Below are 144,179 nucleotides of genomic sequence, written 5' to 3'. Positions count from 1 at the left end.
AGTGATCCCTATGTTAAAGGGCTGTTGTGTCAAGGGATAGTTTATGCAAAGGGTACCTGTCTTAGTTCTTTCAGATTCTATGACAGAATATCACAGATTGGATGTCTTATAAACAACAGAAATTTATGTCTCACAATTGTGGAGATGGGAATTTCAAGATCATGGTGCTTGTAACAGATTTAGTGTCTTAATGAAGTCCAGCTTCCTGGTTCATAGATGGCTGTCTTCTCACTATGTCCTCACATAGTAGAAGGAGAGAATGAGTTCTTCCAGTCCCCTTTATAAGAGCACTAATGCCTCATGATCAACTAATTCATCTCCCAAAGGCTGTACCTCCACACACCATTACATTGGGAATTAGATTTCAACAGATAAATTTTTTTGGCAGGCGAGGACACAAACACGAAGGTTATAGCAATGCCCAACAGAAAAACAGCTGATTGAGGATACTCAGAAAATATTTGTGTCCTTTCCCTGCCTCATTAAGAATGCCACTCTAAAATATAAGGATTTTAATGGTATGTATTTTTTAAGTGCATTGCTTTTCATGATCTAAAATACAGAAGAAAAGAGCTTAGTAAAAAAGGAAGAAGAAATAGTTCACATATTTGTGGCTGTCTCTCTGAGCCAAATGGTTTGACCAAGCGGCTCATGATTGTGAGAGTATGTTCAGTTGATGACACCAGTGTGCTGATACTAGTCAATATTTTGTTGATTAAGCAGGTTACATGTGCCCTAAAGGGCACTTGATATTTGTTGTTCAAGTTTAGAAGTCCAGTTTCTATCTTTCCTCCATGATAAACCATTTTTTTTTATGAGCAAGTTGATCACCCAAAAGTAGTTTTGATATTTTCTTCCAATAATAACTTCATAATAGCTTATGAACTTAGAAAGTTGAGATCTCAACAGGTTGCACTATCTGTTACATAAGAGACTTTGATTTAGAAGATGAGTATTGACAGGCAGCCATCCAAGGTTTTTGAGAAATTTAATACGTGAGAAATACCTGATTTTTAAGAGCATTGACAACTTAAATGCCCACCAAAAATATATGAATTTTAAAGTGTCCTCTTGAGTACTTTGTTTGAATGAACTCACCTGTAGGATATGACTTGGTAGTTCTAAATGCTGGAGAGCATCACTAAACTGTTCGTATAGCTAGCAAGCTTTTTATCTGTTGTTACTTAATTCTCCCTCTAGGTTATAATAATAAAATCACATCCATATACATAGAACATTTATGTTCCTATTTTCTATAAAATGCAAATAATCAAATAAACTATTTTATTTTGGTAACAGACTATGAAAAGACAGGATTCTAGAACATAATCCAATTTCATATAGTTTAAAATTTCTAGTCATGTTAAACAGCTCTTGAAGATGTTAAGCAGCTTGGATTATTCATTAATAAATTCTTGTTTAAAGGACTATAAGTAATAATAGTTAATGATGTCATATTTTTAAAAATTCATTTTATAGGTGAAATTATATGGAATAAAAATAATAGTGATCAGTATCACTTGTAAATTTGTCATATTCCATAGTGCTCAGTTTTTTATGGATGTTATTCATGTAGCATTCAACATTTACCTTTAAGAGCTAGAGGGTACTATTACTATTTTTTAAGTGAAACTTAAGCTTAGATCATGAAATTAATTTGCCTAAGTTATAGAATCATTAAGTGCAGAACTGTATGCAAACTTAATTCCAATGCCTACAGATTCTCAGGATTGATAGTGCTTGCTTTTCCTAATGAATATCTTCGTATTCTTCACCTCTCCCACTCTTACTGGCATGAAAACAGATAACTAAATAACTCCTGTAATCATATCTTGAATTAGGTTACTTCTAAATGTCTCTATGATTAGAGCTATATCCCTCTGATTTTTGAGAGTATATCATTTTTTTGACCTTGAGACATTTGTGTTAATTGCCATGAGAACATTTTTTGACAGTAAAATCAATAATACTCTGAAAAGTTTTTAAATGATAGTAGAAGGAATGCTATCAATCTAACATTTACAAAAACAGGAAAAGAATACTTCTTATTTATAATCTAGAAAGTTGTCTCTGCTCTGGAAGTTTAAAACACTGTTGTAGGAATTAAGAATTAAGTGAGCTTTAAGAAGATTTATGGAAAAGTAGATTAGATTTCTATTTTAGTTTTTACCAGTTAAGGTTCTATGAACAATGCAAGTAACATCTCAATAAGTAATTATGATGGAACTTTGTAGGCTAAAGGTGTTTTCTATAAACAATGTTTTGAGATCAGTTAGCATCCCTAATGAAATATATAGAGCAACTCTAAATGACATAAATTGAAATGTGCAAAAGCAAGGGAATGTACATTTTCTAGGAGGGATTTACTACATTTACTTTGGAAGCATACCAAAGCTTTCACCTCCTGTGAGCAACATCTGAAATCATGTCAGATAGAATCCAATTAGATATATTGTCTATAATTGGGTTTTTTTTTATTAAAAAGGCTTTAGAAGAATGAATATACAAAGTATAAATAAAATATATATAGCTAATAATGATAATAGTTAATATATATGTATAATATATACAATATATATAATAATGATAATAGTTAAATAATGTATATAGTTAAATTTTCTACTAGAGTAGCCTGTGCCAACATTTACATTAAAGAACCAATTATTAGAAAATAAGAATGAATACTGGAACAGAATGAAGGTGAGGAAGAAGGTGAGAATATTTGTGTAAAAATGTCCAAATTTTTAATAGGAGCAATTAAGACAGAAATTGCTGAGAGTCCAGATCTACCTGTATAAGAAAACTCAGGGTTATTTATTTCTCCCCTTCATGGATTTTATAAGATAAAGAGTTCGGATCTATGGTCCATTGATGAAATACCATATACCAAATGTTTTTATAAAATCACAATAGTTAGTACTTGGTTTTAGAACTATGGCAATACAAAATACACCATACAAAGGCCTTTAAGGGACAGGGTGAAGAAGGAGAAGTAAGAGGAGAAGGGGGGAGAGGGAAAGAATGAGAGAAATCAGGGAAATGAGAGAAGTCAGGGAAATAAAATTTTTCTTTAATTCAGTTATATTCTCTTATTTACTGTTATCTCTCCACATTAAAAACATGTCATATTTATTTCAGAATAGTCACAAGTCCCAATACCTCATCATTTTCCCCTTTAGTTACTCTGTATTGCCTGTGGCACAACCCAGTGCCCCAGGCTAATTTGGTGTTATTTCTGGTCATGCTCCTCTTTCTCTTCTATAAGCATCATAAGGTATTCCTTTTCCCCCTCTTGTTCCGTTCATTCTTTCATTGTAATGTTATAGCCATGAGATTTGCTCATGTACTCTAATGTGACAATTTAAGATTTTAAATTATTCTTTATGAATACCAGTCATAAATAAGAAGGCAAAAGAAACCATACAGAACATTTTGCAACATTTATAAAAGGCTGAAAGTGACTATCTCTAATATATTAAGTGATTTTTTCATAGAAATAGAAAAATAAAAAAAACAATCTAGGAGAAAAAAAGTAGTCTGATGATACGGGGATAATTATCCTGGAAATACATAAAAATATTTAATCTGTGTAATAAGTAAAGAAAAAGAAAACCATGATAATGCTATATCACTTTTATCTTTAAAGCTGCAAATCAAGGGGTGCCTGGATGGCTCAGTTGGTTAAGCCTCTGCCTTTGGCTCCAGTCATGATTCTGAAGTCCTAGGATCAAGCCCTGTGTCAGGCTCCCTGCACAGCAGGGAGTCTGCTTCTCCCTCTGACCACCCCCAACCCATGCTCTCTCTCTCTTTCTAAAGTAAATAAATAAATTAAAAAAAAAAAGGAACTGTAAATCAAAAACTTTCATATTTGATTGAACAATTTGTCCTTTAGGAAGCAATTTCAAAGAGATTAATAGAAATAAAGACCTTTATTGCATACTACTTTTAATAGTGAAACTGAAGTCTTTCTAAATATGCCAGAGTAAGAATGTGGTTAATTATACTAATAGATCTAGGTATAGATATATAAATGAACGACAAAATGGCTTTATTAGGTAATAGAATTACAAGGTTTTTTTAATTCTTATATTTAAGTTTTAAAATATATATGTAAGATCTTACTGGATAGACCACTTTATTCTGATATAGTGCCCTTCTTCATCTCTTCTTACACTCATGGTTTTAAAATCTAGTTTGTCTGATAAGTATTGCTATTCTGGTTTTCTTTTGATGTCCATTTCCCTGATAAATGTTTCTCCATCTGAGTTCCTTGTAGGCAGCATATAGATAGCTCTTGGTATGTTTTATCCATTCTCCCACCCTATGTCTTTTGATTAGAGCATTTAGTCCATTCATATTTGGAGTACTTAACTGATAAATATGTATTTAGTGCCATTTTATTACTTCTTTTGTCATTGTTTCTGGAGATTTTCTCTGTTACTCTCCTAGTATTTATTGCTTTTGGTCTTTCCTTCCCACTCAGGGTCCCCTTAATATTTCTTGGGGCTGGTTTAGTAGTCAAGTTCTTTCAGTTTTTGTCTGCTGGGAAACTCTTTATCTCTCCTTCTATTTTGAATGATAGTCTTGCTGGATAGAGTATTCTTGGCTGAGATTTTTCCCATTCAACATGTTAAAGGAGATCCAACAATTGTAAATATTTATGTGCCCAATTTGGAATCACCCAAATATATAATGCAATAAGGGACATAAAGGAACTCATTGATAATAATACAATAATAGTAGAGGACCTTAACACCCCACTTACATCAATGGACAGATCATCTAAGCAGAAAATCAACAAGGAAACAGTGGTTTTGAATGAAATACTTGACCAGATGGACTTAACAGATATATTCAGAATGTTTCATCCTAAAGCAGCAGAATTCTTTTCATGTGCACATGGTACATTCTCCAGAATAGATCACATACTAGGTCACAAATTAGGCCTCAGTAAGATAAGTGTTGGTAAATATGTGTGTAGAAGCTAATAGAAATAGCTGCACTGTTAACTCACTAAAGGTATCCTGTATATAATGTGTTAAAAATATAAAATACATATGTAGTGATACGAGACTGTTACAATTTTTATCAGTTTATTTGCCAACGTGTACATATTTTTTATAAGTATCATTACTCATTCTTTCAAATTTTTCTTTGTAGATCCTCTCTGCTCATTTTAACTCAGTAATGTGTATAAATAATTTTGTCAATTTTAGCTGTCTTTGCCATTCCTCTTCATAACATGCACGTGCACAGCTGTACTTTGGTTCCATAAGGACAAACTCCCCTCAAAGCAGGTTAATCAATGAGGAAATATATGGGATCATGTAATTGCTAAGTTCAAAGGTGGACATGGAACTCTTTGAACTAGAATTAGGCTTATAGCATGGAATATTATGCCTCTTGATTCTAGGGATTTCTCTTCCATTTACTAACAATGATGAGTGCTAAAATTTCTCACGTCTGTGGGCATTGATGCCTGTAATTCGAATAACAGGTTTTATTAAAATTGTGTGCATTTTCAGAAAAAAAAAAGAAATTAGAGACAAAAAGTAGAGATTAACAAAACTAAGAGCAGTTTTTTAAAAGATAAAAAGTTGACAAACCTTTAGCATAGATGAGAGAGAGAATACTCAGATAAATAAAATCAGAAATGAAAGAGAAGACTGTATCTGATGCCACAGAAATACAGAGGATCATGCGAAATGAAGAACAGTTCTATCACAACAAATTAGATAACTTAGAAGGTATGGATAAATTTCTAGAACCAAGGCTGTACAACTTACCAAGGCTGACTAATGAATAGAAAATCTGGACAGACAAATTACAAGTAAAGAGATGGAATCAGTAATCAAAAATTTCCCAACAAAGAAAATCTTATAACCAGGTGGTTTCACTGGTGAATTCTACCAAACATTTAGAAATGAATTAACGTTAGTCATCACAGTCTTCCTCCAAAAAAAGAAGAGCGGGAACACTCCAAACCCATTTTATGAGGCCAGCATTATCCTGATAGCAAAGCCATATATGAACACTACACAAAAGAGAAAACTATACACCAATATTTCTGATGAAATTAAATGTAAAAATCCTAAAATATATTAACAAACTAAATTCGGCACAACATTAGAAGGAGCTAACACCATCATCAAGCAGAATTTGCCTGTGGGATACAAACATGGTTCAACACATGCAAATCAATAAATATGGTAAACCACAATTAAAAGAAAGAAAGATAAAAAATCATGATTATATCAATAACTGCACAAAAGCATTTGACAAAATACAACACACTTTTGTGATAAAAAACACTCAACAAACTGTGTATAGAAGCAATGTATCTCAACATTATAAAGGCCAATATGACAAGTCCACTGCTAACATTATACGTAGTGATGAGAAGTTAAAAGATTTTCTTCTAAGATCAGGAACAAGAAATGTATTCACTATCACCACTCCTCTTCATCATAGTACTAGAGCCAGAGCACTTAGGCAATAAAGAAAATAAAATGCATTCAAATAGTACAGGAAAGTGTAAACTTGTCTTTGTCAATGATATGCTATTATATGTAGAAAATCCTAAAGAATCCACCAAAAAATTATAAGAACTAATGAATAAGTTCAATAAAGTTGCATAATATAGAATCAATTTAAGAAAATAGTTTGTGATTCTATACACTAACAATGAAATATCTAAAAAAGAAATCAACACCTCATTCACAAGAGCATCAAAAACAATATAATACTTAGAAATAAATTTAAGGAAATTAAATATCTATGCACTAAAAACTACAAGAGTTGATAAAAGAAATTGAAGATGATATAAACAAATGGAGAGAGATCCTGTGTTTATGGATCAGAAGAATTAATATTTATTGTTAAACTGCCATATTACCCAAAGACATCTGTATATATAGTGTAATCCTTATCAAAATTCTAGTGGCATTTTTCACAGAAATAGACAAAAATAATTTTAAACTTTGTTTGGAAATACGAAAGATTCCAAGGAGTCAAAGCAACCCTGAGAAAAAACAAAGCTGGAGACATCACGCTTCCTGATTTCAAACTATATGACAAAGCTATAGTAATCAAAACAATGTGGTACTGTATGAAAAGTAGGCACATAGACCAATGAAATGGAATAAAGAGCCCAGAAATAAATTTTCCTTATATGGTCAACTAATATATGACAATAGACTCAATGGAGAAAGGATAGTCTCTTCAATAAATGGGGCCATGGAAACTGGGTAGCTTTGCAGAAAAGTGAAACTGGATCTCTTTTTTATACTGTTCACAAAAGTGAACTTGAAATGGATTAAAGACTTAAACATAAGTTCTGAAACCTTAAAGTTCCTGTAATAAAATATAAGGCAAAAGCTCATTGACATTGGTCTTGACATGGATTTTTTGGGTATGACACCAAAAGCAAAAGCAACAAAAGCAAAATGTAGTAAGTGGGTTACAGCAAACTAAAAAGTTTCTGGAGAGCTAAAGAAGTAATAAAATAAAAAGGCAACTCTGGAACAGGAGAAAAAATTTGCAAATCATGTATATGATAAGGAGTTAATATTCAAAATATGTAAAGAGCTCATACAACTGAATAGAAAACAAAAACGATCTAATTAAAAAATGGGCAGAAGAACAGAATGGGTATTTTTCCAAAGAAGATTCTCAAATGGACAACAGGTACATGAAAAGGTACTCACCATCACTAATCATCAGGGAAATGCAAATCAAAGCCACAGTGAGATATCATTTCACATCTGTTATGATTACTATTATCAAAAAACCCAAAAGATAACAAATGTTGGTTAGGATATGGAAGAAAGGGAACCCTTGTATATTGCTGGTAGTAGTGGAAATTGGTGCAGCCACTATGGAAAATAGTATGGATAGGCATAGGAGTGGACAGCTTGGTATAGGGATCCCCTGGCTTGCACTGGGACAGAATGTTCCCCTGACTGGAGTCCATTTGGAAGCAAGTATATTGCCTCTCCAAGAACAAAGACCCTGTGGGTACTGTTGAGGATCTGTTCATCAGTAAGGAACAGAGTCGTGGTAGAGGGCAGATAACCTGGTCGCCGCTGTTCACTTTGCTTCCCCATAGACTCCAGCCACTGATGCAGGTGTACAACTGTTTTTCTGGAAAAAAAAAACTGGCACCAGACACAGGTACTCCTCCAGAGGAGGGGAGCAGGTCTATGCCTTGCTCGAGTTTCAAATCCCAGTGGCGCTCCAGATATAAAAGAGGAGACCTGTGGCACTGGGTGCGTTAATAGCCCCAGGCATAGACAGGTGAGGGTAGGGATCTGACAGACCTGGGACACAGGAAGAGAGATTGTTTGCTTTTCTCTGAGGCCTCCCTGAATAGTGGCTCAGCAAATTCCCCTCCACAGGGATGAGAGTGTAGGGTGATGCCATCTCCCACTCCTCTCCAACCAGTACTGTGGGGCTTCAGTGAGTGACATATTGCTGCTAGTGGAGGCAGGATCTGCTTGCACAAAACCCTGCCCCACTGGGCCCTACAAGTGCATAGTTACTAGTGCAGGTCTGACTGTGAGCCAGCTGCAGTGGGTCTCTCCCCCAGAATTCCATCACAGGCATCCTGCATGCACCGTCTGCTAATCATAGAGGCTCCAAAGTGTCAGTTTCAATTAGGGTGGAAATAGGACCAGGCTTTATATATTTTTTTTCTCCTTTAGAATCAGGCTTATAGTTTTTGTTTTTTTCATTTCCTTTTCTCTCTCTCTCTCTCTCTCTCTCACCTTTTTTTTTTTTTTTTAGATCAGTCTTCTTCTTCTTTTTTAAAAAACTTTCATTCCAAGCTTATTCTAACAAACAAATCAAAGCACATCTAGTTAAGGTCCAAACACTGCTCACTATAAGAAAGGAGGAACTCTGCAGAGAATTGAATCTGTAGGAGAGAGCAGCCAAAACAGAACAGCAGAATGCACACAACATACACCAGAAACACTTCCTAAAGCACCAGGTGCTGGACAGTGTATGGCCCTTTCTTAATACACCATTACTCTCAAGAGCAGGAAGCATACAAAGTGACAAGATGGAAGGACTCTTCCCAAAAGAAAGATAAAGAAGAAATCACAGCCAGGGATTTCCTTAATACAGATATAAGCAATATATCTGAACAAGAATTTAGCATAATAGTCCTAATAATACTAGCCAGGCTTGAAAGAAGCAAGTAGAAGACGTCAGAGAAACCCTTGCTATAGAGACAAAAGACGTAAAAGCTAGTCAGGCTGAAATAAAAAATACTATTACTGAGATACAAAACTGACAAGATCTAATTATAATGAGGACAGAAACAGCAGAGGAATGAATAGGTGATATTGAAGATAAAATTATGGGAAATAGTGAAGCTGAAAAGAAGAAGGAAAGAAAACTATCAGATCACCAAGGTAGACTTAGGGAATCCAGAGATTCCATAAAGCCTTATAATATCCATATCATAAAGGTCCCAGAAGAAGAAGAGCAGGGGGATAAAATGCAAAATTTATAGCTGAGAATTTCCCTAATTTGAGGAAAGAAACAGGCATACAAGTCTAGGAGCACCGAGAGCGCCCCTCAAAATCAACAAAAGTAGGTCAAACCTAGACATATCATCATGAAACTTGCAATATACAAAGATAAAGAGAATTCTGAAAGCCGCTGGAAACAAAAGGTACTTAAACTACAAGGAGAGACACATAAGGTGAGCAGCAAACCAGTGCACAGAAACATGGCAGCCAGAAGAGAATTGTATATTCAACATGCTAATTGGGAAGATAGGCAGCCAAGAATCCAGCAAGACATCATCCAGAATAGAAGGAGACTGAAGAGTTTCCAAGATAAGGAAAAACTAAAGAATTTCATGAACTCTAAACCAACTCTGCAGGAAATGTTAAAGTGGACCATTTGAGCAGAAAAGAGAGACAAAAAGCATCAAAGACTAGAAAGGAACAGAGACAATCTGCAAGAACAGTGACTTTGCAGGTAATACAATGGCACTAAATTTGTATCCATCAATAATTAGTCTGAATGTAAGTGGACTAAATGCTCCAATGAAGAGACACACTGTATCAGAATGGATTAAAAACAAGACCCATCAATATTCTTACAGGGGACTCATTTTAGACACAAAGATGCCTCTAGATTGAAAGTGAGGGGGTGGAGAACAATTTATCATGCAAATGGACATCAAAAGAAAGCCAGAGTAGCCATACTTATATCAGACAAACTAGATTTTAAACTAAAGACTTTCATAAGAGTAGAAGGGCAGTATATCATGTAAGCAGAAGATCAACAAAGAAACAATGGCTTTGAGTGACACAGTGGACCAGATGGGCTTAACAGCTGTATTCAGAGAATTTCATCCTAAAGCAGCAGAATACATGTTCTTTTTGAAGGCACATAGAACATTCTCCAGAATAAATCACACAAGGGATCACAAATCAGGCCATAACTGGTACAAAAAAGTTTGAGATCATACAATGCATATTTTCAGACCATAGCACTATGAAACTTGAAGTCAACCACAAGAAAACATTTTGAAGGACCACAAATACATGGAGGTTAAAGAACATCCTACTAAAGAATGATTGGTTTAACCAGGAAATAAAAGAAGAAATTAAAAAAATACATGGAAGCAAATGAAAATGCCGCAAAGGCAGTCAAAAGAGAGGAGTATATAGCAATGCAGGCCTTTCTTGAGAAGCAAAAAAAATCTCAAAGATATAACCTGATCTTACACCTAAAGTAACATCAAATAAAACCTATAACCAGAAGAAGAAGGGAAATAATAAAGGTAAGAGCATAGAGCCCCTAGGTGGCACAGTCGTTTAAGTGTCTAACTTTTGGTTACAGCTCAGGTCATGATCCTGCAATCAAGCCCCACATCTGCTTCCATGCTTAGCTTGGAGTCTGGTTGAGATTCTCTCTCCTCCCTCTGCCCCTCCCTCTCATGCTATTACTCTGTCTCTCAAATAAGTACATCTTTTAAAAAAGAGGAGAAATAAATGAGAAAAAATTTAAAACAAGAACAACAAAAACAAAAACAGTAGAATAGGTCAACGGAACTAGCAGCTGGATCTTTGAAAGAAGTATCAGAATTGATAAATGCCCAGCTAGACTTACCAAAAGAAAAGAGAAAGGTCCAAAATAAATAAAATCAGGAATGGAGAAGGAGAGATCACAATCAACACAGCAGAAATACAAACAATTATAAGACAATATGAGCAATTATATGCCAACAAGTTAGGCAATCTGGAAGAAATGAATAAATTCCTGGAAACATATAAATAATCAAAACTGAAACAAGAAGAAATAGAAAATTTGAACAGACCCATAACCAGCAAAGAAACTGCATGAATAATCAAATTTCTGACAACAAACAAGAGTCCTGAGCTGGATGGCTTCTCAGGGGAATTCTATGAAGCATTTAGAAAAGAATTAATACCTATTCTTCTGAAACTGTTCCAAAAAATAGAAGTGGAGGGAAAACTTGCAATGAAAAACAATGAAATTCTGAGTCTGGCATTACCTTGATTCCCAAACCAAACAAAGACTCCAGTAAAAAAGGAGAATTACAGAGCACTATCCCTGATGAACCTGGATGTAAAAATTCTCAACAAGGTACTAGCTAATCAAATCCAAGAGTACATTTAAAGAATTATTCACCAGATCAAGTGGGATTTATTTCTGGTCTGCAGGGGTGTCCAGTATCTGCAAATCAATCAATGTGAAATATCACATTAATAAAAAGAAAACATTAGAACGATATGACCCTCTCAATAGATTCAGAAAAAGCAATTGACAAAATACAGCATCCTTTCTTGATAAAAACCGTCAAGAAAGTATCATATAGGTCATGTATGAAAGACCCACAACTTAATACCATCCTCAATGGGGAAAAACTGAAAGCTTAGGAAAAACTAGAAGGTTAAGAACATGATAGGGATGTCTACTCTCAATACTATTGTTCAGTATTGGAAGTCCTAGCCTCAGCAATCAGACAACAAAAAGAAATAAAAGGCATCCAAATCAGCAAAGAAGAAGTCAAACTTTCATTCTTCGAAGATGACATGATAAATAAAACCTGAAGGACTCCACTAAAAAATTGCTAGAACTCAAGCATGAATTCAGCAAAATTGTAGGATACAAAATCAATGTACAGGAATCTGTTGCATTTCTATACACCAATAATGACGCAACAAAAGAGAAATGAAGGAATCAATCCCATTTACACTTGCACCAAAAACCATAAGACAACTTGAAATAAACCTAACCAAAGAGGTAAAAGATGGGTACTTCACAAACTGTAGAACACTAATGACAGAAATTGAAGACAAAAAGAAATGGAAGAACATTATATGCTCCGGGATTGGAAGAACAAATAGTGTTAAAATGTCTATGCTGTATCTTTGGGGTAAATACCTATTAGTGCAATTGCAGGGTCATAGGGAAGTTCTATTTTTAATTTCTTGAAGAATCTCCACACTGTTCTTCAAAGAGGCTGCACCAACTTGCATTCCCACCAACAGTGTAAGAGGGTTCCCCTTTCTCCACATCCCCTCCAACACATGTTGTTTCCTGTCTTGCTAATTTTGGCCATTCTAACTGGTGTAAGGTGATATCTCAATGTGGTTTTAATTTGAATCTCCCTGACGGCTAGTGATGATGAACATTTTTTCATGTGTCTGATAGCCATTTGTATGTCTTCATTGGAGAAGTGTCTGTTCATATCTTCTGCCCATTTTTTGATATGATTATCTGTTTTGTGTGTGTTGAGTTTGAGGAGTTCTTTATAGATCCTGGATATCAATCTTTTGTCTGTACTGTCATTTGCAAATATCTTCTCCCATTCTGTGGGTTGCCTCTTTGTTTTTTTGACTGTTTCCTTTGCTGTGCAGAAGCTTTTGATTTTGATGAAATCCCAAAAGTTTATTTTGGCTTTTGTTTCCTTTGCCTTTGGAGACATATCTTGAAAGAAGTTGCTGTGGCTGATATTGAAGAGATTACCCAACTTTTGTAGCAACATGGACAGGACTGGAAGAGATTATGCTGAGTGAAATAAGTCAAGCAGAGAGAGTCAATTATCATATGGTTTCATTTATTTGTGGAGCATAACAAATAGCATGGAGGACATGGGGAGTTAGGAGAAGGCAGTTGGGGGAAATTGGAAGGGGAGGTGAACAATGAGAGACTATGGACTCTGAAAAACAATCTGAAGGGTTTGAAGAGGTGGGGGGAGTGGGAGTTTGGGGGAACCAGGTGGTGGGTATTAGAGAGGGCACGGACTGCATGGAGCACTGGGTGTGGTACAAAAACAATGAATACTGTTATGTTGAAAATAAATTTTAAAAATGATAAAAAAATGTCTATGCTGCCCAAAATAATCTGTGCATTCAATGCAATCCTGATCAAAATAACACCAGCATTTTTCAGAGAACTAGAACAAAAAGTCCTCAAATGTGTATGGAACCAGAAAAGACCCCAAATAGCTAAAGTAATTTTGAGAAAAAGTAAAGTGGGAGGCATTACAGTCCCAAACTTCAAGTTATGTTACAAATCTGTAATCATCAAGAAAGTATGATACTGGCAGAAAAATAGACACATAGATCAAGGGAACAGAATAGAGAACCCAGAAATGGATCCATAACTATATGGTCAACTAATCTTTGACAAAACAGGAAGGAATATCCAATGGATAAAAGACATTCTCTTCAACAAATGCAATTGGGAAACTGGATAGCTGCATAGCTGCATGCAAGAGAATGAAACTGCACCACTGTCTTACACCATACACAAAAATAAATTCAAAATGGATGAAAGACCTGAATGTTAGGAAACCATTAAAATCCTAGAGGAGAAGTAGGCAGCAACCTCTTTGACCTTGGCCACAGCAACTTCTTACCTGATACATCTCTAGAGGCAAGAGAAACAAAAGCAAAATTGAACTATTAGGACCTCATCAAGATAAAAAGTTTCTGCATAGTGAAATAAACAATCAACAAAACTAAAAGACAATTGACAGAAAGGGAGAAGATATTTGGAAAAGACATATTGGATAAAAGGCTATTATCCAGAATCTATAAAGAACTCCTCAAACTGAAATTCCAAAAATAAAATATCCAGTTAAAAGTTGGTAGAAGAGGCGCCTGGGTGGCTCAGTGGGATAAGCCTTTGTTTCAGCTCAGGTCATGGTCTCAGGGTCCTGGGATCGAGTCCCGCATAGGGTTCTCTGCTCAGCGGGGAGCCTGCTTTCCCCTCTATCTCTACCTGCTGCTCTGCCTACTTGTGATCTCTCTCATTCTGTCAAATAAATAAATAAAATCTTAAAAGAAAAAGTTGGTAGAAGACACGAACAGACATTTCTGCAAAGAAGACCTACAAATGGCTAATAGACATGTGAAAAAATGCTCAACATCACTCATAATCATGGAAGTACAAATCAAAACCACAATGAGGTACCACCTCACACCTATCAGAATGGCTAAAATTAACAACTTGGGAAACAACAGATGTTGGCAAGAATGCTAAGAAAGGGGTACCCTCTTGCAAAGTGGGAATGCAAAGTGGGAATGCAAAGTTGTACAGCCACTCTGGAAAACAGTATGGAATAGATTCCTCTAAAAGTTAAAAATAGAACTACCCTAGACCCAGCAATTACACTATTAGGTATATATTAAAAGTATACAAAAATAGTGATTTGAAGAGGCACATACACCCCAATGCTTAGAGCAGCATTATCAACAATAGCCAAATTATGGTAATAGCCCAAATGCTCATCAACTGATGAATGGATAAAGAAGATGTGCCTTTTCTCTCTCTCCCCCTCCATTTGTGTGTGTGTGTGTGTGTGTGTGTGTGAATGAGTGTATATATTTATGTGTGTGTATAATATATTCTATTCTAGATATACAGTATATATTCTATTTAGTCAACTATTAAAAAGAATGAAATCTTGACATGTGTAATGGCATGGATGGAACTAGAGTATATAATATATAGGGAAATACTAATATTAAGTGAAGTAAGTCAGAGAAATACAAATACCATACGATTTCACTCATGTGGAATTTAAGAAACAAAAAAAGATAAACATAGGGGAAGAGAAGGAAAAATAAAATAGAGTAAACACAGAGAGGGAGGCAAACCATGAGAGACTCTTAACCATAGAGAACAAACTGAAGGTTGCTGGAGGGGAGGGGAGTGGGAGAATGGAGTAAAAAGATGATGGGCATTAAGAAGGGCATTGTGACGAGCATTGGGTGTTATATTTAAGTGATGAATCACCTAAATTTTACTCCTGAAATCAATACTACACTATGAAAATATGGAAATAGTACTACACTATGTTAACTAACTTGAATTTAAATAAAAATAAGTTTTTAAAAATAGTATGGAATTTTCTCAAAAATTAAAAAAATAAAATTACTTCATGATACATCAATCCCACTTCTGGATATATATATATATAAAGGAAATGAAATCAAGATCTTAAAGAAACATCTGCACTAATTTGTTCCTTAAAATAGTATCACAACAGCCAAGATATGAGACCTATAAACAACCTAAGTGTATATACAAAGCAGTATTATTCAGCCAAAGAAGGAAATCCTGTAATTTGGGACAACATAAATACATCTTGAGGGCATTATGCCAAGTGAAATAAATCAGAGAAAGAAAGTTACTGTGTGATATCACTTATATGTGGAATCTAAAAGACCCAGACTTCAAGAAACAGAGAGTAGAACGGTGTTTACCAGAGGCTGGATGGGTGAGGTCTGAATGGTAGCAGTGGAGAGAGAAAAGGTTGAAAGTTCTAAGCATCCATTTATAAGATGAATAAGCTTTGTGGATCTAATGTACAGCATGGTGATTGTACTTAATAATAGCGTATTATATGATTGAAAGTTGCTAAGAGAATAGGCCTTAACTGTTTTCACCACAAAAAATGAATTGGTAATTATTATGATGTGAGGGGCGTGTTACCCAAAGTTAAGTTGGTAATCATTTTTCAGTATACAAGTGTATCAAATCAGCATGTTGTACACCTTGAATTTATACTGTTCAATGTCAGTTGTATCTCAGTAAACCAGGAAAAAAATGTCTGCATTTTCGATTCCAGGTAAAAGATTTTAATTGGTTCTGTTAGGTCATATAAATTGAGTGCTTTGATTCACTGCAATGGGTTTAGTAACTCCTCTCTGACAGAGGAGGAATAGCATTAATTCATAGCCTTGCCAGAGGGAAGGGTAGGTTCCACTAATAATGTAAATGAGTTTGCAGAAGTTCAGGCAAAAGTATGGCTACTATTTTCCAGTATATAAGTGTTCTAAATCTTAATCCAAATTTGTTTTCTGCTTAAATGTTTTTTTTTTTGTCAGTCCTCCTCTATCCAACTTACACCATACTTTCTCTAAGTTGTTTAAATTTTATACACACACACACGAATCACAAAGTATTTCTTATTCAAATGATAATTTTGATTATTCAATGATAATTTTTTCGATTCTTGATATGATATGTTTCCTTCTGGATTTTTATGTATTTTTATTTTGAGAAATGGCACATTTCTCCACATCTTGTTTAGGTCTTTGCATATTGATTATGCACCTATATTTCAGCAAAATCACTAACTTAATACTAACATTGGCTAGACATACTGCTTTTTTGTGGCAAACTACTTTTATTAAAATCAAAAGATTTTAGCGTTAGTAGGGACAAATACCCATCATTCAGCTTTTTCTTTTACACAGTTGAGCTATGCTTGGTGCCACTGACAGTGCTTCTCTGAAGTTGTCTCCATGCACACTAGGCGTCAGATATTTGAGGTTCTTTCTTTTTTCTTTTTTTAGCTGAATAGTGTATTGACATTAGTTATTACTGGAGTATAATAAACTAAACATTCAAAGACTTACCTAAAGGGCCCTTTGGATTGTACCTAATCTACTCTCTTATTCTCTACCAATGTTCACTTCATACTCTAGGAAAATCAGGGTGTTACTCATACCACATACTTAATGAAACTTGCATATGCAGTGAGTTGTTGTCTTATGTCATATTTATGTTATTATGAGAAATGCCTGGACAAACAGCCTCTTCAGCTATTAAGGTAAAATCTTGTCCCTGAAGAGGGGTATTTTGGTTGGGCACAGCTTTGATATTTATAATGTTTCTATAGTTAAGAACATCATGTTAATTTATAGAGCTTTTGGCACATGCATGTTGATTAGTCTTGCAAATAACCACTCATCAAAATGAGCAATATTTCTGCTGGAGCTGCAATAAAGAGTGCTGATTTATTTTTAATACCAAATGTACAGTCAACTGTCAGTTAACTGTATTAATGCAGAGATGGAACACTAAAAATTCTCAACATTATTTTGATAAATAATTGAAATTTTTCCTTTACTGTTAATTCTACTGCAAAAAGCAAAATTGAATGGCTTAAATTTCATGACTTTTAGTTTTTCTGAACTTCACTGTAGTAATGAAAGGAGAAATTGGCAAAATGGGCAAAAGTAATTCAGCAAAAGGGAGAAGTCAATAACCTGGATAATTTACAAACTGTACAGTTAGTGCTGAAATAATTAGGGGTTCACTGTCTCTCTTCTGAAAAGAAACAAAGGAAAATAGTATTTGTGTTAAATAATGGAGCTAGATATTACATTTTATGGGGGGAGTATTTATTTCATGACTTCTGTTAATTTTACTCAAGTTTATCACATTGAACTTATATAAAATTAATAGTAACTTTTCAATGCAGGGCATAGATAAGGAAGAACTATGGCATAGGAAGACCTCAGTTCTAGTCCTAGCGAACAATTATGTTGTGTTTTCTTTTGGAAACATAACCTGTCGAATGCCCATTCTGTGTCAGTCACTCTGATAATTACCAAAATTTGGGTAGGCATACAATTAAATTATACTCTGGAGTAATGTGTAAGTTGTTTAGGGGAAAAAAACTTGTATATAAATAAATCTAAGTTACTATAAAAGAATGTCCTAAGCCACAGTAAAGGTTACTAATTATTAATTACTTCTTAGAAGGAAAGCAGTCAGTCTTTCATGGAAGAAACAGTATTTCAAATGTCACTTGTAGGAAGGATTTGGAAAGCTAGGGAATATGGAAAAGGACAATAAAAGGTGAATTAAGTAACGATAATAGAGTAATGCAAGAAGAAATCAGAAAGCATGCTCAAGGATTAGCATGAATTTGAACTAAAATTAAAAAAAGCGTGAATCTGCTTACTGAAATTACAGTTGGAAAGGGTAAAAAAACATTTGGAGCCAATTCATACAGGATTTTGAGAGTCATAGACTTCAATGGGAGATGGCTTGATAACATGGATAAAAGTGCCACTTTTGAAGTTAGAACTTGATTCCATCTTATATTTGTAGCTCACTAACTGTATAAATATCCTAAGTACTTCTGTCTCTGTTTGCTCATCTGTGGAATTATAGTATTACTGCTTGGGTTAATAGGAAACCTGGAAACTGCATATAAGGTATCTAGGCCATTGTCTGTACCAAACAGGCATTTTGCTCCACAAAATATAGGCAGTCATGATCTAGATTTCAGTAGAAAATGATTATTTCTATAGTACAGTGTGTCAATACAAAAATGCTTTGCATAAAGTGACACTGGAAGTAGAGAGACCACACTGATATTATACCAGTAGTCTGGGAATTAGGAAATGTGGTAATGTAAATGATGACAGCTGATACGGAAATAACTTTGTAAGTCGGAAGAAAAACTTGAAGCTGAAAGTAGCAGCTAGACAATTTTCCACTGCTTATCCAGGAGAAGGTTTGTGGAAGGGTTAAAATCACTCTGTGCCACACTTGAAATTACATAAGTGAGTCTAGTAGTGATGTTTTCATGCAAAATACTTATGGGGAAAAATATAGCCATTCCCAAAGTTAAAAAGGGGCTTCTAAATAATCTAAGCAGAAGAGACAGAGGATGAACATAACTTTTATCTTTATAGTAGAGGATACTGAAATTTGTTTAAATAACGAGTTGTGAGATTTAGACAAACAGAATTTGGAGAAACAAAACTTTTTATTAAATAGTTTCTACTTTAAGAAACAATGATTTTTCTAACCACTAAAATAACCCCTAAATTAATAAAAGACTATTTATAATAATTTGTTAAAAAACCTGAGAGTCAGAACCAACCTTTTAAGTCTTTGCTAACTACAACAGTATATCTAAATTTAAAAGAACAGTCTTCAAATACTTAAAGAATTAACATCTGTTCTACTCAAACTATTTCAAAACATGGAATAGGAAGGAAAACTTCCAGATTTGTTCAGGTGAGGCTAGCATTATCCTGATAGCCAAACCAGACAAAAAGATACTACACAACATGGAATAGGAAGGAAAACTTCCAGATTTGTTCGGGTGAGGCTAGCATTATCCTGATAGCCAAACCAGACAAAAAGATACTACACAAAAAGAATCCTACAAGCTATTTTCTTTGATGAACATAGGTGTATAAATCCTCTACAGTATTTTAGCAAACTAAATTCAACAGTGCATTAAAAAAAAAAAAAAATCACCATGACCAAGTAGGATTTACCCCAAGGATGCAAATGTGGTTCAGCAATCACAAATCAACCAATGTGACTCATAAAAATAATTATCTTATTAGGAGCAGATATAAAGCATTTGACAAAATACAACATCTGTTCATCCTAAAAACTCTCAACAAGATAGGTTAAGAGGAAATATACCACAACATTATAATGACCATATTTGAAAAACCTATAGCCAACATCATATCCAGTGGTGAAAAACTGAGAATTTTTCCTCTAAGATCAAGAATAAGGCAAGGATGTCCTCTCTCACCACTTTTATTAAACATAGTACTGAATGTTCTAGGCACAACAAACAGATAAGAAAAAGAAGTAAGATATCCAAATTGGTAAGGAAGGAGTAAAACTGCCATTATGTGCAGATGACATAATAGCTTTATATAGAAAACCCTGAAAACTACTAGAACTGTTAAATGAATTCAGGTAAATCACAGGATACAAAATTAATATACAGAAATGTATTGCATTTCTATACATTAATAACGAACTGTCAGAAGGAGAATTTAAAACAATTCCATTAACAGTTGCACTGAAAAGAATAAAATACCTAGGAATAAACTTAACCAAGGAGGTTAAAGACTTGTACTCTGGAAATGATAAAACACTGGTGAAAGAAATTAAGGGCGATACAAAAAAATGAAAAGATACCCCAGATTCATAAATTAAAAGAACAAATATTGTTAAAATACCCATACTACCCCAAACAATCTAAATGGATTTAGTGTAAATCCCTATCAAAATACCAACAGTATTTTTCACAGAACTAGCACAAATTATCCTAAAATCTGTATGGAACTACAAAAGACCCTAAATATTGAAGCAATCTTGAGATATATAAATATATATATCGTGGTGCATACTGAGTAATATATGGAATTGTTGGATCATTATGTTATACACCTGAAAGTAATATAATAATGTATGTTAATTATACTTCAGTGAAAATTTAAATGAAACTGTAGTCTGATGTTAATAATAATAATAATAGAATATACAATAATTTAAAATGGTCAATATTTATTAATTAATCACTATGTAACAGAAATTAATAGGTTGATTATCACCCTAGTTCATAGGGGAAGGGACTCACTCTTACAGAAGTTAAGTAATATCACATGGCCATCCTTGTAGAAAATGGAAGTCTGTGTTACTCTTTTATCTTAATCTTCCATTTACTGCCACTCACAGTGGAACACAGGTTTCACATACCATTTGCAGGTGTTGAGTGAGGATAAAACCGGTTAGAATGAATCATAAAAAGCTAATTCACTTAATTTTTTATGCCTGTCTCTAGATCAGAGACCCGCTGATTTTCAGGACCATAAAACTGGTATACTGTTTGTCTACTATCTAAGAGCTCAGTAACTTCTTCAAATCTTTTTTTTTTTAATTTAAATCAATTAATTAACACATAATGTATTATTGGTTTCAGAGGTAGAGTTCAGTGATTCATCAGTCTTATATAATACCCATTGTTCATTATATCCTATGCCATCACATTTTTTATGATGTTCTCTGTTCACTATTAATAATTCTCCTTTTATATCTTAGGGTAAATATAATAACCAGTAATAGAACCTTATTGGACACAGAATAACAGGAGGCAGAAATAATAGGAAAAAAGTACAACAGGCAATATTAGTTTTATCATTTTCCATGCAAAATCCAACAAGAGATTGTAAGCTATTTAAATCTCCAAAATTGAATAAAAAAAAATAAATAGGCAAAACGGAACACACACACACACACAAATACAGCAAAATTAAAAAAAAATACCACATTTCTTGTTTAGAAACAGATAAGAATGACATTGGATTTATTTTTTATCAATTATAGCTACTTTTATAGATATTTTTGAGAATAAGATTCACCAGTAAAGTTGTCTGTATCTATAAGTAAGGATGTCATTTCAGAAAGCAACAGAGAGATATCCCAATGTGTCTAAGAATTCAGAAAAAAAAAAAAACTTATTAAGGATGAATTTAGATCTTAAAAAAAAAGGAAAAGAAATCAGAAAGTAGAATGCTCATATGCTTGTCCAAAAATAAAATATCAAAAAGTTATTAATAAGTCTTCAGAAATTAGTGAAAATAACTAACTTAAGAATAAGAAAGGTGTTATACTTTTATTTTTTATGTTTTTATTTTAAAAAAAGAAAGCCATTACACTTTTAAAAAGAATAGATGGATAGAATCATGGCCAGTAGCATAAAACTAAGCCTAAAAAGATGATATAAACATGAGTTCAAACTTAACAGAAATGTTAAAAATGAATAAACATTTATTTTCAAAACTACAAAAATTAGATATGTTGGATGAGAAAAGTGTCAGGAAGTGTCATTTCATCTTTTTGTAAAGGAATAATGTTTAATTTTAAGAGTCAGATGAAGTGAACAAGTTCCTTAAACTACCAAAACTTAACATAAGCAGAGACACAATCTGAGTGGTCAGTAACTATCAAAGACTTAACTATTCACAGAAAGAAAACTTGAGACCAAAATAGCTTTAGAAGTATATTTTACAAAGCATTTAAGAAACAAATGAAGAAAATACTACACAAAACCTTCCACAGAATAGAAAATGTGGGAAAATTGGTAACTAATTTTATGAGCTCAGTATGACTTTTAAACTAGCTTGATGAGGACATTACAATTCAGTAAAATTACAGACCAGTTTTACTAAGAAACACAGGTGCAAAATCCTAAACAATATTTTAACTCATCAAATGTAACAACTTATGAAAAGGACACTGTAATATCATAATTTGTCTTCTGTCATGAATACATTGTTAATTTAACATTTGAAAATCAATTAATGTGTTTAACCACATTAGCAGGAAATGGAAAAACTAATTAATTCATCCAGTAATTTCAGAAAAAGCATTTGATAAAATGAATATCTATTATTTATAGACATTTATCAAACTAAAAATAGAAGTTAGTTTGATAAAAAGTTGACTACAACAACCCACCCTTAGTTAAACAAATTGGTGCTAAATATTATGCTTATTTGTAGAATGTTGAAAGCTCTCCTCATTTTCTAAATGAGAAAAGAGAATTCCCATTGCTACCACTTTTACTAAATATTTTACTAGCGAGTCTAGGTGGTATCAAAAGGAAAAAATAGTATAATTGTTAACAAATGAACAAAAAGAACTGTTATTATTTATAGTAAATGTCATTGTGTATATTGAAAGTTCAAAAGAATCTATAAGTAATTTACTAGATTATGTGAATTTAGCTATGCTCTTTCATATTGTTGTAAAACTAGTTTTATATCTGTAATCAGACAGAATAGTCAGAAAATATATTTAAAAATTTTATCATTTGCGGTAGTGTTTGTATATAAAGTAATATAGAAAGCATAGAAATATAAAGTATAGAAATATTTCTTTTTATCCTGACTTGAATTTTATTAATTTAGTAGTTTTGTTTATAAATTTGTTGTAGTACTTACAGTTGTTACAAGAGAGTTGTAATCATAAGTGGTTTATATCTAATTTTATGTCTGAATATTATATAACATTGACATAAAAATTAAATTTATTTTTCAAAATAAATTAAGTCAACACAGGCAGTCAGATTTCTTTCTTTCCATTTAACAGGGTCTGTCCTTTATTCAAGCCTAAGAATTACTATGTCAGTCCATATGTAATTATGAAAAAATGCAAAAGGTATGCAAAAATTCTGTACAGAAGGTCCCAGTAAAGGAAAGGATCTGATATATCTGTGGGTTATATGGTCAGTTTTCCTTGAATTGGTCTACACATTAAACTCAATCCAATAAAAGTCCCAGCAATGTGCATCTATGTAGAAACTGGCATGCTGACTCTAAATTAAAGGAAATACAAAGGACTAAGAATATAAAAACACTCCTTTAGAAAAAAAATTAGTGGACATATACTAACAGATTTCATGATTTATTATAAAGCTACAGTGATTCAGATAAATTAATATTGGCCAATATAAGAATGGACCTCAATTAAGGGCCCAGAATATAACTCATGCTTGATATTTTGACAAGGTATCACTGTAGAACAGTGGGTGAAACTTTAATCTACTCAATCAAGTGCATTTTGACAACGGGATACCCATATAGCAACTAATAAAAACAAACAATGACAGTGATTGGTTATTTGCAATACATATCACCAAGAGAGAGTTCATACCAAGAATATATAAAGAATTCCCACCATAGGAAAACAGAGATAACTGAAGAGAATTAATGTCTTGGAATTTGAGCAAGACCATCACAGAGATACCCAAGTAGCTGGCTAATAAATATATGAGAAATGTCTCACCTTCTTTCATCAGAATGAAAATTAAAAATATGAGGGGATAGTGTTGGTCATGATAGATGAAGTTCAAAAACTAAAAACTGACCTAGAGTAATGTAAAAATGTACTGCTGGTGGGAGTATAAATTGTTAGAATCGCTTTGGCATAGTTGTTACTACCTACTAAAATAGATATACATACCCTATGACCCAGCGTTTCCATTCCGAGTTACAAAGGGAGATACTTAACAAAATTTTGGTCACTATACCAGAAGACATGTGCAAGAAAGTTCATGGCGTAATGCTACAAAATGGGAAAAATCATAAAGCACCATCAAAAGTAGAATGGATATATAAACTGTGGTAAATTCATTCAATGAAATATTATGTAGCCCTGAAGGTAAGCAAACTATATCTGCTACAACAATATGAATTAGTAAACCTATATAGCAGAGTCAAAAGAGCCACATGAAGTGGTACAGGCTGTGCTAGTCTCATTTATATAAAGGGCAAAACAAGTGAAACTGCCCTATGGTATTAAAAGTCAGGAGAGTGCCTACTTTTATAGGGAAGGAAGGAAACAGGAAGGATACAAAAGAGAGCTTCTGAGGTACAGATAAAATTTCATTGATTGATTTAGGTGGTAGTAAATTGAACTATATTCTTTTGTATCTTTCTCTGAGTGAATATTATACTTCAAAAAGTGTTAATAAAATAGCAACCAAAATTATGATTTAGAGCATTTCTTATTTTCTTTCCTTGCTCAATTATTAATCTGATAATAGCAAATTTAAAATGAATGTTCCCCTCTGGTTTATTGTCTTTCTGAAAATGAAGAGGTAAAAAAATTAAAGTTGCTCAGAGAGCACAAGTTCCACGAAATTATGGATTAAAGGGTAAATATTCAAGGCATATACATTATAGTTAGGAGAAGAAAAACAGTAGGGACAGAAGGAAGGGTTAAAGAGAAGTTTCTGTATTATTTAAACATAAATGCATGGAAAGTATTACTCCTATTTCAAAGAAACTATGCTTTCTGAAAACAAATAGCCTCAAAGTATATTTTTTATCTTTTTACTTTTTCTCTTTTGGAACTCATTTTAAAAATAAATCTTGACTTGCAATTTTCAGATAGTTCTAATAAACTTGATTTAATTGTGCAAGATAGATTACCCTTCTAATTGGAGAAAGCATTTTCTACTCTAACACCTAGTAGGATTTAGCTGGCGGTGAATGTTTAAATGGTGTGGTAGTTGATATAGTGCCTTAAAACTCTTTAGGATCTTTTCTCCAATTGTCATGGTTTAATTTAGTTTTCTAAGCTGTTTTGAATATGATGGAAGAAATAACAGGGAAAAAAATAAACTGCTTGAAAGGGCAGAATTACTTCTAAGGTATGAAGTTATTAGCCTTTCTATAATTAAGACTGTCTCCAGGCTTGATTCTATAAAGAAGTTTAAGTGATATCTGCTTGTTTTGAATGGAAAAGGGCTCCCTACTCAGAAACACTCCCACACTGGTGAGTTAACATGGCCAAACTCACAAAAATATGAAATTTTTTTTCCTTTAAGTTAGATTGTTTTCTAGGATTCTCTGCCATTTTGATAACATTTCTTTCAAGGATGTGATATTAAGCCATGGTTTGTCTTGAGTGGTTTAGCAGAGATTTATTCATTAGATTATTATATTAGTTTCCTGTGGCTGCTGTAACAAACCTGATGGTGTAAAACAGCAAGAATTTATTCTCCTATAGTTCTGGAGGCCAGAAGTCGGAAATGGAGATCTTGTCAGGGCTCTGCTTTCTTTGGAGGCTCTATGAGAGAGTGTCCATTCCTTGCCAATTCTAGTTTCTGATGGCTGACAGTGTTCCTTTGTTTGTGGCTGAATCTCACTCAGTTCTGCCCACTTCGGTGTGTGGTGTTGAATAAACTGCTTCTCTCCTAAGAGGACCCTTGCCATGGTCTTTAAGGCCCACACAGGTAATCTAGGATAACCTCCTCATGTCAGGATGTTTAATTTAATCGCATCTGGAACCACACTTTTCTTTATAAAGTAAAATTTACAGGTTCTAGGGCTTAGGACCTAATACCTTTGAGAAGCCATTATTAAGCTTCTATATCTATTAAAGAGATTCCCAGTCTGATGTAAAGGAGCAAAATGTAAGCAGATACATTTTGATAGAAAAAAATGTATGAAAAAAATGAGGAAATGGTTCAAAGAGCAGACTATATCTTGGCGGTGGGCAATTGAAACATATTTAAGGCTAAAAAAACCAAAAAACATATTTAAGGCAATGAACATGAGGATCATGCAAGAAAGGAAAAGAAAGATCCTGAAATGGCATATATGATAATGATACAGCACTAATTTAGCATTTAGTGGACGTCTGGCATTGTCTTTGATACCAGAAGATCTGAGTTTCTTGTGGAAGGAATTAGGGAAAGAGAAAGAAATCACTTTGTTCTTGTCATAGTTCTTCTGCACTTTACCCGATTCCAGTAAAGTAGTAGAATTATAATTTGCGTATAGGTAATTGACATGTACCTCAGAACTAGCTACTTATAATAATATAGTATAATTTAAAAGTAGATACTTGAGGGATTTTAAATTTGGCTGTAGTTTAGAAATGTATGTATGGTAGGAAGTATTTCCATGCAAATTTATGATTCTAGTTTACTGTTTCTTTGGGAACTCTTGCAGCTTTAATTTGCATCTGTACTTTTGTATAATTTTAAATATGTTATATCTAATCTAATTGAGCTTGTTACCTTCAGTATTACAAAAGAAGTATTTAATGCACATACCATCCATATGAAAAGTGTGAATTATGTAATATGTACAACTCAGGAATATCATGCTCATGAACTTACTTGCTTGCCTTCCTACTTATTATTATTAAAGTGAAATTTTAAGAGGAGACTACTGGAAAATGACTTTGCTACTGGTGTTATCAGTTTTGGATAGTTTAAAACCAAGTAATTTCCTTTTTGCTGTTGTCTGTCATTCCTTTGATGAACAGTTTGCCTTATTTCCTCTTAATGGTTGTGATATAACAGTTATAAACCCAGCCTTCCAGATTTCTTACCTGCTGTGCAATGAAAAAAAGATGAGCCAGGCTTCACAGAGTTATAGAGTTTGAGACAGGGATGATAATTTCTCACTACAGTCCTCATTTGGTTGCCAAGACATATAACATCAGAAAATAGGGTATTTCCTCAGAACTTAAACCTATCTTAGTATATGTGCTGCCGAAGCGAGCACTAAACCTATCTTAGAATGACAAGCAGTATCTGTGTAATTTACTTGAGTCAACATTCTAAGCATAATAATATCAGTTCTTTAAATTTATGAGTCAATTTATGATAAAGATATTTCTTTTTAAGCAACTGAACAGTAAAATATGGATGATGAGATGAGTGAGATTCATGCTTTTTAAAATATATTTGTTCATGACCTTTTACCAGAAGTTTTGTTTTGTTTTTTTTTAATATTTTATTTATTTGACAGAGAGATCACAATTAGGCAGAGAGGCAGGCAGAGAAAGAGAGAGAGGGAAGCAGGCTCCCCGCAAGCAGAGAGCCCAATGTGGGGCTCCATCTCAGGATCCCGGGATCATAACCTGAGCTGAAGGCAGAGGCTTTAACCCACTGAGCCACCCAGGCGCCCTACCAGAAGTGTTTTAGTAGCCTCCCAATTGGTCTCTGTATCTATAATTTTCTACTTATATATATACATATATATACATATATATATATACACACACACACACTCATATATATACTTATATATATACTTATATAGAAATACTTATATATATGTAAGTAGATATATCTACTTACATATATATACTTATATTATATATATATATCATTTTGCTCTTAGGCTCATGTTTTTAAGTCTATTGTATACATCCCAAATGAAGAATTAAACATTGATTTATTCAACAAATTATTGAGATCATTAAGAGGATTAAAACACTGTCCTTGAGGTTCTTCACTATTTTGACTTAGGTACATAGGAAATGCACATAAATTGTTATTATACAGGATTGAATGTGAAAAGCATGAGAAATGTAAATATAAATTTTAAAAATTTGGGGGGAGGGTGAGATTATTTCCTAATGTGGGAAAAATATTAATCCATGTAGAAAGGCCTTCTTAAGATTGGACATGATATCTAGATATTATTTGTATAAAAGGGTTAGAAGGTACAGAGAACACCTAAAACATTTAAACTTAATTCTCTAGATAATTTTTAATCATTGGTAGATTTTAAGTCAGGGTGTTCTACAATGTTTATTTTTTCTTTAGTAAGATAACATTTTTGAAAATATGACAAGTGGCCCCTGGGAGGGTATGTAAGAAGAATAGTGCATTAAGGAAGCTATTACAAAGGGGTGAGTATCTGTATTAAGGAGTTGCCCATTAAAGTGGAGAGGAATTGCTATTTTTTGAGAAGTGCAATTAATAGAACTTGGTGAACAACTAGTATGGAATGGTGAAAGTGAAAGCTGAAGATAAATCAGTTTTCTATATTGGTTGATTTGATGGCTGGTGATGACATTCTCTAACAAAAATTAGAGAAGAAAAGGTTTGTGACAGAAAGAACAGAGGAAGATCTTAGAACCCTGAACATTTAATTTGATATCCTTTCAAATGGAAATGCTTTAAATATATGTATTTTTTTTACACATAGAGAAGACCTTACATGCTACCTTGAGACAGAGTGAAGAGGTTTGAAGATTCCTTGTGGTTCTGCCTTAGCTTGCACATCCTAGTGAGTTAAATGAGTTTTGTAGTTAGCTAGACCCATCTACCTCAGGAGGTACTTAACAAATATCAGTTACTACTGAAAATGCATCTTTAACAGCAGTTTTGCTCAACTCCCAAGTATCTTATGCAGTCATCACTTCCAATGATTTGGCGTTCTGGAAACATAGTTTTATCCATCTTGTTACATTTACGTGATACTTTGATTTTCCCTGTAGTTTGGAGATTAGCTTCTTGGCAACTGTTGAGCAAGCTTGGCATTTAAAACATATATGGTTAAGAAATAATATATTATGTTTGACTTTTTTGAGTCTTAAAGGTATAGTAGGGGAGACAGTGCAGTTCTGGAGTTTAAAAGAAGCTACAGCAAGAGATACAACTTTAAAAGTCATCATAAGATGTGTGGGTGGCTCAGTCAGTTAAGCGTTTTCCTTTGGCTCAGGTCGTCATCCCGGGTTCATGGGATTGAGTCCCACATCAGGCTCCCTGCTCAATGGGGAACCTACTTTTCCTCTCCCTCTGCCCCTCCCTGCCCCACTCATGCTCTCTCTCTTTCTCTCAAATAAATCAAATATTTAAGAAAAAATTAATAAAAGTCATCATAATGCTAATAGTTGGAACCATGTTAATTGACATGTCATTTGTGAGAAAACAGAAGATAAAATACAGAGAATAGGGATGAGTTTAAAAGCACTTGGGAATGCTAAAATTTAAGATATGGAAAAAAGAACAATTGAGGAATAAAACTGAAAAATGCTAATCCAAATAGTAGAAGAGATTAGAAAGATTGTATAAGGGAAGACAGGAAAAGATGAACACCTCAAGAAGATGGTGGAAAACAGAATAGGAAGATGAAGAGAGATTTTGTGTGGAGTCATAGAGCAGGTCTAATAATTAGGAGACCTTGGTGAGAAATTTTAGTAGAATTGTTTACTTCAGACACAATGGAAGGATTGAGGGAAGGCCAGAACTGAGATGAATTGCTGGAAAATTCTCTTTCAAAGTTTTTTGAAATGAATTTTAAAAATTAAATTTTTTTTAATAGACACAGGATTTACATTTTTTTTAATAGGCACAGGATGTAGAGAGTGGTTATGAAATAGTAAGATTAGATCTTGGTTATAGGATCAGGAGAAAGAATCAGAGGAGATAGATTTGATAAAGAGATAGGCTGATGGAATAATATTTCGAAGGAAGCAAAAGAACCGAGTATGGGAGTAGGGAGGTGGAAACCAAGAACCCAGGGAGGTAAAATAAAAGAAAAAAAAAGAAAGGAAAAAGAAAAAAAAATTGATATGGAAATCAGAGAAACTTTACAACAAGAAGAAATTTAGTATCCGTATCTAAGTTCTTTTAGTTAAAGTTTGTGGCAATCATTAGAGGTAGATAGATGAGTGGTGGTTATTTCTCTACAGCCTTACTTTGAAGTTACCAAGACTTAGGCCACATTCTACCATGCACAGAAATATTTATTAGTGAGCACACACAAAAACATTCATACAAAATATTTAATAACTTTGGTGGGCTTTTAGATTTCTGTTGCTTAAGGTGTTGAATTAAAATTCATGAAAGGTTCATTGAAGACTTACATGAAAACTATTGTAAAATAAGCATGTTTGAGGGCGCCTGAGTAGTTTAGTCATTAAGCATCTGCCTTCTGCTCAGGTTGTAATCCCAGGGTCCTGGGATCAAGCCTAGCATTAGGCTCTCTGCTCAGTGGGAGGCCAGCTTCTCTCTCTCCCACTCCCCCTGCTTGTGTTCCCTCTCTCACTGTGTCTCTCTCTATCAAATAAATAAAATCTTTAAATAAATAAATAAAATCAGCATTTTTAAAATTTTATATCAGACAACAAAATCATCCAACTGTGTAATGAGGTACAGAAATATTAAGGATTAATTCTAGAGTGTGTCTATGATCTCAAAAATTTCCTTAAAATAATTCAACATAGGTAAGTATTATATCATGTATATAATATTTAGTTTCCATTTATTTCTAGTCAGTTTTTCTAAGCCATATTCCATGAGTGATCAGCTAGTATTATGTTTCATAATAGGGAATTTCAGGAGCCTCTGCTATCTGTATCAACCTTCTGTACTTTTTAAATTAAAAGAGTCAATGCCAGAAATTGATTTTCATTGTTGGAAATAGTGGCCTGTTAACAATCATTTTGAATGGTGGACTAGCATTGTAAGCTGGAATAGATAATTAGAGATATTCAAGATATGTGCACTGGTACTCCCCAACCTCATATGACCAGGTTGTAAAAATGCTGTAAGCTCTGGTACCCAAAGCTTGATTCCTAAATGTGCCCATGTCACTATTAGGTTAGGAGAATGTCTGGCTTCCTATCTCCTATAAAGCATAATAGAATTCTGCCTCTGGAATGTTGTCATATATAACTCTAGGGAACATTTCATGCAAAGAGTTGATCAGAGAACATAAAGGGATAGAGAACTGAAAAGTAATATGCCTGACAGAATAGGTACTATAAACTGTTTGTGACTGCTTGCTGCTGATGAGTGATTGTTTAATGAATGTTCACATGTGTGTCAGAATTTGCTTTGAGGCATGCTTTCATTATCGCATAGTTAGGAAGTGGTGGCAGAATAACTAAATCTTTTGCCTGCTTCCAAGTTTTCCAGTGTTCGCGTGAGGCATGACCTGGTTAGCAAAGGTCAGTTTGTTATAGAGATCATCTCTATCCTGCAGGGATTGGAAGTGTCTCTAAAATATTTCATCCCATCCATGTTGCGCTGTGATGACCACTTCTTCAGGGCACTTTGTTATTCAGCAAAATCTCATGTGTTACTAGGAACTAAAGTTATCTAAAGCTCTTCTTGTATCTCCCTCTGTAACAAAGACATTCTGAGAAGGATAGCCCACAGTATTTTTTGTGTGAATTTCTGATTGATGCAAATGACTATTCCTAGAATTTAATTTAAATGTAAATCATTAATATATATGTAATATCATGTTGCCTATGCTGAAGTATTTCAAAGTAAATTATAGCTGTCTTAATACTCTTTGCCTTTTAAATAAGATGCCCATAAAGAATGTAGCCTCACAGGAATACATGAAAATCTAGATAGACTTAAAGTGCGTTCCCAGATCTTTTCCTTTCATTTAACTACTACTAAAAGTAGACACTGTCTAGTAACATCATTCTCAAAGAGGGCTGTCCCAGTGTATCAGGAGGCATTTGGAAATACGGGATGGGACTTTTTCAGTTGTTAAGATGAATGTTGTGATGACTGAAGAATGCTGCCACAGTGCTAAATTCCACACTGTCTGAGGAACAGCAGTCTAAAGAATTCAAGGCAGAATCATCCCACTGACAGTGCCAGTTACATTTCTGTTGAGGAAAACTGCCAGACTAAGCCATATAAATTTCCTCATACTTGTATATATTAAGGGGTTTGTTATATTGTAATTAGTGTTTCTTGTGTTTCTATCTCCATTCATCTGGATAATTTGAGGGAAGACTGTCATTTTAATCTTCATTTGTTTGAGAACTCTTACAGTGTTGGCAAACAGAGGGTTTTTAATAAATGTTTGTGTTGAATAAATGGCATGCATATGGTCCAAGTTACTCAGCTTTTTGTCTTAAAGAAGGAAATGCCAGTGTTTGCTTCTTGAAGCCAATTTAATCACAGGCAATTGGAATCCGCCTCTAGATATACCTTCAGATTGTTAAAGAATAAATCAGGTTGAATTTAATTTTAGTAGATCTGGTAGGAATTTATTTGGTATAATTCCGAGTAAGTGTAGAAAAACATAATGAAAGAAAGGACTTCAATCAGAGTCAAATGTTTCTAAAGATAATCCAAAGTTGTTTTTTTAAATATTTGTTCCTCTAATATTAATATAAACCAAGTTTCAGCACAAATAGAAAAGCTCAATCTCTACTTGCAGATTCTGTAACAGTATATTTCTGAGTTAATTTTTTCATGACTTTCTGAAAATGTAGGCCTCTAATGCTAATTCGTGGTCCAGGTTGTGTAGGAAAATAATTATTAGTGTTGGGACATGCACAGTTCTCTTATTAAGCATTGCAATATCATCTAAATATATTGTGTAATTCTATTAGAATATTAAATTTTAATTTTGTATTATATGTACAAATCGTTGTTCTTTGAAATATCTAAGTTTATGTTAACCCATTAACTAAAGTCTTATGGGGCGCCTGGGTGGCTCAGTGGGTTAAGCCTCTGCCTTTGGCTCAGGTCATGATCTTAGGGTCCTGGGATCAAGCCCCGCCGAGCCCCGCATCGGGCTCTCTGCTCATCAGGGAGCCTGCTTCCCTTCCTCTCTCTGCCTGCCTCTCTACTCGTAATCTCTGTCTGTCAAATAAATAAATAAAATCTTAAAAAAACAACAACAACAACACTAAAGTCTTATAATTCCTTACCAGTTTCCAACACTAGATTATAAATCACATAGGATAGCTTGCTAACATTCTAGAGGACAAAGCCAACCAATACCAGCCTGAATTTCACTGTTTTCGTTGATTGTTTGGGATTTCTTTTCTTTTCTTTCTTTCTTTCTTTTTTTTTTTTTTTTTTGTGAATTATGTTGAAGTGAAAATTGGTTTTCTTTTTCCAGTTTTATAGAAAATGTGTTTGTATGTGTGTATGTGTATGTGTTTGTCTTTTAAAAAATGTTTGATTTCCATCTGTCATGTCTCCATCAATAAAATAAAGTAGAGCTGTTACCAGAACTTTTTGCATGTTCATAATACTTGGAACTTTGGGCTTTCTAGATTTTTACCTAACCTGTAGAACCTCAGCAGATTCGGGTTATAGGAAATTCTATTAGATCACTAATTTATGATTATATGTTATTTGGTGGGGTGTGAGATAAAAACCAATGGGAAGGTACAATATTAACAGTGGTATATAGCCTGAGAGAAATTTTGAAGGTGTATGTGGCAGTGATGAGTTGAAGCAGGTGAATACATTTGAACAGTGTCTCTGTAGGGCAAACGTACTCATATTAGATTCAGCACTCTGGCATTTGCTTGAAGATAGTATACCTGCAACTTTCTGTTATTTCTCACTGCCACTGATGCAGGGAAGAATACTTTCCACCTAACCTAATTCTGAATTCTTTCCTAAATAAACGTGATAGCTACCCAAAGATGAGCTAGGCGATCACTGAGTTTCAAATCCTCCCTCTGCATGCATAAGTTCAGTTTTACATTCATAGTATTAGACCACATAGCAGATGAATTATTTCTTCTGCAAGTAGCATGATGGCACTAAACTGCAGGTAGATGCCTTTTTTGGTGCAGTTATGCTCTCTAGGGAAAAAAAAAGGGAAAAAAATCTCTACTTGTATGTACTCTGGAAATAGATCAAGTAAATGTCAAGTGACCTCACAGGTAATGTAGAAAATTAACAAAGAAAATGTGTGGACTATATTTGGTAGTACTCTTATTTCTTGACATCATTGCAGAATCATGTACCAATCTTCCATCATCATAAAAAAAATTCTATTTTATAAAACCTCTTTTTGAGTTAAGTCTCTTGACCAATATATAATATTTTCCTAATTTTATTGTTCAATAAGAGTGGTTAATAAAATACTGACAAATGTCATGAATTTTTGGCAGACTCTTGAACTCCAACATTCAGCATCTAATCGGACAATATCTTTAACAACAGTCACAGTTTGACCTATGTTTAGATAATCTGAGTTAGTACTGGGGGATAAAGTCTTCAAGAGAGAGATAAGTCAAAATCCCTGAATTTAATTAAAATTATGTTCTTGATTTTTTCTTCATTTCTCTAGGGTATGGTATGGTTGTTTTTTCCCCCTTATTTATTAAAGCCATGCAAACCATTCAATTATGATTGACTTAATTTAAATACATGTTATTATTTGGTTGATGAGAAGGAGATGTATGATGTCTTAATGATATTGGCATGGTGATTTTGATATGGTTTTCATGAGTTAAAACACCTGTTTGCAAGGAGCTGGTAAAGAGAGGCAGCCAAATCACATTATATCAATTCTAGAATAGCTGCCAGATGTCATTGACAGTTAGCTACTGCAGTGATTAGGATTAAAATGGAACTGGTACGGAAACTTTGCTTGAAGGCTATGTCATTCCCAAAGCTAGATTCATCGAATCCCATTCCTTGTTCTACCTTTGAAGGGTGATACATTCATAATAGAATTTAATGGTGGGGTTGTTTGTTTTTTTCATAAGTCTCATTTATTCATTTTGTTTCTTTTCTTTTTTTTTTTAAAGATTTTATTTATTTATTTATTTGAGAGAGAGAATGAGAGAGAGAGTGCATGAGTTGGGGAGGGTCAGAGGGAGCAGCAGATTCCCCGCTGAGCAGGGAGCCCAGTGCGGGACTCAATCCCTGGGACTACAGGATCATGACCCAAGTGGAAGGCTGTTGCTTAACCAACTGAGCCATCCAGGTGCCCCAGTTTCTGTTTCTTTTCATGATCTATTAGTGTTATTTATTTTCAAAAGAAAAATGTGAACTCAGTATTTATGAAAACTTTTCTAACTTCCCTTGGCTCTTCAGTTATTCATATATTAATATTTCTTTTAAAATAAATAAAATAATATATTTATCTCATATTCAACTCACTAATCTGTTGCATTGAAGTTCTTATTTAAATAATTTTATTTTTAATGTAATATATTTTCATTAGAAATTATTATCTCAGCTATCTTCAGACACTTAATGCCACAAATGTTTGAATTGGGTAGATTGTAACAAAAATATTAAGCGTTGGAGCCTATGAATAACTTGAGAGTACACACCCAGTCTAATTATATTTAAATTTCCAAATATTTTCAAGTTTATGTTTGCCAAACAAAACACTCCTGTGGGGCATATTAGACTGGTAGGTTGACACTTTTTAACCCTTGATTTAGATATTTCTAAAAATAAGATCAGAGCCTAACTTATTAGATATTTTCCTTTGTGTGTGTTTATACATACCTGTGTGTTGTGTTATCATGTAGATGTAAAGTTTTTTTCACCTTAAAGCACCAGCCAGTATTTTTACCAATTTTGGGGAGTGTATGTTCACAAAATTATTGTTGCCTTGTCATTACTACTTGATTTTTTAGTTTTCTCTTTTATTTTTGTATAGCTATATTTGAAATTATTTATTTTTTCCTTTGTTTTTTACTTTATTTTTTCAGAATTAATTCATAAAAGTGGATTTCCTGCTCAAAAGTTATGATTATTTTCAGAAAACTCTTGAAATATTTTGCCACATTACCCTCCAGCCATTGGTACATTAAAATGGCCACTTGCTACATCCTTGCCAAGTTTTGTGCCCTAGTTTTCTCATTTAAATATGAAATTACAATAACGCTTTATAATAACTATGTGACCACGTAGGCTTGTATTAAATGAGTTAGTAATATGTAAAGTATTTAGAATCAAGCCATGAACATTTTTGTTGTTACTATTTGAAAATATGTTGGTAAAAATTGTTTCTCATTCAAATTTAATTATTAGATGGGACACATTTTCTTATTTGTATTAGACATTTTGGTTCTTCTTGGGTGAATTGTTTATTTATATTCTTAGCACAAATTTCTAGTGGGTTTTTGCTTATTATTACTTATTTTTATGTACTCTTTGTATCATAAGGATGTTAACCCTGTATCTGGACTAAATGGTTAAAATATTTCCTTTAGTCTGTCTTTTTATATGCAAATGCTTAATTTTTTTTTAATTGAGTCATAATCTTTTTGTGTATATTTTTTCCTTTTCTTTATTTAGAAAGTGTTTTGGTTTTCTGTGGCTGCTATAACATATTACCATGAAGCAGGTGGCTTAAAATAAAAGAAATGCATTCTGTCATAATTATGGAGACTAGGAGTCTAAAACAAGATATTTTCAAATCAGTTCCTTCTAGAGGATGTGAGAGAATCCATTTCCATGCTTCTCTTTTAGTTTCTTATGATTGCTAGCAGTCCTTGGCATTCTTTGGCTTGTAGATTCCTTGGCATTACTCCAGTCTCTGCCTCCATCTTCACATAACCTCCTTCCCTGTATGTGTATGAAACTGTGTCTAAATTTCCTTCTTCACACAAGGACACCAATACTGAATTTAGGGCCCATCCTAAGCCTCATCTTAAGTTGATTACATCTGCAAAGGCACTATTTCCAAATAAGGTCACCTTCATGGGTTATGGATAAACATGAATTTTTGTAGGACACTATTCGATACAGTGCAAGGATTAATTTCAGATTCCAGGATCACAAAAATAATCATTATATTTTTATTTTATTTTTTTTACAGTTCTTTAATCTATCTGGATCACCATTGTTTACTGAAGTAATCAGTAAATAATTATTAATCATTTAGACCTTGAAATTTAAGAATCCTTCCATTTTGGGACACCTGGGTGGCTCAGTAGTTAAGCCACTGCCTTCGGCTCAGGTCATGATCTCAGGGTCCTGGGATGGAGCCCCATGTCGGGCTCTCTGCTCAGCAGGGAGCCTGCTTCCCCCTCTGTCTCTGCCTGCCTCTCTGCCTACTTGTTATCTTTCTCTGTCAAATAAATACATAAATAAATCTTTAAAAAAAAAAAAGAATCCTTCTATTTTTTTTCAAGTGGTAAAATAAAAAAAGTAAAATACCAAATGTATATTTAATAAAAGTGAGCACTTTAACACACACACACACAGAGAAATAAGATACATTTTTTAAAAGGCACTTTGATGACTCAGATCTTATCTAAGAAATACTAGGCTTGATTTCCATTGTCTGTTGCAAAATAAAGACTTCTCACACATTGAAATCTCAGAATCTACTAAATAATCCTTGATCTCCCTGCCCTCCAATTTACATAATTTTTGTTTTATTGTGGTAAAAGAAAATATATATCTTATGAGACCTACTGTCTTATATTTTTAAGGGTACGTTACAGCATTATTAACAGTAAGTACAGTATTGTTTAGCAGATTTCTAGAAATTTTTCATCTTGCATGCCTGAAAGCTTAAAACCATTAAACATCAACTCACTATCCCCCTCCCCCATCTCAGCCTTTGGCAGTCACCATTTGACTTTCTGCTTTGATGAGTTTGATTACATTAGGTACCTCATATAAGTGAAATCATGCAGTATTTTTCCTGTGACCATTTATTTCACTGGGAGTAAGGTCTTCCAAGCTTCATCCATGTTGTAGCATATGACACTACATTCTTCTTTTTATGGCCAAATAGTATTCTATCTTATATAACACATTTTCCTACCTCCTTTAATGTCTCTTGTTTCATGCTCATCAGGAGTGCAGAAGCCTCATAACGGATATCTGAATTTCCTTTCTAAGAAGTTGATCCTTGTGTTATTGTATTGTTCTCAGCCTCTCCATTGTAGTAAGGAGGATGTGGGGCTTCCTATTTTGCTATATTGCTGACATCACCCTCTTTTTTCTTCTTTTTACCTGAATTATACAATCAACATGTATGAACATGATAATAATTTGAGTCCACATATATGCTGGCAGTGAGAAAGAAAAAAGTATTTTTATTTATTTTTTATTTTTTTAAAAAATCTTCTTTTTCAAGGTTTTATTTATTTATTTGAGAAAGAGAGAACTCTAGAGAGAGCAAGCATAAGTGGGAGACAGAGGGAAAGGGGGAAGCTGCTGAGCAGGGAGTCCAATGCTGGGCTCCATCCCAGGACCCCGGGAACATGACCTGAGCCAAAGCAGATGCTTAACTGACTGAGCTACCCTGAAAAGAAGTATTTTTAAATGAACAATTCAAGATTTAGAAGACTGACATCCAAAACATGTCTCTTCTCTTTTTTTACCTGAAGTGTTTCCCTGTTAACCTTTTTTTTTTTTTGCTGTGTAGAAATCCTCTATCATTATTAATTCTTTAAAGTAAAATAGAACAAAATTCAAATAAAAACAAAAAAGTGATCTTTATTTGAATTATTTCTCCTCAAGGTTAATTTTTAGTGTTCTGTCTCTCTCTCCCTCTCTCTCTCTCTCTGTCAAACTTTAAAAGATTTAAATTCTTTTATTACTGTCCCTTTCCATCTACTCCTACACCCATTAACCCATTGGGATTATCTCTGAGTAATTACTGCATTGTTTCTTATTGTAATAAAAATACAGTTTGTTTATGTACTTAACCTTTCCTTAGTCCTTTTTGATTTCTCTAGTGTTACTGGATTCCATTGATACCTTTGACTTCAACATGTCCTACTAGCTCTTGTCTCTTCTTTCTCATGGTGGCTTTGTAATCACTCAAAGGCTCTTTGATTTTCTTCATCTGTTACATGTTAGAGTTTCAGCTTTCTTTCACCCTCCTAACTTTTGCAGGGTAGGGCCCTTTTTTTGTTTCTTAGCTTTAAGATTGCCTGCATGATAAGTAAGGACTCATATATTTTTTTCTTTTAAAATAAGGATACCTCTACCTTGATATTCCAAGACACAGCAAATTGAGTAGGTCCAAATTGTTATCATTACCTTTATCCCCTATCTGCTCTTTCAAAATTATTTCCTCTCTCAGTTAATGACGTTTATATTCATTTCTTCCCCCAAATAAAAACCTCCCCAAATGTCTTTAGTTCTTATTGCTTATCTCTTGTAGAGCTGTTAGGTTCCTTTGGAATTTTTACCACTTATCATTCCCCCTACCGTTCTGTTGCACTATAATCCATTCTCTGTTATTCTGACAGAGCCAGATTTTATAGGCTTAATCATGTGCTGAACCTCTCCCCTCCTCCACACACTTTCTTGGAACTATTAGCTGTATTAGTACCACACCAGTAGGTTGAAAATCATTAGGATGACACATGAAGCCCCTTTTCAGTATTTTAACTTAACCTTTCAGCCTCATGTTCTTTGCATATTAGAACTCATGCTGTGCTCTGAACACATGCTCTAGTTTCCATTATCTGCCATGGCCTCTCTCTTTCCACTGAACATTGTATTCCCTCTGAGTGTCCTGCTTGGACTTCTCTACCAACAAAAGTAAAGAAATAACTTGTCTACTTAGTTATATCATTATGTCCTCACTTGTTACAAAAATAATTTTAGGCTGTTTTTATAAAATTAGAACTAAAATATGAATCTCTCAGAGGCTGTGGAAGTCTAAGAAGTCTGTCAGTAGAGTTTCCACTGGAATTCATGCCCTTGTGTAACCCCCTGACCTTGAGTGTATCCTGCACTTGATGACCGAATTCAAGGAACTGTGCATGGTAGACTTTACAGAAATGTCATTGACAAGATTAGATTGAGGTACTATGGCTTTAGCCTTACATCCTTTCTTGAACTCCTTTGGATTCTTTGCCTGTTGGAAAGCCAGCTGCCATGTTATGAAGCACAGAAAGGTTAGGGACTTGGAAGGAAGCTCATGAAGTTAGGGAGATTTCAGACCTCTATTAAGTTCAGATCCTCTGCTACTATTCCCCTTGTTAAGCCAACAGGTGGTTTGAAGACTCTGCCACAGGTCCTGAGGATCAGGACTCCTAAGTATTAGCAGCAGCCCTGAACTGACCATTTCCCAAACCCAGTTTGGGAAATTCCTAATCTAAGAATTGGTTCTTTAAATTCCTAATTAACACTGACATTGAAGCTTCAGGACATCTCAAAAAATTCCTTCAAGTGGCCTGTGGTCTTTCTGAGGCTGGTGTCCAGGGAGAAGTCAGGACGTAGTGCTTTTCTCTTTTCATTCAACACTGTTCGAAATTACCTGTATTTCTTATAACATCACTTTCCTGTCCCTGCATATATGGTGCTGTGCTAGCCTTTGATTACCAGGAGATCCTCAAACATTTTTAATAAGCTAAAGTTTTGCTTTTTGGACAAATATAAGCTAAGCCAATTTTGTTTTCAAGAAGTCATTCATTCTATCTTCTCTTTGTCCTTCTTTTCCCAAATTCAAATCTTGATGTGAGATCACAAGCAGGAACTGTTATGTCCAATGGCAGGTTAGAGGATTAGAATAGATTATCTATGGGCATCTGTAGCCTCACTTACCCTTTTTTCTGTCAACTTTCCTTTCTCTAGCTTGGTTGAGGGAAATGGCTCTTCCTCTAACAAAGATTTGATCTGGCATGTGAAATTTGGAGGGATCCCTAAAATGCTAAGCACCAAAATGAACTAAAAATCAAGAATTTGGTGGTAGGCAGCAGGAAGGGATTGTCTCCCCCAACACCCTACCAACGCCAACCCACCACCACTATTCAAGCCACATCTGCCACACCTGACCAGATTTCCATTTTTCTTTAATTCAGGATTTATATATTTATTCATTCTTAGATTTCAGTTTTTTAATCTAAATAATGTTGAACCAATGCATGCTTTAGAAATCCATAATGTGGGGCACCTGGGTAGCTCAGTGGGTTAAATCCTCTGCCTTTGGCTCAGGTCACGATCCCAGAGCCCGCATTGGGCTCTCTGCTCAGCGGGGAGCCTGCTTCACCCTCTCCCTCTGCCTGCTGCTTTGCCTACTTGTGATCTCTGTCTGTCAAATAAATAAATAAAAATCTTAAAAAAAAAATCCATAATGTCACTATAGTTGGTTTGGCTTTTGGCTAAAAATTAAGTATTGTTTATTTTCCTCTTACTGGTAAAATGAATTAGCTCAGTCTACGTGTGTGTGTGTGTGTGTGTGTGTGTGTGTGTGAGAAAAATATAGTGCTCACTATTTCATTCTTATAAGAAAAATGTATTTCCTACTCTTTGGTTATGTAGCCAAATTACATGAAGAAAACAGTAGGAATTTTTGTTATGTCACAATGCATCTCTATTCAGTCAATAGGGATATAAAAATCTGTAATGAAATACAAAAGGTAAAAAGGTAAATTGCCCTTTTTTGCATCTTAAAATCTCCAAAGAAAATTGAAGTGTTTATAAATCTTTATGAGTAGTGCTCTTCACACACACACACACACATACACACACACAAATAACCAAAGAATGTATAATACTGTTAATAAAAAAAGGTCTTTGAACATTTGGTATTTGAAGTACTACTTAAATGGAGTGACATCTGAGATTTTTATCCTTGGATAATTCTTTTATCAGTTGTTTGATATAATGTAACAATTATTCATGACATGATGCAGTTGAAATGGATTCACTAGACAAATAATAACCTACACTCTGCTTCTCCATTATAATCCATGACTTTTATATTTATCCTTCAGATGAAAAATTTATTTAGGGATGTAGAAGAGGCACAAAATGCTTTGTTGAGTGGAATATAGTGTAGAGTAGCATGTAAGAAGAGGAGCAGCTAGCCTTATACCAAAATTGCTTTCTTACTGGCCTGTTAGATACTGAGACACAGTAATGGAGGGATTTTGTTTGTTTGTTTGTTTTGTTTTGTTTTACCAATAAAGTAGAGATTAGGGACAGAGAAGTATCTTTTTTAATGTGCCTCCTGTATATCTTTCCTTCTTTCCATAAGCACTGTAACGAATTCCTTCCATTCTACCTTCATAGAAAGCATCATGTCTTTATAAAAATTTCTGAAATCCCAAATTAGCACATCTTACCACAGTTGCTAGAGTTACTTTTGCTATTTCAAACATCTTTCTATCAATTTGGAATATTTGCTGTAGCACAAATTGTCCACACTTACCTCACCCAAATCATTTTACATATATAAATATTAGATGAAGCCAAACCAAACCAAAAAATAAATAAACAGAAAAGGTAGCAAATGAAACTATAGCAGTTTATAATTATAGCAGGTCCATTGATTATTAGGACTGATAATACATTACAAAAGTACAGTAACACAATTCTAGGCTATAACAACCATTTTTCTGTTATCCATTTTCCAAGCTTAGTATAAATTTCCTACTCTTAATTATTGGTAGATTGCAAATTACTCTAAATAATTAGAAACAATATGATACAGATCACATAGAATGTATGTGAGTACTACATGCCATAAAATGCCTTCTTTTCATCTTCATTTTTACTGTAAAACTAAGAGAGTAGATTTTTTTAAAAGTATATGGTTATTTTCTCCAAGAGAGCTTGAGTTGTTGTAATGAATGACCAGCAAAACAAATTCCAAATATATTCACACCGTTGAAGTTAGTCTTTTCATAGTAAAATGGGAAATTTTAAACTGGTTTTAGTGTACCGTTATTGCAGAGTTTCTTTTTCCAATTCTAAACATATATTGCCTATCACCAGCCCTATTAGCTTGCAAATGAGTATGCTGTGTTCGGCCATAAATTTAAAGGAATATTGGATAGAAGTTGTTCAGAAGAGAAAAGAATGAAAACGTAAAGTAAATCTGATGGTAATATTCATTGGTACAACATGGAAAGGTATAATGTTTGCTTTATTACAAAGTTTTCTTCTGACCAGAGCTTTTATTTTGTTTGACGTTGTTATGATATTCACAGTAAGCTTTTTCATGATAATATGAACTTGTGTGGCTATACTGGATCTCTTCCATTTGTCTGCTAGATCTACTTCTCCCTCAGGATATTGATTGTATGAACTACATCAACAGGCTGCTTTACCCTCTAGTTTCTTATTTGATTTGACTAATCAGAGGAACCAGCAGGAGATGGGGAACAAGGAAAGGAGGGAGAATACTGGATTTGGGTTAGTTATTTTCCTGTTTCTCTTCCTGATATGGAAATAGTTCATGTTTGTTTATTTGTTTGTTTGCTTTTGCTGTTTCTCTCTACTAAGAACCATAGCTGTGTCAGGCAGTCTAACCCATAGAGCTCTTATTTGCCTATATATTGTAAAGTCTTCCTGTTCTTAATATCTCTTGGTGTACTATATTATCCTTTGTAGGTCTCCTTAATCCTTCCTCATGAATGAGTAGTTATCTCTTTAACTCCTCAAAGCACCCAGTTTCAATGTGCCATATGTTTCTTGCCTGGAACCTGATTTATACAGTGAGTGGGAATAATGGGCATGTGCTTCTAAAAGTAGTTGTTTATAGACTTGAAGCATTAGTAGAGTACTTGCACTCATTCTACAGACTATTTTTATACTTAATCTAAGAAATGAGTTGTGAAAAATACTGCTTTTGTTCTCTTGAGACTGTTCAGAGAAGTCATTATTTGGGAAACTAGAGACCCTATATTTAATATATATTTTGTAAATGCATATATACATAAGCATACTGATATACATGTATATACACACAAACACACATAAACATATATATTTGTGAAACTAAAACCCTGTAACTTAAAACATATCTTATTTTTATTTTATCCTCACCTTCTCCTTCTGCAAAGCCCCTGTTGGGAATCCAAAGTACAGCCAATCTGCTGTCAGTCTGAGATTAATCCATGTCCTTAGCTGTAAGAGCTTCTGCTCACAATACACTATTTGAGAAGAAAAATGAAACAAGAGAAATTAAACCTATTTCTACCCTTCCTGACATGCAAGTCCAGCTTCCCATTTTTTCCCCATGTAGCTAAAACAGCTAGCAAATTGGCAGTTCTCAGTAGCTGAGGCCATGATGCCTATAGTTCCAAAAATTCAACTTCTCCGTTAAAGCACAATGATAATGAATAAGAACAAAGGCAATTATATAAAATCTATACCCTCATCATACCTAGACATAATCCAAATTTCAGATTACTCGTGGGCCAAGCAAAGAAATAAGCAAACAAACTCACAGTTGTGAACCTTTGGGAAGTGCAAAGGAAATTCTAGGAAAAAAATGCATGGAAGAGAGAGGGCAGCCAGCGGAGTCTAAAATTAATCTCAGACCATTATCAGAAAGATCACTTAATATGTGAAAATGGAGATTACAGGGACAAGATCTATAAGAACATGTTGGATGCTAAGAATACGCACTGGAAAAGGTGGAGGGAAGGGGAAGAGAACAGAAAGAGAAAGATTTTTTTTTGGAATCAGCATGTTAAAAGGAAAAAGAATAAAGTGGTAAAATCCAAGATATTTCAAGGCAAAAGTGATTTTTTAAAAGACTTTATTTATTCACTTGAGAGAGAAAGAGAGAGCACAATCAGGGGAAGCAGCAGGTAGAGGCAGAGGGAGAGGGAGAAGCAGACTCCCCACTGAGTAGGGAGCCCAACATGGGGCTCAATACCAGGACCTAGAGATCATGACCAGAGAGGAAGGCAGACACTTAAGCATCTGAGCCACCCAGATGCCCCCAAAATTATTTTTAAAAAATCAAGACACACCACCCATCCCCTATTTCTTCACTCCCCCTTAAAAAAAAAAAAAAATCTAGTGAAGAACCATTCTTAATTACAGAGACAGAAGTGGGTGCTTTTGAACCAGGATTCTTATAAAGTTTAACAGGTTGCCAGCCCTTGCCCACAAAGATGCAGGGAATCAAACACTCCTCTTCTTTGAAAACTGTGACAAAATTAAATTTTTAAAAATGTGATGCTATACCATTCAGCCGTCAAGAATTCTGCCAAAAAAATTCTAAAAAATGGTGGAGCAAACAAACGAACAAACAAAAAAACTCTAACAGGACACTTGAAAGCATACTACATATCTTTTTTTTTATTTTTAAGATTTTATTTATTTATTTGCTAGAGAGAGAGAGAGCACAAGCAGAGGGAGTGTCAGGCATAAGGAGAAGCAGGCTCCCCCCACAGCAAGGAGTCTGAATCAGGCTGGACCCCAGGACCCTGGGATCATGACCTGAGCCGAAGGCAGTGGCTTAACCGACTGAGCCACCCAGGAGTCCCCATACTACATATCTTAAACCAAACATTTGTGGATTTGAAAAGCCATGTTGAATCAGAAATTCAAAATCTAAAATATAATGTTAAAAAAACAGAAAGAAATAAAACAAACTTGGTTGAACCAAGGAAAGGAATGAAAGAATTGATAAAATCTGATCAGAAATGAATATAAAACTGCAAGTTCATCAAGGAGGAATAAATTTGAATGAAAACATGAAACATAATAAATGTTGATAAATACATATAGGCACATAAAAGAAAAAAATAGAGAGGATAAAGCAAGCCAGCAAATGGGTAAAATATGAAAAACAGATGAATCTGGGTAGAAGGTACATAGGTATTATCTGTATCCTTACCCTTAAGCTACTTTCCTTTAGAATTAATAATCAATGAGGGTAAAAGCCTCAGAAAATTATTTATTTATTCTTTTTTAAAATTTAAATTCAGTTAACACATAGTGTATTATTAGTTTCAAAGGTAGAGTTCAGTGATTCATTAGTCTTATATAAACACCCAGTGCTCATTATATCATGTGCCCTCCTTAATGTCCATCACCCAGAATTCAAATGCTATAAAATAAATTTTAGGAGCCAGAGAAATTTCTTGGAGTGGAAGACATGAAAATAAGAAATCACAATAAAAATTTTAAAATTTAAAAATAAATTCTGTTCTTAGTTTACTGTGCTAAAAAAGAAAAGGTACATGAAGAAAAGCAAAATTAAGAAGTAAATAAAGACAGAAAGTGAGATAGAAAATAGAGATAGAACCATTTAATATATTCATATCTCAAATATTACTTATTTGAAAAAAATTAAAAAGATAAACTATGTGGTAACTTAATGAAGACAAACATACATGAAAGCACAAATACACAAAATTAGTAATGAGAAGGAAAAAATAACCATTGAAACAGAAGGAAAAATATCAAGTGTCTGATAGTGTCAGTAACTATTGAAAATGGTATTTGAATATATATTATTAGAATCCTTAAAATGCTTTCTCTTAAGGGACACATTACTAAAATTGCAATTTATTTTCTGGAGATGATAACTTACACCTAAGACACACATATTTAAATAGAAAATATAAGTTGATACTTAAATCTGATTTTAATATTAGTGGTAGGAATAATTAATACTCATTAGTAATAACCACTACTAATAAAGTATATATATATATATGATCTACTTATTTTTGCTTTAATTACATATATATATATACCTTGGAAGGGTATGGTTTTCAATTAGATTTATGTTATGTTTTGCTTTTATCTGTGGTATAAAGCTAAAAATGTAGTAAGAATTCAGAATAATTCAATATGCAATATTTTTGTTGCATCAAGATCTTATATTAAATATCAAATATACATTAAGAAAATATTACCTTCATAAAAGACTAACACATTACTATGTAATTCAGATATTAATTGATATCTATTATTTCTTTTTAAAGAGCAGATCATTACATTTGTGACATTTAAAAATTTTGCAATGGAAATTAAGAAATAAAATTAAAATTAAAAAAAGACATTAGCAGGATAATAGACAAATGCAAAGAAGGTGCATAGACTATTAAGTAATATTATAGCAATGTTAATTTCCCAGTTTCAGTAATTTTATAAGATGGTAACATTAGGGGAGGCTAAAGGAAGGGAACATGTGAGCCCGTTCTGTATACTATCTTTGAAATTTTTTGTAAGTAATTATTTAAAACAGTTTGAAAACTGAAAGTAAAATAAAGATATTTTCAAAACAAAACAACAAAGAAAGAATTTTTGCAATGGAGAAATGAAAAAAATGGACTATGAAAGTTTGGAGAAGTCCTGGACACTAATTCTAAAATCAACCTGAATGAATTTTTCCATGGTTACTAGAAAACTGAATTTGCAAAATTACAAGAATTACATATTTGGCTTTTCAGATTATTTTTTCTTTTCTTTTCGTTTTCTTTCTTCTTCTTCTTCTTCTAAAGAATGAGGAAAAGCTGCTATAAACAAATGAAGTGGCTCAAGGAAAACACAGTTTTTGTTCTCTGGCTACTGGCTAAATGGTCAAGGGTTGGTGAAGTGGTTCTGCCAGGTTTAAAATGTGCCTTCCATATCTGACTCCAGGGAGGCTGATCCTGCTCTTACCACTTTTTAGGAGGCAGGAAAAGGCAAACATGTGGAGGGAAAGGCAGTTCCCTTTTAGGAAGTTGATCCCATTATTTCCATTTACATCTCAGAGCCTAGTCTTGTGGTCAGTCACACCTAGCTTCAAGGATAGTTGTATTTTTAAAATACTAAGTGAAAAATACATGTTGAAGTGTTTGTCTTCTCTTCCACAGGATTGAATATCTGTTTTTAAGCGATTAGAATATTTGGTGACTGATTACTTACTGTGAAATGAAAATTAAATAGTACAGTAATCCCAAGCATAGATTATGATTTATGATTAGGGGAAACAACAGATTTTTAAAAATGTATCCGTGATATTGTTTAGGTCAAAACAATTTTGGTTGCCCTTCTTCATCCTGACTTTAGTCAACTGATTTCACAATATAGAAAAAAAAAAATTATTCACAGTGTTATGCTAGTTCATGATCATAAGACTTATATTCTGAATGTGAATAAAATGATTTGTTATTTTGTAATTGAGGTAACCTGCTTACTTTGCTTTGAATAGAAGTTGGTGTTTTCATTATACCTAGCTACTAAGGAGGATAGACAATACTGTTTTCACTGTAAACTTTTTTGTACCAAGAATGAGCACTGGGAGTTGCATGACCAAGAAGAAAATCACAAATAGATTCAGATAAATGAAAAAGAAGTACCATCTGATAAACTATGGCTAAATTAGATTAAAGGTATATCTCCATAATCCCAGAACAAGCAGCAATATCTTATTCCCAGCTTGCTGTTTGATTTGTAGTCTGGTGAAAGTGTTTATCTTTTTCAGCTCTAATGTAAAAAATATTTAAAAGGTTTTTAAATTGTATTCTGGAGTGTGCTGTTACAATACATAGATTCAGAGCAAATTAAGCTTGATTGGACATGTAATTTTTGAAAATCCCTTCTACTTGTCTATATAACTTTATGATTTCTCTTTCAATCTTTTAAACTTAAAGGTTTAAGGGGACAAAATTACTTTGCCTTGAACCTGCAAGTGACAACTTCTAGCAGATACGGTACCCATCAATGTCACTGATGTCTTTTAAAAGAGTGAAAATGTTGACCTGTGTTCCTATGAATGTTCCTCCAGCCATCCAGTTTCATGTGAAGAAAATCTATTTCCAATCTCTATATTACTTCTGATAAAACAGCAAACCTCCAGGGCTCTGAGAAGTTTAGTTGATCAAAATGGTTTTTTAAAGATGTTCCTGATGAGGGACCATTTGGATCATCTGTCTTGATATCATCTGTTACCCATTTCTAATTTGATTCTTCACATTCTTTCACATTTTGGTATGTCTAAGGGGAAAATAGACATTTGGAATTGTGTTTTGTTATCCATGTTCTGACACAGAGATGCAGCCTTATTAAGAAATCGCATCTACGTAAATTTAAAAAAAAATAAAGCAACTCTTAGGTCTTTTGCTAGATACCTATTTTCGTGTTTTATTCTTAACACATAGTAAGGACTTTGCCACCAAGAAAACATCTACAAATTAAAAAATGGAAATGCAGGCAGTAAGAAATGTTCTAAACATTTGCTATAAATTTATATACCGATGAGTAATAGTAATATTGTACAAAACAGACTTACGAATTCTAAAGTAATTTTTCAATTCTTAAGGAACACTTTTCCCATTACTGTAACTGTTTTATTTTGCTCTGTTGAATTTGAGAGCAGAATCACTTTTGCTACTTAGTAATTAAAAGATAAAATCTGTTATAATATGTCATTCTAGATCATTGCCAAATAAAAAGCAAGCACCAGATGGTGTGCTTTATGCTAAGCTACAGTGAACATGCATTAGAACTCCTTTTTCTCTCCTAGGGAAATTGCAATTTATTTTAGAGAGATCTTTTATACTATGGAAGCTGTAGAGCAAGAAGCTGTTTTTGCTAACATAGAATCCATAAAAAGTTTGGTATCATCTCTGGCTTTAATGCTCTGTGATGGGTTACCTTATGAAACACTATCATGCTTCATTTATTTTCCCTGCTTTCTGCCCCTCCCCCTCCCCCTCCTCTTCCTTTTTATCATGTAGACAATCGTTGAGAGACAACTGAAGCTAAACTATAGGAAATCTAATTGTCTATCAGTTGTTAATTAAAATTTTAGAAGATCTAACAAAGTCTTTATCTTTCTTTTATTGACATTCTGAGTGTTCTGTCCTGAGAGAAAAGATTCTCCATCCCCTGTCCCCTGACAGTGATGTGCTTTTAAAAAGTTGCCTCTCATTTTACTTTCATTAATATACGAGCTCTTTTTGAGGACTCTCAGCCACATGCGGAGGCCTTGCTTATCACTGCATCTTAAGTTTTATCTTCAGTGTTCTTCCCTTTGTTCTCTGCTGTCCTGGTCTCCTGACCTCCTTTCTGTTTCTCAAAAAGGGCCAGCTGTTCCCCATGTTGGCTTTTCAAAAATGATATTTCCCTCAGCTTTCTTGTCTCTTCCTCAAGGTGTGCCCCCTCCTGCTTACTATGTGATTTCATTCTAAGTAGCAGGGAGGCAACACCCTCATCCCATGTCTGATCTTGACAATGAAACTTGCTCCCTTAATTTATGCTAGTCATATATTTATATTCTCTTAAATTGTCTGTCTTCCTCTGTATTTTTAAAATCTAGAATGATAAAGACTATGTAATTTTTAGTAACTAATATATACTAATATAAAAATTCTCTAAATAATAAATACTATAAATAACTAAGATAAAAAAGACAGGAAAATAACTATTTAATGTACTATCAATTTTTTTATAAAGTCAGTGTTTAATTATTAATAGAAAAACTACCACTACTTTGGAAATAATTCAGGTTGAATCAGAGTCTTCCTCACTCCCCAAGTCCTTTGCCATTAACAGATGCAGCAGAAGTATATAGAAAGAGTTACGGTGCTTTGCATTTGTAGAGGTGTTCATTTGGAGAGAGATGATTAACTTAATGTAATTTAGTGAATCACTTCACTGTGTTTATCAAAAAACTGAATGAAGAAATTATATAATATTTATAAGAATGGATTTAGATTAAAGATTTTACCAAAATAGAAAAACTATTGAGTAAAGGATTTTTGTTTTCCTTTCAAGATATTCTAAAATAGCATTAATAACTATGTAAATAATACTGTTTTGTAAGTAGGAAAAAAGCAGTTTTACCACCTCTGAGATTTTTGAGATGGACATTATTAGGAAATTAAAGAAAATAACCTAGTAAGATTAAAATTTTATCTCCCCTTCTCTTACTTGAAAAGTCATCTTGATTTCTGTATTGTTTGGACATAGCTCTGTAGTATTTAGTCTAAGTGAATAAATGAAACTGATCAATTATAAGGGAAATGTTAAAAACAAATTCAGAGAAACAAAAGTGTTTATATATACTTTTGTTTCTCCTTGGGAATCCTATTACTCTTCTAGCACCGCCATAACAATATACCACAGAATGTGTGGCTTAAACAATAGAAATTTATTTTTGCACAGTTCTGAATGCTACAGGTCTAGCTGCAAGGTTGGTTTCTTGTGAGGCCTTTCTTTTTGGCTTGCAGGTAATTACCTTCTCACTGTGTGCTCCCTGGGCTTTTCTCTGTGTAAGTGAAGATTCTGTCTCTTCATATGTAGACCAATTGGACTATTATGACCTTATTTAATGGTTCTCTGTCCAAATATAATTACTTTGGTGGTTAGGGCTTCTACATGTGGATTCTGGAGGACACGTTTCAAACTGTAACAGGAGCATTTACACACTATACTTTGAATGAATGATTATTCATTCAAAAATATGCGATACTACTTACCAGTACAAAATGAAAATGTAAGGATCACATCTCAGAGACCCATTTACTCATAAAGTCTCCATGCTGCTAGAAAAGTAGTTGAAACTTAGAGATCAGGCAGTAAAATCCAGAAGTGAGACATATAAAAATATGAAGACTAATGTGAAATGTTTTTCTACCATTCTTTAGTCCAGTGTTTTACAGTGTTCAGGTGAAGAATAATCTCCACTGATTCTCCTTTAGAAAGGTATTCCTTCAAATGAAGTCTGTGGAATGCTGCATACAGAATGTTCTTTGTGAAGATTCACAATGCTGTGTGCTCTAAGAATTATATAAAGTTGGCAGAAAGATCCATATTAACAGAGGTTACTGTTTTCACTTCTTGTTAAAATATATGAATTCCAGAGATATTTCTGCATAAAATGCACCGAAAAATAATCCCAACTTAAAGTACCATTGCTCTAAAGCACAATAGACAGATAGGGATCTGTCACATTAAGTGTTAATTTACTTGCTGACTTACCTGTGCTATGGGGAAGTATGCTTAAACTTCCTGTTTCGTTGTTTTTGGTTTTTTTTTTTTTTTGTATTGTTATTTTAGAGCTATTGTCCGTGGGGAATTTTAACTGTGCAAACCTTTCTATAACTCTACTTTAAAAAGTAAAATGAAAAAGGAAAGTTTAATACTGTAGAACGAATAGAAGTGTCAGAATGGAGATTCACTATTTATTGTGAATTATCTTGCTTTTATTGGCTGTAGTCAAGCTTTTGAGGTTAAAGAAACAGTTTTCTGAGATTGGCCAAGTATGCTTCATTTGTACATAAACATGCTCAAGAACCATAACGATATTATAGGTTTCAGAGTGTCGTTTGCATACATTAAACAAATGCATACATTGTATCTGAAGAAATTATTTATTCAACATTTGTCATGCATTTCAATGGGTAAAAATCACATGTGCATAGAAAGCACTTCCCTCAGAATCAACAGTCAGAGATTCCTTGTCTTCTTCCGAGAAGAAACCTGGCAAGAGAAAAGAGTATCTGAAGCGTTCAATGCCATTCAAGTTCAGATACTGAATAAACTTGCTGTCAGTCAAAAGTCAAGATATATTAGGAAAAAAACAGCTTGTAAGTAAACATCAATTCAGTTAGGTTAGAAAAAAATGAAAAGCCAAAAAGCACAATGGACTAACTCAGGGGTGGCTGCAGAATGCTTCAGGTCCTACTCTGTCTCAGAGGTCAAAGAATAGAGTTTTGATGGGGAAGTAGAAGAGTACTTTTTGTTCTTTGACCCTGCTATTCCTAGATGTCTAGAATGTCTTTATGCTAACTTTGTGGAGTGGGGGGTTGGGGGGACTTAGTTTTTTTTGTTGAATGTTTTGTAGATGATTTGAAACTCCATTAAACAGATTTTTGAATAGTACAGAAATTACATGTTCTTACACCTTTGTTATATTATTTCTAACACCCAGACTTACTGCAGAAATACTATTAATACAATAAAAATTGATAAAATATTAAAAAAAACCCCAGTAATGTATTTTTAACCATGGAAATCTAATTGTAAATGTCAGAGAAACACAGAATTAACTGTGTAATAATCATTTTGTATAATTTACCATATATATTTCCTCCATTTAAAGAGTTTTTTGTTAAGTTAATGAATTATACTTTAAGTAAAACAACATATGGACATGAAAAAGAGGTACAGTATATTTAACCCACATTTATATACTTTGAAGAGCGTAGCTAAAAGTTATTGAGCACTATCTTATTTCTTAAATCGCATGTTACTGTTTTAGCTTTCAAAAGGAAAACATCCAAAGGATAAATAAGAAAGGATTATTGTTCATTCCATGACAATTAAAGGAGTACTCTTCCTGGTATTGTGAAATAAATAAGTGAAGAGAGAGTATCCCAGTTTTAGTAGTTAATTTAAAAACGTTAATTATTTTATTATTTTTTCAAGCTTTAGTAACTATTTTGTAAATGTTAACTATTTCATTCTTTTTATGAAATGATCACACTTTATTAGACTTTCCTTGGTGTGAGTTGCAATCAAAACATTAAAAATATTCTGATGTAATTTATTTCTCTATGCTTCCCTGTATTTTATAATTTAAAAGCAACTAAACTCTATTTTTTAATCAATTTTATGATTTTCTGACTTTACTTCTAATGTAAAAAATAGTAATAATAAACCAATTTAATAGCTTATTTTTATATTCTAAAAATATAAAATTTTACAGAATTTTTGGATTATCAAAATGACTGCTCCTTCAGTTATACATTCCACAAATTGATTCTTTACTGAGCACTAACCCTTTCCATGTAGATGCCAAATATTGTTCCACTTCTTATATTTCTATTTATTAAACACATTCAGCAAAAATATCATCTGCAATGACCAATTATAGTTTTAAAATAATTTTGGTTCTTACTATATTTAAACTGGCATTTTCATAACAAGTGACAAAAGAAAATAGATTTTTTCCCTATGATAATGCCAAAAAAATATTCAAAGCTCATTTTGGTATAAAATGTTATTCAATTAGGGATGCCTGGGAGGCTCAGTGGATTAAGTGTCTGCCTTCTGCTCAGGTCATGATCCCAGGGTCCTGGGCTGCATCAGGCTCCTTGCTCAGTGGGAAGTCTGCTTCTCTCTCTGCCTGCAGCTCCCCCTGCTTGTGGGCTCTCTCTCTCTGGCAACTAAATAAATAAATAAAATCTTTTAAAGAAATGTTACTCGATTAAAATGATTTAAAGCTTTACTTCTATAATACTTTGAAAGTAAACACAGATTAATTAGCTTTTATCTTTCTGAACATCCTCATCAAATTTTGTTTTTTCTTTGATAAACATTATCTTAAATATTAATATTCTGATAAAACACATTTTTGAGAAAAAAAATACTTCTGACCTAGAATGAGCTATCTTACTACTTTGATTTCTAATGTATTAATGCACATGGATTGCATCTATAATGGTATAATTTTTTCACCGTCATACTCTAAGGCCTAGGAATTATATACATAAAATATATTGCACAATCTGTGCATACATACATGAATAATAGATGATTATTCAGAATGAATTTGTAGGCTTCATATAATCAAACACAGAAATAAAAATAACAAATGAATATGTGTTAGCTTGAACTCTCTAAGTTGGAGAAGACAAAAATACTTCCAATATTTGAACGTTTTAAAAAGAGATCTCTCAAATGAACTTTAAAAAAGAACACCTTGGAATATTTAATTGACTACCTTATGAAAATATGACCTCAGAATTGGTCACACTGACTTTGAACATATCATCATTTCTTTCAAGATTGACCTTAGAGACTTGTTGCATTTTAAGTGAGTTGCCAACATCCGTGATGAAGTCCTTCGATTTGCATGTTTCTAAACTCCTTCTCCCCCCCTCCCCCATTTACTTAAGACGATCAGACTCTAGGGGAGCTCCTTGCTGTAGAGAAATTTATACTAGCAAACTAAGTTATAAATTTTAAACTGGTGGTAGGGGTAGGAAAAAGGAGGGCGGTAAAAGCAATATTTATCCTGAGTAAGACCCTCAAGTATCTCCATAGAATAGTCCTTTTCCAAAGGACACATCAGAATATTATTAGAATGTTATTTTAAATTATAATTGGTCATTGCAGATTATAAATTGACAACAGAATTAGCACAAAGGAATTGAACTTTATTTTCAAACGTAAGTATAAGGTTTTGGTAGCTGAATTTCTTTACTGGATGAAAGACTGCAAAGTAGAACAAAACGAGCTTATCATTTCAAATGTGCCACTTACAATCTAGGCCAGGTTACTATCCACGGGTTTGTGGATTTGTCCTCAGTATCTTTATTTGTAAAACAACAACAATAATAGTAATGACAACAACAACATTAGGACACTTACTAGCTCCAGGTGACTATTGAGAACTTGAAACATGGCTATTGTGACTGATAAGATATTATTTTAATTTTTAATTTAAATTAAAACCTACTTAGTCATATGTGTCTAGAGACTATTTTATTGGATGTTGCAGTTTGAACTTTTTAAAAATATATATTCCTCATTGTGGGAGATTCTGAGAAGAAGATAATAGTGGTCAGGATTTTGAATATTTCTGCACACCTCATAGGAACAATGAGCACAAATAGGGTAGGAAAACAATTGCAAAGACAAAATTTACAAAACAAAACAACTAGGTGACAAAGACTCTAGGTGACAAAGAATTCAATATGTCATCAAATAGGAACAAACTACTGGCAGCTACTAGACTGGCGTAATATCAACAGTGGAACATGAAAATGCACAAGAAATCAGTGGATCAAAAGATGGACTTGAGAACTTCAAAACAGCCAATAGTTACTGAAAGGAAAATATGGAAAAAGAATCTGAGGACAACAAAAGCAGGAAGATTTTGTCCACTCCAATAATAGAAGAATGCAACAGGTTCCAGTAATATATAAATGAGATGAAGCAATCTAGGCCCAACAAACCTCAAAACTAATAAATCAAGGCTAGCTTCTAGAACAATCTTCACATTTAAGGAGAAACTGGAATAGAATCTAAATTAAGGAAACCAAATCCAACAGAGAGAAGGAAAGCGAAAGTCCAGATAAAAGTAAGGAAACAGAACAGATCTTAGCAATTGTTAGTAGTAAGAGTCACAATTACTCACATTGCTCATTTTAAAAAACATTTTCTTTTCCATAGTCAGTCTGTTTCCCTAGAAATGCCAAATATTTAACCTCAATTTTTCTAATGTCAGTACTTAATCTTTGCTTGAATATATGGTTTATTATACTACATTTTTCTTATGCGTCACCACAGCCATTTCAACCAACAACTCATAATTTCAAAGTACAATCAGTAGAGAAATCCAGATTCTTCAACAGAATTTGTGTACAGTGAATAGGCATAATTGTAAAGAAATCAGGTAGAAACTTCTTAGGCTTTGATTCAGTGATTTTTTTTTCTTTACTGATAAGAAACAAATAAAGTAAGTTATAATTTTCAGTGGTTTAGAAGATTCTTGTTCTAGTAAGAGATTTTTTTAATTGAAAAAAAAATGCAGCAAATACAGAACCAGAATTTAACTTATTTCAATTTATTATACATCTAAAGAACATGTTGATATCCATCACTCAGGTCACTGCCATCTTGAGAGGTGGCAGCCTGAATTACAACCTGGGTATCTCATCATTCTTATCTGCAAAATGGACATCACATCAAGAGAGGTTTTTTTTTTTTAGATTTTCTCAATATCTCTCAGGACTACATATGTATGTATATGAAAGAAGTATGTAATCTGTGTATGTGTATGTGTGTGTATATATATATTATTTATCTAAATTTGTACATGTGCTATTTATGTTAAAACTTTATATGTCTGTGTGTCTGCACACACACACACACACACACACACACACATTTATGGTATGTATATGTAGTGTATATACTCCTGCTGCTAAAGTGTAGTATAAAGTTAATTGTTTTTTAAAGATTTTATTTATTTATTTGAGAGAGAGATAACAAGTGGGGGAGGGGCAGAGGGAGAGGGAGAATCAACTCTCCATTGAGTGGGGAGCCGGATGTGGGACTCGAACCCAAGACCCTGGGATCATGACCTGAGCTCTAGGCAGATGCTTAACTGACTGCGCCACCCAGGCGTCCCTAAAGTTAATTTTTATACATTGAATTTTTCTACTTAGGAGTCTTGACGAATTCACTTATTGATTTTTGTAGGTAATATGTAAACTTTTCTATTTTCTGCAACACAATCTCATCATCTGAGAATAACAAGATTTTCATAAATTTTGATGTTCTTGTTGTTTTTTTGCTTTCCAGCATTGTATGTGTACTTCTTTTTCTTGTCTAATTGTAGATAGCTGGGAGTGTAAGATAAAAAGAAAGAAAGAGGCAAACCATAAAAGACCGTTAACTCTAGGAAACAAACTGAGGGTTGCTAGAGGGGAGATGGGTGGGGAGGATGGGGTAACTGGGTGATGAGTGTTAAGGAGGGCACTTGATTTAATGAGCATTAGGTGTTACATGCAGTGGGATGAATCACTAAATTCTACCACTGAAATTAACAATATACTATGTGTTAAATGAGTTTAAATAAAAAAAATTAAAAATTATTTTAATATTGAATACGTGTGCAGATGATGGATGGCTTTTAGAAAAGAGGAAACAATTTCAAGATTTAAAAATTAAAGCTAGGGACGCCTGGTGGCTCAGTCCTTAAAGCGCCTGCCTTTGGCTCAGGTCATGATCCCGGGGTAAGTAAATTAAATCTTTAAAAAAATTAAAAATAAAAATAAAAGCTAATATTTTCTTTGTTTAAAAAATTTTGGTAGATACTCTGTTTAAAATTCAGAAATGCAACATAGGTTAGTGTACAAAAACATTTAATCAAAGATAGTGAATTGTCTTCCTTAAAAATTATTAATGTGTGTTTTTCTCCTTTTTATCTAGTTTTGTTTTGAACTGTATTCAATTTACAAAATTAAATTAACTTTGGAATCAGCCAAATTGCAACATGATGGAATACATGTTTTAAGTCTTATTGGATTTCTTGTGCTAATTTTGGTTTAGGAGTTAACACACAGGTGAACAGTTTTTATAGTTTTCCTTTCTTTTAATGTCTTTGTCAGATTTTGATATCCCTCATGTCACAATTAGACCTATCTGCATTTCTTTCTTCCTCTGGAAGAGTTTGTGTCAAATCTATTTCATCTTTTCCTTCAGCATCTGATACAGTCTACTACTAGAGCTCTATGGCCTACATGTTTCTATGTGGGAAAGATTTTAATTATAAACTAAGCTCTTTAAAACACTAGTTAGATTTTCTTTTCTTTCCTGTACAATTTGCAAATCAAACTCTTATGCATTTTTTTCTTTACTTCATCTCTTTCAAATATATTAGTACTTTATAATTGTTAGTAATGTCTTAAATTCTTTCTAATATTCATAAATTTATAATGTTCCTTTCATTGTTTCCTTTTGAAATTGATGCTGCAAATTCTTTTTTTAAAAGATAGACATACAAAAATCTTAGCAATTTAATTGATCTTTATAAAGACACAAAGATAAAAAGTAATTTTTGTCAGTGCTGAGTTTTTTTTTTTTTAACATTAACTTTGCTTCTCTATATGTTAGGTCTTCTAATATCCTAATATCACTAATCTAATATCCTAATATCACTCTCATCTTTCTGTTTCAGAGACAGATGATTGGAAACTTTTCATCTAATTGAAAACATTTAGAATCAAATTTCTGCCTTATTACAGCTCTAGTTTTAGCTCTTAAGTTTTGTTATATTACAATATTAACCTTTTTCTGTAGTTTTTTGAATTATACTAACTTACAAAATTGCAGTTACTTTTGGTTAATTATTTTCCATTTTCATTTGGGTTTTTATTTTGAGCAATGAATAATTAAGCATGACTTTCTGATTTCCAAGAATAAAATGTTTTAGTATAATCTTTTATTGTAGCTGAATTTTTCTGTTATTTAATGATTCAAGCCTTTGGAATTTGGAGAGGTATCTTTTATGTCTCAGGATATAGGTAATTATGGTGATTTTGTATGCATTTGAAAGGCTAATATCTACCATATACATACAGATTTGTCTTTTTGTCTTTTTTTCTTTGATTTCTAATTATTTGATTCAGTTATTTTTCATTAACCTGTTGCCCTTTTTCTCTAGCAATTCGTTGGATCACAATGTTTACTTTTATTCATGTAGTGAACATTAGAAAAAGTGAGTTTCTTTTATTAATAAAATCATAGTATATACTTTTTCATTCTCTTTCAATCTCTTTCATTCTCTTTCAGTCAACAATTGTTTTCAGATGCTTAATATTTATTTATAGTTTTCCTTATACATGCCCTTCTTATATTGTTCTTTATTTCTTCCTGTATCTACAAGACTTTATCTAAGATCATTTATTATCTGCTTGAGAAAAAACACTTTAATGGTTGACTGTTGCTATGCTTATGATAAATTATCTCAATTTTTGTTGTTCTGGAATTTCTTTCAGCTTCTTTTTTGGATGGCATTTTTGCTGCATATAAATTCTATGTTTGAAATTTGTTGGATAGAGCATTCCAAAATGGAAATTAGTTTTCATTTTGGTATAGTAAGTATAACATTTATCCTCTTGTCCTCTGCCCTCTGTTGTTTGTGTTGAAAATTCAGCCTTCAGTCTTATTGTTGCTCTTTTGACCTGACATTTATTTTATTTTAATTTCAGTATAGTTAATATATAGTTTTGCAGTTTCAGATATACTGTATAGCAATTCAGCAACTCCATATATCACCCAGTGATCATCACAAGTGCACTCCTTAATTCCCATCACCTATTTCACCCATCACCCCACCTACCACCCCTCTGGTAATCATCAGTTTGTTCTTTATAGTTACTGTTTCTTGATTTGACTCTTTTTTCTTTTTTTCTCCTTTGCTCATTTGTTTCATTTCTTAAATTCTGTATATGAGTGAAATAGTGTGTTATTAGTCTTTCTCTGACTAACCTACTTTCTCTGACATACTTATATACTCTAGCTCTATCCATGTCTTTGCAAGTGACAAGATTTTGTTCTTTTTCATAACTGAATACTATTCCAGTGTGTGTGTGTGTGTGTGTGTGTGTGTGTGTGTGTGTGTATACATACCACTCTTCTTTATCCATTCATCTGTGGCTGGAAACATGGGCTTCTTCTATAGTCTGGTAATTCTATATAATGCTGCAATAAACATAAAGATGCATATATTCCATTAAATTAGTGGTTTTGTATTTTGGGGTTAAATACCCAGTACTACAATTACTGGATCCTAGGGTGTTTCTATTTTTAACTTTTTGAGGAAACTCCTTACTGTTTTGCATGGTGGCTGCACCAGTTTTCATTCTCACCAAAAGGACGCAAGGGTTCTTCTCTACATCTTGATCAACATTTGTTGTTTCTTGTGTTGTGGATTTTAGCCATTCTGGCAAGTACGTGGTGATATCTCATTGTAGTTTTGATTTGCATTTGTCCATGGAGGAGGGATGTTGAGCATCTTCTTCTGTGTCTGTTGGCCATCTCTGTCTTCTTTGAAGATATGTCTATTCATGTCTTCTGCCCATTTTTTAATTGGGTTATTTCTTTTTTGGATGCTGAGTTATATAAATTCTTTTGTGCATTTTGGATACTAACCCTTTATGAGATATGTCATTTGGAAGTCTCTTTTCCCATTCCATGGGATGTCTTTCAGTTTTGTTGATTGTTTCCTTCACTGTGAAAAAACTTTCTATTTTGATATAATCTCAATGGTTTATTTTTGTTTTTGTTTCCCTTGCCTCAGGAAACATATATAGAAAAATGTTGCTATAGCAGATGTCAGAGAAATTAATGCCTGTGCTCTACTGTAGGATTTGTGTGTTTTCAAATCCCAAATTTAGGTCTTTAATTTATTTAGAGTTTATTATCGGGTATGGTATAAGAAAGTGGTCCAGTTTCATTCTTTTTGCATGTTGCTGTCCAGTAAACCAGCCCTACAGGAGAGGTTAAAAGCAACTCTGTGAGTGCAAAACCATAAGTAAAAGTAAGAAAACAAAAAAGCACAAAAGGAAGACAAATCAAGTATAGCTATAAAAATCTGTCAAGAGAAACACAAAATAAAAGGATGTAAAATATCATACCAAATACCTGGATTCCTTACTCCATATTTTTTCATTATCTTTTACTTTTTTTGAATTTGTGGTTACCATTCAGTTTATATGTAACATCTTCTGCATATAGCAGTGTATATTAAGCTGATGGTTGCTTAACTTTGAATTCAATTTTTACTGCTCTCCTCTCTACATTTCAGGTTGTTTATAGGGCTGGTTTACTGGTCATGAATTCTTTAAATTTTAATTGCCCGGAAAACTTTTTATCTCTTTATTCTACTGATAGCCTTGTTGGATAAAGTATTCTTGGCTGCAGATTTTTCTCTTTTGGCGCTTCGAATACATCATGCCACTACCTTCCGGCCTACAAAGTTTCTGCTGAAAAATGTGCTGATAGACTTATGGGGTTTCTTTTGTATGTAACTGTCTTCTTTTTTCTTGCAGCCTTTAAAATTCTTTCTTTATCACTATTTTTTTGCTGTTTTTGTGTCATGGTGTGTACCTCTTTGGGTTGAATTTTTTGGGAGATCTCTGTGCCTCCTGAATCAGGATCTATGTTTCCTTCTCCAGATTCAGGAAGTTTTTAGCGATTTATTTCTGCAAATATATTTTCTGCCCACCTTTTCCTCTCCTCTCCTTCTGTCTTCTTTTGGGAACCCCATAAAGTGGATGTTATTACACTTGATGGAATCAGTGAGTTCACTAAGTATACCTTATTAAGCCGTCTTTGTCTCTTACCTGGTCAGCTTGATTGCTTTACATTACTCATTCTTCTAGGCTACTGATAATATTCTTCTGCTTCCTGTAGCCTACTATTTATTCCATCTGTTGTATTTTTAATTTTATTTATTGAGTTCTTCATCTCTGATGTGTTATTTTTTATCTCTTTGTCAAGGATCTCACTATGTCCTATACCTTTTCTGAAGTCCAGTGAATATCTTTATGATCACCACTTTAAATTCTACAACAGGCATATTACTCATTTCTATTATGCTTAGATCTTTAGCTGTGATTTTGTCCTGTTCTTTTCTTTGGGACATATTTCTCTGTCTCCTCACTTTGTCTATCTTTCTGTGTCTGTTTCTGTGTGTTATGAAATTCAGCTATGTTTTCTGCTCTCCAAAGTAGTGACTTTATAAGGAAGAAGTCCTGTAGTGACCTGAAGTGCAGTGTCACCTTTTCACTAGAACCTGGCACTTAAGGTCAGTCTACTATATGTGTTTCTTGTGTCCTATTATTGTGTTTGAGTTGCTTTTCATTTCAGTCCAGATGTCTGCACTAACTCTTTGCCTGTTATGGGGTGTATGCGTGCTCTGTGGTGTTAGTGAGACCCAGGTAGTCCGGCTCTGTGGCAGCATGTTTGCAAAAGGACTTGAGGATAGGGCAGTATGTTAGCAAAATTTGCACTGAGCACCTAGTCCTAGGTCAGATCCCTGAAAACACAGCAGCAGCTAGGCATGCAGTAGCCAAATTGGGCAGGGACTAAGGAGTCTTTGTACAGGGCATATGGGTGGAGGAGTCGGTGGGGTTAACAAAATTTGTACTGAGCCTAGGGCTGAGGCCTGTAGATTTGGGGTGGACAAGTCCTCAGGAGAATTTGGAGGTGGGATGCACTGCTAGCAGGTTAGGTAGCAAGTGTCTTTGCAGTGATTCCTCCTGCAGGTAGCTCTGTTTTATCCTGGGTGGGAAGAGAGGAAAAGGGCACCTACCAGGTCCTTTGTTCCCAGAGAAGTCCCCCAAGATTCTCCGAAATCAGTATAAACAGATTTCCTTCCCATTGTGCAAGCTGTTGCTTCTGTGTTTTTTCTTCCTGAGCTGTTGTCTCTTTAGGGATGGGACTAGTGTCACTTGCCCTCTCTGCTTGTCCAGTGCGGAGTCAGCTGAGTTTTAAAGCTCCACATCCCCAGATCCAAATCCTGCTGGTTATATAAATTCTTGGAATTTAGCCCACCTAGTTTTCAAGGCCAGATGTTAAGGGGATCAACCATTTTTCCTGTGCTCTCTGGTGCTTTCCCCCTCTCCTTGACCACAGCTCCCTCCCTCCTGCAGACAGCTCTTGTGCTGGGAATGGCCAGCAATCCCTATACTGAGGGATGAAAGATTACTCTAAATTTTGCTATTAAAGAGAGAAGGCAAGGGGGTCAATGCTAAGACACAAAAACCCTTTGTTCTTCTTTACTCTTGCTTTAATTGTAATTCTGTAATAATCAGAAATCCTTATCAGTGTTTCTCAAGCACCTGAGGTGCGACAAGGGGTCTTACTGAAACTGGAGGATCTGTTTATGAGAAAGATAAAATATGCTAATCTGCATGTTCTGCTAAACATAGCCTAAGGGACAATGCATACATCTCTTCAATCACAGAGCAGTTGTTTGGTCTAAGAAAGCCTCAGGGAAGGCAACTCCCAGTGGCATTACAAGGGCAGAGTGGTCAGGTAGGCCTTGGCTTTCCAAAGGCCTGTGCCCTTCTCCGAAACCTTCCTTCACCTCCAAAGGCTTCTCTGTTACATTTTAGCACGCCAGGTATTATGGCTGATTCCATGCTTTACATTAACCTTAACACTCCTGGTCACCCATTCTGCCCTTCCTAACCTCTTCAGCTGGGGTTCTTTTCTATGTTTTGTTGTGGAGTTTGCTCTGCCAGTCATTGGATCACTGTTCAATTTATTACTGGGATGTGAGTGATACCTCATTGTAAACATAGGATGAGGTAAGGTTAGAGTCCTCTCTCCACCATCTTTCTAAGCATCCACCTTTTTTTTTTTTTTTTTTCTCCACTGCTTTTATGATACTGTTTTTGTTCTGGGTTTTCAGTTGTTTTAGAAGTGCCTCAGTATGGTTTTCTTTGTATGGTTTCTTCACTTGATTTTTAGAACTATTTGGTTGATGTCTTCCATCAATTTTGCTACTTTTCTCTGCCATTATCTCAAGCATTGCTTTTCCCTCATTCTCTTTATCTCCTGCGATGTTCTTTACACATTTGTTAGTTATTTTAAGGTTTATGGCTGAAATATTCCCTATCCAAATTCATATGCTTATATATTCTCATTTGTTTCATAATTTATAATCACATAGTTTAATTTCCTTATGTGTTGGAAATTTTAAATAAAAAATGTAAAGGTTATTTGAGAATCTCAATTATCTTCCTTTGTCACTGAGATTGGATATTAGAAATACTAGATCACTTAAATCCAATAAAAGACTGAAGTAAATTGATGATGCATTTTTATCTTTGGGAAGAATGCTTTCTTTCTGTTTTAACCTTACTCCTAAGATTTTTTAACACTTATCTTCTCAGCCAAAGCCTGTGGAATGAATAAGACTTTGTCCCATTCTCTCACTCTACTTAATATCATGTGTTCGTTTCAAAATTATTTTTTGCTTATTTACCTAGCAGTTACCTGCTATGCAGATCCAAATATCTGCTGGGGAAAAGCAGTGCCAAATACTGAGTACACACGTATTCATCCCTACTCTCTGAGATCTTTGCCTGATAATTCCTTACTTACTTTTAAGATGTTCATTGCCTTCACATATGTCCAGATAGGTATGTGCACACACATATGTATATGTATGTGTATGTACACACATACACACTTAGATATGTATATGATATAAGGATATTCTGTTTGTTTTTAAGGAATGATTATTCTAGACCAATAGACCACTACTCCAATTTTACAGAAAGTGGATTATCATTATTTTATTTTAACACACTTGAAAAACTTCATTTTTCAATATTTAATATTAAATAATTTGAATATTTAATTTTTCAGTCACTGGCTAGTATCAGTTTAGATTTTGAGTTGCCCTTATAAAGCATTTTACTTCTATTTTCCTCTCCCTTTTCCCTGCTATTACCTATGAAGGATTTTGATGATCAAGATATATATATTTTATATTATATATGTTTTTATACTTATATATTTATATATAAATTTTTAGATATATATAAACATTTATATATTACTCACAAACATGGTAGGTTTGGGCCAATTGAATCAAGATAGAGAGCACTTCCTTTGCAATCTCTGCCTTATTTCAAAAATGTTCTCTTGCTTATGTTAGAACTTAGTTTTCCTTTTATAATCCAATTCTATCTGCTCTTGATCTTTCAGGGATTCTTCATGTTTTCTAGTTCATTGAGAGTACTTCCTGTTTTGCAGACAAACCATAGAATTATTATAAGTATAGTTTGTTTGTTTGTTTTTGCCCTGGATTTGAGGGGTGCCTGTAACTTATACTCATCAAGAACCAGACATTCTCAGTATTTAAAGCAGGTTTTTGTTTGTGTTGTATTTTAAGTCACCGTTTAGTCAAAGCCTAGAAATCTGTAAAATTAATTTTAGTCACTGTGTTACATATAGATTACATTTTTTAAGACTTTTTTTTTTTTTTAAGATTTTATTTATTTATTTGAGAGAGAGAATGAGAGAGAGAAACAGAACATGAGAAGAGGGAGGGCCAGAGGGAGAAGCAGGCTCCCTGCTTGGCCCAATGCAGAACTCAATCCCAGGACTCTAGGATCATGACCTGAGCTGAACTGAGACCTCAGCTGCTTAAGCAACTGAGAAACCCAGGCACCCATAAATTATATTTTTTATCTAAAAGGGGACCCCTTTTAAACATAAAGTTATTTTCACACATTGAAAAGAAGAATTTGTTATTCTCTATTTGTGAAATACAAAGTGGATTTGTTTACATTGGGTAGCTATGTCTATCTGGAGTTTTTAGTTTCCCATATATCATAATATCCCTCCTTAATTTTGACATTCATGCAGGCTATGTAGATAATATTTCCCTTTCCATGTAAATACTATTTAGTTATAAGCATTGATAAGTGATTTAGGGATGTGTTAAAATAAGCTGTTTAAATCCTCATGACACAATCTTGTGGTTTACAAATATGTATTAGCAAAGAACATACGATTAATAATGTACTGTGGACCACTTTCACTTTTTGCAAATTTAGAACTAAAATCTTCCAAGTTTTCTATAGAATTTTGGTCACTTTAATTTTTTACATTATCTATTAAAAAAAAATTGAATTAGCTGAGAGTTTTAAAAACAATGCAGTAAGAACCCCAAAGAATCAAAAAAGTTAAACTTCCATAAGGAGAATCTTAACTTTTACAGGAAGAAATTAGTATATAAGTGATGAACACAAATGTGTAAAAGCTATTTTGTTAATCAATTTGACTATCGCTGTAGGGAAAAAACATATATATCCATAAGGTAATGCCTTGGTTGTGGTTAATTATCAGTTGTATTGTCATTTAGCAGAAGACATGTTTTAATGAGAAGATTTTAGTATTTTGCAGTAAATAATATAACATAAATAATTGTTCACCATAAAGTTATCAATTGCATTTTAGAGCTTCATTATACATTTTGGTTTGATAATGCTTTTTGTGTAGGTTGTCACAACCATAAGCTTTTTGAAGCCATCTTATGCTATAGATATTGTTCTTTATAGTTTACATAATGCATTCTTTGTGATTAGTTTCTAAATATCCTCTTGCAGTAATTATTTTTAAAGAAATGAGACAGTTATTTTGACACTATTTGCAAAAATTGGCAATTAAGTTTGTCTATTAAGTTACTCAACTTGAATTGTCAAATATATGTATGAGATATTAGCCTCATTATTTTGCCTTTTTAAATTACATACTTTTATAGAGAGACACATCAATGCATCTTATGAACTATAAAACAAACACCATTCTATGAAGAAAGTTTTCTAATACAGTAGTCATTTTTTCTTCTATGTATTTTTAAATTAAAGAAATAATTTACTATGTAAAATCAGTATATACTGAATTGCTGTTAAATCTTCTAGGCTAAAAAAATAGAGGCCCTTGATAGTAAAATTCATTACATTGATATGTATTATATTAGTGCTGTATATGATATATTATTGTAAAATATTTCCAAATAATTTTTCTGAAAGAATGAAGGCAAGTATAGCATGGCTTTTGTAACCCATTCCCAAGCTTGAAAGTGCCAGAACACAGGTCTGCTGGACATACACACTCACAAGCCAGTAGCCTTGATAATACCACTGTTGACTTCAGTGCGACAGGCTGACCTTAAAATTAATTGGAAGTTACATCACATTAAAGATATGTCTAATGCTTTAATAGGCATTGTGAGACAGAAAAGCATCTATTAGCCCTCCAGCCTTACTGATTCTATGTGGGTTGGTTAATGAGATGTAAACCTCACAGCCAATTCTGATAAGCAAAAATGGTAGCACTGATGGCAAGAGAAAACATTATTTTTCCTTATCTTATTCAATTTTCTGAGTATTCTAAATTTAAATTGTTTCTCTAAACATATTTTACAATTTGCTAAAAATGTTTTTTCTAGTTTTCAGTAAATGGTTACTAATAATTTATGTTTTTCACCTTTATTGTATGTTTCATAATTCTGTGCTTAATGATATTTTTAAAAAATGAATAATTATTTCAGTGACCTCTGTCTATGTTTAAAAATGTAAGCTACTAGAGGCTAAGAAATGTCATATTGCTTTGTCTACTTTTTTTTTTTCCCCTTTTGTCTTTATAAGAGAGCTTCTGAACTGGAGAATTTAGGGGAAGATAGCCTATATATGTTTTTCAAAAAATGAAAGTATGAGTATTATCTGAACTCTAAATTGGGGACAAATTTTTCTGCACACCTATAATACCTCCTATAATTATCTGTTTAAGTTGATGTTATTAGGTTGCTGGCTTTTTTCACATAACATTCAGAACAACCCTTGAATTATCATTGTAACAACCAGTGCCAGATGTTCTATGTGCTTTTTTGGGCACGCAAAGAATCTCAGTGAGCTCATTAAACTCCTGACCAAAATGTTCAGTTTTTACCAAGAAAACTATTCATCTTGCCAGGCCATTAAACCCTAACAATAATTTCAACAGGTACAGAGCTCCAGCTATAGCTCACTTTATTCAGCTGTAATTGTTCCTCTGTGATTTGAACTTATTCTGAAAATTTCCAAATCAATATTTGAGTAGATGTGGAGAGCCTAGGATATTTGTGTTTGCTTCGTATTGAGTAAAAATGCTACCGTACTCTTTTTGTGTGCTTATTCACACATTATCATGAACATTGGGATGCCTTTGTTAGCAAGTATGTCATGGGATTAAAAAATATGGAGATTTTAAAATTCTTTGCTGGGGTAGCAGATTTTTAAATTTAGAGTATGTAATTTGTTTTTAACTCAGAGTTAAGATGAAAATGTACTCAAATGTACCAGCTTTATCTGCATCTTAGGTAATTGTGAGAAATGTGTAAGCATCTACATACTTATTGCACAGGATCGAAGGAAAAGGGACACACAAAAAGGTTTTCTGTCTTAAATCACAGAATTTCTCTCTCGCTTTATGGACTTTTGAGATTAGTGGGAAAAAAGACATTTTGAATCTGGTAGTGGTTAAAGTATATTGTGTATGAATGTTTAACACAGGAAATTCTCTTTGATAAGCAGAACATGCCAGTTTTAAGCAAGGAAAGTGTGGATTCACCTATTATTTTGCATGGCAGATTCATGTGTATTTATTTGGGTTCCCCCCCCCCAGATTGCAGGTCTTTAGAATCAAGTAAAAACATGATCAGAAATTATATTTGTATGATATGGCTACTTTGACTCTAGGCAACAGCATAAACAGGCAGAATTCTCTTGATTTTATAGGATCCGTTATACATTATAAAAAATACTAACAGTAGGTAAATAAGATATTAATGTAGAATGAATAGAGATTTTAAAATGTGTGTGTGTGTGTGTGTGTTTGTGTGTGTGAAGTAGAAGTAAATTGGTGTGTGGAATCTGTGAATTCACAATACAGTGATGGATTTACAATTTGCTAAAGATGTCATACTGGCAATTCCACAGCTTTAATTGTTTTGAGTTGGAGAGGAGAGAGCAAAGATAATACCTAGCCAATCAAAGGCATCCTTAGGGCAGTCCTCATCAAAGTTCCTTGTCTCTTTTTGAAAAATAGATTCATGCCTTATGAATATATGAGATGGTTCTATTTAATACAGCCTATTAAAATCTTGGAGTTTTCTTTACTTTTTTAATTGGGGAGGATTCATCTTTATGATAAATATAGAAAGAGTACTTTGGTGAAGGCAATCATTTATTATTTCATGAAATAAGCAAACATTTGAATTCTTCCCGTGCCATGTGTCTGCTTCCTATTTTTATGGCAGTTGCTTTTTAAAAGAGTTTCTTTTAACTGCAGTTTTTCTTCTTTTATATCCTGGAGGGAAGGAGAAAACAAGCTTGTATTTTTCTTTCAGCTTGGAAAGAGAGAAAGTATTCCCCCCAAACAAAATTATTGACAGTCAAGAGGTCCAGAGAAGATCAGTAAGCCAGAGCCGTGAAAGACATAAATAAGACTTTTTTTTTTTTTTTGGCCCAAGGGATGTAAGCAGATATATGCAATACGCTCTACATGCTCAGTTTTATTTTCCTGGGGGTTACATTTCTAAAGGTGACTGACAGAATTGTTTTTTTTCATCAGGGTTTTTGTTTGTTTGTTTGTTTGTTTATTTATTTATTTTTTTATATATCAGTTAGTTGTATTCATGCAGCTTCCTCCACTATGTCAAGTCTCACTGTGAAAACAGCAATAGTCATATGATTATCTGGCACAACTTATTAACAAGAACAGAGGTGATCTAAGAATTGCTTGATGAATTGTCTCTGTTTTGCTTGAAGGACATGTTCTCACAAATTAACAACTGATAGAGATGTGGGTACACGGTTGACCAGTATTCACTTGGAGTTCATTTAATAAAAACTAACAACAAACAACCCAGAAAGGGCAAAGTAACTTGGGGACAACTTAAATGATGTGATGATTGTTCCAAAATTGCTTTATACCAAAAAGATAAAATTAATTTATACACTGAATTTAAATAAGTAGTAACTATGCTTCTCTCATTGATGTTTACCTAAAATTTTAAGGTCAGAGGCAAGAACTAAAAGGAAATGAGGTCTAGTACTCCTATAGGGAACAGGAAATTGAACATTCTTGTCCAAGGCTTTTCATGTCTAGTATGAGGATAGAGAACAATTTTCTTAGAAGACAGACTCCCTTAGTTCACTGCCCATTCATTGACTCAGTCTCTCATAAAAGCTGAATGTTTGTCAGGCACTAGAAATAAAAAGACGAAGCTTTCACCCTCTAGTATCTTACATTCTGGAAGAAATATAATTACTTATAATAAAATATGGAAATACTTTTTTAAAAAGTGCAGTGTGCTGTGGAAATACAGATGTTATGTTTGGCCCTGATTTCTTACCATGAGGCCTGGAACGGGGAAGCAGTGAATAAACTCTTTAAATATTGTATTCAAGGTAAAAGAAAAGAAAAAGAGGCTCTTGTTTTTGCTAGCTGCTTTCTTTTTTTAATCATCACTCATATTTTGTCAATATATTTTCTGAAACATCTGGGAATGAGGCATGATAAATAGAAAATGAAGATAGAGAAAGTTTCATGACTCACTTTTAAAATAGCCAGTGGACACAGAGAAGAAAATGTTCTTGATAAAATGATGTCCTGAAAGGAATAAAAAAAGATCGACTTGAGGAGAAATGCACATGTAAGTAAGAAATGAGTGAGTTTATTCAGAATAACTGCCCAAATATCTATGTACTTTAAAAACAACATTATACCGTTTTGATTTCTATATCTGTGTAGTTATCGATCTTTTTGGTAAAATATTACTGATTAGCAAAACTCTGAATTCTAGGTTTTTTGCAAAACAAAAATGAAGAAAATAAAGATTTGTTTTTTGAGCTATATTAGGAGTCTGATAAGGAAGAATCAAGATCAGGTTTATGGTCATTTCACTACTAACATCTTGTCATAGGGTCTGCAGGTGATACTTGTATGTACAAGGTATACATAGATATCTTTGTCAACATGAAAATAATTTATTAAATCTATATGATTTTAGGCATATGTAAATAACATGTCAAAAATGAAATGCAAGGGCCAATTTCTTCTTGAAAGAACAATAAGAATAATAGCTCATAACTTTTTGAGAAAACTATAAAAACAAGAGGAGGGATAAAAAAGTCATAAAGCAAAACAAACAACTATTACTTTTATTAATAAAGTCTGCAGTGTAGGAAAAATAAACTTTAGGAGGAAATTCAAATTGTCGCCATATAAAAAAGAGACATAAAATTATATATTATAATATATAATTTTGGAGTACTTTATCTTCTAAAATCTATTGTATTTGGATGTATGTGTTTATCTACCAAATTGTATCTGCCTTCAGTACAACAATTTACCATGTCATTAAATGTTTCCACAAAAATCTTACTGTATGCATAAAATTTCATTCAAAAGGATCCTTTATTTTTAAATTTTATTTTATTTTTTCATTGTTCCAAGTTTCATTGTTTATGTACCACACCCAGTGCATTCCCTCTTTAATACCCATCACCAGGCTCACCCAAGCCCCTACCCCTCTCCCCTCCAAAACTCTTAGTTTGTTTCTCAGAGTCCACAGTTTCTCATGGTTTGTCTCCCCCTCCAATTTCCCCCAACTCACTTCTCTGCTCCATCTCCCAGTTTCCTCCGTGTTATTCCTTATGCTCCACAAGTAAGTGAAACCATATGATAATTGACTTTCTCTGCTTGACTTATTTCACTCAGCATAATCTCCTCTAGTCCCATCCATGTTGATACAAAAGTTGGGTATTCATCCTTTCTGATGGAGGCATAATATTTCATATATGGACCATATGTTCATTATCCACTCGTTTGTTGAAGGGCATCTTGGCTCTTTCCACGGTTTGTGGCCATTGCTGCTATGAACATTGGGGTGCAGATGGCCCTTCTTTTCATTACATCTGTATCTTTGGGGTAAATATCCAGTAGTGCAATTGCAGGTCATAGGGTAGCTCTATTTTTAATTTCTTAAGGAATCTCCAACTGTTTTCCATCAAAAGGATCCTTAATTTACTGATATTTGACACATTTTCCAGTGTTTCAATGATTTTTCTATTTGGCCAATTCATCTACCCCTTGTGTGTCAACAGAGTCTGTATTTTCATTATCTAGAGATGAAATTTCATGGTTTTAAGTTTTTGGTTTTTTTTTTTTTTTTTTTTTTTTTTTTAGAATAGAAGTTGGAGGAACATAAAATAAAAGAGGTAGTGGACAAAAAGAAAGATGAAGCTATCACTAGAGTACTATCATTTAATACCATAATGGTTGATGTAGTGGCAGAATAGAGTTTAATGAGAAGACTTTTATTGTATACCTACTTCATACTCTCTGCTGTATCCCTATCATCTCACTTAATCTCAACAATCCAATGATACAAGTAAACTGTTACTCACCTTTTATGGCTGAAGAAGCTGAAACTCAGGAGTCTCGGAACCTAAGCTTTCTGACCCCAAAGCTTGCCCTGTTGACTGTAAGTTTTTCTAGAAAGTTACCTGACTATGCCTGTGTTCAAAGAACAGCAGAAACAAGTGCAAGAGTCCTTGGTTCCTGCCCAGGTTTCCATTCGGGGCTGCTGCTTTATATTGACATCATAAATCCTGGGATGGAAGTAATTTTGAAAGGTCACCTAATCCATTCACCCTGCCTTAAACTTTCCTGACAGATGAAGAGCTACCTTAATTCACTACCCCTTCAAAAGAAAGTACAGCTTCCTTCTGTCCCTTATTTCTGGATTTAACAACTTCTAGTGCAGGAAATCTCATCTTTTTTTCTTTTTCTTTTCTTTTTTTTTTTTAATAATGTAAATCCCACTCAATGCTTTTTAAGCTTGTTCCCTTTTGCTCTGCTTCTTGAGAATACACAGTGACGTCTAAATAACAGTATTTACTCTAATTAGAGATCGATACTAAAAATGTCTCTTCTTCAAACTATATAGCTTATGTCCTTTTAACCTTTATTAGAAACACTTATTTTTCACTGTCTTATCTTTTATTTTTCTTCTTGCCATTAGAGTTAATTTATTTTAAAGTATTAATGGATTATTCACATCAGGGAATCCTAGAAGGGTTTTGACCTTGATTTTGCTGGCTTTCCTAGGAGACCTTTGTTTAAATTCCTCCAAAAAGGGGCACCTGGGCAGCTCAGTCAGTTGTGTCTGCCTTTGGCTCAGATCATGATCCTGGGGTCCTGGGATTGAGCCCCCCCACATCCAGCTCCTTGGTCAGTGAAGAGTCTCCTTCTCCCCCTTCCTCTGCTGTTCACTCTGCTCGTGCTCTCTTGCTCTCTCTGTCAAATAAACAAAATCTTTAAAAAAAAAAAAATTTCTCAAAAAAAAAAAAAAAAACCATGCCTGCCCTGTAGAGTTCATCAACAATGTCAAAACACTGTGAACATCTTCTTGTTTTTTTTTTTTTTTTTTTCCTTTTTTTATTCCTTGTTGTGATTTTCGTCTGGCTATTTGCTTTTTTTTTTTTTTTTTAAAGAAGATTTTATTTATTTATTTGACAGACAGAGATCACAAGTAGGCAGGGAGGCCAGCAGAGAGGAGGAAACAGGCTCCCTGCTGAGCAGAGAGCCATGCAGGCCTGGATCCCAGGCATGACCTGAGCCAAAGGCAGAGGCTTTAACCCACTGAGCCACCCAGGCACCCCAAGGCCACTTGCTTTCTTTTAAAGACTGAATCAAATGTGAGTGTTGGTTTAGCCACACTTTGTGGGTAAGTAAATTCTCCAGTGCAAACCCTTCCTACCTAGGTATTTATTGGTTAATGATGTATTTTGAAATTCTGCTGTTATGTGTTTTCTTTTTTTCTTTTAAATCTCTAGCCCTGACAGTAGTATTTGATTCACATTGTGCAGCTAATAGGGATTCATGTCTATTCAATTTTTCTATCTTAAATTAAATGGGATTAATGCACTGAAAATTCTTTTTAAGTGATTAGGTTAATAATCTGGAAATTATGACTTCCCAAATAAGGCATCCCCAGAGCTCCTTTACTTCATTTTTTAGAACTACATTTTTACCTGTCCTCAGATTTTCCAGTAATTAATGCAATGTTCAGGTGATTAATAATTCTAAATATGATTCATCTTTGTGCTTTACTTTCAAAACAGTGGAGACCATCTTCTCAATTGATATAACAGCTGTACATCTTGCTAGAGGTCACATTGCAAGATGGCATTTGTCATCAATCATGGCTTTAATTAAAACTTGGGTTATAGCTTAGTAAACTTTCTCCTCTACTGATAATTTCTCAAACATATTTACCCTTAAATTTTTTCTTCTTAAAATACATTAAAATAATAATACAACTTACTCCGTGTTCATGTTTTCTATTTCCTGGCACTGATCAGTATTCATATTTTAGCAAAAACAAAAACAAAGGAAGCGTTAAAATCTGAATGATGTCCCCCACCCCAGACAGAGGTAAACCTGATTATATGCACAGTACCAACCTCTGTAATACATAAAATGTCCTGAGCATTTACATACAAATGTGCTTCTTAATTTTCTATCCTAAAATAAGCTCCCGCTACCTCTGCTTTTGTACTCTTTCTTGTAAAACAAAACCAAAAAAAGCAAAACTCCAAACTGCCATTACTCATTAAAGAATACAAAGAAGTACAGTACTGTGTGGACATGTAAAAAGCAACAAGATTTTTAAAAAGTATTCATGATAATAAAAAGCATCCAAAGGAAAATTAACCAAGTATTTTTAAGATAGTTGCTTAAATTTTCCAAACAATCATATATGAACTCCCCTATGTAATCTGAAGAAGCATACTGTAAATCCATACCTTCATAGAAACCTAGATGTCTAACAGTCATAAACTGACCAACTTACGAAGCAACCATGGATCTTTGGAAAACTAGAGTATTCAACAGGTTGTTTGTAAGTATAATTTTAGGTTAACTCTACAAATACGTGAATTTCAAAATGGTAGATTTTGTTAAGTATTTGAGTAATAAAGGAATTTGAGACATACATCAAATGTGTTTAAACCATTCAAAAAGCTATGTAACTATTTTAGATGTATATAACATAAAACATTTAAATATTTTATGAAGTTAAAATTCATTTTGTTGAATCAACTTGTCAATCTTCAATTACATGAAACTCTTTATTTTTATTAAATTTATTTTTAAAAGAGAAAGAAAGTATACACATGTGAGTGGTAGGAGGAAGGGAAGAGGAAGAGGGAGAGAATATCTTAAGCAGGCTCCACACCCAGCAGGGAGACTGGCATGGGGCTTGATCTTATGACCCCGAGATTGTGACCTTGGTCAATATGAACAGTCAGGTGCTTAGCCAACTGAGGTATCCAGGCACCCCTGAAATTTTTTTTTCTTTTAAATCGTTTTTGTCTGGTCCATCATTTTATGCACTTGGGCTGTTGTAACAAAGTAACAAAGACTGGGTAGCTTATAAACCACAAAAATTTATTTCTTACAGTTCTGGAGGCTAGAAATCCAAGAATAGAGGGCCAGCATGATGGGTTTCTGGTTAAAGAACTCTTAGGGTTGCAGGCTGCTGACTTTGTGTTGATTGTTAAAAGGGTGAGAGAGCTTGCTTGTGCCTCTTTTATAAGGGTACTAATCTTCTTCATAAGGACTCTACCCTGATGAGCTAATCACGTCCTCATAGGCCCCACCTCTTAATACCATCATATTAGGCATTAAGTTTTGATCATATCCATTTTGGGGGTAACAAACATTTAGACCATAGCACCCATTTTTTTAAACTAAATTGTTTAAAGATGACAGTGTGATCAAATCATGTTTTATATAAATTTCATAGGAATTCTAAAGAAAACCAAGAGCAATAGCTATATCATGCAACATCAAAATGTTTTATTTCATTTTTTTCAGTTCAGCGATGGTTCACCCAGGTTATAAATCCCACCATAAAGTAATAAGAAAATGTGAAGAATGAAAAAATTTTTAAATATTATAAAAGATTCTTTACATTATATCCCAATAATAGATTATTTTAGGGAAGTTTAGGATTTAAGTTAATAGGTATAATTTAAATCTGTTAAGCAAATAACTTATTTTAATAAAATATCTGAATTAAGATTAGCCTGTTTAGAATTAATAAATTGTCAACCCATTTTGCTGCCAATAACTTACTTAGAAACTAATAAAAATTAGCAGCATTCTTTTAAGTTGGCACAACAAACCCCACATAATTTTTCTCTTATCTGATGTGATTGAATCTGCATGGTTTTTATATGGAAAACCTGTAAGAATTACCTTTATTTCTACTACACTACACTTAATAAACAGAAAAGACTTTATATTTCCAAATATTTTAAGTATTATTGATGGTTTCAGTTTCTTGTATTTTATATACAATTTAAATATCTATTACCTTTTCCTTGCTCAATAACTTATTAAAACAACTTAATTGTTGCTCATTTTAAGCTTTGTTGAATGAGGGGCACCTGGGTGGCTCAGTGGATTAAGTGTCTGGCCTTCGGCTCAGGTCATGATCCCAGGGTGCTGGGATCAGGCCTGCATTGAGCTCCCGTCTCAACAGGGAATCTGCTTCTCCCTCTCCTTCCTACTTGTGCTCTCTCTCATTATCTCTGTCTCTCTCAAATAAATAAATAAATAAAATATTTTTATTTTAAAAATAGCATTTGTTGAATGAAAGTTCAGTAAGTTTCAAGATTTTTAGGTCAGACTTACTGGTATTACCTAATGACAATAAAAGATGAATTGCAAATCAGGTGATTTTAACTAACATCAGTATTCGAAGTCTGAAAAATAAAACATTTAAGGAACAGATCTGGTATCTCCTACATAAAAATTCATATAGAAGGAAATAGTTATACCATAAGGAGTCAAACAGATGGGTGAGTGCATTGGAAAAGCACAGTAAATACGAGATCAACAAGATCCATTTTCAAATTGTATTTTTCAGTTCAACCATATGAGACCAAGCTGGTGCTGTATCAGGAAATGGCCCACACAAGGGGAAAAATGTGATTATGATATTTCTCATTGAATCAAAATAACACAATTGTTATACTCAGTGCGTTTCACCTTGCACAATCCAGCGACTGGCCTAGAAAGAAGTAATCCTCACATGTTTTTCATAAATGAAAAATAAAGGATATAGTGCAAGATTTATACCAAAAAGAAAACCAAATACTGAATTTTTCTCAACAACTTAAAAATGCTGCTATTCTTAATATTTAGGAAATTATTTTGTAAAAGTTTAATTAACAAACAAAAAGGAGAGGCAGCTTAACTAATTTTAATTCTATAATGCAAGTATTAACATCAAGAGGATAGAATAAAAAGTTTTCTTTGTATTTGCCTTATTTGCTCTTTACAAAAGGAAGTACCTGGTTTCTTCTGGAGTTAGCTTTACTTGGTAACCAGTAAAATGGGTTTTGCTCTAAAAGATGTGAGTGAACTTTTAAGCTAGATGTTGCTAATTTTAATTATGCCCAGAATGGCCATATATGGCATATTTTTAGAAGTATCTTGGTCTCAAAACTGAAATAAGTGAAAGTTTAATTGGAAATTCAGACTTTGGATACCCTATATTAATCATTTGTACTATAACTTGATATTTATACTTAGCACAGATTTCTGTTTCCATGAATATAGAAAAAATATAAAACAAGCAAGTGGCTTTCCGTGAACTGTAAATCAATACTTTGGCAAAAATATAACCTGTTAACTTTTCTCTGTTCCTATCCAAACCCCAGGCTAATAGCACTTCAATATTTCAAATGTTAAGTAAATCTTCTATAACAAAACCATACTTTTGAAACCAAAATATGTCTGGTTTTGATTTGTTATTCCCACATAAGCACAGAACATAAACTACTTCCCATTGCTCTGGCTTTACCACAAGCATGCTTTCTCTAGTCTGTGAGCATAAATATGAAACAGGCTCTTTTCATAAAGGAGGAAACCAGTTTAAAAAAAAAAAAAGTTACTGTGGCTTGGAAACTTCATTTTTCCTATCCCACAACCCCATACAAGAAGGTCACTTTTTTCTCCCAGAGGATGTCTCAAATCAATGCTTGTTTCTGTCATTTTATTCTCTTTACCTTAAAGGATAGGACTAAAATTTCCTTGTGATAAATGGGCATTTAAACATTACCCCTATTGATCATATTTTCTTGGATTATATTAAAAACTTAATCCATTTTGAAAATGCATGGAGTTCTGAATTTTTTTTAAGATTTTATTTATTTGTCAGAGAGAGTACAAGCAGGGGGAGCAGCAGGCAAAGGGAGAAGCAGGCTCCCCACTGAGGAGGAAGCATGTGGGCTCAATCCTGGGACTCTGGGATCATGACCTGAGCCAAAGGTAGAGTTTAACCTACTGAACCACCCAGGCATCCCAGTTCTGAAATTCTTACTTAAATTTATTTAAAACAAGTCTGGTCCCATAAAATTTATTTGATTTAATAAGATTTATTAATAAATACTGAGACAATTATTTGGCCTATATTAACAATTCAGTTAACCTAAATCCAATTTAATTTGAAAACTCTTAATCACTAGTCATATTGGAACTACTAGAAATAGTAATTTTCTTTTCTAACTTTATTTTATTATGGTTCTGTTATACATTACAAAAATTTAGTCAGAATCTATACCCAGTAACGTCTTCATGGCTCTGATGGTATCGCTTGTCTCCTAGACTATGCCAATTGGGTCAGTGTGGTAACATGGCAATGAACTGGCAGAAAACCTGTACCTGCTTGGGAGATTCTGAGCAGATCATTTGATTCCTGTATATCCAAGTTTATGGAAAATGTTACAACCTTCTCTTTATTAAGAAGGAAGGAAGGAAGAAGGAAGGAAGGAAGGAAAGGGAGGGTAAAGAAAAGAAAATCTAACTTTTAGACAGGAACCAACTTGGCCACATAATATTGTTTGCATAGAAATTGAACAGTATAATCAGATACATGTAGTTTAAGAAAAAAAAACATTTAAGATGTTCTGATTGAGCAGAGAAATGAGGCCATATGGGCAGCATCCATGCAGTTTCTGCAAAATCCATTACGTACAGCAGATTGAGTGAGTCAGATGTATTGTGTCTATGTTTTCCATCGATATTCTGTACTTGAGACCTGGAACTACCAATACATTATTCTTTAAGAAGCCATTTAATGCCTTCCAATTGCATAGGACATAACAGGGGAGATACCTTAGGAAACTTATTCTCTTGCTGAATTTAGGGGCTTCACTTGGTGGGTGGATTTTTTCCCATGATTATGATGAGAATTCCACTGGAGTGTATTATTTAGGAGAAAGCAACATGATTTTCTATAAAGAATGACTTTTATTTCCTTCATAGAAGTACGTGATAAATTCTCACAATCGTGAATATAACTTTTAGACATACTCTAATGTAAAAACAAACAAGTTTGATTGATACCATTTTTGTATATTCCAAGTAGTGGTTTGTGCTTTTGCCACTTTCTGCTTGTAAATTATCCTCAGTGTACTATTTTTTTTTAATCTTTTTTGCCCTTTTCTATGTCAGCATACATAAAAACATTGAGGGAATCTTGGTGATACTTTATCTACTGTTATTTTATTTTGGTATCCATGCTTTTTCTCAAACCTCTTCTCGGTGGGAGATAAAGAGGTCAACAGGAGTCCCAAGTTGGATTTCACATCAGCCGACTGATTGGTGTCTTTTCTCTGAAGCATTGTGACAGTTTGCTTGATTGGCAAAATAGGCCTATCTCACCACGTTCATTTTGTTCATACTGTTCATTTTGTTTTTTCTGTTTTATGTGATTAAGCTCCATTATGAGGATTTTCAGGTCACCCACAGTTAAATGTTATTCCAGCTGATGGACACTTTGATCAACTTGTCTCACAACTTTTCTTTGAAAATTGCATGTTCCCTTTCAAAAGATTTCTCAGCAAAAGTGGTTTTAAATTAAGTCATCCAAGAAAAAATAATACACAGAAGCCGATTAATATATTCACTGACATGGCTTATGCTCCCTCTTCTTTCTTTCATCCTGACCCATGCAGTTAATTTGAAGGACAAGTAATAAATATGTGACTAAGGGGGAAAAAAAAAAGCAATAGAGAGAGACTGCCTTTGCAGTCTGCCCCAGAATTTATTTTCACCATTATTCAATGGAATGAGAAAACCATACCACATGTTGTGTTGTTGTTATTGTTGAAATGTGTGAACTTGAATCTTTAATCTGTTGATTGATGCAGATTGTGCATTTGCCAGTGATGTAGCTATGAATATAATACATAGAGACTGCAAAACAAAGGTTATGATTTTATGTTCGTGATAAGGGTGTATTTCAAAGAGAACATTTTCTTAAGTTTCAATGTATAAATGTTTCACTTATATTACAGGCCTATACTATTAGACATTTATAGTTCACATTTTTTGGAAAATTTTATTTAAAACATGTATAATAAAGTGGACCACAGATGCTATACTAGATAGAAACTTTCACTTTTACCCTTATTATTAATCAAACATGTTAATAGTGTCATTTTGCTGATGATTTTTATCTTAGAGACATTTCACTTTTTCCTCCTGCTCTTTACAAAAAAAGATCTAATAGTATGACTTATTTCTCTTAAAGGCATGTGCATATATGTGTGTCCTCATAATTACATGCTATCTTACATTTTGCTCTCTTTTAATATGTCACCATTGTACACTTTAAATAATAGCTCACGTTATCAAATTCCCCAAGAGCATTGATAGTCTTTCAATGAGTTCAAGATATATTCCTAACTTAAAACACACTTGTAATGAATTCTGCACCTGCATAGCTGAAAGGCATTTTATGTATCAGGGTCTCCAGGGCTTTTCAGGTCTAGAGATTATAATACAGCAATTAAAGCAAGGTTTGTAGTAGCATTCTCATTATCTGAACAGAACTCCATCTGCTGAAATTGACAGAAAATATTTAATTCTAGACATTTAAGGATACTGTCTGGAACATTTGCATTAATAAAGGGGAAACCATACAGTGGGTCATGTTACTTTCAAAGAGATTAAAGAACGTATAATGACAGAGAAACTCAGGGAACTTCCTTATAACAAGAAAAGAAGGTGGGAGACTCTTACATAGAGCTTTCAAATGACTGTGCAATGTTAAGCTGGCATGTGAGAAAAGAGATTAACTGAAGGGACTGACAGCATGAAACTGCCAGAAAGCTAACCATGCTATTTCCTGATACTAGTACTACTCGTCAATGTCAAAATATAAGTTATAACATCCTAAGGGAGGGAGATGAAGGGATTACAAAATATTAAAATGAAGATATTGGAAAAAAATCTCTATTAACACTTGATCTTGATACTATCCTGGTAAAGGGAAAAATAAGTAATACCTCTCTAAATTCATGGGTTGTAGAAGTAGAGATTGCCAACACTTCTCATTATTGTAACTTAGACATGTACCTCAATATGTCATCCCAGTATCAAAACTCTAGTGTCTAACTGGGTCAAACTGGCACTTTATAGCATTTGTTGAAGAACCTAAAACAAAGCCAACTTAATAATAAAAGCAAATAATTGTATCACTTTATAGTGCTCTCATAGGTATCTAATTTGTGCCTTAAAATAAGTCTTCATCTCTTAGTAGTTGAGTCAGATCCTCTTATTGTATCCATTTCTTTCTTCTTTTTTAAAAAAGTATAATTACATACAGTATCCTAGTAGTTTCAGGTGTGTTGGATAGTGACTTGATATTTTTATATTGCACAAAGTTATTACAATATTATTGTCTAGCTGCATGTTGCAGTACATTAGATCCCCATGATTTATTTTTTATAACTCTAAGTTTGTATGTCTTAAATCCCCTTTCTATTTAACCTGCCTCCCTTCCCATCCACCTGTTCTTCCCTCTGATAACTAAGGTTTCCTGTATCTATGAGACTGCTTCTGTTCTGTTTTGTTTGTTCATTAGTTATTGCTGTTGTTGTTGTTTTTAGATTCCACATACAAGTGAAATCATACAGTACTGGTCTTTGTCTAACTTATTTCATTTAGCATGACATCCTCTAGGTCTGTTCATGTTGTCACAATGGCAAGATTTTATTCTCTATGATTAAATAATATTCCATTATATATATAGATATATAGCTCACATCTTCTTTATCCATTCATCTGTCAGTGGACACTTAAGTTGCTTCCATGTATCCATTTATTAATTGCTAAGAAGCTGGGGCTTTTAGCTACCAACTGTCTTCTGTAAGGTTATCAGTAGGTTGTGAAAGGAAGTTTCTAACATAACTCTTCTTATTTCTGGTTCTGTGCTTTTTCCTTTACACTATGTTGCAACTTTAGTGGTCTCTTAAATGTTTTTATAAGCATCTAAATACAGACATATTTGATAACCTTTATTTTTTTTAAGGCTGTACTCATTTGCAACTGAGTGTGAAAGGCCATTCTAATGTGGTTTTTTTTTTTTTTTGTGGCTCACATTTATTCCTTATATAAAATGGCATATGTTTTATATAATAAAGATGTAATCAAAACCATGTTCTAGTGAGAATTAAGTTAAAATGGTATAAATGGTATAAAATGGATAAGCTCCTAAATCAAACTGTCATTATCTGCTAAGGGACCTAAATATAGTAAAAAAAAAGATAACTGTTCATAGCATTGAGAGCAACTAAGATTGATAGGCAAGTAATTGTCAAAATCTAGAAGGACTTCCAGAGAATGGAACCTCAGATATGATGCTTTAATAAAAACAGCTAATGTCAGAGGTTCTGTTTCCACATAGGCTGTAAAAAAGTCACTATAGTGTATTCCAAAATTAACAATGAGAAACTGGATCAGATATCTACAAAATTCATAGACATATGGCATGTCTATATTAATATAAGACAAGCTTCATTTCAGAATATAAAATAATACTAGTGATAGAAAGGATCATTTCATGATTATAAAGGGGTCGATTCACCAAGAAGTCATACTAGTATTAAATGTATATACACCTAAAAACAGAGTTTCAAAATGCATGAGGAAAAAGCTAATAGAATTGAAAGGAAAAACAGAGAAACTAAAATGATAGTTGGAAGCTTGACTATTGCTCTCTCATAAAGTGGTTAGTAAATCAACAATCTCATAGAAGAATTGGCCAATGTTATCTACCAAGTAGGCCAAATTGATTTTTATAGAACAGTCCATTCAAGAACAGCCAAATACATATTATTTAAAAATGCATATAAAACATTAATCTACAGCTATATATTTATCTATCTATCTACCTATATATAGATATCATATTCCAGGCCACAAAACAAACTTCAGTATTAAATTAATAGAAATCATTGAAAATATGTTCACAGATTATAACAGAATTAAAGTAGAGATTAATAACAGAATCATATTTAGAAGAGTCCAAAGTATTTGGAAATTAAACAACATGATTACAAATAACCCCAGATCAAATAAAAAGTCTCAAGGAAATTTAAAAAAATTTTCAAACTGAATAAAAAAATAAAGAAGAAATCATTTTAGAATTTGTAGAGGGCAGCTAAAGGAGGGCTGAGAGTGAAATGTATGGCATTAAATGCTTATGTTAGAAATTATGAAAGGTCTCGAACCAGTGATGGAAACCTCCATTATAAGAAACTAGAAGCAGAGCAAATAAAAACCAAAGTGAATAGTACAGAGAAAAAAAGCATCATGCCACATCAGTTTCCAAAACCATCACCGTGAACAGTGATCTGGATGACTTAGTACAGAAGATTAAGAGTGATGTGAGGAATAGATGAGGAGTAAAACAGGTATTATGAATAAAAAATGTAAACTTCTCCATCCTAGGGAACTTGATGAGTTTTTCACACTTGTTTTATTTCCTGTTGACATCAATTGTAGACATTGTAAATCATATATACATATATAAGCTTCAGGTACCCATATTTCTTCTCCTGTCCTTTGGATATCATAGGTGCATGGCAGTCGACTGTAGGTGGAATACCAGCCTCACAATAATAATTATATCTAACATTAATATAGCAGTCTGTGCCACAAACTGCTCTAAATGCTTCCTGTGTAGTTATGACACTTAATTAGCCTAACAACCCTGGATGGTTATTATTATCATCATTTTGCATATGAAAAACCTGAGGCACAGAGGATTTAAGTAATTCTCACAAGGTCCCAGAGCTAATAGGTAGCAGTGCAGGATTTCACCACAGGCAGTTTTTATCATTATACTGTAAAATAAGAGTTGTAATGCTTTGAAATTGTTCATAAGTATTTTTTCCTATATAATTTTTCTCTCACTCTGTGCTTGAAAGCTACACCTGTTTAAGTTGTGGCAGGAATACACAGTGCTGGTCTGACATTGAGCTCGTTGAATATTACCGCAGCAGTTGGCTCAAAGTAGAACTTCTCATTTGGAGCAGAGTATGAACCACTGATTATTTTGGGGATCCAAATTACTTGGATTTCAAAATTTTTCCAAGATTTAATTTGGTTTCCACATTTTCATGCTTTCTTTTTAAAACTGTCATTCAGATTTTGAACTTGTAAATTCTCCTCCAAAAGTTTTAGTAAAAACTGCTTTGTAAAATTCTATCAATAGTACATAAAACTAGTTTATTTCCATAAAGTATAAATTGTAATGATAGATCATATCTGCAAAGCACTTTATTTTGGCGTCTTATATTCTTCTTTTAAAATGCACCTTTCAACAAAAAAATAAATAAATAGAATGCATCTTTCAGGGGTGCCTGGATGCCTTAGTGGGTTAGGCATCCAAATTTCGATTTTGGCTCAGGTCATGATCTCATGGGTTCTGGGATCTAGCCCCATATCCGGCTCTGTGCTCAGCAAGGAGTCTTCTCCTCTACTTCTGCCTTTCCCTCTGCTCCTCTGTGTGCTCTTCTCTCTTTCTCTCCCTCTCTAAAATAAGTGGATAAATCTTTAAAAAAAAAAAAAAGATTCTCTTAAAAAATGCATCTTTCATATAAGTTTTTCATTGCACAGCCAGGTTATATGTTATATCAAATTCTTCTCTCAGTTGCTAATTACTTACTATTTAAAAATTGAAAATGATTTAGAAATTGTAGTACATCGTATACAAAGTTGGTGGGTTTTTTTTGAGATTTAGTATGGTAATAAGTTATTTTTTTTTTTAAAGATTTTATTTATTTATTTGACAAACAAAGATCAGAAGTAGGCAGAGAGGCAGGCAGAGAGAGAGAGAGAGAGAAGCAGGCTCCCTGCTGAGCAGAGAGCCCATGCGGGGCTTGATCCCAGAACCCTGGGATCATGACCTGAGCTGAAGGCAGAGGCTTTAACCCACTGAGTCACCCAGGCACCCCAGTAATCAGTTATTTAAAAAAATAGAATATCACATTAACATTCAGAATTAGAATAAATATATTTAATAGTAATAAAGTACATATGCAAATATATTTATGCATTTTTGGAATAATCTTATTAACTGCTTTTCAAAACTAATTGAAAACTATTTGAAATATGATTAAATGTGGCATAAGTGTATGGTTTCCTGAACAGTTACTACTTAGGAGCATTAAGACTTGGTGACTTTGCCATAAGCTGTTAACTTTGAAAATGACCCTTCAAGCTAGATATGATTGATATGGATGACACTAATGCATTAATATTGTCAAGGTAGCATTTGTCAAAGTTATTGTAATTAAAAGACATCCAACTGTTAGAAACTGCAGGAGAGTGTTCTTATAAGTTGTATATATTTTTCTCTGTGTAGGAATTTCTAATATATATTTTAAGAAGAAGGTGGTTAAAGTATTGTGACTAGAACAAATTTGAGAAGTATAGATTTTATATTACAAAGATTGACTTCAAATGAAGATATTGGCTAGCTGCCCCTAATTTGTACTCTTTCATGTTCCTGTTGAAATATTCATGAAACTATATAAGACATATTTTCAAAGTGCAGTGCCACTAAAAACTTGGAATAATGCCTGATAACCTTGCAGCTCCCACAAACAATTTACTAATTTCTACAATGAAAACATAAATATCACTCTGTAATTGAACAAAGGAGAAACACAGGTAAAGTTTCACCTATCTGTATGTTTCTTGCTAGGTAAGTTACAATTATGCCTTACTTATAAAAAAAGCACAAATGGCCAAAAAGAAAGAGAATGGGTAAATATATTATGACATATCTGTATGACAATCTTTTTTTTTTTTAAAGATTTTATTTATTTATTTGATAGAGAGAGATCACAAGTAGAGAGGCAGGCAGAGAGAGAGAGAGAGGGAAGCAGGCTCCCCGCTGAGCAGAGAGCCTGATGTGGGACTTGATCCCAGGACCCTGAGATCATGACCCGAGCCAAAGGCAGCGGCTTAACCCACTGAGCCACCCAGGTGCCCGACAGAATCTTATATAGTCATTAAAATGGTGATTTTGAAGAATAATTTGAGATAATGTAACTAGAAACAATATATGTATAACTTAAACCAATTTGTCTACATTCTTAACAAATATCTGGGCATAGAAGTAAACAACAGAGTATATCACAATATTAATGGTTAAATTAATTTACTAGTGATTTTAAGACTCTTACAACTTTCATAGCTGCAAATAGTCTATGCGTACTTTCATAATTTCTTATATGTGTGATAAAACATAGGCTAAATGTCATACTTCAATGCGTTTTGAATTTGGTGTTAATTTTTTTCTGTTTTTGCCCATGGGTTTCATAAAGAGTATTTTCTGCATAAATAAAATTGTTTATATCCACAGGGTATCTTATGTTGCCCTTGGAAAAGTATACTTCTTCTCCGTACTGGTTCATATTTGTTTTTATTTTACCTCTCTTGTCAGAGTGCTGCTGACGTCTGAACACTGAGAAAAACAGTGGAATAATATCTTAATTTTCCTAATACTTGAGAATATGGAAGTAATAAGAAGCTAACTATGGCATAATTTTTTATCTCAAGTTTTCAAATTTGCCTGACATGTGAAAGCTAAGTGCTAAACTAAACTGCCACACAATTTTTAAATGCCTACTTTAAAAAATAATTTTCCCCAAGCTATTTATATATTAAAATGAAAAATCAAACAAATTGAAGGGGATTTGTATCCCCTTTCTGAATATGAGTAACATATTAGTGCAGATTTAATTAGGTTCAATAGAAAGTTTCTATTACTTCCCCAGAGTATGGTAAGCAAAGGGCATTTTTCACTTGGCTGCTGTGAAAAAGTATTGTCAAAGATTTATTCTCCACATAACAAAACAAAACGACAAGAGTACTTGAAGGACTACCTAATTCTCTCTGTTGCAGTATGATTGGGCAAGGTAATGTCACATGCCCATAAACAATCATAATCAACAATGTTTATAGAATAAATTAAGAAAAGCTGCCACAGCTTTTATTATAACTGAGATGACTTACCTTCTTGTTTTTAAGAAACTAATAGGCTTATTTACTCAATAGAGCAACATAATGGAAATTTTCACAAGAGAATAAATCTTGTGAACATACTGTACTTTTTAGCATATTGTTCAAAAAGCTGAAGGTGAGGACATGGCCTTTTTCAGTTTAAATTATTAGGTTAAAAGTGTGAGGAGAGACACCGGCGGGTGGGGTGGCGATCAATACGCTTTAGAAAAAAGAGTTTTAATACTGTTATTTCATGCTGATTTTAGTCATTGCTCTCTTTTGGAGATTAGAAATCAGTGTCAGTGAGAGCATTATGCTGGGTGGCACATATAGGGGTTGCAGGTTTAGCATTTATTGTAGAAAAATCTGCAATATCCTACAAAAGAGTTCTTTGTTTTACTTAAAAGATCTAGTTCATAATCATGCGGTTTTGAAATTTGATTGTTCCTGGACTCCTGCCATGTGAATTTTGATGGAAAAACAGACTGACATTCTGAGATTTTTAGGAGCTTTAATCTCCTTATCTATAAATACAAAGGCTACTTGCCTCACATTTATTACCAGTTATAAAATATGGACACAATGGAAATGAATTTTCTCTCTTCCTTCTCTCCTCCATTCCCCCTTTCTTCAGTTTTTTCCCCCACCATTCTGGTGGTTAATCAGCTCATTACTAGACCCATGTTACCTAGATCATCAGGTAAAGCACTTCTGGAAAGATCTTATAATAGAAAGTAAAGTCCCCACTAGATCTTTAAACTATGTTGAAATGAATACATGCAAGCAGATGGTAGCCATAAGTAATCATCCCCCTATGAACGAGTGGCCTTTCAAGCCTTTGGATCAAGTTCATTGTGGTTTTCAAGGGGTCTGAGGCCTTTATTTATATATAAATGTATATATATTATTTATTTTATTTTTTTTAAGGGAGAGAGAGAGTGTATGTATGTGTGCATGTGCAAGCATCCTGGAGAGGCAGAGGCAGAGGGCGAGGGAGAGAATCTTAAGCCAGTTCCACTCTTGGCCCTACGGTGAGTTCAGTCTCAGGACTCCTGAGATCATGACCTGAGCCAAAATCAAGACTCAGGCACTTAATCACCTGAGCCACGTAGGAGCCCCCCTGCCCCAAGCAGGATTTTAGATCTGATTTACTTATTAGAAATTATTCCAAAATCATTTTTAAAACTGGAACTTTTTGAATCTTGTACTTTGAAACATTCTGTTTTTAAAATCAAAATATAGTACCAGAAGATGATTAAGGAAGTTTGATACTGAGAGAATAAAAAATGAAACTAAAGTGCATCCTGTTAACTGTTACAGTCAATATGTCTTTGGAAGTTTGAATATTATTAGTACACTAAAAAAGGTTTCCACATCAAGATTATTGAGCCTGGTATCGAAAAACAAGAACCTGGGTGGCTCAGTCATGTAATCATCTGCCTTCCAATCAGGTCATTATCCCAGGGTCCTGGAATCTAGCTCTTTGACAGGCTCCCAGCTCAGCAAGGAGTCAACTTCTCCCTCTGGCCCTCTCCTGTCTCTCTCTCTCTCTCTCTCACTCTCTCTCTTTCACATAAATAAATTTTTAAAAAGCCAAGAACCTGTAATTCTTAGAAAGCCTATGAGAGAAGTACTATATTGAATTTTTTTTTTTTTAAAAGCTACATAGGAAAATTTTATTGCGTATCTGTTATGGCCAAGTGCTTTACATCTGAATTGTAGGTGTGGACATTCAAGCTTGAGAAGTGTGTGTGTGTGTGTACACATATTTGTAAAAGGTGGCAAAAACATATGAGAATATGCTTTTATTCCTTCCCTACATCAGTCTTTTTCTTACTACTGGCCTTATATTTTTTCAGTATTATGTGTTTATGTCTGGAAAGGGAGGGGGTAGGATAAATGGAAACTAAGAGTCAGCAAAGGTAAATTTTCTGTGATGTTGTAACCAGAATGACAATGATGTCTAAGTCAAGGAGTAAACAAATGAGAGCCGTGTAGGGAAAAAAAATTACTTTATTGCCTCAGCGTGACCATAATCACCAAATTGAAGCCATTAAGGAGTTTCAAAGTGAAAACTTTTACCTATTGCCAAAGAAAATTAAAAAAGGGAAAATGTTTATTTTTTTCTTTTGATTTGTTTTGGTGTTCTTTCTTAATGACTAAAATTGCTGAAGGAAAGAAGATATATGTTATTGTCCTTAAGTTCAACAGGATGTAAAAATTTAAATATGAATCAATGGCCTTGGGAGAAGAAAAATACTTGTTTTGCGACCTTTGTCAATTTATCTTTCAATTGCAAAGTGTGGATAATAATGTCATGTATATTTACATATATGTTAAAAATAAAATGCAAAGCACGAATTTTCAAAGGTCTAAGTTAATTTCTGAAGTAAGTAGTGCACCAGCTTTTTCAGAGAGTTTTTTCTCTCTAAAGTATTATGGAGGATGGTGTCCTATGGATACTATCCTATGAATGTTCATTTAGTGCTCAAATTATATATGTAAAATCGCATACATAATACATATGTAAGTATATGCGTATATATATTTTATATATGTGTACATATATTTTTAATTATCTGAAGAAATTCATTCTTAAAGTAATGTTTGTATTTAATTTGGTTTTAAACTCCTTAGTGAAATACTTAAATAAATTGACAGAATTTCACATTAAATCACTTAAATATGTTCTTGTGGAATAATTTAATCTTTTATGGCATAGGGTTGGGAATCAACAGAGAATTAATATCTACTTGAACTTCTGTTATGTAAAAGCCAAATTTGCTTAGAGCATAAAGTCAGTTGAACAGTTTGAAGATTAGTACAATGTTAAATACAACATGGTGCTGAGCTAGCAGTGGAATTCCCCAAAAAACTGGAAAAACAAACAAACAATGTAATATGCTTGGAGAAAATAATATTATTTTTAAAAAAGTACAGATAGATAAAGGCAAATTAAACAGATAGAGGATAGAAAGAGAAATTGTCAAATGGATAGATAAGTCTATATTCATCTAGATCTATGTTTATCTGTCTAGATAGGTATCTAAGGGTCATGTGTGTTCTTAAAACAGTAAATTACTGTGCTTAAATATGCGGTAATCTCCAAAGGGAAAATCTTATTTTTATACAGAAGAATACATTTTGTAATTTAGGATTGTTTGTAGTTGAAATAAAATAATTATCTCCTAAAGAATAGATGCTAGAAATTTGTGGATGTAGTAATATATGCTTAGAGCACTATTGTAAAATATGTAATATTGGTCAAAATTTTGTTACCTTCTTTTTTCCAAAGTGAGACAATGTCTATGACAGGCTTCAATCTTAGCAATTGATTAAAATATTCATTAAGACTCAGAATGTACCTTCTCTCCAAATGTCTAACTCACTAGACAGTGAGTCTCTAGTGACTAGAAAAATCTCTTGTCATCTTAACAGGCCTCTGTGCAGCAATCTAAGCTGACCATTTTCTCTTTGAAAAATCTCCCCTTCATTTGTGAAGCTCCGTTCTATAGGCTTTTTTCCTCTTTTATTGATAAACACCTTAATTTCCCTCTCTTTTTCCTTCTTTATGAGCACTTAGATTTTCATTCCTGTCTCATCACCAGGTAACTTCTTCTCATGATTTTTTTTTTCCTTTCTCCATCCAGCTTTTTAATCTGTTCATCATCCATCATCTATTCATCCCCCCATCAACCATCATCCATCCATCTATCCGTCCATCTAGCAAAGATTCAGCCAGAATTTCTACTGAAGTTTTAAAGGATATGGATTTAAATTAGATGTATTTCCTTCCTCATTTTAAGAAGTAGAAAAATAATATATATAAAGGTAATTGAATATACTACATATATCTGTGTGTGTGTGTGTGTATGTGTATGTGAGAGAGAGAGTGTGTGTGTGTGTGTGTGTGTGTAAAGGGAGTGAGAAGGCAGGAAGGATCTGATAAGGGACGTATAAGACAGCAGAGTTGTAGATATGGGGTGCAGTTTAATGACCCAAAGATGTAAAATGTACAGATACTGATCAAGAAAGACTCGATTTGGATGTAGGGTAAAAGAAAGGGGGTATTCCCAGGATGATTTCGAGGGTTTTTGTTTGGTTGGTTGGTTGGCTGGTTGGTTTTGGTTTTGGTTTAAAATTATTGTGGAAAAAGAATAGTGCTCTTCAGCAAAGTTGAGAAATAAAAAGAGGGGTGAGGAGGGGAAGAAAGGACGTTGTGTTTAAGACACATTGCATTGAAGAAACTTTCAGATACCGAGGTGCAGAAGTTAAAAAAAAAAAAAAAAGTGGAGAAGCACAGTTCAGGTAATAGATGTTCTTAGAATAGATGTTCCTTTCTGCAAGTTTTCAGCATGTTGAAACTCTGAGAGCAGATGCATTTGCCTGGAGTTTATTAACAGAATGGAATTTATCCTGAGAAATAATTGGACCCACGCACAAAATATAAATGGATAAAGAACTTAAATGTGTTTTTATAATGATGAATGAAGACAATAATGAAATTATTTGCAAGCATTAAAAGGTAGATATTAATTAGATTGCTATGATATAATGCATAAAAAAATCAAGTACATGTAGTATGTATAGTGTGATACCACTTTTGTAAATATGTGTGTTAATAGAAAAAAACCTGAAAATATAAGCATCATTTAATACTGTAATCTTGAATCAGTGGGATTATGAATACTTGTGATATATAATTTATGTATTTTGAAATTGGTTTAATACTATAATATGTATGTATTGGGATTAACCATATGTAACTGCCATTTTTATAGGTCAGAATAGTCAAATACTGGCAAGTTCAACCTAATACTATCCTATAGTTTTAAAATGATAAGTGCATTTCAAATTTCGAAGAGAGAGTGTGTGGGTAGGATAGTCACCCCAGTTTAGGATAGAATATTAAGTCATATTAATATTTGAAGAAGAATAGAATAAAAACCCATATAGCTGATTAGAAGCCAGTGTTACAAAATGAAATCTAGTGAGCCCAGTATCTTGGAAAGCTAGGAAGGAGAAATAGAGTATTTTCTGTAAGCCATAATTATGTGTATATTCCCAAGACAGAGTTATTTTCCACTTTTAGATACATGTATCTACTCACCTTCTAGATATCTCCTTGTGAATATTTTGTGTGTACCTCAAACTCAACATGTCAAAAAAATTCACTAAATTCTCATCCTCCACCTAATCTTAAATCTTGCTTCTTTTCCTTACTTTCACATTTCTGATAATGACATCTATCCCTTTATCACAAGTAGAAATCTTGATAGTATTCTTTTTAACTTCTCCAGTTCCTGTTAATTTCTGTTGATTCCACCTTCTTCATATCTCTGTCTTCTGTCTCACCCCCTATATGTATTCTTCCACTGCTTTTGTTCACGGGGGTCATCATTTTTCACCTGGACATTTGGAATGGCCTCTTGACTCTTTTTCCTTTTCCCAATCGGTTTATTTTTCACACTGCAGCCAGTTTTCACTGTCTCTTTCTCTGTCTTTCTTTTTCTCTTTCAAGTCAAAACTCTGGAACAAAAACTCTTGCCATGCTGACCCTTATTTCTTTATTCCTACTCTGAAAACAACTTCTGCTTCAGGCTCTAGCAAATGACTATGGATTTTTCTTAGAATCTTCCTCGCTTCCTTCTTATGATTTGTCACAGCATAGTATTCCTGCCTCTCTTATGGGATCTATCTCTACATTAGCATTCTCTGAGAGAAAAGGAGTCACATCTTAGTTATCTTTTCACGATTCTTAACTTGGGAACTTATGCATTTTGTTGAAGAAACAATAAGTAAATTATTCATCTATGAAGTTTGGGATTCAAGAAAGACATTTTCCTTATCTAAAACTAGGAAAGAATAATTTTTGTGTAAAAATCATTAGGGTAAAACATGTAATATCACAAAATGTGTGTGCTTATTATGCTGAAAAAAGTTTCCTTCACACTTAAAAGTTTTGGTATATATTTTATATAGTCACTTAAATTTAAAAAAATCTACAATGTGTTAATGACGATCTGAGAAATCAAAATAATGTTCCTGTTATATGTAAATTGTGTTTAAAGGAAGAAAATATGGAAAAAGATATTTTAAATAATGCCATCTCTCACAGAAGTTCTCAGAATAATATAAACTAATGAGAATATAGTTCTGTAGGAAAATGTTGTTATAATAAAAGCCAACCCCTAGTTGTTTATACCTTGTGGGGTATTTTCACACAAACCAACCTTGAATTTTAAATAGGGCATAAAGCCCTTAAGCTTGCCCAAGATTTGCTAATCCTATACACAAATATACAATTATCTTTGCCAGTCTCCTTCAGTCCAGCATCCTGGGCAAGTTAAACAGGGTTCTTTTTAGACTGAAGAAGAATGAGGTTCAAGGTCTGAGAGAAAGCTGGAGAAAAAAATGTAGTATTTCACCAAAGGTAGTCTTTTTACCTTAAAGAAAGTGTTTTAGGATATTTGGATTGATTTAAAAAATCACTTACCCAAATCCAGACTCAAGGACAGGAGTGAATAGAAAATAGAGAACATGGAGATGAATATAGGATTTAAAGTAGAGGCATTTCTAAATGTCATTTTAAATATCCAATTTCCATAGTGTAAAAATTTATTTATTTGAGAGAGGGAATGCGGGGAGGGGCAGAAGGAGAGGAAGAGAGAATCTCAAGCAGACTCCTCGCTGAGCATGGGGAACCAATCCTCCCCCATTCAGGGCTTTCGTAGTTTGAATGCTTATTATACTTGCAGTAGCCTCGTGGCTAATTTGATTTCAGTGTTGGATCCTCCCATTAACTCTAAATCATTCACTGGTTTTCTTTGTAATAATGGTTCTCTAGGACATAAATACGAGAAATGTAAGTTTAGCAGTCACAACGTGGTCTGGGCCATGTGGGTGACTCAGTATGTCCAGAATCCAACTCTTGATTTTCGCTCAGGTCACAATCTCTCAGGTTTGTGAGATCGAACCTCCCATCTTCCCCCCCCCTCCCCAAAATGGGCTCTGTGGGGGTTGTGAAGCCCGCTGAGATTGTCTCCCTTTCCCTTTGTCCCTCCTCCCTTCCCCTTCACTAAAACAGAACAAAACAAAACTCTCTCTGATAGGGCTGTGATTAATCTTTTCAATATTTCTATAATACATGAACTGTATCAATTAGCACTGGGGTGTTTGTGTGTCTTTGACCCAAAATGACTACTGAAAGAAGACATAATTTTATTTCACTTTCATGTACAGTCCTTGAGGCAAGAAAGAAATAGCAGCTTTACTATTTAAAAGTATTAAAAAAAAAAAAAAAGTATTCCAGGACCTGAGCGCTTTCCAGCTCTGTGTTTTGCCATCCCCACAGTGTGGTCTCTGTCCTCATAATCCAAATGAAGGTCAAGTTTGATATCTATGCTCCAAGCAGAATGTAGTGGAAGGAGGGAAAAAGGAAAAAAAAAGAGAACATGTGGTCACCCAACATTTCTACTCCTGTTCCTGTAACTATGTCTCACACCTGAGAACACACCTTATTGAAAGGGGACTTAGAAACTGAAGTCTCCATTCTGGGAGTATGACAACCATGCTATAAGTCACTAACTAATAAAGAGAGCATGAATATTGGGGTGAGGAACACAAAATTTATCCGCACTGTGCTGTGTCTGCTGTTTTCTTAGCTCTGTGTCTGTACATCCTAACCCTTTCAGGCGGAGGAAGTTTTCCCGCGTAGCGTCAAAGTTCAGGTCAAATACATGGGCAGCCGTTCATCCATCTCTGTGTAATGAAATGTTCGTAAAATTTTAACTTTCTTCTGGTACGGTGTTTCTTCCAAGTATCAGAGTTCCCCGGCAGAATAGATAGAATCAAGTGGTTTATGAAAACTCTCTTAAACCGCATCTGTAGGAAACAGAAGACAACTGCAGTTCTTGGGACGTCTCGAGACTGCAGCCTTTTCATCCTTTTGCTCAATATGCAGCCCTTTCTTACGGGATTTCGTTGAAGTCCTCTGCTTGAATCTGTCAGAAATTCCACTTCAGAACCCCCACTCAGGTAGAGTTAGCTGAAATGAATATAGCTGTAGTCTCTTTTTAATTAGTAGTTACTTTATTTCCATGTATCTTTTATGAACAGAATATGGAGCCCTTGGATTCCAACCGTGATCTGAGTTCACCTTGCTCTTCTAATCATGAGAAGAAAAATTGTCAGCAGCCTTTGACTCCTGTTCATGCCTGGACCTCCAGATATCTTCCTGAATTGTATGCAGTGTTCAGATTTGGCATACTCTCTTTCTGCCAACATGATGAATACCACGGAGACCCACATTACCCTATAGTAACCCAACTTTCGGAGGAAATATATATTATATGCCCATTATTTATTAATGTACTAAATAATTTACAATATTATTATAGATTGATTTTCTAATCATTATTACCAAATGCAGCATAGTCATTTTGTTTCAGCTGAAGGCAAACATGGTTCCTCATTTTCTTAATCCTGTGTTCATTGTACCAGTGAATTTGTAAAGCTAGTAGTCAGGACTGAGGCAATGTAGGAACACTTCCTGGGTCTCCCCGTACTACGTGGAGTTTGGATGTTACTGAAATGTGTTGCAGTTTCCTTATCTGTAAAATACAGACTTCAATGGTATCTACATTTGGCACTGCTAAAAGAATATTACATATGTCTTTAGAACTTGAACACTTGATAATCTGCTTAAAATTATCTTACCACAGCTAACTAACTGTATATATCTCCATTTAGAATTAGTTTCTTCCTTATTTGTTCTCATGTAATACTTTACCAAAGATCTCATTTTTTTTTTAAAGATTTTGCTTTTTTTATTTATTTAACAGACAAAGATCACAAGATGGCAGAGAGGCAGGCAGAGAGAGAGGAGGAAGCAGGCCCCCTGCCGAGCAGAGCCTGATGTGGGGCTTGATCCCAGGACCCTCAGATCATGACCTGAGCTTAAGGTAGAGGCTTTAACCCACTGAGCCACCCAGCCGCCCCTACCAAAGACCTCTTAAGGGACTTACAGAGTCTGTCTTTTCTCAGAAGTTTTGAGCTTTTATTGAGCAGGCTTTATGACTCCTTTATGATTTACCAATGATGCTTTATAGTTATTAGTTATTTAATATATATTTGTTTAGTTACATTCAGTATTTTATTTTAAAGGTTTATTCATTTGAAAGAGAGAGAAAGGTAGCGAGCAGTGGGAGGGGCAGACATAGAAGAAGAGAGAATCTTGAAGCAGACTCCCCACTGAGATGGAGCCCTATGCAGGGTTCTGTCTCACAACCCTGAGATCATGACCTGAGCTGAAATCAAGAGTCAGATGCTCAACCAGCTGAGCCACCCAGATGCCCCTGCATTCAGCATTTTAGAAGAAAGGGATATAGGTATAATAACAACAGTATTATTTAGCTTTTCAAATTTTTGTCTTGGTTAAGCAATTTTATTTGTAATACAAGAAATGACATTTTCAGACCTAGGACAATTACTTGTATTCATTATTAGTGTCCTTTGCTTTTGTTGCAGTTGCAAATTCTTCCACACATATCTTTTGATCAACTTATGGAGACTTCATTTTAAATTATCCTATATGTTCAGTAGATTTTGGAGAATGTTCATCGTTTTATAGTCAGCTCAGATTGCCTTCTCTGTGGAGCCTTCTTTCATCAGCCCCCAGGTACTTTTGTTTTATTCTAGGTTCTCTCATATTTTGTTCATCCTGTACCACTCTTTTGTGTCATAATTTTGTAGAGATATATTCACATTTGTCTTCCCAAAGTGTGTACTTTTGAAGTGCAGTACTACATTTCTATTATTTCATGTCCTATCATCCTACATGATATAACTGAAATAAAAGTGTGTGTTTAATATCCCACATTTTATTTCCAGCATTATTAATGAAAATTCATTGTCAGCATAATGGTTTCCAAATACTGCATGATTATCAAGGTAGTTAAATAGAATTAAACAGTCCATTGACTCACTATAGCAGTAAATAAACAAACACTTGAGAAAGATGTTTAGTGAGACTGAGAGGCAGTGGGATTCATGTGTTTGGGAACTCAACTTCTGCAACAAGATTGTCTGCATTTACATCCCACCTATTCATTTTGCTGGATATGACCTGAGATAGTTTATTAACCTATCTGTGTCTCAAGTTTTCCATCTGCAAAATAGAGAGAGTTGTCCTCAACTCATAGGATAGTTGGGAGAATCAAATGAGTTAATAAATGTAGATCTCTTACAGTCATGTCTCATACATGGTAAGAACTGTTTAAGTATTTTCTATAGAATAAGACCTTTTCAATAAATCATGGTGCCTCACTTCCTGAGCATTTCAGTTAATGGATATTTAACCACACAGAATTGTTCACCTGCATTCTCAAGTGTTGGCATGTATGTATTGTTGGCATTAGAAAGAGAATCTTAATGGATGTCGAAGTCACTAGAAAGGAAGAATGAGGACAGTGGGCCCAAGAATAGAATAGAAAATGTGGGTCAGCAGAAGAACTGGATCTGCTGGAGGGAAACTATCTCATACACAACTATTCAGATCTGGGATGGAAGCAAAGCCAGGTGGCAGCTGATGTGGCATTTGGAATGTGATAGTAGAACTCAGTTGCAGTTGACTAGTCTCTTCCTCTTAAATAACATCATGCATTTTAATGGTTTCAGACTGAATGTTCAATGGCACATTTTATAAGTTGAAACTGCCATCTTCTCAATTTCATTTGTCATTTGAATGCCAGAAGCCCAAAGCTTTCTTTCATATAATTCCCCTGAGAAAGCAGCCTTATTGGAAACTACTTGTTTTCATCTGTTCACATGAATATATACAGTAAAATTCAAAGGAATAGTTTTCTTTGCCTCCATATTGGCAAATTCTATCACTATGATTTCAACAACTGGATTTTATATTAGTTTTGATATTTTACTTTTTCTGGATCCTGAATTTTGAAAGCCTTCCTGTTACTTCCTTTCTGTTCCTTAACAATTTTTACTATATTTTATGTCATTTTTTCTTTCATTGCTTTCTCCCTAAGTAATGTTGATTAAGCATAGATAAAAAAGTATTTTATTTTCTTATAATTTTTTTTCTGCTTTAAATTGGCCCTTTGTGGCAAAGAGTATTAATTCTAATATAATTTTGTTATTTGACTTTGTATTTTTTCCCTGCTACATTTCTATAGTTCCTTTATAATTTTTCCTTAAATATTGACCTCAAAAAGATAGTAGATGAAGAAAAATATTAGATTATTTTTACAAAGCTAGTTTACAATGTGCAAATAACAACTAAAACCTTAGAGCATTTAGTTGCTCATCTCTCCAGAAAGAACTCAAAGAAGGCCACAGTTCCTTTATTTTTTGTAACTATCATGAAATTGCACTACACGGTCACTTATACTCTGTTCAATAAGACCTATGGACTAGAGGTTTCCTTACGATATGGATGATTCCTTGGATTTTCTATTAATTACTACTATTATTTCTAGCATCCTTAATTCCAGCATTTGGGCAGTTGAGATTGAAAAATAAGGTGACTCATGTATTGGAACATGTAAGGACCACATCAGAGCTCAGGCAGATTAAAATGGAGGAAAATTAATTGTATCTTTATTGCCCAATCACATGCTTTTTATTGCCCCTTTACATAAATGTTTCAGGAGATCATTGCTCTTCTATTGCCTCTTGGCTTCCCATTCCTCAGAAAATGGTTCTTTGCCCCTGTGATGATTTTGTAGTTCTTGTCAATACTTATTTGACCTGAGTCTACGTCCCTCATGGCTACTCTGGTAGCTAAATTAGTAGATAACAGTGGCTGAAGATGGCTTAATGAAAAATGAGACACATTTGTAATTTTAGATTACCTTCATTACTAGAAGAAATGGCCTCTCCTTCTGTTCTCTGGATTGAGTATAAATTCTCTAGGTTATTTGGAGGATTTTATGAAACTATTTGTAAAAGTGCTTCATAGTAAATTTATAAAAACTAAAATTTAACTGATATATTTCACAGCCAGAACTTAATGGGGGAACAAATAATAAACTTTGACTCCTTATTTCATCAGGAGTGCTGTGCCTTCCCTCAAGGAAATTCCTTTTGTTTTTAAACATCCCAAAGTAGCCTCTATTGTGTGGCACACATTTGAGTAGTTTAGAAGTCTTCAGTCATACACTGCTAGAGCCTCAGATCCTCATTGCTTGGAATCTTCTTGCGGCTCAGTAACCCTCTTGACAGGCTGTTGGCAAGGCCAGCCTTAGGGGTTATATGCACAGTAACCACTGGGGGCCCATTGAAAATCATATAGCCTTGCGGAGCCAAAAAAGGCGGGAACAGGCTGCCTCACTGCAGACTATTCTCCCAGTCTACACACTACTTTTAGTTCTCCTTTATTCAGTTTCCCCTGCTCAGATAAAAACAGAGAACTTAACAGCAACAGCTAACTCTACAGTGAGATAAAGGATGCCAGTGTTCCCTTCCAGCAGGTGGCCCCAGTTTCTACAACTGATTTGCATGGGTTTCTCCTTCCTTCAGGTTTTTCTCCTGTGTGGTTCTTAGCTCTATTCCTTTAGAACCATCTTCACCATTAGGCTGGTATTTTCCACAGATCTTAACAAAATGGAAGGGAAATCCCGTAGTCAGGACTCACTGTCTATGACTGTCTTCACATTTCTTCATGTTTCTCAAGCCTCTGCTCTCAGACAGACCACTGCCTGGGTGTGTTGATGTGGGTACAGTGAACTGAATCACATATTACCAAACCCTCCAGGGGGTGTCTTTCTTCCCTTCTTCTTAAAAGTGTGGGGATATACTTAGCACCTATTATTTTCATCTTTGGGGGCTATAGCAAAAATTCTGAGGCATCAGGAAATGTCCCTTCAAAAATCTTATTATTATTGAAGCATTTCAGGCAAGAATGTAAATTAGGACAGAGGAGGTTATGGGAATGCTTCAAGCAGGCTTCTGAGACAAATGGCAACTCTGCCCATGGGTGAGGGTGACTTATACATGCAAGTAATAAAATTTATAGTAATCATGATATTAATAATGATAAAGATGATAATGGTGTAAAATTTACAGAAGTTGTATGCTTCTCTAGGGAATATTTTAAGTGCTTTGAAGGCACTCATTTAGTACCTATGGTAACCATATAAATTATGTAACCATATAAATATGGTTAAATATGTAACCATATAAAATTATTTTATATTGGAAGAAAGTGAGGCAGAGGGAAGTAACTAGGAAGCAGTGGAATCAGTCTTTGAACCCAGGAAGTATGGCTCCAAAACTTTTTTTTTAACCAATATATTATTATCTCTTTCTAAATAAAATATTAAAATAATGACACCTTTATATTGATCAATATGTCCATTCATTTTTTGAATATAGTTGACATATGATGTTACATTAGGTACAGGTGTACAACATAGTGACTCAACATCTTTATGTGTTGTACTATGCTCACCACAAGCGTAAATATCATCTGTTAGCATACAATGCTATTATAATACCATTAACGGTACTCTTTATACTGCACCTTTTAGTCCCATGACTTATTCATTCCATAACTGGAAGCTGTATCTCCCGCTGCCCTTTACCTATTTTGCCCGTTCCTTCACCCACCTTTCCCTCTGGCAACCACTAGTTTGTTCTCTTCATTTATGGTTTTGATTCTACTTTTTGTCTGTTTATTTATCCATCTGTTTTATTTTGTTGATTCCATATATAAGTGAAATCATGTAGTATTTGTCTTTCTCAGTCTAATTTATTTCACTTAGCATAATACTCTCTAGATCTGTCAGTGCTGTTGTAATGGCAAAATCTTGCATTTTTATGGCTGCATAATATTCCAGTGTGTGTATGTGTGTGTGCATGTGTGTGTATCATATCTTCTTTATCCATTCATCTATCCATAGATCCCTAGGTTGTTTCTATATCATAGCTACTGTAAATAATACTGCAATAAACCTAGGGGTGCATATATTTTTTCAAATAATGTTTTCATCTCCTTTGTGTAAATACCCACTAGTGGAATTATTGCATCATAGAGAATTTCTGTCTTTAATTTTTTGAGGAACAAAAAGACAAGAAACAGGTGTTGGCTAAGATGTGGAAAAAAGGGAACCCTCATGCACTGTTGGTGGGAATGCACTGTTGGTGGGAATGTAAATTGGTACAGCCACTACAGAAAACACCATGGAAATTCCTCAAAAAATAGGTTCACTTTTTGATGAAATAATCCAAATTATTAGTTGTTGATAAAGATGTAGTTTTATTCATCTATGTATTTTGCATAAAATATTTAGAGAACATTTGCTAGCTACCTTTGAAACTGTGTTTATCATAAATTTATAAAATTAATCATGAAAGATAATTTGAAAAAATGCTGCAGCTTTTAGGGCAACTTCAGTAGTGGTGACTGAATGGATTAATTTAGATATGCAGATTTTAACAAAAAGACTACATGTATAGATTTTTGTCTTCTTTTGACATCTGGTATCTGTATTTTTCTTAACTATGTTACAAATTTTATTCCTCTACCCAGCTAAAGCATTTAATCTTCTTTTCAATTCAATAATTGAAAAAGCTCTAGTATATTTTCAGATGGCAAATCTTTAAAACAAAACACTTTTTAAAATCTATTCTGCAGTTTTATTTCTTTCTCCCTAATGTTTTAATCCATTTATAAATACAGTATGAATGCAGTTAGTGTGATGGCAAACTGAAAATTAATCATTGGGTAATTCTTTGAAATAAATATTTCATTGAGCACAAATATTCTAAATTAATAAAACTAATGTGATCACCTGTGTCCACAACATCTTTGAAGAAAACCATTCCCATATCTATAATTCTTCACAGAATATGTGTTATTATTAGACATAGCCCATTCCATAAAAAAATATAATTCATTACAGAAGATTAAGAAAAAAAGCTAAAGAAGGGAAAATTTTATTAGTTTTTCTTGAAATACAGATAAAGTTTTTTAAGGCTTTTGCTTTTAAAGCCTGAGAAGATATATACAAAGTGGTTTTCCTAACTGGTAAAAATCATCACCTGGGAATATATTACTAGCATAAATGCCAATATTGCATGGTTTATTTATTGTACGTCAAACTACTTGGGTGACTTTGGATATCTTGCTACAATTAGTGATTCTTATTAAAAACAACAAAAGGATGCATCAGTCTGGAGGGATAGAGAAAAGAAAAAAATACCTTTGATACTTTGTTGTTGTTTTATATATAATGTCAAATTTGTAGAAACTGAGGATTCTCATGTTTTGGTTTTATCTCTTGTTTTGTAACAAACAAATCCTGAAACTACATGGCTTAAGCAGCCATTTCATTTTCTTTAACTTTATGGATCAGAAATCTGGGAAGGATTTGGCTGGGTGCTTAGTCTTTGATAGTTGTAGCTCATGTGAGGTGTCTGGTCCTAGAAAATGTACTTCCAAGACTGGCTCTTCTGAAGTCTTTGGTCTTTTTTCCTCATTCTCTACGCGGTATCAAGATAATACCATCCTTTATGGCTCCTTCTATAGATTAGGCATAACTTAAGCATAACTTTAAGGCATAACCTTAAGCATAACTACCTCAAGATATTCGGATTTCTTACAGTGTAGCTTACACTTGGTCACCAAGGTGAAATCTGCCAGTCCTCTAAATTCCTAAAACAGGATATGGCATTGTGCCCCTTGTGCTACTACTATCTGTTGGTAAGAGCAGTCTCAATCTAGTACAGATTCAAGGAATTGGGGGAAAAAAGACTCCCACTTCCTTGTGGGGATAGAGTCAGAGGATTTGTTGGAGTTTTTTAATTTGAGGTATGGAATTGTTAAAAAGACATTTTAGAAATATTGTTTTACTTCTTAGTTTTGCTTTCTCTTTTTCAAACCAGTGCTGCATTGGTTAACATATGGCTCGCCATACACTTTCTAATGAGAAAGCTTCAAAAAGCTCAATCCCCAAATGCCAGTACAAACACTAGCCTGGCAAAAAGTCACCTGAATTTCTCTCTTTGATACACAGAACGCAAGCTGCATGGACTTGTTTTCCCAACACAGAAAACATTATAGTAAACAAGGGATTTGAATTTAGATATTTACCCAGCTTCTCTGAATCCTGGGCTTATTTTTGCCTCAATCCTCTGCCAGGAGTTCTGCTGTTTTTCTTACACTTTGGCTCCCCACCTCCCCTAAGCTAATATACGCTTCCTGGCAAATTAAAGGCATTCTGGACTGGAGCAGAGATTGTGGCTTGAGGGTAAAATTAACTCTACGAACTGAATAGTTTCCCCTGTTCATCAAAATGTGCAGTTAGAGGCTTAAAAATGTGTGTGTGTGTGTGTGTGTGTGTGTGAGAGAGAGAGAGAGAGAGAGAGAACTTGGCTGTCAGTTAAAAGAGAAGTAAAAGCCAGAGAGAGTAAAGTTTTCATGTTTGAGAGACCCCACTATATGTTTATGTACCACTTAGTCTATGGTCCTTCCCACATTGTGCTTTCGTAACACTGTTTGAAATGCATACTCTCTCCTCTCATTTTTCATCTCTTACATATGTTGAACCTTTTCATTGAGGGCTAGAGTAAATTCTCATTATTCTTTTTGTGTTTAAATATTGACTTCTTTAGTCTCAACTGCTCAAATATCATTCACGTTGCCCATGATCCATCTAAGCCGAATAGCAAAATGGTGGTGTGCTAGTGACTGTATATAGCATCCATCAGAGTCTTCTTGAAAGCTACATGAGACAGAATATGGTAATGGATATATATATATATATATATATATATATATATAATATATAATACTATATATATACACACACATATGTGTGTATATATATATATATATATATATAGAGAGAGAGAGAGAGAGAGAGATTGCTGCTCTACATTAAAAATTCTAAAGAAAATTGCATTCTTTAATTGCATTCTTTTATGATTTGCTTGGTCCATGCATACTTTTCTATCCTGTGGCATTGGTGTGCTGTGCCTTTTATGGATATTGTCAACCTGTGCTAATTAAAATGTTTATAAAATGCTGATTCTGAAATATTGCAGCTTAACAGTTCAATAGTTCTTTAATGGCCCCTCTGTTTTATTAATGAAATGATTTATAGAAATATTTAATCTCACTGATTTACCATTAGCATTAATGAGTCTAGTTATTAAGCACTCTATTTCCAAAGGCTATGAAAACAGGTCTGGCAAGTGTGTAGTATTTTGCAATGAGTTATTTGTGCTGAGATAGAATCAATGCTGTGGGAAGCTTATTTCTCGAGTGGAACAGCATTATTTATGAACATGTAACTTGATGACTCTTTTTGTAATTTTCGTACCATTGCTTTCTTATTTACAAGAGATTTAATACCAATTATGAAAACCATCCCACAGATCTTTTAAAGACATTTAGATGATATATAAATATATTTCTTATATTAATTAAACTAAGCTCTGACAGTAAACCATTTAAAAATACTTAAACTGACCCTTTCAGAATACATAGGTTTATTCTTTGGGGAAACCACAAATGTAGTTCCTATTGTCTATGGTAAATGTTTGCGATGACCATTCCTGTTTATATAGATTGTCATCTTCAAATAAAAAAACAGACCCCACAAAATACATTTGTGTCCACTTAAGGCAGGTTTTTTTTTTCTTTTTTGCATATTTGAATATTTCATATTTTATGGGAAGAATTTAAAGATCTTAAATGTATTATGTGACATCTCTTCAATATGTGATGTCACATTTTATGTCCCTAAAACAGATGGGTGTTTGAAGGTTTTACCCTCCTTGACAATCTGAAACAAAACTATTTTAATTATGTATCTTGGGTATTAAAGAAAGTGATTTTTTTTAGGTTTATTAAGGCTTTGATGCTCGTAGTAATGGTGCCTCTGAGATTTCAGTGGCTATTTTGGATTGCAGATCTGTTGAAATAAATGAAATTGGGGAGGGGGATAAGAGTATATCTTCAGGAAAAGAAAAAGAAAAAGAATATGCCTTGAGATATAAGCCATCAAAAATGAGGTCTCAAACTATTCAGTAACTTGAAATGGCATCAGATGACTCTGCTACTATTACTCTCTCCATCCAACTTGTAATGTTTATGTATGATATATCGTGATAGGGAACTGGCATGATCCAGTGACATAAAATACCAACATTATATGGTTCAGCCCACTGAAATGGTATATTGCCCATTTCTCTTCTTCTATTTCCTGTTTGGAGCAGAATTTGTCTTTGAATTATTTGACAGCACGTGGATATGATTTACGTTGGCGAGTTTGATGACTAACCAGAAACTTGGGGATTTTATGAAAATCCCTCTTCTATCGGCTAAGCAAAATGTCTTTAACTTGTTTCCTAAAAGTAAATTAGTGGCAGCCCAGGATTTTATGGCAGATTATAATTTCAAAGTTTTTATTCCTATTTAGAAAGGAATTTAGAAGAAAGAGATCTATGTGATTCTTTAACCACAGTTGAAAGAATTGAGGTATGATTCAGGTAATTTCAAGAGAAGACATTTGTACATCTTTAAGTTTGATTTTGCTGTTTAGTCATCTGAGCCACTCAAATTAATGGAGCAATATAAATTCACAGAACTGATATTTTGCTAACATTGTACATTGATTCTTCAAAACAAAGGTGGTTGAATATGTGATTTAAGAATTATCTGAAGCTATCAGAAAGGCTGAAGACTTTTAAATTGCCAATGAGTTATTTTGCAAAAGGTTCACAACATACCCTAGGGGCCTTTTATGATAAAAAAAAAAAAAAAGGATAAAATTCCTTTTCTTAGGATATTTATAACTTTTTAGGAGGCTTTAAAAGAAAATGTGAAATCTGAACAAATATAAATTAACATAAGCCCTTTGGGAATCCATAAGAGAGAAAGATTTGTAATGTAGAAGGATTGACACAACTTAGACTCTAAATAATACCAAGTGAGAATTTTTAGAAGACCTCAAATTATGTGAAGTAAGGAATTTACTGATACTTTTTTTTTTCAAATGAAATCTTGAACTTTTTACTTCTCTTCTTTATACTTACTCAGAATGTGTTCAAAAGGAGAGCCCACACAGTATGCTGCATACAAAATATAGCAAAACTAAATAAAAAATAAATTGAAAATAGAATAAAGAGTAGTAACTGGAGATCATACTGCTTGTCTTTTTTTTTTTTTAATTTAGATAAAGAAAAGAAATGTAGATGCATCGTTTCTTATTCACATCCCTAAGATTTACATAGCTTTATAAAGGAAAACTCCTTACTAATTTATTTTGTTATAAATTCTGACCAGAACCAATGCAAGTATATATAGAGTTTTTGTTTATTCCACTTAATATAAATGTTTGTAAATTTGCTGATGAAACATTTAGGTGTTATGCAATAAATAGCATATGAAATTATAGTGAATACAAATTCTGACTCATTTCCCCCAGAATTTCATCTGAGATAACTTGAATATAATTCAAGTTTAATGCCTTATTACCTATACCTTGTATCTCTTTATTCTCAACATTAGTTTGTCTATAAGGGATTGTGATTGTGAATCTGGACATCATGACATGGATTAAAAACAATAGAAAACTGATTTAGTTAGCCTGTGCCTTTTAAGGTACATGTTTTCTTTTAAAGAAAATAAAATGTAGTGTTTCAGATCATGGCTTCAAAGGCAGAATAATTTGTGTTTGGATAGTTGTGCTTTACTTGCTTTTGACTTTGGGCAAGTCATTTTGACTTTTCTAAATCTCTTTCTGTGAAACAGATGAAAATGAAATTGTATGCCTTGTAGGGCTGATATAAAAGCAAGGAAATGTTGCATGGAGAGAATTTAGGCCAATGCCTGGTTCATATTTGGGTTTAATAAATAGCTATCATAATGATAAATATATCTGGTCTAAAATAAAAAGATGAAAGGGGTACTAAGAAAAGGATTATTTTAATGCATCCAGGATCAACAGGATTATCATGCTGAATAACCTCTAAAACTGTTTTCTAAAATAGATATTTCTAGGGTGCCTGGGTAGCTTCGTGTTAGGTTAAGTGTCTGTCTTTGGCTCAGGTCATGATCCCAGGGTCCTGGGATCAAGCCCCATGGCTGGCTCCCTGCTCAGCAGAGAGCCTGCTTCCCACCCCCACCCCCACCCCCGCCAACCCACTTGTGCTCTCTTTCCCTCTCTCTCTCAAATAAGTAAATAAACTATTAAAATAAAAAAAAATAGCTATCTCTGTGATTGCTTTCTGAAACAAATATTTTATCTCTCTCCTTTTAACCTGTGGTAATCTTGCTTTAATCTTTTCTTTCTTTCTTTTTTTTTTTTTTTTTAAGATTTTATTTATTTATTTATTTGACACAGAGAGAGATCACTAGTAGGCAGAGAGAGACAGTGAAGCAGGTTCCCTGCTGAGAAGGGAGCCTGATGCAGGGCTCCATCCCAGGACCCTGAGACCGTGACCTGAGCCGAAGGCAGAGGCTTAACCCACTGAGCCACCCAGGTTCCCCCATGCTTAAATCTTTAAACATGTCTTAAGTTAGCTCATTTTGGGAGGCACAAAAAGGTGATAGATAAACAACCTATACTATTTAGTAGGACTGCAAGTTGCAGAGGATTCAAAACACTTTGTTGTGATTTCCAGTTCACATATCCAAAGACCACAAATTCCCTGAAATCCCTGTTTCAACCAAGTTACAGTGGAAGTGACTGATTCTTGTCACAACTTGTCACAACTCTCAGTGAGAAAAATCAAGTGAAAATTATAAAAAACAAATCACTTTCAGAATAATTTATTCATAGATATTTTGAACCTAGGAAGATCATATAGAATTAGATAATGTAATACAACTATCACTTTATTTTATATAGGGGAGGATAAGAACCAAAGACACTAATTTGTTTGTCTAATATGACACAGGTAATAAATAGCAGAAAGAAGCCTAGAATTAGTTTTCTAAACCAGTTTTTCACCCTTTTCATAGTAAAACTCCAGGTGTATTATTTCAAAAAAATGTGCAAATTACGAACTCTTCTGTATGAGCAGAAAGACAAGATGGCATTACAAGAATAAAATAAATATTATTATGTGATATTTGAGGCAATTTTTATTGTAGTTCTTGTGATAACAAGTATCGTGGCATACAAATGTACTTCATCATGCTAGGATCCACTTGCAATGCTTCATGTTGAAGCTCTTTACATTTGGTCAGCTTGCTTTATACCACAGTCTGCTTTTAGCAATGAAAGACGAAAATAATTTATAATAGAAAGTATATGCTGTGTCAACATCAAATTATAGATTCTTAAAAAGGATGAAACTGGAACTATGAAAGGTATAAATTTTAAAAAATTGTGAGCCTAAGACTCACAGTATTAGGAATTACAAGAAATGTCAAATCTACATTTATTTATTGGATAAGAATTTATATTTATTTATAATTATTTTATGATCTTTGTTTAACTTACTGTATAAATATTACTTTCAAAATCCATTTTATTTCTTTGTTATTAATTTAGTGAATGCCAAGGGAGATCTGATATGCACACACACAAACACAATTATAGATACTGTTAACCTTGAAGTTATTTTTAATGTTTTTAATATTAGGTTGTTAAATATGCTCTTACTGTCTTATGAGGGGTTTAGAGAACTCCAGAGAAAACTGAGAGTCAGATGGTTTATGATCATACAGTATTTATTCCCCTTTCTAGTTGTCAGACCTTGAGAAAGTTAAATGATGAACCTAAACCATAATTTTCTCATCTCTAAAATGGGAATAATACAATACCTATCTCTGGTGATTGTTGTGGCAATCAAATGTGACAGAGAATAAAAAAGTAGGTGCTCATAATGTACTAAATAGTATCACTGTCCTTACCAACTCAAATGTGTAAGTTCCCCAGGTTATGAGAATTAGACTTAAGAATGAATTGAATTTTTTTTGGTGAGATTGCAAATTTAACATTTCTGGTGGGTAATTTGAGAAATTCTATCAACTACCTTAAAATATTTTTGTGTCTTTTAACTTTTAATAATTTATTAAGTTTAAACTTCTTACATTAAATTTATGGGTACACTCAAAAAGAATTTGTAAAATGGTATTCTGCAAGTATTCTTTGTAAAAGTTAGGTAACATATGGAATGTACTGTTTTGAGGCTACTAAAAATTGCTTAAAGTGCTTAAGGAAAGAACAAATTAATTCTTATTTATTGGATCATAATTCTAATTACAGGAAAATACTCCAAACATTTTATCATTGAACTGTGTCATTACTTACTTATAAAAATGCTCATAGAAGCACTTTTAGGATTATTAAAAACAGGGGTATGTAAAAATGTCCCCAAATAAGGAGTTGTTCACTATATTCATATATTATGGCGTTACTAAGAATTTTTTATAGAAAATATTGAAAAATATAGAGAAATTTTGACATGTTATTAACTGAGGGAAAAGCAAAGTATGGTTATAAACACATATACTTAAAAATATACTTATAAGTTATATGGATATTTTTGGTTCTTGACAATATGAGAACTAATGCTAGTTAACTTCTGACTGCCTTCCTCAAAATCATCATGGGGAAAAAATGTAGCAGTAGAAAACACTGACATAAAAGTACAAAACCAAATCAAACCATATCAAACTGCAAGGATGCTATGGCAAATCTGAGTGCCATCTTTTTTTTTTTTTTAAAGATTTATAAATTTATTTTAGAGAGAGAGAGCAGCATGGGGAGGTGGGTAGAAAAGGGAGAAGCAGAGCAAGAATTCCTCAAGCCGACTCCCAACTGAGCACAGAGGACAGAGGACAACATGGGGCTCAATCCCAGGACCCTGAGTTTCTGACCTGACCCAAAACCAAGAGTTCACAATCCAAAAACTGAGCTACCCAAGTGTCCCTTAATGCTTTCCTGAACTAGAGTGTGTGTGAGTGAGTGTGCGCACGCTTGTATGGAAAGTGGGTAGGGTCTGAAGTATTGGGTTGGAGTTTAGCTAGAGGAAGTGGTTTTAAAATGATTTTAAGGTCTGATTTTTCATAGCAACAGTGATCACTTGCTTCTCACAAGGACATTAGCACAGCATTGTTACCTCTTGCAGTATTACCTAGGTGACTGATGTACTACCATGGACATTCTCTCTTCCCGGTCAGTCCTCCAAAACCTTAGGCTTGGTAGATTACAACCTAGGCAGGCTAATTTCTCCAATGGAGCTTTTGTTTTCAAATAAGTAAAGGCCATGAAATCCTGATCCACGTGATTGCCTAGGAGAGCTTTCCGAAAAGGAAAAGAACAACAGTTGTTGTCTCTTTGGGGCTCTCCACCCTCGAACATATGGTGATGTCCTAACATTCTTTGACAGGTCTTCATTGCACATTCCCAGATAGAATATGTGATAATCTCAGTAGAAAATGAGTTCACAGCTAAAATAAAGTACAAGAAGGAGGAAGGTGGAATAAAGGAATATATACATCGTATTTATTTATTTATTTATTTATTTTTAAAGATTTTATTTATTTGACAGAGAAAGAGAGAGAGAGAGAGCACACAAGTAGGCAGAGTGGCAGGGAGAGGGAGAAGCAGGCTCTTCACTGAGCCACGAGTCCGATGCAGGGCTTGATCCCAGGACCCCGGGATCACAACCTGAACTGAAGGCAACCATTTAACTGACTGAGTCACCCAGGCTCCCCTATACATCATATTTAAATAACACTTTTCCCTGATTGCTGCTTTATGGGTGATTTTTTGTTTCACTGTAATTTTTAAATTATTTTCTGTATTTTCAGCTAAAAGTACAACATGACTGCCTACTTTATATTATCAGACTAAGAAAGATAAATATTATATTGAACAATATTTGATTTAATCACTTGGAGGATTCAGAGAATTCCACATTTGTGAATAAGCTTTTATCATTGTTTCCTAATCTCCTTTAATAGTTCTTATTTTTCTTTCCATGTTTGAATGTCACTTTTTAAAAGTAGTAAAAGTTGTCATGTTGAATTCAGCAGTCCTCAAGACCACTCTCAATTGAATGATTTGCTAGAAGGACTTATAGAATTCATGAAAGCTATTAAATTGATGGATATGGTTTATTTCAATAAGAGTACAGATTAAGATCAGCAAAGGTAAAAGTCACATCAGGCAGAGTCCAGGAGAGAACAGAGGCAGCCTGTTGTCTTCTCTCTGTGGGAGTCTTACACATGGGGCTTAATTCTTTCAGTGAGTGTATGTAACAGTACATTCCAAGTATTGAGGTTGAGCTTCCTGTCAACGGAGAACTTTACTGTCCAGAATTTTTATTGGTCATTGTTCAGTCGACAGGATTGACTGCCCACCTGGCTGATCTTAGTTGCTTAATCTGCAACCTCTCTAGATGTGACGCTGATACTGCATGGTCCATGCTCCCACAATAAGTCACAGTGTTAGTATAAAATATCCTGGCATGTGGGCACCTGGGTGGCACAGTCAATTAAGCTTCCAACTGTTGGTGTCAGCTTAGGTCATGATCTTGGGGTCCTGAGATTGAGCCCTAGGTGGGGCTCCATACTCACTGTGGTGTCTGCTGGAGAATCTCTCTCCTTCTCCCTCTGCCCCTCCAATTCATGCTCTTTCTCTGTCTCTCTCTAAAATAAATAAATAAATCTTTTTTTTTTTTTTTTTTTAGATTTTATTTATTTATTTGACAGACAGAGATCACAAGTAGGCAGAGAGGCAGGCAGAGAGGGAGAGAGGAGCAAGCAGGCTCGCTGCTGAGCAGAGAGCCTGATGCAGGGCTTGATCCCAGGACCCTGAGATCATGACCTGAGCTGAAGGCAGAGGTTTAACCCACTGAGCCACCCAGGCGCACCTAAAATAAATAAATAAATCTTTTTAAAAATATATCCTGGCATGGCTCAAGGCCTCAGGTAAACAAAGACATCTTATTACAAAGGATATTCCAAGGGCTAAATGTTGTGTCCCAGGAGCTAGGGAATGGTCAGACCTTTCTTTGAATATGCAGAATTTGGACAACCCAGGTTTACTGACTTCATCTTTTCTTGTGCACATGTGAAATCTCCTTTATTTAATACTTGTGTTTCCAGTAGGGATGAAAGAAGTACTGGGAGGGGGCACGTGGGTGAAAGTAGTAAACTTTCTGTAGTAAACAACATTATCCAAAAGCAAAGTCTATGAGATGTATAATGTGATGGTCAGATACTCAACTACCCTAATAGCCTAGTTTAAACCATGATTTTAAAGTACCAGACCAGATGATTTCAAGCTCTTTTGATACCATATCTCCTTAAGTAAGGATGTGATACCTAGAGTTGGGCCCACAACTCAAATATTATGTATACTAAACTTGAGAACTGTGTATGCATGTTCAACTACTAATTATTTTTACATTATAAATCATGTACAAAGATATAAATTAAGCAGGGTGAGTTATAAAAAATAGAAATAAAAATTCTAATATTTTCTTCTTTTCCTATCTTGGGTGCCTGTTCTGTGTTGGAGGCTCTTGCAAAGCACTGAATGTACAATCTGTTAGGTATCCTATGTAAATGCTATTTTTTCTTTCCATCAAAATTAGATAGCATCAAACAGCCACAGACCAGAGGTATGGCTACAGAACAAGTACGTTTCATTATAGTTTGATGGCAGATGGATGTGCTTGGTGAAGTAGAACCCATCAAGCTTATCCTATTTTTGTTATGCAGAGGGATGCTACTAGAACACATTGTCTTTAGACCTGGGAGCTGCTCTCCAGTAGTTATTGTGATCCGTCTAGTGATTCTCTAAAACATTGCTTGAAGATCTAAAAACCCTTTCTTTCATGCAGAATGCAGAATCATTTGGTATGGCTTCTGACTCCTCTAAATAACTTTCATCTTTTGGGTTGTTAACAGGTCTGTAAGTCACCACTATCAATGTGCTCTTTCCTTTAGACGAGGAAATTAGACAGTCCCTGTGCATCAGGCACAAACACTCCAGTTGAGCAGCTAGCAATGATGCTTATCCTTTTGATAAATTTTGCACAGCTTCAGGTTCCTACAGTTCTCACTGGTCTGACCTCTGAATAAGTTTTATTATACAAAATATAATGTGCTGTCCTTGCTGGTGGAAATTAGTGAGAAGTTAAGTGGATAATTGTAGATTTTGCAGGTTTTTGAACCGTTAGTAATTGTTTAGCTTTGATATTATAACTCATAATATAATCAAAACTCTTTTTGATAGGCCTATTTCCAATATGTCCAGAGATACATGAATGTATACATTTAGTAGCCCATGAATAAGTTCCAGAAGTTACTTTTAATAAGCCAAAGAGATACCACAAACTCCAAACATTAAATTCCCTCTTCTTTTTTTAAGATGTCAAAAGAATATTCAGATATTAAAATATTTTAAATTATATAAAGAATATACCAAAAGATCAAAACAGCCTATGTCTTCATTAGATAGATATAAAGGAATATGTGTTTTTTAGCATTCAGTTATAGATAATGCAGTTTGGCCAATGTAGTAGTCCAAGTGCCAATATTTTTGATGACTTTTTAACCTATAAACAGTGCTTTCATATGGTTCAAATACATTAGCAAACTTTTTCAGTAAAGACTTTCTTCAGCACTTCTAAATGGACTTATTATCTCATTATCATATATTATGAAATTATTTGACAATATGGACTTCGTTTCAAGGTTCTTAATTTATGTTGACCAAAGTTTTGAACCAAAAAGAATAAAAAAATGTTTGTGCTTAAAGCAACTGTACAACATGTACTGAGATAATACAAACTTACCATTTCTTTAAGACTTGTTAAAGAATAAAAATGTAGTTCAGATTTTTCCTAAATTACCATAAATTCTAAATTGATGTAGTTAAGTATAATGGGGAAATCTTATCTGATATAATAAAAAAGATGGTCATGCTCTTTTTTTAGGCAATATGTTAAATCAGTATTAAGACCATACATAATTCATCTTCCTTTATAAAACATAAAATAAGGGTATTTGTCATCCAAGAAAAATAATACAATCCTACTTTGCCTCAGCAAGAATATGCAGTACGTCCTTGAGATTTTATTGTCACATCACTGACTACCCAAAATGGCAATGGATAAGATCACATAGAATCGATATACATGTTGCTATTCTTGTATTTTTCTGTGTAGATTTCTTAGCTTCCACTACTTTTTCTTTATAATCCTCAGATAAGGGATTGAGTTGTTACTAAAAGGATTTTTGTGACTTTCCAAAGATGAAATAGGTGGCCTACAGATTCATGAGAATTATAGCAGCATGAGCACGAGGGGACTTAACAATATTGAATGTATTCCAATAACAATCTTTTAAGGAATTCACTAGGAGTGGTTTCTCAAAACAAACAAACAAACAAACAAACAAACAAAAACAACAAAAAAACCCCCAAAAAACGAAAAGGAAAATGAACAAGAGTTTTATTATAGCCTTTGTATATGAACTTTAAAGAGTAATAGTAAAGAATTTGAAATTGCAAATGAAATTGCATTTTCCAAACTGAAAATGCAAAATAAATTGTGTCAGTTTAAAATATTCTCAGAAGTCCTCTTTGAATTAATTAAATGTCTGATTTTATCATATAAGTTATCACCATGATCAAAAATCTCTAATTCGGGGTGCCTGGGTGGCTCAGTGGGTTAAAGCCTCTGCCTTCGGCTCAGGTCATGATCCCATAGTCCTGGGATCAAGCCCCGCATCAGGATCTCTGCTTTGCAGGAGGCCTGCCTCCCCCCATCTCTCTGCCTGCCTCTCTGCCTGCTTGTGATCTCTGTCTGTCAAATAAATAAAATCTTAAAAAAAAAAAATCTCTAATTCATTTGTCTGTCTTCCCTGCTAGAATATTAGCATACGCAGGCCCGTTTTCATCTCTAATTCTGCCTTTCATATACTCAATCCCAATCACAGTAACTAAGCACTCATTAAACATTTATAGAATGAATTGAATAAATAAATTTGTTAGTGTATATTTAAACAGGGATATATGTGTGTAAATTTGAGTGTATAAGTCCCTTTCTTTCCACTACAACTGATCTTTTAGGAAAATAGCCTCTAACTTTTTTGGTGTAATTTATTGATCTGTTTCTTGCTTAAGAACATATGAAAAGTAGGTTTGAAACTATCGACAGTAAAAGCCATTCTTACTTTGTATTATACATGGAAAGGAAGATTTTTGAAGTCCCCCCGCCCACACACACACAACACCGCCTTGGTGATGATGCTGTGACTCTTTGTTTCTAACAGTTTTACTTTTAGTGAACTGGCAAGAGAAAAACAAAGAACAAAGCATAGGAGCATTAAAAAAGTCAGACAATTTGATAAGTGTATCCTAATTACATAGGAGAAGTTTTCAGTAACATACTAGAAATGCATCGGCCTTTTGTACACTGTGGTATATACTTCAAATAAAAATTTTTTGCTGGAATTTGAAATTGTATTCACAAAAATGTCAGTGAATAAATGTATAGGAATGAGAGGACTTATAAATTATGTAGCAGGATTAGTATGTAATGAAAAATTATTTCTTACCACCTTAAATATTATCAACAGCATTTTGATTATCCTTAAATATTGTTTTTATTTTATTTGTATTTGCACTTACTTATTTACAATGATTTTTCACCCTTGTATCAAACCTCAGTATAAATACTACACAAAGTTTGTGCACCCTAATATTAATTGAATAAATAATTTTGAAAGTGACAAAATGAATTTTAAAATCTATAGTCAAATGAAATATCTTTAAATCTGTATTCTATTTGGAATATGTAATTCTTTTTCTTTTTATTCTTAGAGCATATTAAATGCTATCATAGGCTCAAGTGATTTATTCTCCATTTCCATTTTTGAGCTTTCACATCATTAATATAATTTTATTTTTAATTAGAAAAAAGTGATAATAGAACAAGAAAAATCTTATTAGTGAGTTGAGATATATATATATATTATACATATATATATATATATATATATATATATTTTAAACATGTAAAAATTGGGTTATTTTGTTCTTTGTCCTAAGAGTTTCTTTGAATAGGTAAAGTAATGTGTGGGAAGTTTTTCTCCAAATTTAATATATCAATAACTCTCCATTTAAAATACTCATATTCATATGTTATTTATTTCCCAAAACTGTTCCAGCCATCTTCTTTCTTTTCCTTAATTAAGTTAATTTTGATATTGTACCTCTACAGACTTTGGTTCAGCAATAACTTGAACTGACTTCTAAAACCCTCTTGGCAAAGAGATTAATTTTTAAATATTTGCTCCCTCAAGCAATAATTTCACAGATATAATTGCAATGAACCACACCTATGCTATTATTAGATTAAAGTTAATTTTATATCATTAATCCAAGTAAAATAATTTAAGTTAAAGAGCTTAAAGATTCCTACAAAACAGAATATTGTTGATACATAGCCATAGAGATCTACATTGACATAGAGTTTTAAATTTGGAAAATATCTCAGTGATTGTATAGTATATACATTTTCTTTAATAATTGAAAGAAAATGTGGTTCAAGAATGATAAATGTCCAACAAACCAGAAGTGTGTCTCATTTCTAGTATTGTGCGTGTTTTTGCATTCTACGAGTATGTAATATGTTATTACTTTTTGATACTGTAGTTTCAGCTAAGGTTTGATTTTCTATCCCTAATTGTATCTCAATAGATTCTATTCAGATGCTCCCCTGTTAAAATTCATTAAGAACAAATAAAACTAAAGGTATCATTTTCCAAATCTGGGTTATTGGTACTAAGACTTGAAATATTGAAATTAGCATTTACTCTCCTCTCCTTTAGAAGCATTCATTAAGTAATACAGTACCTAGCAATACATAATTGGTATAGTTCCAAGTACTTTACATGGATCATCTGATTATCTCTCAAATGAATCTATAGATGAATCATAAAATATAAACGAATCTGTACTTCCCACTTAAAAAGGGGGAAATGATCTTAGATAATAGAACTTGCTTATGGACACATTGTTATTAGTTTACCCAGGCTGTGGTGGAGACCATCTGATGTCAAAACTCTCTCCTATAACTACCATAATAATCGCCCCACTAGAGATGTTCCTTGAAATTTCTTCCTTTATTTTTCTTTCCTTTCATTCTCTTATGACTTTATTCCACAATCATCTGTTATCAGATGCCTCTGGAGGAAGGAGAGATGAAAAAGATATTTCGAGTAAAGAGATAGTTGATGTAATAGCAGTTTGTTCAGAATAATAGATTAGCAAAGGATAGAAGTAGGTTAGGGAGTGAAATTAAATAAATGTGGATTTTAGAAACAAGATGCACTCTTTCTGGAATATCACATTTCACAGCTTCTAAGACTTGGCTGGTACCCTTTATGATTATTTGTTATATATATAATCATTGACCTTATTTTTTTTCTGAAATAGTCCTCTCAGCTGAGATAGCTCATTGACTGTTTTGTTTGATTTTTCTACTAATCAAGTAACTGAACATTCTACATCAAATCAAAATTCCAGGTAAGACCATAGGACACTTGCTTTTTGGGGGATTGTAAAAGTGGGTTATTGGCCAAGTCTAAAAGTAGATAAATTAACATGTTGATTTCAAGCATCATCTAGTAATGACATGTAATTTAAGAATTTTTAAAAAATTAAAAAAAAATTTGAGATGCTTTTTTTATTTGAGAGAGTGAGAGGAAAAAGAGAGAAGGAGAGTACAAGCATGGGGGAGGGATGGAGGGAGGGGGAGAAACAGACTCCCCACTGAGCAGGAAGCCTGATGTGGAACTCCATCCCACTACCCTGGGATCATTACCTGAGCCAAAGGAAGATGCTTAACCAACTGGGCCACCTAGGTGCCCCAGAATTAAACTTTACCTTACACAAAGTATAATATATTTAGACCAAAGCCAAACTATAAATGTTCCTGAAGAATTAATGCTTTGATAATATTGTACTATAACTTACTATAGAAGGATCTGTAAGGGGAGTTCATATTTAATAAAGGCTACCATTGTTGTGTTGTTGTTATTATATTAAACAAATCCTGAAATTCCCCACTCTGATAGCCACTCCAGTTCTAGTTTTTCTCAGACCCTGCATGCAGTGGGAGATTTAAGGAGACCTTAGCATGGGTGAAATGAGAAAGGAAGTCTTCCAAGGGTAATTCCTTCCACAGAGAATACTTTGAGGAAAAGACAAGTTTATCAGCTAAAAAAACAAACGGATTCTTCCCAAGGAGGTGACCCTATAGTAGTTTTTAACCTTTATGTTTTATTTGGCCTATATTTTTGGCTACATTATGTTTTAAGTTGGATTTTATAAATATTGTTAGTAGTTCTAAGTGAGTTATAGATCATGTTTTGATCTGTTCCTGGCTTGGAGTCTTTTCATATTTGGAATAGTAATACTAATAACAATAATTTTATATATAAAATTTGGCTTAGTCTCAAATAATTCCTAAATCATAACCCAAGCTTATCATAAAACTAATCTGTATCTAAAGTAGGAATTCATATTACTGAACTAAAATGGGTTTAATTGTTGAAATTCATATTTTTTAACCAAATTAATTGCTAAAAGTATATAGCCTAAAGATTAATGAATGAATGAACATGATTTCATAGTATAGGTGGTAATTGATATTTTTTTTCAAATACATGGGTTTTGCGAATATAAAAAAAATGACTGCAATGTTTTTAAACATGTAATGGACCTATTTTGTCTACTAATTATAATTAATCATCTAATATTTACTTCATATCTTTTAACATTGTTACAGTCACATACTGAATAGTATTTCCTCTTTTTTTTTTAGGTATTTATTTTAATTCCAGTTAGTTAACATACAATGTTATATTAGTTTCAGGTGTACAATATAGTGATTCTGCACTTATATACACCACCCAGGTGCTTGTCACCACAAGTGCCCTCCTTAATGCCCATCACCTATTTTACCCATCCTCCCACCCACCTCCCCTCTGATAACTATCAGTTTGTTCTCTATATGTGAGTCTGTTTCTTGGTTTACCTCCCTCTCTCTTTCTCTTTTTCTTCCCCTTTACTCATTTGTTTCTTAAATTCAATATGTGAGTGGAATCATATGGTATTTGTCTTTCTCTGACAGACTTATTTCACTTAGCTCCATCCATGTGATTGCAAATGGCAAGACTCCATTCTTTTTATGAGTAATTTGTATGTGTATGAATGTATGAGTGTGTGTGTGTGTGTGTGTGTGTGTGTGTGTGTGTGCCACATGTTCTTCATCCATTCATCAGTCACTTGAGCTGTTTCCATAGTTTGGCTATTGTAGACAATGCTACTATAAACAGGGCAAGTATCCCTTGGAGTGCAGTTGCTGGATTGTAGGATAGTCCTATTTTAAACTTTTTAAAAAAAACTCCATACTGTTTTCCAGAGTGACTGCATCAGTTTGCATTCCGACCAACAGTGTAGGAGGGTTCACCTTTCTCCACCTCTTTGCTAAAATTTGTTATTTCTTGTGTTATAGATTCTATTCATTCTGACAGGTGTGAGGTGGCACCTTATTGTAGTTTTGATTTGTATTTCCCTGATGATGAGTGATGTTGAGTGTCTTTCTTTTCATGTGTCTGTTGGCCATCTGTATGTCTTCTTTGGAAAAATGTCTGTTCATGTCTTCTGCCCATTTCCTAACTGAATTATTTGGTTTTTGGGTGTTGAGCTTTATCAGTTTTTCATGTTTTATATTCGAATCCTTTATCAGATATGTCATTTGCAAATATCTCACATTCTGTAGGTCACATTTTAGTTTTATTGATCATTTCATTTGCTGTACAGGTTTTTGTTTGAGGAAGTCCCAGTGGTTTATTTTTGCTTTTGTTTCCCTTGCCTCAGGAGAAATATCTAGAAAGAAGCTGCTAGAGCTGGTATCAAAGAGGTTGCTATCAGTGTTCTCCTCTAGTATTTTTCTGGATTTAGGTCTCACCATTAGGTCTTTAATCCATTTTGAGTTTATTATTGTGTTTGGTTTAAGAAAGTGGTCCAGTTTCATTCTCTTACATATTGCTGTCCAGTTTTCCCATCATTTGTTGAAGAGACATTCTTTTCCCATTGGATATTCTTTATTGCTTTGTTGAAAATTAGTTGAACATATAGGTTCACTTTGGGGTTTTCTCTTCTGTTCCATTGATCTATGTGTCTGTGTTTGTGCTAATACCATACTGTTTTGATCACTGCAGCTTTGTAATATAACTTTGAAGCCCAGAATCGTGATGCTTCCAGCTTTGCTTTTCTTTCTCAAGGTTGCTTTGGCTGTTTGGGGTCTTCTGTGGTTCCTTACACATTTTAGGATTGTTTGTGCTAGCGCTGAAAAATCCTGATAGTATTTTGACACGGATTGTCAAATTGTAGATTGCTTTGGGTAGTATAGACATTTTAATAATATTTGTTCTTCTAATCCATGAGCGTGGAATGTGTTTCCGTTTCTTCGTGTCATCTTCAATTTCATCAGTGTTTTACAGTTTTCAGAGTACAAATCTTTTACCTCTTCAGTTACATTTGTTTCTAGATATCTTAATGGGTTTGGGTACAGTTGTAAATGGGATCAATTCCTTGATTTCTCTTTCTGCTGTTTCAGTGTTGGTATATAGAAATGCAGTGGATTTCTGCATGTTGATTGTGTGTCCTGTGACCTTACTGAATCTGTGTATCAGTTCTAGCAGTTTTTTTGTGGAGTCTTTAAGGTTTTCTACATATAATATTATGTTTTCTGCAAATAGCAAAAGTTTTCCTTCTTCCTTGCTGATTTCAATTCCTTTTATTTCTTTTTGTTGTCTGATTGCTGAGGCTAGGGCTTCCAGTTCTATGTTGAATAACAGTGGTGAGAGTGGACATCCTTGTCTTATTCCTGCCCATAGAGGAAAAGCTCTTGGTTTTTCCCCATTAAGAATGATGTTAGCTGTGACCTTCATATATGGCCTTTATTATGTTGAGGTATATTCCCCTCAACCTACTTTATTGAGGGTTTTTCTCATGAAGGGCTGTTGTAGTAGTATTTCCCCTTTTAAGTGAAGGATTTAGTAAGATCATCTGTTAAGCATCCCTTATTATATTCAGTTTCAATATATAATCACCATCATATCTGTTTAGCTATTTTCTTTTTCACTGAAAATTTTCTTACACATAATTTTAATCCTTTCTTTTTACCCTGGATCACTTTAGTTTTTCCAGAGACATCACCATTTTCAGGTGAAAGGCAGACAGGAAGAATGCCAAGTCATGTAAAACTTGGGATTCCTGAGTCTCGAAAATCAAAGATCCTGCCACTTGATTTGATGGAGACTTTATATTAGCTATCACTAACATTGAGACTTTTCCCCTTCATAGACTAACTCCTGAGGGTTTGAAAATACATGAAAACTGGTTCTGTTTTTGTGTTTTATCAGTGCCTATGCACAGGTGGAGCATGATTGTAACCTGTGGTAATTTTTAAGATACTTAAAATCAAATATTTTATTTTAGTGAATAGTATTCCTCCTTAAATAGTATTTAAACTATATACCTTAAAACTAATGAAGATTACTTTGAAATATATATAAAATATATCCCTTTTAACATTGAGAAAAGCATTAATATGTGAAAAAATAAATTAGTTGTCCTTAGGCACATAATGCCCTTCCATTCTGACATGTATTCCTGAGATTCCTGAATTAGGTAGTGAGATTGCTGTAACATTTTTTTTTTCTTTAATATTTCCATTGGTAAAGTAGGACATGTTTTTCCTTAATGTACCAGTTTCCCTAGGCTGCTGTAACAATGTACTGCACACTGGTGGTTTAGAACAATAGAAATGTTTTCTATCAGAGTTAAATAGGCCAGGAATTTGAAATCATGTTACCAGCATCTTTTCCTTCTGGAGGCTCTGAGTAAGAATCTGTTCCCTGATTCTCTCCTAACTTCTGATAGTCACTGGCAGTTCTTGACATTTGTTGCCTTAGAGCTTCATAACTCCAGTCTCTGCCTCCATTGTCATGTAGCCTTTTCTGTGTGTCTACAAGTATCTGTCCTCTTCTTATAAGGACACTAGTCCTTGGATTTAGGGCAGCCCTAATCCAGTACAAATTCATCTTGTCTGACTGCATCTGCAAAGATCTTATTTCCAAATAAAACCCACGTTCTTAGTGTCTGGGTAGACATATATTTGTGGAGAACACCCATAATACTCAAGTTTCCTATGTGAGAGTTTTTTAACTATTGATGGTATAATGGATGGTCCATATGGAACTTGGTGCTCAATTAATTTATGTTTTTCTTTATCCTGGGATGTACTAGTATAATTAATTGAATTTTAGAGCATTAAAGTTTCTATTTATATATATGAAAGATAATAATTTCCATGTACTTTCTACTTCTTGATGAGACCATGCAAAACAGTAATTTATAACATGTTGGACTAAGAAAGTTCAATAACTTAATAATATCATTAGGATGAGAACAATTGTCATGTGTGCTAGTAATCTGTTATGTGATCTTGGGTTAATCACCCACCTACCTAAAAATCTACATAATTCATATATAAAGTAAAAAGGTTGAAGTAGAGTTATAGATGAAAAAGCAGTAGCCTGTGGGTCAGTTAACCATTGTACATATTTTATTTGGCCAGCAGAATTATGTAAAACAATGAATTTGATCTTCTCTATGTAAGATTTGTACTCTCCAGCTGATCATAGGCCTTGTCCCTTTTTAAAATGTCACATTGGCTACTTCATATTTAGAACATTAGTGACCCCTAAAGACATCTGATATGTGACCCTAGAGTTTCTAACTGTGTAGTCTCATGATTACTAAGTTATAGATTATTTTCAAAATTATAAAGTCACGTTCTGTGACTAGTTTATCATATTCAAAAATGTTATAAGTTCATTTGACTTCTTAAAAGACAGCCATTTAATAGGTATAAAATACTATTATGTTGCAATCTCTTTCTTACTGCTTGAAGTACCACTGTGTATTAAGTGGACATCTGCATTTAGCTTTTCATTATGACTTTTAGATTATTTCTTTGAGAGGTTAGAACTAATTCAGCTCCTATCAGTGGATATGAGTAGTCACAATTGCCTCTGCCCAAGGACACTCATGTAAATCAAATGTTAATTTCATCTCTGCAAGGTGCCATTAAAACAGCAATAAGCTGTCTGCCCACATTTCTGCTTTGTGAAGACAACATGCATTTAAATACTCTTTTATATCTTTGGCCTTATGCTCACTAGAGAAATTTCTATTCAGAATAATTTTTGCTGCCAATGTCTGTCCATTTTCTCTCTCTTCAAAATAATATCCAGTCCTTGGAAAAGTCTTAATTGGTACTGACATACAGACCAGTAGTTGGATATCTATATTCTAAATGCTAGTATAATTAAATATCCTACATACAAATGGGTTTTACATATAAAATTAATCTAAGATGTAGAATTCTCCTTTAAGGAGGGAATGAATCATGCATGCCACAAAAGACGCTTGGGGTCTCAAAGAAGAGACAAATTGTTATGGAAATATTTATTAAATTACAGTGCTAAGTGCTACAATGAAAAATTCTCATTCATGAGAAGACCTTTTCCAGGTACAGGGCTCAAAGAAAGCCTCTTAGAAAAAGGATCTATCTATCTTTCTTTCTTTCTTTCTTTCTTTCTTTCTTGAAAATACAATGTTACATTATTTTCAGGTGTGCAACATAGTGATTTGAGAATTCTGTTATGCTATTTTCACCACAAGTGTAGCTACCATCAGAAGGACAATAATTTTTTTTTTTTTAAATTTGATTTAAATGGAGGGACACCTGGGTGGCTCCGTTGGTTAAGTGACTGACTCTTGATTTCAACTCAGGTGATGATCTCAGGGTTGTGAGACCAAGCCCTGCCTCCATCCTCCAGTTTTGCACTGGACATGGAGCCCTTTTAGGATTATTTCTCTCACACTGCCCTTCCCTGCTCCCACATGTGTACATGTGCACTCTCTCTCTCAAATCAATAAATCTTTTTAAAAAAAAGTTCTAAGGTTTTTGCATTATTTAAGAAATGGTAAAAGTTCTATTTTAGAATAGATGCTACTGTGTCAAGGAGGTAGATTGTAATCTCTTGGCTAACCACTGAAGAATAATACACTGTAAGATCTAATAGATGAGAAAGGTGAAAAAGAAAGATTAATCCAAAAGAAGTCAAGATAGAAGAAGACAGGGATAAACAAAAAGCAAAATCATACACTGATAGCAAAAATACTGATAAAATCAGTAATTACAACAAATGTAAGCGCCCTAAATGTGTCAATAAAAGAGAAATATTGCTAACCCTCTAAAAAATAGTATGCTACCTACATTTAAAAAAATCACTGAATACTAGGGTTTAAAAAACTCTAGATGTATAAAAATTCACATGTATTTACATATTAAGCAATACACATCCAAATAACCTGAGTCAGAAATTAATGAAAACTAAACACATATATGTATGTGTATTATATATGTAAATAAAAATGTACGTACATATGTGTATGTTTAACCTAGTGTTCACATATTATTGCCCAGCAAAATTAGTAATGCACTAACAATATACTCCATGGGAATTTATATTTTTAAGTGGATTTGTTGGAAACAAAAATACTGAAAATCAATTATCTAAATTTATTCCTTAATAAATTAGAAAAAAGTTAATAAACCACCTGGAGCCATCCCCCATAAATAGAAGGAAACATTAAAAATAAGTATGAAAATGAATGAAACAGAAAATAAATGCACAATGCAGAAAGTCAACAATGTCTAAAACTATTTTTTTTAATTGATAAAACTGATGAACCACTGGAATGGTAAGGGGGAAGTCACTTTAGAGTCCATAGAAGAATAGATATTATGAGAAAAGTTACACTAATTACGTAGAATTTAGATGAAATGAAAAACACACACAACTTCCAAAAATGGACGCAAACAGGAATAGAAATATATATAGTCATATATTATTAAAACTGTGCAATACAGAATAAGATACATTCACACAAATAAAGATGACATTTTTAGTGGAGTTTTTCTAATATATATGCCTAAACTTGGATGAGTTTTTCAGTGGATTCATATAGGGAAGAAATAATGCTAATTTAATAATAAAAAAAGAAGTGCTTTATAATGTATTTTAGAAAGCCAGCATAATCTTGATTCCAAATCTGGAAAATAATATATAAGAACGTAAATATATAGGTCAATCTCTTTAAACAAATAGATGCAAAAACTCTTGAAAATGAAAACCCCTTGAATGATGTTCAATTTATTCTTGAAACACCATGTTATTTTACCATGTGAAAAATCAATTTACATCTTCATATTTATAAAATTAAGATGAAAAATCACGTGATAATCTTATTAGATAAAAAATTTCATTTTATAATATTTAATACCCATTTATGATAAAACAAACCAAGCTCCTAGAAACCCAGAAGTAAAAGACAGTTTTCTAAATGTGATAGAGTAGCTACACAGAATTTGCAACAAACATCCTACTCTATAAGCTTTCCCCTGAGACTGAGATTGAGACCAGAATGTCCACAGACCCCAGTCCTATTGAACATGCCATGGAGACCATGGTAACATTAAAGTGAGGGATGAAATTAAAGTCTGAGAAACAAATTAGATGACTCTAAAGGTGATCTTCCCAAAAGTATTAATCTGAATAAATCATTTCCTTGTTCAAAACCTTCCAGTGGATAAAAGTTAAGCTTCTTCACCTGCTATACAAGGAGCTTCATGACATGGTAATTATCTCTCTTGACCCTCTATTCAAACCCTCATCCACTATGACTTAGTTGTCCCTACTGAGGAGGAAGGTAAAGCAGCTAGAATGTGATCCACTTCTGTGATTATCCAGAGTACATTGCCAGTTGAAAGTAAAGAAGGCAGACAAACCAGTCTAGTCTTCTTCTCAACATGATTACGAGATGTCCGGGTAAATGGTCAAATAATATTTATAGAGAGGAGAGCTTTTATCCATGAAATTTTCTTCACAAGGTGTTCTTGTATAAACATTGCTTATAATAATTAAAACCCAGAATCATGCCCTGGATAAATTCATATAAACTAGACTAGAAAATAAAGATTTTTCATGAACTTAATATTGCCCATGATGTGAGTTAATAACCTGTGTAACTAACTTAGTGGCCTGGTCTACACTGAGCCAGAAGGTACATGTCCAGTGCAGTGATGGAGAATTAGTAGAACCACCATCAATGTTCCCGGCCTCTTTGCTTGGCTGAGTTTCTTTATAGATTATGTCCTCAAAAGTATTGATAAAGATAGATAATGGCTAAAATCTCTAATTCATATAAGAATGATTTTACAAGCCAATCCGTTATTTTAATTTATAGCCCTTTCCTCGTTCATTGCAAGTACTGTTATTATCACTTTGAATGTGTTATTGACACACAAGATTAGACCTTTGCTATTTTTTAATGGATCATTAAATTAGAAGAGCTGAAGATAACAAGTAAAATACAAATTTATTAAGGTAATTTCAAATGTTGAATATTAGAAGACAATTAAATAGAGAGTGCTTGTGGCAAGGAATATATCAAATAGGGAGGACAATAAATGAACATTTAAAGTCTGAGTGAAGATTTCAATAATTTGTGTATGAGAAACTTAAAATGATCTGAATGAGGCATGTGAGAGTTGAGAATCAAAGCTTAGTACTCAGGTAATAAAAGGAGAAGTGGCAAAGCTCTCTGATGAGTTGAATATGGAATGAAAGAGAGAACTCAAGGCTAAGTCTTTGGTTTGGGATTGAGTAGTTAAGTAAATGGTAAAGGCATTATTTGGAATGAGTAGCCTTAAAGAGGAACAAGTTTGAAAGGTGGGATTGAAGGGAGGAATCACAAGTTACTTGACATTAAGTTTGAGATACCTCACTGTCATACAAAAGGAGACCTCGAGTAGGAATTTGGATATCTGTGTCTGGAGTTCAGGGGAAAATTCTGGTCTGAAGTTATTAATTTAAGAGTTATCAGCACATAGAAACTATTTAAAGAAATGAGACGCCATAAAATTAGCGAGGCAGACTGTTCTATAAACAAGAGAAGATACAAAAGACTGAGTCCTGGGTCACTCAAATATTTAGCATGTGGAAGAAAGAAAAAGCTGGGAAAGGAGTCTTGGAAGAACTGCCAATGAGATTAGAGAAAAGCCAAGATTGTGGTATACCATGAGATAAATAAGAGACATGTTTTAAGAAGGAAGGAGATAAAGGATGACAAGTTGCCGAAAATTTAAAATGAGGGCAAGAAATTACGCATTTGACAAAATGAATATTGTTGATCTTGTAGAGTGGTTTTAAAAGACTCCTGGGCGGGGGGCGGGGGGGTGGTGGTGGTGGTGGAGAAGAAGCCTAATTGGAAGGTAATCAAGAAAAAATGGGAATTAAGACTAAGGAAGGTATTAAATATTATATATTCCTTTAGCAAGGGCTGCAGAAAAGTGAGGTAGCAGCTGGGGAGAGCACTTGCATTATCTATGTATGTTAGTAGAAATAATCCACCAGAGTGGGAATATTGATAGAGTAAAGAAGGTAAACATTAGGAGAACAAAGAACCTTCTGTTCAGACACTGAATTGAAGTGAGACCCAGGATACAAGTTATAGTTCAGATTTGGAAAGAAATTGCACTATTTTAACCAGAAAAAAATGTAACATAAGGAGAAATAAAGATGGACACTGCTGGTAGGAAAATTAAGGTAGATATGTTCTTATTACCTTCATTTTGTAAGATAATTAGGAAATAAAGTTATTATTGAGAGGTACAACTAGACTAGGGTATTGAAAGCTTAATGATGGAAGGAAATATGCTAAAGAATGTTTTGGTTAAAACAAAACGTTTCCTAGTGAATTCTCCTAGTGCTGGGAGCTAGTATTGAGGACTAATTTGAAATTGGGGAGCATAAAATAAAGTGAAAAGTCATACCAATACCTATACGGTATACTCAGAAAATCTGAGAAAAATCTAGCTAAACCAAAATTGTCTTTGCAAGCAGAATATAATTAAGGAATAGAGGGATAAGAGAGTGAAGTGTATATGTAAAGGAAGGATTAAAATGGAATGTAATCTAAATGAGAACATGAAGGAGGTGCGGGACAAAGAAAAAATTATGGGGTCGTTACATACTGATGTGGCTGAAGATCGGATACAATCAGGGCCCAAAATGATCTAAAAAATAAGAAGCTGTGGTCAAGGAGTGGGATGATTGTAATAAAGAATTTGGATGTGGTGCTCCTATTAGAGACAACAAGATCTGGAACAGTGCCCTCAAAGAGGATATTCCCGGTATTTTGGGGTGGAAAATTCTCCTATGTAACTTAGCTACACATTGTACTTATCTTCCTTGGCCCCAGCTTGCTAAATGCTGGAAACATCCCTCCATTACAATAACTAAATACCCTTAACATATTTGCAAACCATTTCTGAATTACCTCTCAGTTAGAAACCACTGGTGCATATATATGGGGGCTCCATGGATACACTCATGGAAATGGAGAGGCATTTGGAACTACATTCTTCCTTAACCATGCTATGCCATCTTTTGCATCTGTGTCTATTAAATATTAGTTTTAAATATCAAGGACCGGGGCACCTGGGTGGCACAGTGGGTCAGGTCATGATCCCCGGGTCCTGGGATGGAGCCCCACATCAGGCTCTCTGCTCGGTGGGGAGCCTGCTTCCTCCTCTCTCTGCCTGCCTCTCTGCCTACTTGTGATCTCTGTCTGTCAAATAAATAAATAAAATCTTTAAAAAATAAATAAATAAATATCAAGGACCAAGTCCATCTTTTCTGTTTTATGTTTAGCACAATAACTAGCCCACAGAAATCATTCAAAGGTATTTGAATAAATATGTAAAATGATTGAACCTATTTGGCCTGTTTTACTTTAAGTTTTGCTGCATATCTTGCAGATGCTTTTTGATGAATGATTGTATCTTACTTTCCTAATGAGGAGTTAATAACTGTGTAATTTCCTTCTGGAATGCTAAAGAGAAGTTGTTTCCTGTCTTACCTCTCAGAGTTCAAAATATACCATACAAGAAACAACCAAAAAACCAAAAAACTAGTCTATTGAATTCAGTGTATATTGCTATATAGCCATGTGTCCTGATAGGCTTATCCAAGTAATAGGGTAATTTTTTAACATCCATCCCAATAGCGTTTTACATAGTACATCTGATAAGGTAAAAATACATTTGATAAGATGAAAAGTGAAAAGGAAGATTGAAAAGAAGACATTAGATTTTAACTTGACTTCATTATATTTTAATTTGAACTCAGTTCTTTTCAAGACATTATTTTAGGTGCTTTTTATGTGGTTAAATAGTTCTGTTTCCAGCCTAGCTTTTTAATATATGAAATCAAAGAGATTTTTTTTAAGTCATAAAATTATTCTCTAATTAATTGATTGAAAAAATGAATAAGGTGATTTAAGCCAATATGAACTTTTATGAAATTTCACTAATTATTGCAATAACTTCAGAGTAAAATAAAATTATCCATGCAGTAGGCAATGAATTTATACTTAGTATCACCATGACTTCACAGATGTTAAATTAACCACAAAGGAACTCTTGGGAGCAATCCAAACTTAATAGGAATGGACAGGAATGCTATTTTAAAAGGAACATGAAGCCAAATATCTGGTGTATAGCCCTGATTCAGTTCACAATAATGTGTCAGTATTTCTCTGCTATTTTTGTAGATAGGGATTATATTTTTGCTTCCATTCTTAGACCTCTTTCTTTCTCAAAGAAAGCTGAATTTTAGAACTGGACTACTTCCCCCGTCCCCCCTTCACACACTCTCTCTCTCTCTCTCTCTCTCTCATAAAAACCAAACTATTTTTAGGCTTCAGGTATTTGTGTCATTAAACCAATGTGACAAGGCATATTTTGAAAGGGAACATGACTAATAAAATTGGTTTCAAACTGTGAGTGTGTGGGTATTTCTTTAATTCTGGAATATTATAACAATCAGTTCTCAAAAATCTCTTGAAGTGGCTGCCTGCCAGGCTTCAGCACACAGCCCCTTAAAGATGTCCCTTGATAATCAGAACTTGCTTGTCTGCCATAACATTGGGGCTCTTGGCAAAAGACTTTCCCAACTTATGGGCTTTTGGGAGACACAGCCTTGGGCTCTGTTGGAGTAGTTGTTGAGCATCTGCCATGCCAGAATGCCCAGGATTTCCACTGGCAACAGTATGTCCTTGCCTAGGCAAGCACTGTGAAGTGTGGGAGTTCCAGAAGACTCCCACAAGGCTGTAGACAAGGATGCCAGTTGCCAGGCTGACAGTTGTGACTGCCAGCATCAAGCAATTGATGTTAAACTATGGCTGCAAAGATATCTTATGAAACTCTGTAAGAATATCTGCATTTGAAACATCTTTGTGTCATCAAATAAACTTTACTTAACCTCTGGGTCATCAATAGCCAGAAGAATCTGAGAGAAATGAAAGTACTCAGAACTAAGGTTGAGGATTAATTAGTCCTACACTGGAGCACACCTGAATTTCTTTTGTATTATTCCTGTAATATAGCTACTATTACTGAACATGTATTAAATGTCAGAAACTGTATTAAATGTTTTAGATACCTTAGTTTTGTATTCTTCACAACAGCTTCCTGTGTAGGCAATACAAGACTCGATTTCAAAATTGTGAAATTGACACTAAAGTTAAGTCATTTGCACAGGGTCAAGGTAAATAAGTAGGAGAGCTAGAATTTGAATACAGGTTTTTCTGATTCCAAAGCTGCTAGGTCATCCTGCTTTTCCAATGGCTTTGTATTTTTTATTCTTATTCTCAGGGCACATTAGAGCAGAGAGGATCTAGGTTTAAAAGACTTTATATATTGTTTGAGAATTCTAGGTTTAGGTATCTTAAGGAGATTTGAACAAAATCAGTTCTGTTAGGGTCACCTGGGTGACTCAGTCAGTTAAGTGTCAGGTCAGGTCATGATCTCAGGGTTCTGAGATGGAACTCTGTGTCAGGCTCCATGCTTAGCAAGGAGATTCTTGAGATTCTCTCTCTCTCCCTCTCCCTCCTCTGCCCTGTCCCATCATAGGTTCTCTCTCTTTGTCAAATAAACAAGCAAACAGACAAATCTTTAAAAAAAAAAACAACAAAATTAGTTCTGATAAGAATCTTTTTTTTAAGATTATTTATTTGACAGAGGGGAAGCATAAGCAGGGGGAATGAGAGAGGGAGAAGCAGGCTTCCTGATGAGCAGGGAGCCCAATGTTGGGCTTGATCCTAGGACCCTGGGATCATGACCTGAGTGGAAGGCAAAAGTTAACCAACTGAGCCCCCCCAGGCACCCCAGTTCTGATAAAATCTTTAATAATTCTTTGAATATCAAGGTTGTTGACCTTGGCTTACTCAGGGTTATTTTCTTAACTCTTTCACTGAGATTCTGCTTAACTTTGGATAAGCCTATCTAGAGCATATGTGTCACAATTAGACATTAGAAAAATTACTTAAAAGAGATATTTAGAGGAATATGGTACAATCTGATGATGGCTTTTCACAACTGACATGAAAAACTAGTTGGAATCAGCATTATGTTTGGATAATACTGCTTACCAATGAAAAATATTTACTACACAAAACACAGGTATAGTCTTTTTTATAGCTATATAATTTTCACTACCGTGGATGTCAGTGTCATGTATTAAGAGAGACACATGGCTGAGAATCCCTGTTATAACACAGACAGATAGACTCATAACATAGTCCAGGGAAATTTCTTGTCTTCTTAATGCTAAGTTCAATAAAGTGGATATTTTTAAGAAAGTTCACTTTACTCTGAAAGAGATTATTTATAACAATATGGTAGTTCATCATTTGTTCATTGTTGGTTTAAATGTTGTCTTCTGTAGTATGTCCTTATTGATTTATTAAACTATATGTATATGAAATGTAATAAAGAACATGTCCAGGAAACAAAAAGTGCTATCACCTATTCACCCAAAGAATAAGTGTTTTCCTTTTCAGACATTAATTACATCTACATCATGATGTGTTTGGAGAAGATAAAACACAGCTATAATAAATATTTGCTAATTTCAAGATGCCAAACAAAACAGGATTTTATATTCTCTTGTACTCAGAATCTGTTGTTAATGATATCACTGTAGGAAACTATAAAAAGAAGGCAACAAATGCTATATTCAAAAGATGATTTGTCTTATTTCTTCATCTTGGATAGACACATCTGAGACACCATGTGCATACAACTGAGAAGGGGGGGAAAACCGGGAAAAGATATAAAATAGCATAAAATGACCCTTGCATTTATCCCATTTTCAATCATCTCTCAGTCTCATGGCCTTTACACACATTTTCTGTCTGCTTTAAACTCCTCCTGCCCTCCAGTTAATTCTTTGATACCCTTACCTGAAGCATCACCTCCTTGGGGAAGTTGTGCCTACTGTACCAGTCTATATCAAACTCTCTATCATGTATTTTCATAGAGCTGTGATAATTTCCTTTAGAACCTTACCTGAGTCTATAATGTTATTCATTGATTTAATTATTTGATTATCTCACCTCACTTGTCCAAGGGAATAAGGATCATGTCTATTTATTTTTTTCCATTTTTTCGTATCATTAGCACACTGCTTGGCACATAGTTGTCGATAAATTATCCTTGACTGAATTAATACATTAATGAATGATTTAAAGTTTAAATTGGATGTCTATTTAAAAATCAAGGAAGAACTATCCAAATAATGTGAAGTCATTAATATATTCATAGTTTTGAATGTACTGTTTCTCTCCTTCTGGAATATTATTATATTTATCCTTTAAGATTCAGATTAAATATTATCAATCCTGCTCCTTTGTGAAATATTTTTTCACTTGCTGAGAAAATTTTAATTACTGCTCCCCTAAGAGCTAATGCTTTTGGCCATCTACCTTGAGAAACAGTCACTGGTCTCAGAATGAGAGGCATGCTGAGAAGACTTGGACCTTTTACATTGAAGGTGAGCTTCCCCAGACAATACAAAAGCAAGGACAGTAACCACATGTGAGCATAAAGACACTGAATGTTTAGGTTTGTTTATTAAATAACATTATTACAGATATAGCTGACTAATAGAGCTATTAACACTTTAACCCAGTGACATCACCCAGGGGTCAAAGTAATCAGATTTGGTTTATAGTGGTATTAATACATGTGAATAATTATTTGCCCGTATCTCACAATTAAAATATTTTGCTGTATATAATGGGATGTGCTCTAAAGTCATTTAAAAATGATTAGAACAAATTTTAAAAAATACTGGAAACTTTGAAAGATGGATAAATGGCTTTGCCTTCTCTTTCAGTGCAACTTCAAAACTAATTATCCAACCCCTTCTCCTAAACCTGAGTCAAAAAGAAAGAAATGTTTTTTACAAGATTACAGTTTATTTTTAGTGATGTGTTACTTAATGACAGATGTTAAGAAATAATTAGTCACTGTATTCAAATCTGTTTGATGACATATTATCTAAGGTTGTGTATGACCTAGTGTATGACCTAGGTTTTGCATGATAGCCAGATTTTTGCTGTAACTAAGTGAACTAACCCTTTCTCTTAATAGAGAGTAGGTTGAGTCCAAGACAAAAAGGTGCCATATCAAATGGTCTCAAAGGGGTGTAACTAGTAAAGGTTTGGATTTCCATTGATAATAAAAATGGTTTTGCTAACTAAGATCCAGGTTCTTGGTGGTTGTTAAATAGCCATGACATGAATAAGTATAAAGGCACATTGATATTGGTGAGACAGAATTGGTGGAATACCCAAGAAGGGAATTCATACCATACACTCTGGCTTAATTGTGTTCTTCCATTTCTCTCTGTCCTTGTATCACTAGCTGGGAGCCTGTAGCCATTAACACTCACAAGAATATAGGCTTGTCTTTCACCTCAGACATTTATGACTTGTCTATTCTGTCAGGGATAGTTTTTTATTCATTTTTTCATTTTTTACAGGCCTGGAAAATCAGCAGTATGATTACTACTGTATCGTGCCTTTTATCTGTCACATTAATATTTCTTTTCAACAGTAGGGAGATTCGAAAAGGGATTTTCACTTCTTTAATCGAAGTGTGTTTGAGGGTATGATAGTCTGATTTTCCTACTACAGTCATCATCCTGAGATGGAAGAAAGACTGAATTGAAGTAATAGTAGGATGTCTCTCTAAAAAGCTCAGATGACAGGAAAAGTTCTTGAAATTCAAACTGGTTTAGTGATGTGGAGAACAAATGCCAAAGAAAAGAATTAAATTTTCTTAACAACTAAGAGCCCATTGGCAAGTCTATGAGACAGGCAGAGTGACCTTCCTCTAGGAACTCAGCTGCCCCAATGTTAATACTCAGCTAAAGGCAAAAGACAATGTTCACTTAACATTATCCCAACCTCCAGGATCCTGTAAGTCTCCTTTAACATATAAAAATTACTTTGGAAACTTCCCTGGTTTCTCCCTGGCCCTCCCCAAGATATATGTTAGCAGTCATCCTCCAAGCATATGGCCCACTGATATATATCTGAAAGGTTTCCTTACTCAGATTTTACTAGACAGTAATAAATGACAACAAGGTCCTGGAAACCCAGCTTCCAAAATTCCTTAGAAACTTATGCCATCCCTAACCCCCTCCCAACTTGAAAGGATATCAGCCACTACTCATAATCCCAGTGCAGCTCTTTCTGCCCAGAGGTCCTGTCCCTGTGCTTTCATCAAACTACATTTTTTGTACCAAAGAGGTCTCAAAAATTCTTTCTTGACTTTTTTCTCTGAACCCCAACATTTTCACCTCATTTAATACTCTCTTAGTGATTAGGAATGAGGAAATCAGAGTATCAAAAGATTAACTGACATTAGCTGACATGTTTTATGTTCACCTTCAAGAAGGATGCAAAGTGGTGCCTTCATTTCTTGAGTAAAGAAGTATGTGACAGGTGTTTGTGAAGGGTGAGTGGAGATACAAAGAAACTGAAAAAGAGGAATGACTTTCTAGGTTCTATTACAAATATTTTTCATTGTGTCTTCAGGAACTGTGCAGGGTAATAAATTTCTGTTAGGCAGCCTTATATCTATAAATATTGTTCCAAGTAAGCAGTAAGTATAAAATGGAAAGATGTTTGAGTTCAAGTACTTAATGATTTCATTAACTACCCAGTGTCCTTAGGTCCATACCAAAACCACTTCTGGTTTCAATTTTCTTATCACATGAGGAAGTTGGATTACAAACCTTCCCTCAACCCCTTTTTAGCTCCACCATTCCCCAGAGCCAAACAAACTTTAGCTCAGATTATTTAAAAAGAGGCTACGTAGCTAAAATACTTGAATTTTATTGGCCTCTTGTGTCCAATACTTAGAATTATCTAAATGATTAGGACTGCCATCGGTTATCTAAATGATTGGGACAGTCATACAATTTTACATTAGTAACCAGATCTAATATAAAATATATGTATATATGGTTAAAATGACCAGACTTAATTGGGTAGTTATACAAAGAAATAATGACAGATTTTTAGGGCTCAACTATCTTTAAAAATGTAACAGTGCATTCTTAGGATTCTGGAAATGGAGAGACTGATACACTTAAAGACGAGTAAGGAAACATCTATTCAGTTTATGTGCTACATAAATACAGTGTCAGAATAATTTTCTTGGAACTTCTGAGATGATATACAGAAATTGTAATTGATGTGAACATTTTAGTTGTAAATGGGTTGTGCTCCTACAATGGAAATAATGACAGAATCATTTTACCAGTTTGGCTTGCACCTCTATAATGATTGCAGCAATAGTTTTAAATCTCTTCAATGACTGGGGTGCTTGGGTGGCTCAGCGGGTTAAGTGTCTGCCTTCTGGTCAGGTCATGATCCCAGAATCCTGGGATCAGCCCCTGCTCAGTGGGAAGCCCGCTTCTCCCTCTGCTGCTCCCCCTTGTGTTCTTGTGTTCTTGCTCTCTCTCTCTCTGTCAAATGAATAAATAAAATCTTAAAAAAAAAAAAACAAAACAACTTTACAATGATTATAGGAACATCTAGTATTGGATAATAGGTAGAATGGGTGACCTGTTAAAACATTTTCTTCCCTTTTATGTTTAAATTGTACAGGCTATGAAAATTATAAATTTATGCTCAGTGTCTTTTCATAGCATGATGAATTAGCATGATTTCTTTGAGAAAACCTCAGCTTTACAGAGTCATTAGGAAAGTTTCATCTCTTGCAGAACTCAGGCGTGGGTACTTGGCTTCTGGTTTCCAGCAAGTTCCTAAAACCCTTGGCATTTCCTAAGTGATAAGAGCTGTTGAGGTATCTTTTGTTATATTAATAGGCGACCTTAAGAAAGCACCTAAGGGTGGGGGCTCGTTGCTAGAGGAGCCAACCATCAGCATAAAGGGTTGGAATTTTCAGCCTCATCTCCTTTACCTCTAGGGAGGACATAGGGGCTAAAGGTTGGACAAGTTGCTAAAGGCCATGATTTAATCAGTCATGCCTATAATATGAGGCTTCCATAAAACTCAAAATGATAGGGTATCTGAAAGCTTTTGGGTTGATGAAAACATGGAGAGGTGGGGAAAGTGGTGTCTGGAGAAGATGCGGAAGCTCCTCGACCCCTCTTACATACCTTGACCTATATACATCTTTTCCATCTGGCTATTCCTGAGTTATATCCTTTCTAATAAACTGGTCAACTCTTAAGTAAAATGTTTCTGAGTTCTGTGCGCTCTCCTTTCAAAGTAATCAAACCCAGTGAGGGTGTCTGGGGAGCCTCCAGTCTATAGCCAGTCTATCAGAGAGTAGCTGACAACTTGGGGCTTGTGACAGTTATCTGAAGTGGGGGTTCGGGGGTGGGGAAGGCAGTCTTGTAGGAATGACCCTCCTTAACCTGTGGAATCTGATGCTGTCTCCAGATAATGTCAGAACTGAGTTAAACTGTAGGATACCTAATTGGTGTCTGGAGAATTGTTGGTATGTGGGACGCCCCCACCCACACATGGAATCCCACATCAGAATTTAGTGGGGAGAATCCAAAAGAACTTCCTGCTCGTAAAATACCCAGTCATTTTCATATTGCTGTCAATAGACTTAAAAGTGTCCTCTCTGTTGTGAGTGATTATCATTATGGTGCTATTATTTATTTATTTATTTATTTATTTATTTATTTTAGTATGGTGCTATTTTAAAACTGAGCAGATTTTGAGTCAAATTTGTTTCTGCTCCAGGACTTATTCTGATTTTTATAGATAAAATGCAGTCAAAATTTTAAGGTGCTGAGAAAGACTGGCCAAAGGATTTTGACTCCTTTCATTTTCTTTCCATTCATATGTTCTACCACATTTAAATATCACTCACACTGCTTTCTTCCCTGAGTTGAAGGCAGAATTATTTCCATCAATGCCTCTCTTGTCCTTCTCTGTCTGTCTGTCTCCCTCTCTCAAATGTAGGCTGTTAGAAAATCCAGTTGTCTACATCCTCAAAATATATCCTGAATGATTATTATCCCTTATTGCTTTTTCCCTGATTATCTCACTGGGATTATTCTAATGTCCTCTTAACTAGTACTCCTGCTTTCACTTTTCCCTCTCCACTGTTCAATATCTACTTAGGAACCAGATCGTGAACTATAACATAATCTAGATTATGTATTTTTGTTCAAGACCTTATAGTGTCTCACATTTTTCTCAAATTAAGTGCCAGTATGTCACTGAACTAACATGAGTTTGCTCCTTGCTGAGTCATAGACAGATACTAAACCTGGTGGAGTTGTCACACATAGGAAACTTTATTTGCGGCAAAGAAGATCACAAGGAATAACTTCCAAAGCCATGACTCTCTGAGCAAGGGGGAATAGATTCCTTTTATTTAGGGTTAGGATGAGTATTTAGATAAGGGAGTCGTATCATATGTAGAGGTGAGCATAAGTTTGTGCATGTGCCTTAAGGAAATGTGCCTATACACACATTGTGTGGTACATAAATGAGGTTTGTGCTTCTTGGGAGGAGATTATAGTCTTATAATGAGCTAAAAGTAACTGTCAGTCACTTCCTGGGTCACTCCATGGCCCATCTGTGGAGGTGTGGGTCGGGGATTAAGTTCAAAATGGTCTAGGTGGTCTGGGCCCGTGAAACTCTTTGCCCAGGCAGTCGCCCCTGCTTGAGGAGTAATTTCGCTTTCCATCAGTGGATGCTGTGCCCCTTGGGTCTTTTATCTGTGTTAAGAGACAAGCTAGAAAAAAGAATTTAGGGAAAAATGTGGGACAAAGGCATGTTGGTATAAGCAAATGAGCAATAAAGCTTAGGTCTTGAGGGTCTAGCTGGTGACAAAAGTCCTTATAATGGCTATGATCTGCTCAGAATTCTGGAAAGCAGTTAATTTTGTCTGTTCCATTCACTGATGTGTCTTTAATGCCTTAAATAGTATGAATACAAAATAAATGCTGAGACAATATTGATGTATGGATTATGTTTGAGTTGTTATTGAATTCCTGATCTGCCTTGGATTAACAGGACAAATGACCAATTTAGAGGCTTCCAATAGGGGGAATTGTTCTTACTTGTTTTATTGCCTCAGTTAGGGTGGAAATGATGGGCCCATGGGGATAGACAGTCTGAACATCTTTATATCACTGCAGTTAATGTTATTGTGCTCATAATTCTATTTTATTACCTCCTTAGGGACACTGAGGGCCAAGTATCTCTGTTCTCTAATAGAATCACGATAAAGTACGAAAACGTAGTTTCTGGACAAAGAAAAACTTCTCATAGGAATATGGCAACTTGAAGTATTCAGTGTTTGCAATATATAAGAATATTATGGGGAAGAGATACACAGTTCTTGATATAATTGCATAGTCACAGGTGATTAAATAAATCCCCCTTTTGTTAAAAGAAAAAAAGAATAATCAATACAAGGTGTCTTCAACATCAAAAATTTCTCTCCTTCATTTTTCTTCATCTGAAACCTTTAAACTGGGCTACTGTAAGGAATAGTTCCATATTTGAACTCTATTCAGAATCAAGAACTCTAAGAATGGCACAAATAAGGATCTAACTGATAAGATTTCTGTTTTTAAAAGTTTTCAAGAAATTGTTGAAAAAATTATTCTGTGTTTTTTTTTTAATTTTTATTTTTTATTAACATATAATGTACAGTTAGCCCCAGGGCTACAGGTCTGTGAATCATCAGGCTTACACACTTCACAGGACTCACCATACCACATACCCTCCCCAGTGTCATAACCCCACCACCGTCTCCCTACCCCCTACACCTGGCAACCCTCAGTTTGTTTTGTGAGATTAAGAGACTCTTATGGTTTGTCTCCCTCCTAATCCTATCATGTTTCATTTTTTTCCTTCCCTACCCCCCAAACCCATTGCATTGCCTCTCAAATTCCTTATATCAGGGAGATCATATTATAATTGTCTTTCTCTGATTGACTTATTTTGCTCAGCATAATACCCTCTAGTACAATCTATGTCGTTGCAAATAGCAAGATTTCATTTATTTTGATGGCTGCATAGTATTCTGTTGTGTATATATACCACTTCTTCTCTATTCATTCACCTGTTGATGGACATCTAGGTTCCTTCCATAGTTTCGCTGTTGTGGATATTGCTGCTATAAACATTCGGGTGCACGTGCCTCTTCGGATCACTACCTTTGTATCTTTAGGGCAATACCAAGTAGTACAATTGCTGGGTCATAGGGTAGCTCTATTTTCAACTTTTTGAGGAACCTCCACGCTGTTTTCCAGAGTGGCTGTACCAGCTTGCGTTCCCACCAACAGTGTAGGAGGGTCCCCCTTTCTCTGCATCCTCGCCAGCATCTGTCATTTCCTGATTTGTTAATTTTGGCCATTCTGACTGGTGTGAGGTGATATCTGATTGTGGTTTTGATTTGTATTTCCCTGATGCCAAGTGATATGGAGCACTTTTTCATGTGTCTGTTGGCCATCTGAATGTCTTCTTTGAAGAAATGTCTGCTCGTGTCCTCTGCCCATTTCTTGATTGGATTATTTGTTCTTTGAGTGTTGAGTTTGATAAGTTCTTTATAGATTTTGGATACCAGCCCTTTATATGATATGTCCTTTGCAAATATCTTCTCCCATTCTGTCAGTTGTCTTTTGGTTTTGTTGACTGTTTCCTTTGCTGTGCAAAGCTTTTGATCTTGATGAGGTCCCAGTAGTTCATTTTTGCCCTTGTTTCCCTTGCCTTTGGCAATGTTTGTAGGAAGAAGTTGCTGCCGCTGAGGTTGAAGAGGTTGCTGCCGGTGTTCTCCTCAAGGATTTTGATGGATTCCTGTCTCACATTGAGGTCTTTCATCCATTTTGAGTCCATTTTCATGTGTGGTGTAAGGAAATGGTCCAGTTTCATTTTTCTGCATGTGGCTGTCCAATTTTCCCAACATCATTTGTTGTAGAGACTGTCTTTTTTCCATTTGACATTCTTTCCTGCTTTGTCAAAGATTAGTTGACCATAGAGTTGAGGGTCTATTTCTGGGCTCTCTATTCTGTTCCATTGATCTATGTGTCTGTTTTTGTGCCAGTACCATACTGTCTTGATGATGACAGCTTTGTAATAGAGCTTGAAGCCTGGAATTGTGAGGCCACCAACTTTGGCTTTCTTTTTCAATATTCCTCTGGCTATTCGAGGTCTTTCCTGATTCCATATAAATTTTAGAATTATTTATTCCATTTCTATGAAAAAAATTGATGTTATGTTGATAGGGATTGCGTTAAACATGTAGAATGCTTTAGGTAGCACAGACATTTTCACAATATTTATTCTTCCAATCCATGAGCATGTAATATTTTTCCATTTCTTTGTGTCCTCCTCAATTTCTTTCATGAGTACTTTATAGTTTTCTGAGTACAGATTCTTTGCCTCTTTGATTAGGTTTATTCATAGGTTTCTTATGGTTTTGGGTGCAATTGAAAATGGGATTGACTCCTTAATTTCTCTTTCTTTTGTCTTGTTGTTGGTGTATGGGAATACAACTGATTTCTGTGCATTGTTTTTATATCTGGACACTTAACTGAATTCCTGTACAAGTTCTGGCAGACTTGGAGTTGAGTCTTTTGGGTTTTCCACATAAAGTATCATATTATCTGCAAAGAGTGATAGTTTGACTTCTTCTTTACCGATTTGGATGCTTTTAATTTTTTGTTGTCTGATTGCTGAGACTAGGACTTCTAGTACTATGTTGAATAGCAGTGGTGGTAATAGGTATCCTTGCTGTGTTCCTGACCTTAGCGGAAAAGCTTTCAGTTTTTCTCCATTGAGAATAATATTCGCTGTGGGTTTTTCATAGATGGCTTTGATGATATTGAGGAATGTACCCTCTATCCCTATATTTTGAAGAGTTTTGATCAAGAAAGGATGCTGTACTTTGTCAAATGCTTTTTGAGCATCTATTGAGAGTATCATATGGTTCTTGTTCTTTCTTTTATTAATGTGTCCTATCACATTGCTTGATTTGCGGATGTTGAACCAACCTTATAGCCCTGGAATAAATCCCACTTGGTCGTGGTGAATAATCCTTTTAATGTACTGTTGGATCCTATTGGCTAGTATTTTGGTGAGAATTTTTGCTTCTATGTTCATCAAGGACATTTGTCTATAATTCTGTCTTTTGATGGAGTCTTTATCTGGTTTTGGGATCAAGGTAATGCTGGCCTCATAACAGGAGTTTGAAACTTTTCCTTCCATTTCTAATTTTTGGAACAGTTTCAGGAGAATAGGTATTAATTCTTTAAATGCTTGGTAGAATTCCCTTGGGAAGCCATCTGGCCCTGGGCTGTTTGTTGGGAGATTTTTGATGACTACTTCAATCTCCTTACTGTTTATGGGTCTGTTCAGGTTTTCTATTTCTTCCTGGTTCAGTTTTGGTAGTTTATATGTCTCTAGGAATGCATCCATTTCTTCAGAATGTTGAATTTGCTGTCGTATAGTTGCTCATAATATGTTCTTATAGTTCTTTGTATTTCTTTGGTGTTGGTTGTGATCTCTCCTCTTTCATTCATGATTTTATTTATTTGGGTCCTTTCTCTTTTCTTTTTGGTAAGTCTGGCCAGGGGTTTAATCAATCTTGTTAATTCATTCAAAGGACCAGCTCCTAGTTTCGTTGATTTGTTCTAGTGGGGTTTTTTTCTGTTTCATTGATTTCTGCTCTGATCTTTATTATTACTCTTCTCCTGCTGGGTTTAGGCTTTCTTTGATGTTCTTTCTCCAGCTCCTTTAGGTGTAGGATTAGGTTGTGTACTTGAGACCTTCCTTGTTTCTTGAGAAAGGATTGTATCACTATATAAACCTCTCAGGACTGCCTTTGCTGTGTCCCACAGATTGTGAACTGTTGTGTTTTCATTATCATTTTTTTCCATGAATTTTTAAAAATTCTTCTTTAATTTCCTGGTTGACCCATTCATTGTTTAGTAGGATGCTGTTTAGCCTCCTTTCCAAATTTCCTCTCGTGATTGAGTTCTAGCTTTAGAGCATTGTGGTCTGAAAATATGCAGGGAATGATCCCAGTCTTTTGGTCCTGGTTGAGACCTGATTTGTGACCCAGGATGTGATCTATTCTGGAGAATGATCCATGTGCACTATAGAAGAATGTTGCTTCGGAATGGAATGTTCTGAATATATCTGTGATGTCCATCTGGTCTAATGTGTTATTTATGGCCTTTATTTCCTTGTTGATCTTTTGCTTGGATGGTCTGTCCATTTCAGTGAGGGGGTTGTTAAAGTCCCTAGTATTACTGTATTATTGTTGATGTGTTTCTTTGATTTTGTTATTAATTGGTTTATATAGTTGGCTGCTCCCATGTTAGGGGCATAGATATTTAAAATTGTTAGAACTTCTTGTTGGACAGACCCTTTGAGTATGATGTAGTGTCCTTCCTTATCTCTTATTATAGTCTTTGGCTTAAAATCTAATTGATCTGATATGAGGATTGCCACCCCAGGTTTCTTTTGATGTCCATTAAGCATGGTAAATTGTTTTCCAGCCCCTCACTTTAAATCTTGAGGTGTCTTTGGGTCTAAAATGAGTTTCTTGTAGACAGCATATTGATGGGTTTTACTTTTTTATCCATTCTGATACCCTGTGTCATTTGATTGGGGCATTTAGCCCATTTACTTTCAGGGTAACTATTGAGAGATATCAATTTAGTGCCATTGTATTGTCTGTAAGGTGACTATTACTGTATATTGTCTCTGTTCCTTTCTGGTCTACTAGTTTTAGGCTCTCTTTCTGCTTGGAGGATCCCTTTCAATATTTCCTGGAGAGCTGGTTCGGTGTTTACAAATTCTCTTAGTTTTTGTTTGTCCTGGAACCTTTTTATCTCTCCTTTTATTTTCAATGATAGCCTAGCTGGATATAGTATTCTTGGTTGCATGGTTTTCTCATTTAGTGCTTTGAATGTATCATGCCAGTCCTTTCTGGCCTGCCAGGTCTCTGTGGATAAGTCTGCTGGCAATCTAATATTCTTACCATTTTATGTTACAGCCTTTTTGTCCCAGACTGCTTTCAGTATTTTCTCTTTGTCACTAAGACTTGTAAGTTTTACTGTTAAATGACAGGGTGTGGACCTACTCTTACTGATTTTGAGGGGGGTTCTCTGTGCCTCCTGGATTTTGATACTTGTTCCCTTTGCCGTATTGGGGAAATTCTCTACAATAATTCTCTCCAATATACATTCTGCTCCCTTCTCTCTTTCTTCTTCTTTGGAATCCCAATTATTCTAATATTGTTTTGTCTTATGGTATCACTTATCTTTCGAATTCTCCCCTTGTGGTCCAGTAGTTGTTTGTCTCTCTTTTGCTAAGCTTCTTTATGCTCTGTCATTTGGTCTTCAATATCACTAATTCTCTCTTCTTCCTCATTTATCCTAGCAGTA

Source organism: Lontra canadensis, unplaced genomic scaffold (genome assembly GCF_010015895.1).
Source record: "Lontra canadensis isolate GAN:19392208 unplaced genomic scaffold, GSC_riverotter_1.0 scaffold4, whole genome shotgun sequence".
Taxonomy (NCBI): domain Eukaryota; kingdom Metazoa; phylum Chordata; class Mammalia; order Carnivora; family Mustelidae; genus Lontra; species Lontra canadensis.
This window is presented reverse-complemented; position numbering follows the sequence as displayed.